The 144,179-nt window shown below is 38.9% G+C and overlaps 3 protein-coding genes and 5 pseudogenes across 3 annotated transcripts; 4 read left to right on the top strand and 4 right to left on the bottom strand.

The window, feature by feature from the left end:
• Nucleotides 1-5: 5 nt before the first annotated feature.
• On the top strand, nucleotides 6-734 carry LOC148293871 (egg cell-secreted protein 1.3 pseudogene; annotated as a pseudogene).
• A 28,946-nt stretch (nucleotides 735-29,680) lies between these two features.
• Nucleotides 29,681-30,984, top strand: LOC148293870 (uncharacterized; annotated as a pseudogene).
• Nucleotides 30,985-36,249: 5,265 nt separating this feature from the next.
• On the top strand, nucleotides 36,250-100,930 carry LOC110770119 (long chain acyl-CoA synthetase 9, chloroplastic-like; annotated as a pseudogene).
• A 622-nt stretch (nucleotides 100,931-101,552) lies between these two features.
• Nucleotides 101,553-102,368, bottom strand: LOC110768557 (uncharacterized). Its single transcript, XM_021972326.2, has one exon. It carries the CDS (start codon nucleotides 102,366-102,368, stop codon nucleotides 101,553-101,555), a length of 816 nt encoding a protein of 271 aa, XP_021828018.2.
• Nucleotides 102,369-108,514: 6,146 nt separating this feature from the next.
• LOC148293869 (uncharacterized) lies at nucleotides 108,515-109,114 on the bottom strand. Its single transcript, XM_088254858.1, has one exon. The coding sequence runs from the start codon at nucleotides 109,112-109,114 to the stop codon at nucleotides 108,515-108,517; it is 600 nt and encodes a 199-aa protein (XP_088110984.1).
• A 4,624-nt stretch (nucleotides 109,115-113,738) lies between these two features.
• On the top strand, nucleotides 113,739-114,621 carry LOC148293868 (DNA repair protein XRCC3 homolog pseudogene; annotated as a pseudogene).
• A 12,179-nt stretch (nucleotides 114,622-126,800) lies between these two features.
• On the bottom strand, nucleotides 126,801-133,131 carry LOC110768556 (uncharacterized; annotated as a pseudogene).
• A 2,699-nt stretch (nucleotides 133,132-135,830) lies between these two features.
• LOC110768555 (uncharacterized) lies at nucleotides 135,831-137,360 on the bottom strand. The gene has a single exon (XM_021972324.1). It carries the CDS (start codon nucleotides 137,358-137,360, stop codon nucleotides 135,831-135,833), a length of 1,530 nt encoding a protein of 509 aa, XP_021828016.1.
• Between the last annotated feature and the right edge of the window lie 6,819 nt (nucleotides 137,361-144,179).

The following is a 144,179-nucleotide window of genomic DNA, read 5'->3' as shown; positions in this document are numbered from 1 at the left end:
TCAAAATGGCAGCTTCCAACCTCTTCCTTCTCGCTCTTCTAGCTTTGTGGACCATGCCACTATTCATATCCACCACCACTGCTCGCTCTTTGAACTATAATCCAATTGGATTGAACCCGAACCTCGAAGCCAGGTTGAATTTGGATGAAGAATTTTCCAAACTGCTGGGACTCTTTGTTTCAGCTCCACGCTTGTTCTGGTGAGGTTGTCATGTTTTTTCTGAATGGTGAGACTTACTTAGGGCATGGCTGTTGCGAAGCCATTCGAACCATTGAGCATCAGTGTTGGCCTGCCTTGCTTGGCACTCTAGGATTTACAACTGAGGAGACTGATGTACTCAAAGGTTATTGAGATGAAGCCGATCATATTCAATCCCCTCCGGTGAGACCACCATCACCACCCGCTGCTGATAAACCTATTAATTAACAAAACAGTTCATCAGTTGGAGAAGTTGGTTCCTCGAGAATTTGCTTTTTGTATTTGTTTCAGGGTAAGATTCATGTATGCATGTCTTGCTATTTTAATTAATAATAAAAAGTAAGGTTTTGCTTGGTCTTGCTATATTCAATTCTAGCCTCTATAATTCGAGAATGAGTGCGATGTATGTCTTCATCACTTATAATTTGTGATGCTGTTGGTGTTAGAAAAACGACACATGCAATGTGAATGTAGTTCTGAAAAGGATAGATGGAAGCCATAACAATACAATCAAGAACACCATTCATAAAATTTAAAATAAAAATAAAAATGAAATCTGTGATACATTTGCGTATTAAGGGATGCAATGGATGCAATGGATGCCTAAAGTCTTAGTCTAAAATATTTGCTTGCAAAGGACGAGACCCTTAATTAAGCAAAGCCTCTGACTCTGTCATCTGCACAAATGGCTTTACAACTTTTAAATTTTTTCTAATTACATTTTTCGTTTCTTTTCTCATTGTAAACAAAAGTTTTTATTTATTTCTCTCTTTATTGATGAGTTCTAAACGGATCATAAGTAAACATTGTAGAGAAAGGGAAAATCCTTGATGCCTTAACCAAAGTTTCAGTGATATTAGGGAAGAGAAAAATTCTAAGCGTAAGTCACTATACTTGGGGAGGTGCCAAAGGCTTCAACAATTGCCACATCTTAATACAAACATAGACGATTGCACTTCCTTAAAAATGTTACCACTGTTAGCTGATGTTACTATTGACACGTGTCCTTGCTGAGGTGGCAAGTTTGTTAGCTCTTCACGTGCTTGTTAGTGTGATTAGTTAGTCTGTTAAGCAGGTTAGCTTAGTAAAGAAGTCATCATTACACAGCTATATAAGCTTGGGACTGGTTCATTTCATTATGATGTAACAGATACTATTTCTGAGAATATACAGAGCTTTACCTTTCTCTCTTTTATCACTTCTTCTTCTCCATAGTTATCATGGTATCAGAGCTACGGCTCTTGATCTCCAGCTTCCGCTCCGCTTGAAAAGCTTGAATCTGTACCTTTCATGGTGATTTTCATGGAAATTTCTTTCGTGCTTGATGGCTATACTTTGCACAATCTTGCGATTCTGGATGCGACTCTCCGATTGTGTTTGAGCTTCTTCCTCTTTCAATAAATTCAGTTCTGGTATGAATTCTAAACTTGTTCTCTGCATCAACATTGAATTTAGGTCAAATGATTCGGTGAATTGAGGCATAAAGCCCCTATTACGGCACGAAGCCTATATTGAAGCACGAAGCTGTTTAATTTCTGATATTTTCATTTTTCTGAGGCACAACGCCATTGTTGAAGCACGAAGCTTTTATTGAGACACAAAGTCCATTTCTGAGGCACGAAGCCCCTGTTTTCTTGAAGCACATAGGTTTTCTTGCTTATTTTTCATCTCTTCAGTTGATTGCCAATCATGACTTTTACGATGCCTAAAATCGAAGGTTTATTAGGAGTCTTAACTATTAAGCTGTCAGAAGATAACTTTGTCAAGTGGCAGTATCAGTTGCAATCAGTGCTCCAAGGATATGATTTGTATGGACATTTTGATGGAACTACTGTGTGTCCATCAAAATTTATAATTTCTGAGTCAGAGGGAGTCACAACAGAAATTACTGAAGGTTATAAGTCTTGGATTCAAGCTGATAAGGCACTTTTAAGTCTTCTTATTGCCACATTATCCGATGATGCTATGGAATATGTCATAGGTTGTAAAACGGCAAGAGATGCTTGGCTGAATTTAATTGACCGATATGCCTCAGTTTCTAGAGCAAGAGTTAATCAACTCAAGACTGAGTTGCATACTCTACATAAGGGCAGTGATTCTATTGAAAAATTCTTGCTTAAGTTGAAACACATTAGGGATCAATTGTCTGCAGCAGGAGTTCACTTAACTGATGATGACATTATCATTGCTGCACTTAATGGTTTACCACCTGAATTCGACATGATTAAAACGGTGTTAGTGGCAAGAGAAACACCAATCAATCTCAAGGAATTCAGAGCTCATCTTTTGTCTGCAGAACGTAATATTGAAGCTAGAATGGTAGCAATGTCTCACTCTATGCAGGGTATGATGGGTGTAACCTCATTTGAATTGGGGTCTTCATCTACTGCTAATAATGTGCATATGTCTTCTGCCAATTCATCTGGCAATTCATCTGCTACAGTGGGAACCATAACTGGTCATTCTCCACCAAGTACTTCACCAACTATGGGGTTTAATGCCAGGTTTCATTCTCAATATGTGCCTCATTCTCAACCAACACAGCACTATTCTCAAGCAAGTCAACTTCCTAATTCACACTCCAATAATAGAGGTCGAGGCTTTCAAAGAAATAATAGTGGTGGCCGTTTAAACTCCCAACCAAGGTCTTTTGTTCCCAAGTTTTCTTCTGGTCCAAAAACACAGGCAATTCCTGAATGTCAGATCTGTAATAAGAGAGGTCACACAGCTACAAATTGCTTTTATCGAATCCCTGACAATTCTGCTCATCCTCCTGTTGTGGAATGTCAAATCTGTGGGAAACGTGGACATATTGCTTTAAATTGCTATCACAGAGCGAATTTTGCTTATCAGGGAGCCACTCCACCTTCTTCTATACAAGCTATGACAGCACACATGCCTTCTGTGTATACTCCTGATGATTTGTGGATAGCAGATAGTGGAGCTTCACATCATATGACTCCACATGTCTCCAATCTGATGACTGCTACTCCATACTCTTCTGAGAATAAAGTGACTGTAGGAAGTGGAGAAGGTTTGGTTATTTCGAACATTGGTACTTCTAAGTTGACAGATCTCCCTGGTTCTTTACATTTAAATACTGTGTTCCATGTTCCTCATCTTGCTGCCAATCTCTTATCTGTTTACCAGTTATGTAGAGACAATCACTGCAGGGTTATCTTTGATGAACACTACATCTATGTGCAGGACAAGCAAACCAATCAGATTTTGTACCAAGGGCAGAGTAAACAAGGCCTCTATCCCATTCCTCAATTTGAGAACAATGCCTCTTCTACTTCCAAAATTCAATCTAATAAATCTGCAATAGCTTCTCAGCCTTCCCCAAAGGCTTTTCTAGGACAACAAGTAAAGTCAAAGCTATGGCATCTTCGATTGGGACATGTCTCCAATGAAGTGCTGCATCATATGCTTAAGACCTCTCAGATCACTTGTCATGCAGATACTAGTTCTGAAGTTTGTGTTGCTTGTATTCAAGGCAAAATGCATAGATTACCATTTTCTCATTCCCAATCCACAACTGTAGTACCTTTTCATAAGCTTCACAGTGATGTTTGGGGACCTTCAGCTTGTATAGCAGTAGGAGGTTTTCGATATTATCTTACCATCATTGATGACTGTACAAGATACATGTGGATTTTCCCACTTATTAATAAATCTGATGTTTTGCCAACATTCATCAAGTTTCATGCCTATGTAGTTAATCAATATCAAGCTCATATCAAGATTTTTCAATCAGATGGAGGGGGTGAGTATACTAGTAAAGCTTTTCAGGAGTTCTTATCATCTAAAGGTATCAGTCATCACCTATCTTGTCCTTACACTCCTCAGCAAAATGGAGTTGCTGAGAGAAAGAATAGACATGTGATAGAGACAGCTCTTACTCTCCTACAGACAGCTGAATTGCCTACTAATCTCTGGTATTATGCAGCAGCTCATGCAGTTTTCCTCATCAATAGAATGCCTTGCAAAGGCTTGAACATGACTTCTCCATATTATAAGTTCTTTGGTCATCATCCAGTTTTAAGTGCCATGAAGGTGTTTGGTTCAGCTGTATATCCTTTGCTCAAACAGTATAATGCTCATAAATTGGAATCTCGATCATCCCAGTGTGTTTTTCTAGGATATTCATTGAGTCATAAAGGAGTTTATTGCTATAATATGCTCAATCAGAAACTTCACATTTCTAGACATGTGATTCATGATGAGAGTCTCTTTCCCTTTAAGTTGTTAAAGTCGCCTACAATTTCTACTCCAGTTGCTTCATCTAATGCAAGGCCAGTCAATATCTCAGTTACTTTGCCTCATACATCTTCCCAACAATCTACCTCTTCTGCTCAGTCTTCTATGGAAACTCATTTAGATCTTCCAATGTCCGATAATACTGAGTCCTTGGAGTTCTCATCGGGTTCTGTTTTACCTGTTACTTCACCCAATCAGTTGGAGGTAGTGTTACCTATTTCACCTGACTCAACTATTCATGAGTCATCAGATGCCTATGCAATGCCTTATTCTACTAACTGTCATCCCATGCAAACAAGACTCAAGTCTGGAGTTGTTCAGAAAAGACAATTTCCAGAATTCTCATGCTTTGCAACTATGCTTACTTCTGTCATAGAACCTGAGGCTCCAACTTATTTTAAGGCAACAGCAGCTCAACCAGAATGGCAACAGGCTATGGCAGAGGAAATTCAAGCTCTCCAATTGCAAGGTACATGGAATCTTGTTCCTCCTCCTCATGACAAGAATATTGTAGGATGTAGGTGGATATATAAAATAAAAAGAAATTCAGATGGAACAATTTCACGATACAAAGCTAGGCTGGTAGCTCAAGGATTCAGTCAAGAGCATGGTTTGGATTATGATGAAACCTTTAGTCCTGTAGTGAGACACACCACAGTCAGATTAGTACTCAGTTTAGCTGCTATGTTTAAATGGGATTTACGTCAATTAGATGTAAAAAATGCTTTCCTTCATGGGGAATTACAAGAAGAGGTTTATATGCGGCAACCTCAAGGTTTTATTGACTCTACATGTCCTAATTATGTGTGCAAATTACAGAAATCCCTATATGGTTTAAAACAGGCTCCGCGTGCATGGAATGCCAAGTTTACAGGTTATTTGCCTTCTTTGGGGTTTCAATCTTCTCACTCAGATCCTAGTCTGTTTGTCAGACAGAATTCTACCTCTGTGGTTATCCTATTATTGTATGTTGATGATATCATCATCACTGGATCAGATACACAAGTGGTACAATCTGTTATTGATTCTTTGGGAGAGGTATTTGATATGAAAGACATAGGTCGTCTTACCTATTTTCTGGGATTGGAGGTTCATTATCAGGACAATGGTGATATCTTTGTCAATCAAGCTAAGTATGCTCGAGATTTGTTTAAGAAAGCAGGCATGGACACTTGTAAATCATGTTTGACTCCAATTAAACCTCATCAGTATATGTTGAAAGATGAAGGTACTCTTCTTTCTGATCCAACATTGTATCGAAGTCTTGTTGGAGCATTACAATATTTGACCTTTACACGACCAGATATTGCCTTTGCAGTAAATACAGTATGTCAGTTCATGAATGCTCCCACTGATACACATTTTGCTTTAGTAAAACGTATCTTGCGATATCTGCAAGGTACTCTTCAATATGGGATCACATTCTCTCCGGGCTCTATGCTTTTATCTGGCTATTGTGACTCTGATTGGGCAGGTGATCCTAACACCAGACGTTCTACCACAGGTTATGTTGTATTTTTTGGTGATAATCCAATTTCATGGTCATCCAAGAAGCAAGCTGCAGTTTCTCGTAGTTCCACTGAAGCTGAATACCGTGCTCTAGCCAATTGTGCAGCAGACATTGCTTGGATTAGACAGATAATGTGTGATTTGCATATGACACTGCCAGAGGCACCTATTATTCATAGTGATAATATGTCTGCATTGGCTCTTAGTGTCAATCCAGTTTTTCACTCTCGTATTAAACACTTGGACATCGATTATCATTTTGTTAGAGAACGAGTTCAATGTCGAGATCTGGTTGTGCAATATATTCCCACAGATGGTCAGGTTGCAGATATTCTTACCAAGGGCCTTCATAGTCCAGTGTTCATTCGACATCGTTCCAATCTCAGGCTAGGTCTGTACCCAGCTGAGATTGAGGGGGAATGTTAGCTGATGTTACTATTGACACGTGTCCTTGCTGAGGTGGCAAGTTTGTTAGCTCTTCACGTGCTTATTAGTGTGATTAGTTAGTCTGTTAAGCAGGTTAGCTTAGTAAAGAAGTCATCATTACACAGCTATATAAGCTCGGGACTGGTTCATTTCATTATGATGTAACAGATACTATTTCTGAGAATATACAGAGCTTTACCTTTCTCTCTTTTATCACTTCTTCTTCTCCATAGTTATCAACCACATCTTACATCAAATATATATTGCAGAGACGAAGAAGCAATACATAATTGTATATTTAATTCTGCCAGTTATGGTACAGATAATCCCTAGGCCTCTTTGCCATTTCCAAATTGTAAGGAAAATTCCTGGGTGGTTCAGTAATCAAAGTGTGGAAGATTCCCTAATTGTGGAGCTACCTCCGGAATGGATGGGAATTGCTTTATGTGCTGTGTTTGAAGATCAGGCAGATGAGACTTGGCCTTGGGCAAATATGTTTTAAAATAGGCCATGTTGTTTATCACCTTTGGGTATGTTATGTTCATCGTACCTATTGGGAGTGGATGAAGGAATGCAGTCAGTTGAAGATTTTATCACCTTTGTGGAGGAGTTCTCTCACGCATGAATTATTGCTCGAGTAAATAGAAGTGGGTTTCGTTTGGTGCACAAGCAAGATATGGAACAACTCAACCAAATCATGATGAACCAATCATTATCAAGAGCCCTACTACTTGTCTTTCTTCTGCAATACCTATGCTCTTTCTGAAGAGGCATACCAAGAAGAATTAAATGATGATGATAATGATGTTGTTGACGAAGCTCGGCCCAGAAAAAGAAAAAAGATCGATGTGATTGGGACTGACACTGACCTATGATTCCTCACTTTCAAAGCAAGAGGCGTCACAGACGCTGCATTTCAATGTGAGTTGCTGCTTTTGCTGATTCTACTTTTCATTCTTTTGGATTTGACGTACTATTGTTTGTTCCACTGCTTGTGCTTCATTCTTTTGGCCTTATGCTGCTCTAAGTTTTGTTTTTCACCTATTGCTCCTTCATTTGGTTCTCCCACTGTTTTTTCATTTGGCTGTATTCCTTGTTTTTTTTCATTCTTTTGGTCTTATGTTACCACATCTTACAGCAGGGGGTGCATAGGACTTTTTATTTGGAGGGTAACCACTTTGATTTGCTACTTAGGCTTTGCCCCCTCTTATTTTTTGCTATTGTTGAAAAGTTTAATAAAAACTATTATTCTTAAAAGAGGAGCTAAATTTTTGCTACCTTCGTTAAAAGCTCCCACTACTACAAAAAGTGAAAAAGACGACCAGAAAAAGATGACGGCAGAACATAAAACCGTCCTTGTTTTTAAAAAGACGACGGTAACAAAAAAACCGTCGTGGATAAGTGCCTTAAACAACTAAAAAATGGAGGTACTGTTGAATATTTTTTTAAAACGACGCACACAAATAAAAAAGCGTCGTCTTTTTAAAAAGGTTTTCTTCAGAGTTAAAATCTGACCAAAAAACAACGACAGCAGGTATGAATCCACCGACGTAGAAAATAAAGACGACAGTTCACCAAAATACCTGCCGTGTTAACTCCTAACTAAACACGACCAACTGTTCTTTGTCCGTGTCGTATAATGTAATGGAATCCACGTCGGTATACTACGACGGTGCCTTTCTCTGTAAACCGCCGTCTTAATTTTTATTTCTTTTTAAGATTTAATTATTTTTTAATTTTGGTAGCCTACGAAAATTAAAATGAGATCCCAAGAGGTATGATATCTTACCATTGAGATCTTTGGATCATGATCATAATCGAACTACCACTGAACTGAACTGACCATATTTTAAATACACAAAATCCAAAAAGAAACCAGAACTGAACTGACCACTGCAAACTTTGAGAAAGACAATGTTTTGAAAGTTAATGATGTGTGCGTTTTGGTGTCTTTGAGATACACCAAAACGCATACATCATTAACATCCAAATTATTATCTTTGAGATGTGAGAGAGAGTGATGATGTATGTATGTATGTGAGAGAGGAAGACGAGCCTCCAGAGAGATCAGAAGAACTTGGAACCCTAAATGAAAACTGAAACTGAAAGAAAGAGTCAAATTTATACAATAAATCTTTAAAACTCACAGCGGTCCTTATACACATACCGCTGTCTAATTGTAAAAAACCACGTCGGTTATTCTGTAATGGAATCCACGTCGTATAATTTTATGGAATCCACGTCGTATAATGTAATGGAATCCACGTCGGTATATTACAAAAAAACGACATGTTAAACAATATACCATGACGCGAGAGATTAATTTATCAACTTATTATTTTGGAGTGTACTACAACGGTACCTATAACACTACTGTCGTATTTATTTACCACGTCCTAAGTTCAAATTACCGTCGTATTTTTTCTATTTATACGTCTGCCTTCTCTGTAAACCGCCATCTTATTTTTATTGCTTTTTAAAATTAATTAATTTTTCTTTTATTTTGGTAATAACTTTCTTAACACAAAACAAAATTTAATTCTCAATCCTCAATAACATTTTCGTCTTAAAAGGCATTTCGTGTTAAATATTGATCAATATTTACACACTATATGTACACAAATTAGGCAAATACATCGTGGTTTCTTTTCTGCCTTCACCCTCAGTTTGTTCAACTGTTTCTTCCTCTCATATGCAAGCTGGGCCCTCTCCTTCCTCTTGTTCTCAAGCTCTTGCACAGCCACAGATCAATATTTAATAGGAGCAATATTTAAAAGGCAAATAATTTCAGATAATCAGATAATTTCCAAAAACAATAATTCCAGTTCACGAAAACTAATAATTTCAGAAAATCAAAATCAACAAAGTGTGAAAAGCTCACTTCAGAGCATCAGGAATGACCATCCTCTTTATCTTATCATAATGAGCATCAGGAACACCCTCGTATGCCTTCAAACGGGCAAGTGCGGCTGCAAACCCATGCTTGGTCTTGTGAGTGAAATAAAGCAGAAAATGCAACTAAAAACATTTGCTTTCAGAAAGACAATTTTTTAGAATTTGATGAGACAGAGCCAAGAGCAAGAAGAAGTTGGAACCCTAATTGAAAACTGAGAGTTAAAAAATGCGTGAAAAAATCTTATTTAAACAAATTATCGTAAATATTCACGTCGGTTCTGTTATACATAGCGATGTCATATTTAAATAATCAACGTCGGTTTAGATAAACAAGCGCTGTCATAACCACATCGGAATTCCAAAAGTCATTTGGCATGTATTAAAAAGAGAACGATGCCGTTTTCAGAACCCCAAAGTAACCACATCGGTTTATTAAAATTAATAGTCGTTGAATTTCGAAGTACAATGTCAGTTTAGATAAACAAGCGCCATCATAACCACATCGGAATTCCAAAAGTCATTCGGCAGTTGTGATAACCACGTCAGTTCTGAATTATTTACCGTCGTTATAACTAAATAATACGGCGGTTTTTAATAAAAACGTCGTTGTATTGAACTTGGGAAAATATATAAACTTTTCGTCACTTGACCTAATGTTCTACGGTTTTCTCTCACCGATAAAATATCGCAGTTTCCCTCTCATTTCCCAAAAGTAGCAACATCGTTTGAATCTCATCATCGTCATCGTCTTCATCTTCGTCTCCAAATCACCATTTCCTACGTCAGAAGGTAACTTTCTTTGCACGCCAAAGGTTTTTTCTCACTCTCTTCCCTTTTTTTACATTTCATTTGAAAGCCGTCGTTGTTTGGAAACAAGATTCTGTCAAATTGAGGAAATCTTTCACTAGTTTTGATTAAATTCATAAGTCCATACTCTCATGACGCCAAAAGACGACAGTTCTATCTTGTTTGCGACGATAGAATGGACACACCACGACGGTCGTTAAATTCGACCGAATGCAAACTGCACGACGGTGGTTAACAACCGTCATGGTGTGACAATTAATACGTCGGAAACAAGATTAAACTGTCGTATGGTGGGAGAAGAACAGTAGTTTTGTGTTTGAAGTTGTAAATTTTAAACCACGTCGGTTCTTAGGATGAGTAACCGACGTGGTGTATACACATTTACGTCATGAACGATATAAAACCGTCGTCTTATTTCCATACATGGTCTGAGAGACTGTTTAATAGGATGTCGCTGTTTTAGTGTTACCGTCGTGGTGTTGTATGTACGACGACGTTGTTGTTTTACAACCGTCGTCCTAATGAGATATCACGGCTGTATTTTTAGGACGTTGTTTCTTTATTATTACGTCGTTTCTTTTTAATAACCGACGTTGTTTTCCTTGCAGATTAATTAAAAATGGTTTCGAAATCTCAAAACAAGGAAGCTCAAGCGTCATAGGCCAAATCTGTTTCAAAGGCTCAACCAATTGAAGCCAAATCAGTTTCAAAGGCTCAAGTGGAAGAAGAAAAATCAATTCAAAGCAAACCCTCGAAGAGGATGAGATTTTCCTCAACCTCCGAGAAAGACTCGAGCATAGCCACATTTTTTGAGGAGCCAAAATCCGGCCAAGGTATCAGGACAATGAGCCGTGTTGTGAAGAGGAAAATTCAGAAGATTAAGCCTGTGGTTGAGTTCAATAAAAGGGGCAGACCACATGGCAAGGCTGCTATTGAGATGCAGTCTTATATTGGTGTTTTGGCACGCACCAGAGTCCCTCTTGTGGACAAGAAATGGACTCAATTGCCCAAGGACGTGAAGGAGCAGATTTGGGAAGTTGTTCAAATGGCCTATGTTATTGGGGATGGGTGCAAGAACATGGTCTTGTTGTCTGCCACCAAAAAATGGAAGGATTTCTAGTATAACGTAACTAGGCAGTATATCCTTCCATTCGCACATGACAAGGAGAAGTTAAAAGAACCCCCTGAGCTTTATAAGTTCATATAGAAATCGCAATGGGATGCCTTTGTAGCTTTAAGGCTTATCCCGAGATTTTGAGGCTGTGCATTCTGAGCAGAAACAGAGGAGGGAGAAATTGGAGTACAACCATAGGTTGTCTAGAAAAGGGTATGTTGGTTTGGAGGACCAATTGGTAGAAACCATGCCCGATGAAGAAATCAATCGAGCTCTTCTATGGAAGAAGGCAAGAGAAGATAAAACAGGAAACATCCCTGATCCAAAGGTTGCAGAGAAGGCAAAAATAATCGTAAGTCTCACTAACTCTGTTCTAAATTTGAAAAACAGAGTGTTTTATTTTGGTATAGACATCGCACGTTTAAATAATCAACGTTATAAAATCAACACCACGACGGGTTTTATTTACCGCCGTTTAAAAATGAATAGGACGTCGGTTTTTGAATAAAGTAGACGTCTAGATAGAATTAATACGACAGCTTAAATTCCTCTATGAACTGCATTTTTGTTTTAAGTTTACTCACGCACACACTCTCCCTCTCTCTGTCTATTTCACTAAAATTTGTGGTGCACAATTTCTGGAAAAGAATGCATATTTCAATCGAGTTTTTTCAATTCTTCATTAAAATTTACGACGGTTTTATCTCATCTAGACGTTAGATTGTTTATACAACGACGGTAATTTTGTGCAGCCGTATGAAATTAAGTCCTACGTCTGTTTGTTCAATAGTCCGTCGTCTTACTTTAAATACTACGACGGTCTTTGATTTATGTTTTAATCTGTTTTATTTTGAATATACGACGTGGTTTTATCTCCCGACGTTGTAAATTATAAACAACGACGGTATTTAAATACCGACATGTTAAATTAATACTACGTCAATAATTGAAGAAAACCGTCGTTGTTTATAATTTACAACGTTGGTTTATTAACTGTTTTACACCCTGCTCAGTTTCTAACAATCTCTCTTTCTCTCTTTTAGGATGATTTGCAAAAGCAAGTCTCCGAAGGCACTCTGACTGTCTCTGGGACCAATGATGTCTTGACTCTTGCTTTGGGAACCCCCGAGCATGGTGGGAGAGTCAGAGGAGTTGGTGCTGGCGTTTCCCCAACTCAGTTCTTCAATTTGCCGAAACAGCAAAGAGTGAAATTTGGTGACAAATTGAAGGAAAGTGTGAGGGAGGTAGTCAGAGAAGAGACCTTGAGGATTGAGGCGAAGTCAAGGGAAACTATAATGGAAGCAGTCAGAGCAGAGAGGGAGGCTATGTTGGCATATTTCCGTCAACTAGTTCCTAATTTTGATCCCAGCCTGATGCTCAAAACCCCAATTTCTCCAATTAATCCAATTACTTTACCCCCTCAAGATCAAAGCCCAAAAAATTCAATGTCTGATAAGGCAAGCTGCTCTGGGGCCACTGGTATCAGACCCCTAGCTTTGGGATTAGAAGATCCAAAGCCTGAGCTGATACTGCTGGAAAACAGCAAGAGGACACGGTAAAATCTCTGCTATTTTCTAGTTCTGCCTTTTAAATTTTAAATAGACGTCGCTCTTTTTAATATCCGACGTTAACATTTAAAACAACGACGGTATATATTTACCGACGTTGGAAAACAATAATACGTCTGTTTCTTCCAAGACGCGTCGCGTTGAGTTAAATACCACGATGCTTTTACTTGTTTTGCAAATTATTGGACATTAAAAATAACGACTGTGTTTTTTGCCGTCGTCTATTTCATGATAGCATTAACTGCATTTTAATTAGACGACCTTTCTATAGTATAGCAACGTTATAAATTTCACACAATGACGGTTATGTATTTATCGACGTCTATAACCTTTCCTCCATCAGTATTTATTAGAAACCGTCGTTTATATTATATACCACGTCTGTTTTTTGGGTTTAGTTAGAGTCGTTTATTTTAGTTCACACACAATCTAACTTATATTTCTTTATTTATTTCTTGTAACAGGATCTCTCAAAGCTAGACATGCCACCTCCTCTGTTAGCCTTATGCCAACATGTCCAGACCAAGTTGTTGCCTACTAACGAGGCTCTGACAGTTCACATGCCCAAGGAAGTGTTTGGCTTTGAGCATGATACCTTCCTCTTACCTGATGATATTTTGCAGTTTGGTTCCATGGTTGAGATTGGAACCACAGTGATATCAGTATACATGAGGTAATTCTAGAAATCCCATTTTGTTTTATATTTCCCTTTCTTTTAAATTAAAATCTCATTTAATTGACTTTCTTATATTTAGGTACCTATTGGACTATATAAAAATGACAAATATGGTAAACCTTGTTGGCTTCGTGGACCCTGGGCTAGTCAGCTCTCAATTTGGATCTCTATCAGACAGAACAAAAAACCTGTCAAACCGCTTGAAAACAGCAGATGGGAATCAATTTTTCTTGGTCCCTTATAATCCAGGGTTAGTATTTAAAGTATTTTCCTAAGCTTGTAATATTTTTCTTTGTAGTACTATTTAATCCATATGGATCATTATGTGTAGGGGTCATTGGGTGATGGTAATTGTGAGACCAGCAACGGAGACTGCCTATTACATGAATTCACTACCAAAATGCTTAGTTGACGACGACATGAAAAGTATAGTGAATACGTAAGTTGATTTCTTCTGATCTAAGATTTTTTTTCCTTTAAAGTATTTGAATATACGACGGTTTTTAATAATACCGACGTTATAATGACAATATAACGATGGTACGTTATTACCGACATGTTAAATAATTTATTACATCAGTATTGTCTTAAAAACGTCGTGTTAATTTAACTACCACGTCGTTTGGGTTTTATTTAAGAACGTTTTAATTTTTTTTGTTCAATTTTTTGTTATATGACGTTTTCCTCTTACCGACGTTATAATGTTACACAACGACGGTAATTTTTTACCGCCGTTTGAAACAAAATATCACGTCATTTTTTTTTAAAACTCCGTCGTTTTGACTGATTTACCATGACGGTTACTATTTGTGTTTAAATTTTTTGTTTTGTCATTAACACCCTTTGTTAACTGATTTACAGGTCAATTAAAATTTTTAACATTCATATAAACAAAAATTCACGTAAACAGCAGGCCATTTGGAAAAATCTACATGGCACTCCTGAATAACCAACAAGTGTAGAGTGTGGCTATTACGTGATGTGATTCATGAGAGATATAATTCATGATCTAAACCTAAATTTCGAGAAGAAGGTAAAACGCAAAATTTTAGATATACTTTCTTTATTGTACTACGTCAAATTTTTGTTTAAAACCGTCGTTTGTATCTTTATAACACGTCGGTTTTTTGGTTTATATTGCAGTTTGAAAAGAAAAAAGATAAAGTTCAGTATAAACAAGAGGATATTGACGAAGTTAGGCATGAATGGGCAGAATTCGTGAACAACTTATTACCGAAGGATAATTGATGTACATAAATATTTATGAACAATATTTAGGTTTATTTTAGTTTATTTAAAATGTACATAAATATTTTTGTTGTAATCAACCGAACAACCATAAAAAAAAATTAATGTTTTTTTTAAAACTTGTTTAATTCCCAAAAACCGACGTATGATTCTAATTTACACATCTCATATGTGTACACAATGGTCGTTTTGCTATAACTGGAAATATAACATCGACGGCAATTCTTAAAAACGACATGTAATAGTCATAAACACGACGGTTTATAATTAATTCATCTTGTACAGATGAATTTTGTATTGTGGTAATACAATAATCCACGTCGGTTATCCAAAAAAAGACGTCGTTTTCTATTTGTTTTGACGTCTAAAAATTATATGACGTCAGTTAGTGATGTTTAACGTCGTTGTAAAAGGATACAACGTCGGCTAGGTCATTTTTCATTTAATTTTTAATGACTTTTATATTTTATTTAATTCCATATTAAATTCAAAACTAAATCCAAAAATTAAACTGAAAACTACCAAGCACTCATTGAAATATTGTCTCTATCCTAAAGCTTTTAAAAATATAATTTTAGAAATATTTTTTTATTGTATTTAATTACTAATATTAATAATATATTCAAAACAAAATTCGAAAAATATACCGACAAATTCTATGCACTCATTGAGACAATATCTTGCCCGTTAAGGCCTGAAAAATGTAATTTTAGTTTTCAAAGTTCAAATCATAACAAAATTCAAACAAATTTAGAGACAAAGCACGGTACTCCTTATACTTTACATAACATAACCCTAAAGTTTATGTGATCCATTGGTGCCCATAAATTCAAAATTATGAAATCCATATTTTAGCCTACTATTGTAGAAGGCATTGTTGTAAGGAGTCCATAGCAATTTTCGGTTCATTTTTCTCATACTTGTGTATTTTTTTAAAATTATTGTAAAATTTAGGGTTTAGGGTTTAGGGTTTATTGAAACGAAGCTGGTTTTCTCCCGCTGTTTTTGGTCAACTACATAAACCAAGACTAATTGAATTCGGTCTATGACGTCGGTTATTAAATAGCGACGTACGTTATGTTTACAACATCGGTCTTGTGTAGAAACCACCGTCGTAAGTAAGAATTTGACGTCCATATAAGTATTGACCGTCGTCGTTGAAAAACGCGGTACTTTAAAATTTTTGACCGCGACCTAAAATTTTCAGAATATCCCTTTTACCCTAAAATAGTTCATTCTCACTCTTCAACATAAATTTGTCTTAAAGTTTTCGCTCTCTCTCAAGCAGTTGTTATATTCTCTCAACTCTCTCTCAATCTCCATGTAAGTACAACCTGGTCCCTTTAACCCTAATCTCTTCTTAAATCCATAAATGTTTTCGTTGATAGCTATGGGTTCTTAATTGGTAGCTTTTGTTATATTCTCTCAGCTCTCTCTCAAAGCATTGGGTATATTCTCCCATCATCTGCCTCAAGCAGTTGTGATATTCTCTCAGCTCTCTCTCAATATCCATGTAAGTGCAACCCTAGTCCCTTTAACCCTAATCTCTTCTTAAATCCATAAATGTTTTCGTTGGTAGCTATGGGTTCTTAATTGGTAGCTATATTAGGGTTCTTTTATGTTTGGCTTTTTATCACAAAACGTTCCTCACGTTTGCGAAACTATCAGATTGCATCCTTAAAGTTTTTTTTATCACTCATGGTCCCTAACGTTAATATAGGTGTTCTTAAATAGTCCCTCTGTTAAAAAAACTATTAAATCCAAGGATATAATCGTAAAATCAATTCAAAATATTATAAAAAATATATATATAAATTTCTTTTCTATTTTCTTTCCTTCTCTCTTCTCTCTCTCTCTCTCTCTCTCTCTCTCTCTCTCTCTCTCTCTCTCTCTCTCTCTTTTCTTCCTTCTTCCTCTCCCCGAGTTCAGAACTGCAGCGGCGAAGAAGAGGATTAGGAGGGAGATCAAGCTTCTTTCTTGGGGTTGGGTTGGGATATTGGTGGGGATTGGGACGGGGATCGCCTTTTCAATGTTCTCCTGGGCTTGGGACTGGAATTGGGAGATTTGAAGCTGCTGCTGTTGTCAAGGCAGAGCATGGACAAGTGTTTGCCAACCACCGCTTCGTATTCGTATTCGTATTCTTCTTCTTCTTCTTCTGGTTGTGGGTTCTTAATGTTCTGGTCACTGCATTCAGCCATTAATTCTTCTTGAACAAATTCTTATCTCTGAAATTAATTGATTCTTCTTCTTCTTCTGGTAGGGAGGGAGAGATTCTTGAGATTCTTGAATATTTTATTTTAATAATTGGATGCAGAGTTGCGAATGAAATGCCCCCTCTCTCTTATATAAATACAGCAATATATATATATATATATATATATATATATATATATATATATTTAACGGCCTGCGAGAGTCTTTTCAACTTTCAACTTTGATAGTTGATGAAAGAAAGAGGAGAGAGAAGACTAAACTCGGGGAGAGGAAAAAAGAAGAAAAAAAGAAAGAGAGAGAAGAGAGAAGGAAAGGAAATAGAAAAGAAAGAGGGGAGAGAGAAATTTATATATATTTTTTTATAATTTTGAATTGATTTTACAATTATATCCTTGGATTTAACAGTTTTTTTGACAGAGTGACTATTTAAAAGCACCTATATTAACGTTAGGGACCATGAGTGATACAAAAAAACTTTAAGGATGCAATCTGATAGTTTCGCAAACGTGAGGGACGTTTTGTGATAAAAAGCCTTTATGTTTTGGTGTTTGCATTCTTGTAATAATTACTCTCTGTTTGGGTTCTTTTATGTTTGTTTGGCCATGGATTCTTGGAAAAGGAGGGGATGGGAGATTTAAGCTGTTTTTTTTTTTTATAACTATGACGACGGTTGACGGATCAAACCGTCGTCCAAATGTTTATTATACGTCGGTTGTTCATTTACTCCCGTCGTGTGCGTTTTAAACCGCAACTGGTAGCCTAAAGACGACTGTTTGTCCATTAAACATCGTCTTTAGGCTACCAGAACCCCGTACAAATTTTTGGGTTTGGGTATCTTAATGACGACGGTGACTATAGATGCCGTCGTTTGAATTTATATTAAACGACGATTATTTTGTTCAAACCGTCGTCTTGTTCATGTTTTATATTTTATTTTCAATTTGTTCTCTGCTATTTGAATGAGGTAGTGTTTCATTGATGGTCTTTCCACTTTAATATATATATATATATATATGATTTTATAGAGTGTGAGATGGATAAGTCATGGATGCATGCTGATAGAAGATCGAAGGCATATGAGTTAGGGGTGGAAGGATTTTTGAATTTTGCGTCAGAAAATCTTGGAAATACAACTGAGATTCATTGTCCATGTGTTAAATGTGGGAATATTCGATTATTTGGGGTTGGAATTATAAGGGAATTTACAAGAAAATAGGCCTTAGTTGACACTTCATAGTTGACGTTTATTGAAAAACCATCATGTATTCTACTAAACGTTGACACTTTTTAAAAAATGTCAACTAAAGCCCTTCATACATGACGCTTATTAAAAACCATCAAGGAAAAACCCTTTATAGCTAACACTTCTTAAAACCCGTCAAGGAAAAATCCTTTATACTTGACACTTATTAAAAACCATCAAGGAAAGGCCCACTATACTTGACACTGTGGGCTGCGCAGATCTCATGGCCTGGTGCTCCGGGCCGAGGGGATGTGCGTTAACACGTGGCTTCCTACTTTTGGGTGCTGTGCGGTTTGTGCGCGGGCGTGCCAGCACGGTCTACCGTGCGTCGAGGTGTTGGTGTGGATAGAGTAGTGAAATGGTTAAGTGGTGCACCTGTTTGGACTCAACTTCTAATCCAACGATTGTAGCCGAGAGAGGAACGGTTCTCGGCTGTTAGGTTCACGGCCTGAGCTACAAGGCCGTTTAAAGGTGGTGTTGATGGTGGGTTTTGGGCGGTGCTCCGGCGCGCTGCTCAGGGAGCGACAGTCGTATGATATATGGGGTGCATGAAATGGTAACAAAGATGGTGCTCCGGCACCTCGAAAATCAAGGGTCGTATGATATATTGATGAATGGATTTTCCTTACAATCTAACGCTACTCCTAGGAAAGCAAGTACAGATATTGAAAGTGCAGTACAGGAAAATATAATTTGCTCCATGGGAGGCTTTTGTTTGGTGTTTGAACCCTTTGAATGTAGCTTGAGCCATGTATTTATAGGAAGAGTTCTTGGAGGAGTAATCGATGCTAAAAATCTGCATGGTGGAGCCTGATCAGAGCAAGTGGGTAGTCCAATCGACATTTGGGATCGTGAAGTATGGTGGTGTGACCCCATAAATCCCGGTGAATCTCGGCCGCCGCCCTGATCGTGGGTTCTGCACTTCTATCTGTGGAGACGCATTTATGGTTCTGATAGCTGGTGACCTAATATCTCAAGCTGCCAGAATTCTTGTGAGAATGTTCACGTCTAATCACTCTGATTCCTATCACCAAATCCTGACTCCAATCACTTCCCACCTTTCCTCGTGCATTAATTGCTTATTCGTGGCCAATGGGTTTGCTGCAATAAACAGAGGCATTACTTCATTAAATGAAGCATGGGACCCTGCTGTCACGTGATGATTTGACTTTAATACCTTTGGCCGTGATTTTTTTGGGCCTCGGCCTCGGCCTATAAACGAGGCCGAGATGATCATGCCTTCGTAACTTTTTCCTTTGTTTTTGGGAAGACCAAACATTTCTGGCAAAACGCCGCGTTTCAGCTTTACGAGCAAGCGCTAGGGCCGAGACGAAGGGTAGCGCCAATCGGCCTCGGCCGTGTTGACTTCGTTAGTGATCTCGGCTGACGACACTTGTGTTGCCATTCCCCTTTCGGCCAAAGCCGGCAAGGTGCGCCTCTCGATTCTTATCACACGATCGTGATCATTGTCTGGGATATTCACACCTGACGCCACCTGGGCCATCTCATTGGCCTCATGGTTTTCGGTGCGTGGTACGTGGACAAAGGAAATCTTGGAGAAATCATCGGCCATATTGAGGGCCGTTACGTAATACATAGTCAAATTCTTGCTCGTGCACTGGTATTCCCTGGTCAGTTGGTTAATTACCAGCTGAGAATCGCCGTAGACCAAGACACGGGTCGCTTTCATTTCTTTCAGAATTTCTAGGCCGATGATGAATGCTTCGTATTCGGCCTGATTATTGGTGCATTTAAAATCAAGCTGGAACGAAAATTGCCACCTTTGCCCTTGAGGGGACTCGATCACGACTCTGGCCCCAGACCTAACCTCGGTACTGGAGCCGTCGAAGTACATGGTCCAGTAATTCTTTTCCATGCGAGCCATGCCGATCTCGACCTCCAACTCTTCCTCTTGCCCTTGGGCCGGGTGATGAGCCAGGAAATTGGCCAATGCCTGACCTTTGACCGACTTCTGAGCCACATATTGGAAGGTGAATTCAGACAATGCCATGTAATGGAGATGATTTGATGAGATCGGTCTTGGAGATGATTTGAACGACCGAAGGAAGCATGTAATGGCGCAACTTAGTAGCCGCGAAATAAAGTGCCAAACATAATTTTTCAATCGATGAATAGTTTAGCTCGGCCATGTTAAGGGTGCGGCTCAGATAGTGCACTGCTTGCTCTTGCTCAGACTCGTTGTTCTGAGCCAGCAGACAACCGATAGAGCCCTCTGAAGCCGAAATGTAAAGTCTTAAAGGTTTCCCTCTTTTTGGCGGCATAAGGACCGGTGGCTGAGATAAATATTTCTTGATGTCGTCGAGGGCCAGTTGATGTTCTGCTCCCCATACGAACCGCTCTGTGTCTTTTAGTTTGAGCAGAGGAGTCAACGGCCGGATTTTCCCTGCCAAATTGGATATGAACCGTCTTAAAAAGTTGACCTTACCGAGGAAGGACTGGAGTTCCTTCTTGGTCCTCGGTGGAGGGGCCGCCATAATGGCCGTAGCTTTATTTTTATCTACCTCGATTCCTCATTGGTGAACCAAGAAACCGAGGAAGTTCCCGGCGGTGACGCCGAAAGCACATTTATTCGGGTTCATTTTCAGGCCGTGGGCTCTCATTCGGTTAAAAGCCTGTCGGAGATGTCCTACGTGGTCAGCTCTGGATGGGGATTTGACAACCACGTCGTCGATATAGACTTCAACGGTCCGGCCTATAAGGTCATGGAAAATAAGATTCATAGCTCGCTGGTATGTTGCGCCGGCGTTTTTCAGGCCGAATGGCATGACCACCCATTCATAGGTTTCGATTGCGCCTGGACATCTGAACACCGTCTTGTGGACATCTTATTCGGCTATGAAAATTTGGTTATAACCAGCATGGCCGTCCATAAAAGACAAGAGCTCGTGCTTCGTGGCTCCGTCTACCAGGAGGTCTGACATAGGCATGGGGTACTCGTCCTTGGGGGTTGCGAGATTCAGATTTCTGTAATCGGTGCAAACCCTCAAAGCCCTAGTCTTTTTCAAAACTGGTACGATGTTAGCCAACCACTCAATGTACCGGGCGGTTCGGATGAAGCCGGCTTTAAGGAGCCATTCAATCTCCTCCTTGACTTTAAGTTGCACTTCAGTTGAGAACCGCCTCGGCGACTGTTGGAAAGGCCTAAACCCCTCCTTGATTCTTAATTCGTGCTCAACCAAACTTCTTGGCAATCTAGGCATCTCATGATAATCCCAAGCAAAGCAATCCTTATATTCATGGAGCAGGCCGATAATCTCGGCCGCTAACTCAGGGTTCAAAAGTTGGCTTACAAAGAGAGGCCGTGGTTCGGCCTCTGACCCTACATTTATCTCTAATAAAGGGTCCTGGACTTCAGGATAGTCATCCTCCATCTCGGCGGGCGCCGTCTCTAGGTCGTCAAAGGTTAATACGTCCGCATCGTTTGATTCGTGGAGGAATTCGATGAGGTTGATTGGTGAGTTCGGGCGCAAGGCCCAATGTTCCAGTAGCCTTTCCAGTAGGTTCGTCACGGCCGCTGCTCCTTCTTCTTTAGTGGCCTTGTCTGTCATCTAAAGGCTGGTGAGGTCGATCAATACTTCGCACGCCGAATCCTGTCGGACATTCTCGGCGCCTAACTCCAGTACTTTCTGGGCCATCGTTCTGGTTGGCCGGCCGCTTGCATCGTGGCCGGTGAGTACAACCCATCCAACGTCGTCGTCGTAAATCCGAGCTTGCACAGCGTTGGCCTCAAAAGGTTTTTCGTCGGCCGGGTGTATAGACACCTTCTGGCCGTCCCAAAAGAATAACAGTTGAAAGAGGGAAGACGGTATGCACCCAGACTGGTGAATCCAATCACGGCCGAGCAATATATTGTAATCCACACTGGATTCGACCACGTAGAAGGCCGCGACTCTTGTCTGGTCGACCACGGTAATTTTCAGTGGCAACACACCGATGGTTTTAGACTTATCGCCAACGAAGCTGCTTATGACCACGTCGCTGGGAATGAGGTCCTCCTTCGACTTGTCCAACTTCCTCATCAGGGAATAGGGAAGGATGTTGACCGTCGCCCCGCAATCAACGAAAACCTTGGACACGGGCACACCCTCTATATGAGCCGAGATGTATAACGGCTTGAGGTGTCGGTATTTGTTCGGCTCGTTTCTAGGTATTACCTCGTTAAAAGCTACGGCCAACAATTCCTCTTCTGTCTTTGGCCTCCGATCAAGCTGCTCCTCGGCCATGTCATCATCCAGGCCGTTGGTCTGCCCTCCTGGGGCTGAAAACTCAGATGGCAGCACTAAGACCATATTCATGTCGACCTCCTTCGGCTCTTGCGGCTCTCCTCTGCCAACTTCCTCTTCGGTCTCGCAGCCGTCTTTGGTGAAGCCCCTTTCTTCGACCATCCCGAGGATCCCCTCGTATTCTTCATCGGAGATTCCTAAAATGGGGTCGTCTTCGGCCTCATGCCCAAAGAAAGGATCACCGAGGCCCTCAATTATAGGCCCTACGGTCCCCGTGATATATCCTGTGGACGCTTTGATCTCAGGAGGTCCGAGGCCTCGACTTCTTCCTCGAGGGCCCGTCTAGCTTTAGCCAATGTGTCCCTGGCCGTCAAGTAGTCGTCTAAACGGCTTACCCGGGCTCTTTCCTCTGTCGTCAGACCAAAGATAGTGTCCGCCGGAGTCACGGTAAAATATTGGCGGAGATATTCTAAATCGCCCTTGCTGAAGGGGACTTTAGCCTCCGATCCTCCAAGGTCGGGGTGATAACCTGGCATCGCTCTCGCTCTGGCTTCCCTGTTTGCCTTGTATACGGCCTTAATGGCCGAATCGGATCCGCTGGTAATGAGGAGCCCCTCCGCTTTCGTGTTTTTGAGGGCCAACTCCACAATTTCCCGGTTCTCAGGGGTCATGCCGTATAGGTCCGTGGCCGAATGGTCTTTATGGAATTCCCTGAGAAAGGACAAACTGTTGGCCGAAAAAGGGGGGTCCCTTCCGCGGTAGATGTCGATGATACCCTCGTCTGTTTTTTTCAGGGCCGTGGCCTTTGGCTGGACCGAAGTAGCCGTCTTTCCACGGGGACTCTCATCCTGCATAGGGCGCCACGCCCTCGGAGGCTTGGTGCTGGCCTTTTTTTCCATCGATGGGACAATTGGTGCGGACGGTGGCCCGTCTGCAGTCGCCATTTTCTTTTGGCGCTTGGAACCTTCGGCCTTGGTTGTCTGTATTCTGGCCTGCTGAACCTGTCTCTGCATTCTCCTCAGTTGGGTTTTTGTCAGTGGTTCGGCCCTGCCCCCAGGTCGCACATGGTACCAACGGTCATCACGTATGACCGGTGGTTTGAAAGTTTTAACCGGCCTAGGGGCGGCCTCATCTTTGTGGCCTGTCGAGGTACTAGGGGTTTGTGCCCCCAGTCGGTCGAAAATAGCTTTGCTGGTCGGCTAACGGTCATACTGACCGCTGGATTTCTTTGTGGTCGTTTGAGATGGCTCGGTGGCCTTTCTCTTGCTTTCCTGTAGGCTGGGTTGGCCGATCTCGTACTTGCATCGCTCGCAAAGCACCAGCTCTGATTCGGCCAATGGCTCCTTTCCTTTCGCCGGCTGACGAATTTCCCTATACTCGGCCTGGAGTTGAGCGTCGATCATGTTGACGACAGGTGGAAGGAATGGCTTGGTATCAACCTGCATGGCCGGCTTCTTCAGAAACTGGAGCTTCTTCTCGTCTATCAATTTCTGGATGACGTCTCGCAGGACAACGCAGTTGTTGGTGTTGTGAGACCAAGAACTGTGGTATTTGCAAAACGTATTTCCTTTGAGCTCGTCGGGTTTCGGAATTTTATGGCCGAAGGACAATTTGACCTTTTTCTCGGCCAGTAGTAGGTCGAAGATAGCCTCGGCCCTCATCAAGTTGAAAGTATAGGCCTTTGTTTCCCGCGTTGCAAACTTGGCGTCGGGAATTTTTGTGCGGCTATTGTCGGCCTTAACAAGTCCTTTGCAGACGAATGGTTTGTCTATACTGACTTCGGCCGAACTCATCTCTACTTCGTCGCTCTCGGCCTCGGAGGGGCCGTCTGCTTCGGCATAACTGACTACGGGATTTCGATAGTAAGTCCCTTTTGAAGCCATTTTTTTTTGCATCTCTTCCTTCAACAAGGACGCGTATCGGTCCACCTTGTTGATCAGGTCATGCATGTCCCGGAATTCAATTCCCTGGAATTTCTTTCGGTATTCAAAGTCCAACCCTTCTTCGGCCATCTTGAAAAATTCCCTCTCTGGTAGGTCCGTGCGGTACCAGTTCCTGCATGTTTTGAACCGTTGCAGGTAGTCGCGAGGTGATTCGTCCGACGCCTGGCTCATTCTTGCCAGCTCGGCGACCGTTATTTCTCGGTTGGTCTGATAGAAATGTTCGTGGAAAGAATGGGTATACGAAGGGGTTTATGGATGAAAAAGAGCAATAATAAAGCTAGAAGGGATCTTGCATTTTTTTTCCATGAAACCGAATGATAAAAAAGAGTTTCTACAGTTTGTATCGTCTGTAAAGTTTCCTGATGGGTATGCTTCTAATATTGCACTTTGCGTGAATGTTGACGGGGGTAAATTTACTGGAATAAAGAGCCATGACTGCCATGTGTTTATGCAACGCCTACTTCTTGTGGGGATTCGACACCTATTGCCGGAAGATGTAGTCAAGCCAATCATATTGTTGTCCAAATTTTTTTCCCAACTGACGGCGATAACGTTGCGAAAGACAAACATTGATCAGTTGCGCCATGACATTGTCCAAGTCCTATGCAAGTTTGAGATGATATTCCCTCCAGCTTTCTTCACTAGTATGATTCACGTGATGGTTCACTTGCCAGAAGAGGCATTGCTTGCTGGTCCAGTCAACTATCGCTGGATGTATCCAATAGAAAGGTATATAATCCTCATCATTTCTGTATGCATCATTATCCCATGCTTGCTACTTGCTAATTTGCATCTTTTCGTTTTATTTTGGCAAGCTTCTCGGAGAGTTGAAAAAAAGCGTACGCAACAGAGCAAAGCCCGAAGGATCAATTATAGAGGCTTGGGTTCAATATGAGGTGCTTACTTTCTGTGGAATGTATTTAAAAGATGTGGACACAGCTTTCAATCGACCTCAGCGCAATAATGACGGAGGTGTGAGAAATGAGCAACTTTCTGTTTTTGCCCAAAGCGCACGACCCTTTGGAGCCTAATTCGCGCTGAATTGTTCTTGGGTTGCCATGTTAACGGCGACAAGTTTTTGGGGACTGCAAGAGATGACAAGTTGTGTACGCAAAATAGCGGTGTCCATGTTCCAGGTGGAGGCGAAAGTACAGACATTGATTTCTATGGCAAACTCACAACTGTCGTGCAATTGCTTTATAAAGACCTATACCAAGTGATCATGTTTAAGTGTCGATGGTTTGATACGAACCCAAATAGGCAGGGAAGTGTTAAAATCGATCATCGCTTACTATCTGTGAACATTAACAGAACTTGGTATGATGATGACCCTTACATTTTGGCAAACATGGCAAAACAGATTGTCTATCTAGATGACCCTAAAGCCGGGAGCGGTTGGAAAGTTGTTCAACAGATGGATTAGAGGAACGTGTATGCTATACCAGAACTAGACCCATCTGACATCGACGTCGACGTCGCTGACCAACGTTTTGAATCTTGCATGGAAAATGATGCAGAAACGCTTCGAGATAAAAATGTGTTTCAGGAACCGTTTCAGCTTGAAGGAGTGTCTTCAAGAGAAATACCGATTCAGTCAATTACAATTGATCTTGGTGATCTTCCTAGATATGATGTTGCAGTGGGCCCGAACAACGACGATGATGTAGTTATGGAGGAGGAGGATTGGGAGACCGAAAGTGATGATAGCGACGATAACGAAGTTTATTATAGTTGAGATGATGAATAATGCAATTTTTTTGTAATTTAATAATGTTAGTGTAAAGAAATGAAATGTACTTGTTATATCCAAACATTATATATGTGGAGAAATGAAACATTGTTAAATAAATTGAGTTATATTTGTATTTACTAATTCCAGAATCATGCACTTTCTGTTGGGATGGGAAGTGAGAGTAACCCTTACGATATTTCATCACAACAAATCTTAGAAAAAGAAAAAAGAACATGAGAAGTGAAAATCTAAGTGGAAATAATTCGAATGGGAGGTTTCGGAAAGAATTTAATATCAATATGAAAGTGACCCTTAAATTATTTTTTAAATTTTTTTAATTTCTTTGTAATAGAAGATGAAAGCCCAATAATCGGCCCAATGAAAACCCAAAATTAATAAATTTAAACCTACTTAATAAATATATATACCGTTTCATTTATGAAGTGTTGTGCATACTAAAATAAAAATATATATAACAAACATCTTTAAAAACAGTTTGAAAAAATAGAAACAAACATTGCGCGATGAACAGAGTTTGGGCATTGCTCAAGGACGGTTTGCGCGACAACAAAATTCGTCTCGCAAGGATAGTTTTCCCAAAAAATTTGTAACTATCCTGAAATAATAGAATCTGCAACTAATCTGCAAAAAATTTACAAAAATCTGCGAAAAATATTCTGAAATAATAGAGATACTTCCTCATATATAGTTTGCGCGACGAAGAGAGACTTGTTCGTCGCAATTAGATCTTATGCGCGACGACTGTGGACATGTTTGTCGTGCAAGGTTGTTTACAAAAATCTACGAAAAATATTCTGAAATAATAGGGATACTTCCTCATATATAGTTTGCGCGATGATGACAAATTTCTTCTTCGCAATTCGATTTTCTGCTCGATGACTACCGAGGTCTTCGTCGCGCAAGGTTGTTTACAAAAATCTGCGAAAAATATTCTGAAATAGTAGAGATAATTCCTCATATATAGTTTGCGCAACGATGATAGACTTGTTCGTCACAATTCGATTTTCTGCGCGACGACCATGGAAACATTCGTCGCGCAACGTTGTTTACAAAAATCTGTGAAAATATTCTGAAATAATAGAGATACTTAGTCATATATAGTTTGCGCGATGACGACATATGTGTTCGTCGCAATTCGATTTTCAGCGCGACGACTATGGGCGTTTTTGTCGCGCAAGGTTGTTTACAAAAATCTACAAAAAATATTCTGAAATAATAGGGATACTTCCTCATATATAGTTTGTGTGACGACGATAGACCTTTTCGTCAAAATTCGATAGTCAGCGCAACGAATATGGACTTGTTCGTCGCTTATAGAATGTTTGCGCGACGAATAGTTTTGTCACGCAAGATTTTTCGCCCAAAAAATCTGCAAGTATTGTGAAACAATAGAAAAAATTGTAACCAAGTGCATTTGCAGGTCAAATAATTACACTTTAAATCTTAGTAAATTGGTCACCACCAAATGACATAGAACCTGAACAGAAACGCCTGTTCATCTAGCTGGGAGAGAACTGAGAAGACAAATGCGCGAAATATATTTTGAAACTAAAAATTGTTCATTCAACTTTACGAAACTAGTGTCAATGATCCAACCGTCAAATGTGTTTGTATATACTGCGAGATCGTATACCCCAAAAATCGCAAAAAACAAATATTCAGAGATATAGTAACGGGACAAAATTTTCAACGATTAGAAATGAAAACTCTTGCGAGATGAATCTTTTCGTTGCACAACACGACTTTGCGCAACGCCAAATTCTGGTACGTCACACAAAATATTTACAAACGCACACTTTCATCGCGCAATGTTATAATTTTCAGCGTTTAGGGCTTAGGGTTTAGGGTTTAGGGTTCATGGTTCATGGTTCATGGTTTTGGGTTTGCACGACGCCTGTACCTCTTACGTCACGCAAGTTTGCGAAATTTTGGTGGTTCACTTCCCGCTTATTAAAAAGACTTTGCGCGACGTCTTGTTTTCTTTACGTCGCGCAACGTGAAAATATCGAACCTGCGCTACGCCATTTTTACTCGTCGCGCAAGGTCCCGAATATTTTTTCTGAATAACCCGTCTCTCTGTCTCACTCTGCCTTCCCCCGTGAAAAACCCCAGGTCTTCCTCTAGCTGTGCCCTCCTAAACCTCCATACCACCATCGCTGGCAACGACCAGCCCCAAGACCACCGGACCCAGCCGTGCCTTCGCCACCACAATCGACGCCCCCTAACCAAACCACAAACCCTCTCTCCCTTTCCCCCTCTCTGACCCCAAATTCTCTCCCTCTCTCTCCAACCCGAACCCTCCATCGTTGAAATCCAACGGTCTCCTCCCTCTGCGTGTCTCTCTCACCATCTCCATCTTCCTCTCACGCTAGCAGTCACCATCATCGCCTCTCGCATCCGCTGTCTGTGGGATGGTATAATTTATGTTTCCTTTTTGTTTCAATTTTGTTAATGCTTTTGTGATTTTGTTTTGCTGTTTCAATTTCTGTATTTATTTTGTAAGTGTTGAAATTGCTTAGTCTGATGGTTGGTTATGATTTTATGTTTCAATTTCCTTTTTGTATTGGCTTTTGATTTCAGATTTGATTGGAGGTGTTGAAATTGTATTATTTGATAGCAAAACAGCGATTGTATATGTCAAAATCTCGTAGGTTTCTAATTCTGTAAATCTAAAATTTTTTGGAATTGTGGTTCTTGGGTTTGTTTTATTGTTCAGATTGCATTCATCCATTTAATTCTGTAAATCTGAATTTTTTTGGAATTGAGGTTCTTGGGTTTGCTTCACAGAATTGAATGATGCAAAACACCTGTTTTTCTTTTTTATTTAGGTAGAAATTATTCTAGTATATTTTGCAATTAAGTTTTCTTGATTGATTTTTTTATTTATTGCTACTTGATACTGGAGCATTTGGGGACTCCATGAGTTTCTGCATTTGAGTTGTTGGTATTTTGGTGAATGAATATGTTTAATATTGAATTTGTCCTTGATTAGTTGTTGAGGTTTTTTTTTTTTTTTATAATTATAAATTTTTGGCCAAGGAGGTTGAACTTTGAATGCTTGTTCAGTCGTGCAGATGTCAGACCTTATCAAAAGTCGTAAGGCAGTGACAACTGCACAGCATTTGCCTCCCCCGGCTATGACGTCAGCTGCCACTGCTCCAGCACAGGTGGATGTTATGCCGGTTGTTCCGAGGTCTCCCATGTGCTGGCGTCATTTGAGTCATCAGTGGCGCAACCTGTTAGCGCCAGGCGGCGTAATCGCCCCCCCAGCACGACCAACACTACTTCGCCCTTCGCTACTTGTGCATCGGAGTCACAACCAAGTAAAGATTTCCTTCAACTCCAGCTGTTTCGGACCAAGATTTTAGAAGGAATATATATTTAACGTTAATTTTATATTTCTTTGCAGCCAAGAAGAACACCCGGGGACCTTGTCGCCAATTGAAGACGGCGAAGGTCACCCAGGTGACCAACAGTCGTATCAACATCGGATACGACGAGCCGCATCGGGTTGCACCAACGGTGGACTAGCATAGCTCATTGGCCCACCATATTGGTCACGTCGTTCGAACTTATTGCCCGATGAAATGGAAGTCTTGGAAGGTCATGCCTGACGAGGTGCGGAAGGAGGTGCGCGGACACCTGTCGGTATGTATTCTAACTTTTAATTGTTTTCCCTTCAAATTTTATATATTTCTAATACTTAATGTATGTAAAGAATTTATTGCAGACAACACTACAATTTAGAGAACCTCGAGGACGAGTTGTTGGTGTTCGTCAATAGACTCTTTGCTGAGAGGTACAAGCAGTGGAAGAGTGACCTGCACCACCATTTTCAAGCATATGATGATCCGCAGGTCGCTCTTCAGGAGGGTTGCCCGAATTAGCCTGAGGGGCGGGAGGATAGTTGGGAGTGGCTCTGCGGTCATTTTCAGGAGGCCGCTTATGTGGTATTTTTTAATATTAAGTTTAAAATTATTACACATTTCTTTCTAATATTTATTTAATTTTTTATATTTCATTTGAATTTCAACTAATACGTTTTATTTTTTGTATAACAGAAGAAGGCCAAAGCAAATAAGGGCAATAGGGAGAAGAAGACTCTTCTCCACCATTCAGGTTCCAGGCCCTTCTCCTATAGGATGGAGGCGCGGCGGCGGGTAATAATAAAGTCTTTTTAATTTAATTTTTAATATGTCATTAATATTAATTTGTATTTTTCATACTAACATTTTTCTTCTCTTTTTCAATTCAGGGGGGGAGGGTCCAAATTCCCTGAGATTGACGTCTTTAGCGACGTTTATGTTCGACCTGGGAATGAGTTGGCCGACTCCCTTCATGTAAGTAGTTAATTTAAATTATTATCTTACGCATTCAAGTTTTATGGTTATTATATGAATGTTTTAATTAATATTTTATGTTATGTTAAACAAACGATGATGATGGAGAAGAGCCAGTTGGTTCTTCAGGAGTCCGCCTCCCAGCTTCCTCCCGATAAGCCGCTCGAGTCCGTCGCTCCTCCACAGGATGCGGGGTTTCAGATCTTGACGGAAACCTTGAATCAGAGTCTCGAGAGGCGGCCAGTGACATACTGTCGCGGGATGGGGAATGCCCGGTGGCGGGAACCTAGATGCTGTTCTTCGTCGCAGTCAAACAGTGCTTTGACAGCAAAGGTGGCCCAGCTTGAAACCCAGATGTCCCAGATGTCACAGTTTCTACAGTCCCTCGCCCGGTCCGGCGTTCCCATACCGCCTTTTCCCTCGTCGACCTCTGATCCCATCCAACCCTGGCATGGCCACCACACCTCTGCCCCTGTCGACAATGTCCAGACCTCCGAGCCGCATTTGCCAGACGACCAAGTAGATTTTCAAACATTGTTTGATTAGTTTTTTACTTTTTTAATTACATTTTAAATATTTCTCTTGTACTATACATTTATATTATGTTATAAAAAAAATTTCCTCTTCATTACATTTTTTTTATTGTAATTTCATTTTATTACCCAAAAAAAAAATTATTTATTTTTTTAACAAAAAAAATAAAATTTATTTATTTTTGCGTGACGAAACATTTGTCATCGCGCAAAATCACTTTTTTACAAAATACAAAACCGTAAAAATAAATTTTAAAACAATAAATTTTAAGTTTGTGCGACGAAAGTTTTCGTCTCTCTGAAAACAATGCGACGAATAAATTTTCGTCGCTACATATTTGCACGACGAACACGAATCGTTGCTCTGTGTTCTTGCAACGACTGTTATTTCGTTGCGCAAATATTTGGGACACGAAACTTTCTCTCGTCTCGATTTGTTAGCGCGACGAAGATGTCGTCGCTTTGTGTTCTTGCAACGACTGTGTCTTCGTCGCGCAAATATTTGTGCGACGAATAATATGTCGTCCATGAAATTTTGGTGCAATGAAGAATTTTGCGAGACCACAATACAACTGTTGGTCGCTCAAAGTCTTTCTTCACAATCATTGCGCACCGGATATTGCGCGACGAAGGTTTTGTCGCGCTGATATTTGTGCGACTTTATTTTACGTTGCGCGACAAACTGTTCTTCGTCGCGCAAACTATAAAATGTACTAGTGGGAGGAGAAAAACTTCAATGTCACAGGAACGCCACTGTCAGTAAACCACGTACGTATTGATAAGTACATAATTATTACGTTATTTACCCATTAAAATTTGTTTGCTAATAATTAATTTGGCTAAGTTGGTGTGTTATATGTTTTATTTATTTTATTCCAATTTGAGCAGTTTATTCATTTAGTAGTATTTGCAGATACTCAAACACTTTGAATTAAATATAGAGTAATTGTTGCAAACGCTACATATGAAATTCCTTGTCTTAATATCTTTCCCACTAGCTAACATCAAACAACAAGATATAATTTGATCTCCTTTCGTCATAATGGTCGACCCACCCTTTACCATTAAAAATGGATTATTCTTGTGGTAGCGGGAAATGCAAAGAGAGAGGTGGCTGGCCACCAAAGGAAAGATAGCTCCAGCAAGATAAAGGAAAAGCAAGAAAGATTTATCAAATGCAAAAGTGGTAATGCATTGATATAAATAAAACAAAAGGCGTCCTTAAGGAAAGATAGCTCCAGCAAGATAAAGGAAAAGCAAGAAAGATTTATCAAATGCAAAAGTGGTAATGCATTGATATAAATAAAACAAAAGGCATGAAGGACGCTGCCAGGACTAGATAAACAATGAAAGTGGAGCATCAATTGAAGAATTAAAGATGAGGAAGGCTACGGCAGTGGCATGATGGGATAATAGTTTAATCAGGCATGTTGCAATCGGATTACAATAAGAGCAGCTCCCATTCCGATAAATAGATCATTGATGCAGCTTCAACACAGACCGAGAATATCACTTCTTGAGTTTCCTCTCCTTCCTAGTTTTAATTTCTGTTTTAGTTTTTATGGGGAACTAACTCCCTAGCTAAGGCTAGGGAGAGGCTTTCAACATAAATGTGTAATTTATTTAGTTTGATCCGAATTTAAGTTTAACGTAAGTGATTTTTATTATGGTTGTTCAAATAAAATTGGTAGTTTTTCTGTTTATTTAATTGATGAGTGTTTTCAATCTACTCATAGGTTCAGTCAAGCTTTTCCTATAGTTTGGTAAAAACATTCATGCTTTTGAGTGAGGAGCGAACTATTAGAATAAGTAAAGATTATTTTTTTGATAGTTTGTCGCCAAATGGTACATGTTATGCTTAAAATATTTCTCAAGGAAGATTAAAAGGAGTTTTAAATATTTGAACAATTACTTTTAGGAATCATCCTTTATGGATCAAATTAATATGAATTGCATGTTTATGCTGAAAGTGGAACCCAATGCCTTAGTGTTTTAATCAATTAAATTTTCTTTAAATCAAATCTTGCTTAAATCTACTTCTCAATCACAATTGTTCTTTTTTAGCTCTGTTATTTTCTTTACACCGCTCTCTGTGGATACGACGCTCGGACTTCCGAGCTACACTGCTATACGACACCTCCCCTTGGGTTTTGCAAAGTGGTATTACATTTTATTGGCTTGGGATACTTACATGGTTTGTTGACAGTGGCATCCCTGTGACAGGGAAGTTTTTCTCAAAAGAGAGAGAAGAGAAAATGGGTGCATAACATTTTTTTATTGTTTAAAATTGGAAGTAAAATTAGTTGCTAGCTGTCGACATTTTATTGGGGGAAATTTGCATAAATACCACCTGAACTTTTGGGCATGTGCGTTAATACCACCTGAACTTTGAATTTTTATTTTTAACCACCTGAACTTTATAAAGTGTTGCAATCCACCACCTATATCTAACTCTGTTAAAATTTCCGTTAAGTTTAATGGCATTTCCGTCAACTTACTATAACTAAAAATAATTAAAAAAACAGAATTTGGAAGTATAAAAAAATTAACCTAATTGCACCACACCTTCCCTAACCCTACCCTTTTCCAACGCCAATTCTCCCCCTCACCCTCATGGGGAATTAAAGATTCAAAACTCATTTTTATCTTTTCATACAAAACTTTAGGAAAAAAAAAAAAAATCAGAAACTCATCCATCAATTGGACCACCTGTGATATATACCATTTATATTAGATTTAATTTTAAGTTTTAATTTTAATTTAGGTGCATAGGCATAGCCATAGAATGGTCATTCATGGCTGGGTCGATGAGTGTAATTAGATTAACTTTTTTTTTTGGAAGCTGCTGTGTAATCGGGTTAACTTTTTTATTTTTTAAATTCTTTTTTATTTTTATAATTATTTTTAGTTACAATGAATTGACAAAAATAACCACAAGATGTGGCGTGGTGGTTGCTTACCTCGTCCCTTAACCATGTGGTCAGGGGTTCGATCCCTGCCTATGGGAATGGAGCACATTTCGTGGCCAGCCGTTTACCTCTTCGGAGAGCACTTGCGGCGAGGGGAATAGTCACTACTACCGGCGGTGGATACCTCGGGATTTATCCAAAAAAAAATGACAAAAATGCCTTTAAATTTAACGGAAGCTTTAATAGAGTTAGACATAGGTGGTGGATTACAACACTCTACAAAGTTCATATAGTTAAAAATTAAAATTAAAAGTTCAGGTGGTCTTAGCGCACAAACCCAAAAGTACATTTATGCAAATTTCCCTTTTATTGGCTTGGGACATTTACGTGGTTTGCTGACCGTGGCATCCCTGTGACAAGGAAGTTTTTCTCAGGAGAAGGGGCTCGTGTCCCTTGTGGTCCTTACGTGATCGTGACCCTCGTGGTCCCTACGTGATCGTGACCCCCGTGGTCCCTACGTGCCTGTGAACTACGTGGTGCCAGCCAACAAGTCAAGCACACCATTAATTGCTTTCACACCTCCAGCTAGCACACCATTAATTGCTTTCAAACCAACAGCTAGCACCAAAACGATCGGTCGCCTCCCTTTGTCTCAGGAATTTGAGATGAAGGATTTAGGTGCTCTGAAATACTTCCTCGAAATTGAAGCAGCAAGGTAAAAACCTGGTATATTTCTTTCTCAAAGAAAGTATGCGATGGATCTACTCACTGAAACAAGAATGCTTGGATGTAAGCGTGCTGACACACCCATTTAGATGAATCACAAGTTGGGTGAAGACATATACCGGTTGCCAACCAATAAGGAACAATACCAGCGCCTTGTTGGAAGGTCCATATATTTGGCACACACAAGACCATATATTGCATATGCTGTGAGTGTGGTTAGTCAGTTTATGCATTCACCCAATGTTTCACATAGGAATGCAGTTGATTGGATCTTAAGATACTTAAAGTCAGCGCCTGCAAATGAATTAATGTTATCAAAGAATGGAAATCTTGAAGTTGTTGGATATGTTGGAAAATTGGCTCGCATAATGGATACAAGCAAAGGGGAAAGCAACCGATCGCTGGGCACTGGCGACCGGTCGTTTTGAAGCAGATTGGAGGTCTGGAGCGAAAACAGCGAGCGACCGATCGCCAGCTTCACGCGACCGGTCGCTGAAGAAAAATGCGACTTTGCCTAAAAGCGACCGGTCGCCCAGTCCTGGCGACCGGTCGCTCTGGTCGTGATGTTTCGATTCTCTAGGCAATTTCAACTCCTCTGTCAGTGTGCTATCGCTTTCTACCTATTTGCAAGGTCATTTTAGGTCACTCTAGACTTAAATGAAATGGGGCAAGCTACTAGAAAGCTAAGAGAGCATTTAAGGAAAGTTGTCGACTTGTTTCAAAGAGTACCTACTCTATGGTTCTATATAGGGTGCTTGAACATGTAGCTATTAATGTCTAGCCTTTGGTCTGCCCAACCTGTGGTCCATGTCAGGTAATTAAGGGCAAAACATGGGAGGAAAGAAGGAGTCTTTTCTCAAGTCCAAAGACTTGTCTATTAAAGGGAAGAGGAAGCAAGACAGCAAAAGTGAGAGGAAAAGTAGCTGGAAACTAGTGAGTCCAGGAAATACCAAGGGAAAGAGAGAGTTCTCAAGTGTATCAAGGTGTTTGAGCAAGGGTGTGAGAGAAACAGATTGTGGGCGTAGTGTTCTAAGGGGGTTTCTTTTGTAAACCAAAGTTGTAACATATCTTCATTAGTGAAATTTCTCAAGGGGATCACTAAAGAGGATGTAGGCAAATTGTTGAACCTCTATAAACACTTGTGTCATTTGTGCTTGGTTAATTTTCTCTGTGTGTGTGTGTAAGACTCATCCATCATTGAGTTTGTCTAAAGTCCATCAACAACAAGGTCTAAAGGGGAGTGAGTTAGTTCCTAATTCACAACAGGATATACAGATGTTGATTGGGCTGGTTCCATTACAGATAGACGCTCTACATCGGGTTACTTTACATTCGTTGGAGGTAACCTAGTCACTTGGTGGAGTAAAAAACAAAAATGTGGTTGCTTGGTCTAGTGCAGAAGCAGAGTATCGAGGTATGGCTCAAGAAGTTTGTGAATTATTGTAGATCTGGCATACCTTACCCTCGCTCATATACTTGAATTAGCAGCGGAGGTATGGAGAATATGTAAGCTGGCTACATTGCACGGCTGCAGTAATTCAATGAGCATTTTTTTATATTTATGATTCTTATCTTGTTATGTTCTAATATCTCTGTGGTACTTGATTTAACAAGTTTTTTTTTAATCTGTATTGAAGAATGTCATGGTTGCCTTGGAAAGTGCCACAGGGTATGTGGATCTCCATTGACTCTTATTGATACTTCAAGTAAAATAAAGAAGGGAACAAAAGGTGATGCAACTGTGCTTGCGCCAACTCTATTGACAGCAGTCCCTGCAAATCGTGTTCGAGACGGAGTGCTGAATAATGTTTTTGAATCTCGGCAGGCTCATGATTTTTACATATTTAAATACCTATGCCTGTCCACATATAGATCATTTGTGCGTGTGTGTGTAAAACCTGGTTTCAAAATTACGCCAGTTTTGTCAACGTTGTATCTTCATAATGGTTCAGGTAAATGCAAAGGGTGGTCTATCCAAGAGATTTTTTCACTTGGCATATGCTCGTAGGTTGTCTGCTGTGAATGGTAGTTGGTTTGGGGCCTGGGGCCTGGAAAAGTTTCTGTGGAACTTTCTTGTGTTTAGAAAGGTCCGTGCAGTTCTAGGAGGTAGCATCCGTTTTATCCTTTCTGGTGGTGCTCCTCTTTCGGGTGATACTCCAGGATTCATCAACATTTGCATTGGGTTAGTACTTTTAGCTCCCTTCTGTGTCCGGTTAATTGATTGGCCCGAAGGAGGATATGTTAAAACTGATTCCCCAACGCCTCGGGGAGAGATAGTCATCGGTGGTCCAAATGTTACACTTGGTTATTTCAAAAAAGAAGAAAAAACAAGAGAGTCATACAAGGTAGACATTCAAATATTTCATACCGGTATTCTTTTGGTTGCAACTACCCACCAAAGATAAATGTTCAATAGATCCTAACTTTGGGGGTTTTGTTTTTGGTTTTATTGTGAAAAGGTTGATGAGAAAGGAATGAGGTGGTTCTATACAGGTGACATAGGGCAATTTCACGCTGATGGTCGTCTTGAGATACAATCTTGGCCTTCCTGCCTTATAGTTTCTCCAGGCAGATTGATTACCATGATGTTTATTTATCTTATACATTATGCATCTAATGGATCTAATGTCTGTTATCCTTGATGGCCAGCCTATGTCAGTTATTGTCCTATCAAAAATATTCTTTCTTTTGTTTAAAAACAAACAATCATCCAGTCATTCACCAAGCTTCCTTCTCGACTATCGAATGAACTTGCTACTTATTCATTCGAAGTGGGTAAATCCCGTCAAGGTGCCGGTGTTGTCCGTCAGATCCACCCCTTTAAATTTAATATCATTGTTTCCAGCTGGCTTGTTTTGATCTTGACCCATTGTCTCACTGATTGATTTTTAGTTGGGATTTGTGTGTTTGCTTTGATGATGAACTCATTGCCTCATGGTCTCCTTTTATAGTTGTTGGCATGCACATATATGCAGAGGATATCCACTTGAGTGCAACATCTATTTAAACAACTTTCTTATTGCCTTAGAATCGATTCCTTATGTGCACAGTTTGGAAAGCTCACTTGATAAAGATATCTATATCAAACTCTGTGTCAAATGTCATCAACGCATAGGACTGCATAGACATGGTATCCAAATGATAAAGTCAATTAAATGCAGGACTTCGTAAGCCAGAAGAATAAGTAGAGACCAAGACCATGTGTTGGTGGAGAATGGAAAGAGAGTACCTGTTCAAGCAATAGGCTCAGTTAGGCTTCAATTAGTTTCAGGCTTTACACTACTACATTTTAGTCCTTGCGCGACGACGGGAAATTCGTCGCACAAAAGATTCTTGTGCGACGGGTAACACAAAGTGTAGTGCAAACATGTGCGACAAAATATTTCGTAGCGCAAAAGACCTTTTGCGCGACAAAAATCGAAATCGTTGCATAAAGCCGTTGGGAAAACGCGGGGAAAAATTTATTTGGCGGTGAACTTTGCGAGATAGTATATATCGTCGCGCAAAGATATTTTGTGCGACAATTGGAAGTATTCGTCGCTTAAAAAAAAGGCGCGGAAAACGAACCATTGTTGGCAGTATTTGGCGCCAAAAAATTGCGTGGCGGCAAATTGCGCAACAGAACTTCCGTCGTGCATAGTTTGAGCAACGAATGTTGGCGTCGCGCAAAAAATAGATGTCGACAGAACCTTGCGCGACCGGGAAATAACTTTTGCGCGACAGACTATGTACGACGGAACAAATTTGATTCGTCGCGCAAACGTAGTAATCTTGCGCGACGAAATAATATATTCGTCGCGCAAAATCGTCGTCCTATACAAAGATCAGAACGACCATGACAGAGGCAAACTGCAAAAAAAATTGCAGTTTGCCTCTGCCTGTTTCTGCGTTTGTCTCGAGCGGTATCAGCCCACAAAACTAGTCATTTTCATTTCGTTTATGAGTTGAGCTACTTCTGCCTCTGATACGGTCATTGGGTATGCATTATTTGTCATTAGTGTAAAAATTTTACTGTAAATTCATACTAACACCATTAATTTCTTTGTATATAGGAATATTATATGTGATTAGTGATTAGTGGAGAACGATTTAGAAGGTATTTTCGTTGTTTTATAATATAAAATTTATTACATTATGTTTATATTGATTTATGAAATTCTGTTTATAATATGTTGTTAAATTATGCAGGTACGTTAATATACGAAGTTAATTGAAATTAACTTCGTACATTTTTTGTGTGTGTAAAGTTTAGTTCCCGTTCGAGGTTAGTTGGACCGCGCATGGGTGGGTAAACCATGACTATGGTCCAATTAATTCTTGAATTGTCCCATATTTTGGACATTTTGGAAATGCATAGTCATGTCACGTAGTTTACAGCTACAGGATTAGGTTTCGATTGTGGAGATTTCGGTGTCATCTCGGTACGTTCTTCGGGTGGTACGTAGGTATTTTATATCTACGGTACACCTCAAGAACTATACCGAGACGCTGCCGAAATTCATTCACGTCAAAAACTAATCTCATGTAGCTGTAAATTACGTGACATGGCTATGCATTTCCGAATGGGATAGGGCCCTTACCGGAGGCATAAGGAAAGATTTTGTACGAATACAGCATGATTGTTGTATTGTGATTGTGGTTCCAGGAATGATGAGCAGGAGGTGGATACAGAACCCGAATAGGTGCGCAGACGAATACTTGGATGGAATCGAGGATTTTATTGACTTTGCACGGACACACAACCCGGGTGCAATTAGAATCCGGTGTCCTTGTAGGAGGTGTAACAACATGTTTTGGGAGACAATTGAACATGTTCGATTTCATTTAGTAAGGAATGGAATGATTGAGACATACAGCACTTGGAACCATCACGGGGAACAATTAGACATCGCTTCGTCTTCAAGGGCCACAAGAGTGGACAATGTTGAACCCATTGTGGATCCTAATGAACAAGTCAGGAATATTATAAATGATGCTTTTCCATTTGCATCAACCAGCAGCACTCAGGAAGGAGAAGATGACGTGCCTACACCAATGGACAGTGCAGAGTTCGAACAGTATGAAAACCTGTTAAGAAATGCCAACCAAGAGTTATACCCGGGGTGCGAGAGCTTTTCCGTTCTGACGGCGATTGTGGAGCTAATGCACGGGAAAATAAAGTATCGTATGTCGAACCTGTGTTTCGATTACTTTTTGGGGGTTTTCAAGAAAATGCTTCCAACGGACAATTGTTTGCCGAAAGATCACAGACAGGCGCAGAAGATGTTGAGTGGTCTTGGATTGGGTTATGAAAAGATCCACGCTTGCAAAAATAATTGCATGTTATTCTACAAAGAGTATGAAACGTTGCATACATGCCCTATATGCAATGAGTCGAGGTTCAAACATACCTCTCAGAATAGAATGAGTAAGATTCCACAAAAAGTCATGCGTTATCTGCCCCTGAAACCAAGGTTGCAGCGATTGTATATGTCGACGCATACTGCCACAGACATGAGATGGCATAAGGAAAAACGGGTAGACGACGATGTGATGCGGCATCCTGCAGATAGGGAGGCATGGAAAGCGTTCGATCGAACGTTCCCCGAGTTTGCTGCTGATCCCCGAAATGTGAGGTTGGGACTTGCCACTGACGGATTCAATCCGTACGGGGTTCTAAACCAACACCGCAGCACTTGGCCGATCTTCGTATTCCCATATAATTTGCCGCCTTGAAAATGCATGAGAAAAGAGTACATGATGATGACTGTTTTGATAACTGAGGATCCTGGCATGTCAATCGATGTGTACTTAAGGCCGTTGGTTGATGAGCTCAAAGATTTATGGACAAACGGGGTGCGCACGTACAATAAATCCACTGGGAAGATGTTCACTTTGCGAGCGGCAGTTATGTGGACTGTGAATGATTTTCCCGCATATGCAATGGTTTCGGGGTGGAGCACAATGGGTTATATGGCATGCCCTGTATGCAAGGAAGATGTAACTTCTGGTTGGCACGCTGGAAAAGTGTATTACCTTGGGCATCGAAGATGGTTGCCATGGGACCACGAGTGGCGGGAGAAGGATATAGAGTTCAACGGGAAAAAAGAGCGTCGCGCAAAACCTAGAGAATGGTCCGATGATCAGATCTTGGAACAGCTTAACCGTTTGGATTTTGCTCCATTCGGGAAAACAGTTAGTCGGACCAAACCTGCTACACATATGAACTGGACGCACAAGTCTATGTTTTTTGAGCTCTCATATTGGTCGAAACTAAAATTGAGGCACAATCTCGACGTTATGCATGTTGAGAAAAATGTGTTTGACACATTGATGGGAACGATTCTAGATATCAAGGGAAAGACAAAGGACACGATAAAAGCTCTTCTTGATTTGGAAAGAATGGGCATACGAAAGAGTTTATGGCTGAAAAGGGGCAATGATAAAGCTATACGGGATCTTGTATTTTTTTCCATAAAACCGAATGACAACAAAGAGTTTCTACAGTTCGTATAGTCTGTAAAATTTCCTGACGGGTATGCTTCTAATATCGCACGTTGCGTGAGGGTTGACGGGGGTAAATTTACAGGACTAAAGAATCATGACAGCCATGTGTTTATGCAACGCCTACTTCTTGTGGGGATTCGACACCTATTGCCGGAAGATGTAGTCAAGCCAATCATATTGTTGTCCAGATTTTTTTCCCAACTGACGACAAAAACGTTGCGAAAGACAGACATTGATCAGTTGCGCCATGACATTGTCCAAGTCTTATGCAAGTTTGAGATGATATTCCCTCCGGCTTTCTTCACGAGTATGATTCACGTGATGGTTCACTTGCCAAAAGAGGCATTGCTTGCTGGTCCAGTCAACTATCGCTGGATGTATCCAATAGAAAGGTATATAATCATCATCTTTTGTGTATGCATCATTATCTCACGCTTCCTACTTTCTAATTTGCATCTTTTCGTTTTTTTTTGGCAAGCTACTCGGAGAGCTGAAAAAAAGCGTACGGAATAGAGCGAAGCCCGAAGGATCAATTGTAGAGGCTTGGGTTCAATATGAGGCGCTTACTTTCTGTGGAATGTATTTAAAGGATGTGGACACGGCTTTCAATCGACCTCAGCGCAATAATGACGGAGGTCTGAGAAATGAGCAACTTTTTGTTTTTGCCCAAAGCGCACGACCCTTTGGAGATCCTGTACGAGGAGAATCGTTTTCCAGAAATGACATGGAGGTAGCTCATTGGTTCGTATTGAACAATTGTGATGAGATATTGGCATACTTAGATGAGCATGAAGAGATGATGAAGCGAGAACATCCATCACATTTGTATTCCAAGAAACACCGTGAATTGTTTCCACAATGGTTTTTGGAATATGTAAGTTATAAGTGTTTTGTAATTGATATATATATTGTGCTATTACATTTTTCCAAACTAACATATGAATGTTTTTTTTTTATAATATTAGGTGAATAAGTTGAAATAAGAGAATTCCCCCACTTACAGTGAAGAGTTATATAACTTGGCATTCGGCCTACTCCGAGCAGAATTGTTCTCAGGTTGCCATGTTAACGGCGTCAAGTTTTTAGGGACTGCACGAGATGACAAGTTGTGTATGCAAAACAGCGGTGTCCATGTTCCATGTGGAGGCGAAAGTACGGACATTGATTTCTATGGCAAACTCACAACTATCATGCAATTACTTTACAAAGACCGATACCAAGTCATCATGTTTAAGTGTCGATGGTTTGATACGAACCCAAATAGGCAGGGAAGTATTAAAATCGATCATGGGTTACTATCTGTGAACATGAGCAGAACTTGGTATGATGACGACCCTTACATTTTGGCAAACATGGCAAAACAAGTTGTGTATCTAAATGACCCTAAAGCGGGGAACGATTGGAAAGTTGTTCAGCATATGGATTAGAGGAACGTGTATGCTATACCAGAACTAGACCCATCTGACAACGACGTTGACGTCGTTGGCCAACGTTTAGACTCTTCCATGGAAAATGATGCATATACACTTCTAGATACAAATGTTGTTCAACCGTTTCAGCTTGACGGAGTGTCTTCAAGAGAAATACCGATTCAGTCAATTACAATTGATCTCGGTGATCTTCCGCGATATGATGTACTTATGGAGGAGGATGAGGAAGAGGAGGAGGAAGAGGATGAGGATTGGGAGACGGATAGTGATGATAATGATGAGAACGACGGTTATTATAGTTCATCTGATGAATAATGTAATTTATTTGTAATTTAATAGGGTTAGTGTAAAGAAATGAAATGTACTTGTATATCCAAACCTTATATATGTGGAGAAATGAAATATACATGTTTCTCTTTGTGTGAGTGACTTCCCCTAATTAACGTCACATATACATGTAGTTTACTATAAAAAGACGAATGAATAAAGGTATGAAAAAATAAAAATATAGTATGAAAAAATACAAATATATGCTTTATAAATATAGTATGAAATGTACACTAAATACAAGTATAGTATGAAAAAATATTTACAATAAATATAAATATAGCTTGAAAAAATATAAACAACGCCTTGCGCGACGAATAATAATTTTGGCGTCGCCAAAGGACAGTTTGCGCGATGATTTACTTCGTCTCGCAAGGTTAATTTTCCCAAAAATATACAAGTGTCCGGAAATAGTTTAGAATTGCCCCTTGCGCGACGAAACAATGCAGTCACCGTCAAATTAACCTTTGCGCAACGATACAATTTGTCTCTCAAGGTTAAATTTTCCACAAAAATATACAAGTGTCCGGAAATAGTTTAGAACTGCCCCTTGCGCGACGGAACAAAGAGACGTCGTCAAACGAACATTTGCGCGACGACATATTTCGTCTCGCAAGGTTAGATTTTCCAAAAAAATATACAAGTGTTGGAAAAAATGGCTCACATTAAGTATGCAAGTGAAGGAGGAAGCGACCGGTCGCTGGGTATTTGCAACCGGTCGTTTTGAAGTAGATTAGAAGTCTGGAGGTGAAGCTGGAAGTCGCGAAAAGCGACCGGTCGCAAGGTGCAAGCGACCGGTCGCCTGCAGTCAGAGTGTAAATCGACCGGTCGCCAGTAACGGGCGACCGGTCGCCAGGCTGCTGTGCTGTTTTCTTCCACGCGTTTTTCAAGAGGCCTTCACATGTATTGGTTCCCTACCTAATCCCTCGGGCCTCTAAGGTGTGTTATGGGTTCTAGGAGGTCTAGCAAGGTGCTGGAAAAGCTGGAGCACCATTGAATGAGGATTGTTGACTTGTTTCAAAGAGTACCTACCTTATAGCTCTAGATAGGGTGGCTGAAGTTGCAGCTATCAATGCCTAGCCTTTGGTCTGCCTAAGTTGTGGTCCATGTTAGGTAACCAAGGGCAGAACGTGGGAGGAAAGAAGGAGTCTCTTATGAAGTCCAAAGGCTTGTGTATTAAAGGGAAGAGGAAGCAAGACAGCAAGTGTGGTTAATCTCAAAGTTTTCAAGTAGCTGGGAGCTATTGTGTTCAAAGGGAGGTTATCCCACCAAGGGAGGAAGAGAGAGAAGGCAATCAGTTCAAGAGAGAGCTGAGTTGAGTCTTGAGTAGTCTAGACACCAAAGGGGGGGAAACACCAAGAGTTGTGAGAGTGTTCACAAGTGTATCAAGTGTTGAGCAAGGGGTGATAGAGAAGAGAGAGCTTGGGAGAGAATAGAGTTCTAAGGGGGTTTCTTTGTAAACCAAAGTTGTAACTTATTCTTTCATTAGTGAATTTCTCAAGGGGATCACCAAGAGGATGTAGGCAATTGCTGAACCTCTAAAATACTTGTGTCACTTTGTGCTTGGTTGGTTTCTCAAGTGTGTGTGTGTGATTCATCCATCCTTGTGTGTGTCACAAAGTCCATCAACAACAAGATCATTAGGGGAGTGAGTGAAAGTGTTTGTCCATTTTCACAACAACAAGTGTCCGGAAATAGTTTAGAGCTGCCCCTTGCGCCACGAAACAGTGAAGACTTCGACACATAAACCTTTGCGAGACGAATATTATTTGTCGTGCAACATATATATAGACGAAAAAATTTCCCTTTGTCGCTTAAACCAATTTAATTGTGTTTTAAATATTTCTATACATAACACTTAAGAATTTCAACGGAGTATTCACTAGTATAAATAGTTTGAAATGAAGATCAAATTCTTTCATTGGATTCATATAGGGTGAAGGAGTGTATCCATAAAAAATCATCGAAATCGGAGTAAAATTGACCGTTAAATCGTGATTTTACCTTTATAACCGTTGAAAACTTTTATCCCGTTACCTGATCTATATAGTTTTTTTTTTCGATTTTCGGCGTATACGATCTCTAAGTAGAAACAAATAAGTTTGACGGTTGGATCGATGAAAAAAGTTTTGTATAATGCGTATGTCATCCACACAATATAGTCACTAAATATTAAGAGTTTATATATAATTTTGTTAAGTATAACATAAGATTTTGTGATATCCACTAGTGTAAATAGTTTGAAATGAAGATCAAATACTGTCATTGGATTCATATCCATGGAGTGTATCAGTTAAAAATCATCGAAATCGGAGCAAAATTGACCGTTAAATCGTGATTTTTCCTTTATAACCGTCGAAAACTTTGGTCTCGTTACTTGATCTCTATACGTTTTTTTTTCCCATTTTTGGTGTATACGATCTCTAAGTATAAACAAATAAGTTTGACGGTTGGATCGTTGAAACTAGAAACTAGTTTCATAGAATGTGTATGCCATCAAAATAAGTTATTCAATATTTTATACAACCAATTGCGCGACGAGTAAATAACTTTATGCGTCGCGCAAAAACACTTTATGCGACGAAGAAGTCGTTATTTCGTCGCGCAATGTGATGATGGGGTTCAGGGTTTTCGTGCTTAGGGTTTAGGGTTTACGCGACGCAATAGGATTCTAGCGTCGCGCAAGGTCATGAAATTTTGGCGGTTCAATTGCCGCTAGTGAAACGTCTTTGCGCGACGGTTCTATATTTATTTCGTAGCGCAAAGTTTATATTTTCAGATTGCGCGACATTTATTGTGTTCCGTCGCTCAAGTTCACGAAATTTTACGCTAAAACGTGGCGTTTTTTCTGTTTACTACTTTGCGCGATGAAACAGTTTTATTCGTTGCTCAAAGGTCCAATAATAACTGTTGCGTAGATACAGCTGCACCAAAATGGGTTCAACTACATCCTCAACTTGTGATACTCGCAAGTGCACGAGCCGTTTGGTAGTATAGCATATGTAAGTGCGAGGTCGATCCCACGAGGATTGGTGATTGAATGATTCAATTCATTTTCCCTACACAAAACAGAAATGAAAAAGAAGGGAAATAAATAAAACAAGGAAGAAAGAAAATAACTAACTCAAGCAGATAAGTTCCCAAGTTCAATTAGATTAACGGATTGATTCTAGCTAATGTATGATTAAGCCATGGTGTGTGGTCATAACCTTGTGTTCCTAATTCCCTAATTTGATCATTTGTTGTCTAACCTAAAATTAAGCATTAGGAACCCATTAAGCATAGAAGAACAATTTAAACAACCAAGTATGTATCTAATCCCTGTTGTCGAATGTCCATACATACTCTTCCTATTCATAGTTCAATTCGAATTAAAGCATGGTGTATACTCTTAATTCAAACCAAGATAGCTAACATGCAAGCCTAAATGGTGATCAATCATTCAAACTAGCATATTAACTTATAAGCATAATGAATAAGAACATGAACCATAATTGAAACTTGGAAACTAATCAAACTTGAAACTAAAGAAAAGAATTTACATAATGAAAAGTAAAGTGGAACTAAGAAAAACTTAAGGAAAATTTCAGCACAAAAGATTTCATTACAACAATTGAAAACTAGAAAGAGAAACTAAGAGAATTTGAGGGAGAGAAGGGAAGGAAGCTCTAGAGAAGTGTTTGAGAGCTCCCCCCTTGGGGTGTGTTTACAAGCTTGGGAAACCTCACTATATATAGGCCTAAGGAAGCTGAAAATCTGAATTAAGTATGGCTAATGCATACAACACTTGTTTTATAAAATCTGAAATGGTTGATGCACTTCACTAATGCATACAACACTTCCATTATAAAATCTGAAATGGTTGATGCACTTCACTAATAAATCCCACCAGCAGCCCTAGCTCATCTTCATGTCACCATGACCAAGCTTCCAACCAGAAATAATAGCTCATCCTGAGGTCAGCATGACCAGCAACTTCAAGGGCTTACGAATTGGGCTTCCCTTAAGCAAATTAAGACTTTAAGCACTCAAACTTGAAGTTCAGAATGTCTTCTTTCCAGCCATATATCATTTGGGCCAATCCAAGGTCGGAGGAGGAAGTTAAGGCCAAAACAAATTGCTAACTCATTTTGCGCGCTGATAAAATCCATCCTGAGCATGGCTCTGTGTTTGCTAGGTAACAGACTCCATATTTATCCAATGGGGCTGAATTTTGGATATGTTATATTACACACCCATTGGAACAACTTTCATGAAGAATGTGGCCTCATCCGAGCTATGTAGGTTGCTGAAACAAAGCTTGAAATATGACCTACGAAACTGGGCTGGCAGGGGACTGTAGCCAAAATTGAGTTTGTCTTTAAGCTCTTCATCCATTCATCCAAATTAGGCCCTAACATGCATGGATTGCATCATTTACTATCCAAAGCCCTCATTATTACCTAAAGCTCAATGAACTGAAAGATAAACACAAAAAGGATTAAAATCACAAGTTTAACTCAAAAACATAACCAAATCATAAGCTAGAAGGGTACAAAATGATATGTAAATATGCACCGATCAAATACCCCCAAACCTAGATTTTGCTAGTCCTCGAGCAAAACAAAAGGAAAACAAAGATAAAAACAAACAAGAAGTTAATTAAACCACTTTCATAGGTAACTCGATTGCATTTAGCGTATGCAACAAGCCTTTAAACCTCTAGGCATCCCTAGTAGGAGGAGTTGTGTCTCCTGAGGGTTTAACAGATACGATACCCACAAACGTTTTTTCTAACTCTACAAAACAAAATGGTTAGAAAACTTATTAGATTTGTTAGTCCTTAAGCAAAATAAAAATAAAAATAATTATACAAACAAAAATAAAACCAAAAACCAAAAAATAAATAAATAAAATAAATAAATAAAAACAAAACAAAAGTAAGACTCAAAACAATCTTCCCGAACATTTTCTGAAGAGAAATGACTCATGCACATGACTCAAAAGTTTTTAACAATAAAAACTCAATTTTAGACATTATTCACAAAGCGGCAAAGTTCAAAACATAATATGCTCAAAGTGTAGTAGTGTGATAGCCAAATGCAACAAATTCCTCAATCTTAGTTTTCACACAATTTCAAAAATCATACAAAGCACAAGTTCAACTTCAAATCTCACCAAAGTTGTCCTCTCACAAATGAATCACTCAGAAGAGGGCTATAATGCAACACTCAGTTATAAACATGAGATTAGAGTTAAACCATAAAGACTTAACTCAAAATAGAAAGATGAAGAACTTGCATTAATATGATCTCAAGAAGGATGCCAAATACTTAAAAGCAGAAAATGAATGCAATTCAACCACATGACATTTAAGATCAATTTAGGTCTTTAGTAAAGGTTGTAATTGGGCCAAGGGAGTAAGGTGAGTAAGAAATGAAAGGTATGGATAAAACAAAGTCCAAGGAACTCAAAATATAAGAGCATAAAACAATTGTTTACAAGACTTCGAATCATCACAATGAGAATTTATTTTTCTTTTACATGATCAAAACTCCTTATACCTTCATTTACATTGATTCACTCCTTTCCTGAACAACCACCAATTTATTTTGAAGGCCCAAAAATGAAACCCAAAAATGAAATTTCATTCAACCACCACTTAATCACAACGTTTCTCTTTTCTTTCACCAATTGTGTGATATATATATATATATATTTTTTTTCTTTCGAAATGTAACACCCATTCCCTATGAGTTCCTTAGAAAGGTAAATATTTGTTTTTCGGGCTAAGGCGAGGAAATATAATTGGTAAATGAAAGAAAAGGTTTACATGTAGGCTCAATATGGTTAACAATGGAAAATCATGCTTAAGCATGCATAAGGTTAGCTTGAAAGGCACAAACGATCCAAAGAGGGCCTTAATATCACTTCTTAAATGTCGTGAAGTCAAATTGCATAAGAATGAATGACTTTTAAGTGTTCAACCAAATCAATGAATAATGAGATCAAACAACAACTTTGATGACAAGAAAATAAGAGTATGTATATAACACTCATGAATTGAAGTACAAGGCTCAAAAGCTCACTTTATATGGTTGGTTATATAAGTCTAATTTATGCTTCATACAATTCTTTAGATCATGCAAATCCTTTAATTGGAAAATTATGAAACAAATGGCAAGTGTAAAGAAGGTTTCAAGCATATCATGCTAGAACAATGCCAAATTTTTATTTTTTTATTTTTTATTTATTTATATGAAATCCAATTTTCATTTAAGTCATGCAAACATTTATCACAATCTCATCATATGTATTCGGAAAGTGACTAAAAAAAATCAAAATAAAATAAAAATAAAAATAAAAGCAAGACTTAATAAAATAAAATAAAATAAAATAAATTTAATTAAGGAAAAACCAAATTTACATGCTAAACTCCAATACCCCCAAACCTAGAAATGAACATTGTCCTCAATGTTTAAAAATTAGCCACAAACAATGTCATAACAAGAAATGAAAGGTACTAAAGTAAATATAAATCACAAAACACACTTGAATTAAAATACACAAATAAAATAAAATAAAATAAATAAAAATAAAAATTACAAAACAAACAAACAAACAAATAAATAAATAACGAAACAGTAAAACACTCAAAACAGTAAGCCCTAAACAGACAGTCTTACGCAAACTAAAACCCAAACGTTTGAAAGCCCAACCCCAAAGAAAGTTAACTCACTTTGAAACCAAAACAATGGTGAAAACCCGACCCACAATGAAATCCAAAGCCCACACGTTTTAATTTTAATTTTTTCTTAAAAAGATAAAACGTGAATTATGAGCGCAAAGCGGGATTTCTAAAAAGAGGGAATGTGGTCCCTGATGTCGTCTCATGGATAGTCATGGGCAGACTGAGCGAGACACGTGTTGACAGATAGAAGCGCCGCAGATTTCACAAGCAGAAATTACGGGCTCATGGAAAGGCGCGAAGGCTTTACTGAACGCGTCCGTTCAGAAAAGACATGTCGTGATAAATGAGTTGGGTATGGTTGGAAAGCGAGAAGGTTGTGGGACTCGAGGAATGCTGGAGATTCAGAAATGCTTAGACGCTGCAATGGCTAGGGTTTGTCAAAGACTATGTATATAAGAAGGAAAAAGATGGGGATAAAAACAAAACCACAAACTCAGAAACACAAAAGAGAAAAGAAGAAAAAAAAAAAAAAAAATCAGAAATCAAATGGCCTCATCCTACCCATTTTCGTTGGATCTCAACCTAGCTCCACCGACTCAGACATTGGGCCAAGCAGCGGCACCAGTATGGATGCCCTACTTTGGCTCCTCCCGGGGGCCTGTGACAGTAACTGACTCAATACTCCTGGACAACGATGTTGCCATTGGAGTGGGCATAAATCTGGTGACTCCTAAAGATATACGTGTTCTGGGGACAAGGGATGACAACCGGGTCGTGAGCGATGCCCTGGCACTGAGCGTGCAGAGTACGGCAACAGTCGCAAGTTTGGGTCATCGCCTACTTGCGAAGTCCCATGAGGTAGAGGTGCTGAAAGGTCAGTTGGCGGCGGAGCGAAGTATGGTTGAGGAGTGTCAGACTGCTATAAAAAGCTTGAAAAGGGAGAGGTCAAGGATAGTGGAGGTGAATCGACACCAGCTAGAAGTATTGCGGGACGAGAATAGAAACCTATCAAAGATGGTAGAGTTGTACTCTCGCGACATGCGAAAATAGCTGGAAGACCTAGACCGACCGGGTAAACGCAAGCAAGCAGATCGTGAGAGTAGTTACGCTCAAGCTAAGATTGCGATCTTTGGGAGCTCAAGTGGTGAGCCCCAAGAGGCTGTGCATGAAGCCTAGGAAGAGGACAGCCAGAGGGCCAAACTCAAAGCTCCAATGGTCGAGACACCGAGCACTGTGAAGAAATGACTTCTACTGCATTATTGATGTTTTTATTTTAATTTATTTTATTTTTTTGGTTGTTTTTGTCTTTATTTTGTTTTGGAAATAAAAGAGTAAATTTGCAGAAGGAAAAAGAAAACGGAAAAGAAAGCACACTTTCCAAACTTAAATCAAACGAAGACGACAAACGGAAATGGAAGCACAGTTCCCTAACTAAAATAAAATAAAGATGGCAGCCGAAAGGAAAAAGCAAAAACACAAAGCTCTAGAAAATGAAAGTAACGGGCAAAAACATAAAACACCAGAAAACACGGAAAAAAGAAAAGTAAAGTGAAAGTAAAGGTGCTCCCCCTTGAAGCGATTAGGTCGAGCATGCCCGGGAAATCCGAAATGGTGTTGGCTCTCTCTCTCATCAGCGTATGTCTATTTAAACCACACCTCTGCAAGCGGATGATACCCAGCATTTCTTCCTGCAAACTCAAGGAAAAACATCAAAAAATTCAGAAGCAAAACAAATGGCATCCTCATGCACTCACCTTGATGATCTCAACCTTGAGCTCTCACTTGCACCACCGAATGCCCAGACAAGGGCTCCTCCAACTCCTGTCTTCCCAAACTCCACATATCATCACGGCACGGCCTCAAACTTTGCTGAGATAATACCAAACTTTTCTGAGGCAATGCCGAACAGAGCAGCGCTGCTGGGAGGCATGATTGGCAGCAAGCTCACACCGACAGATCATCTGCATGTGGCACAGAGGTCTGACAAGGCAGCGGTGGAGGAGTCCCACAATTTAACTGTGCTCCACGCGGTCTCCGCTACCAATTTGGGCATGCGCCTACTAGCGAGGACAAGGGAGTGTGCCGCGATGAGCGAGGAAATAGCTTCCTTGAAGGCTATGGTGGCGGACTTGCAGAAGCGGCTCTACTGTGCCAATCAGCACGTGGAAGCACTGCAGAGGAAAAATGAGGACCATGTCGAGCTGCTGCAGATTCTGCAAGTAAGAGAAAATAGAGGCAAGCCATGATGATGATGAAGATGAAGAAGAAGAAGAAGAAGAAGAAGAAGTTTTTTTTTTTGTTTTTTTGTTTTTTTTTGTTTTTTTTTTTGTTTTTGTTTTTGTTTTTGTTTTTAATGCAGCGTTTGAAATAAAAATGTGTTTTAACACTCAGAAATAAACTAACTAACCATACCACGTAAATAAATAAATAAACTAACTTAACAAAACAAAAACAAAGACTATACAGAAAAGAAAACAAAGAAAATAAATAAATAAATAAAACTTAATTTAAAAACACACGAATATACAAGCAACTCACGGATGACCAGTTAAGGGCCTCAGAAAACACAGCCAGGGGATCCGGGAAGGTTAGAGGGGTCACAATGGTCCCGCTTAAAACCCAAACTTCTTAGACACCGAAGGTGTCGCCTAAAGAACTCCTACACACTGTATTAACGGAAGTGCTCACTGGGGTTACCATAAGTCGGCTCATATGAAAAATATTTATTTTTTTTTTAAATTTTTTTAAAAATATATTCTCGTAAGAAAAAGAAACAAAAACAAATTAAGATAACATGAAACAACAAACCATAAACGAAAATGAACTAAGTACTCTAAACAAACTCAAACAAACGATATAAATTATTGTACTAAAAGAAACAAACCAAGAAACCAAAGAAAAAAAAAACAAACATCACTTTCTATCACCTATTTATCACCATTTGGACAGATTCGTTTCTATGTTTTTCAGCTTCGACCTATGTTCAGTTTTTAGGCTATAACTTTCCAACCGTAAGTCCAAATTTTACGTTCTTTATATGGTTGGATTCAACATAGAAAAACAAAGAACTCAACGCGGACCAAAAGGCAAAAACAACTACGAAAATAAACAGAATTCAAAGAAGAGAAAGGATTGAAATGCTCCCCCTTGAAGCGATTAGGTCGAGCGTGATGCATTTGGAGGTCGCGACTTCTCCCACTACTCCACACTTCCTATCTTTGAAGTTGCCATCTCTCTCCATTTTTATTGAGCTATTTACATTGCTAAAACAAACACATACAAAAACTTGAAACGGAATTAAAGGATTACGAAAAATTAAAAAAAAACTAAAAATGAAAGGGAAAAATCAACACAAGTCCAATTCCATGCTTCAAAGCAACAAGCACCAATGGGTTGTGTAAGCTGGGACTTAAACCCAGTTCTCTTGCTTGTTGGGCAATTGTCCTTTTCTGTTGGACTACAAACACAACTTGTCCATTAACGTCATTAACTTTAAAACAAGAAATTGTCTAGTTAAGAAAAAAAAATAAAGTAGGAAAGTCAAATAGAATCAAACAATGTTACCGATCCCCGGCAACGGCGCCAAAAACTTGTTGCGTAGATACAGCTGCACCAAAATGGGTTCAACTGCATCCTCAACTTGTGATACTCGCAAGTGCACGAGCCGTTTGGTAGTATAGCATATGTAAGTGCGAGGTCGATCCCACGAGGATTGGTGATTGAATGATTCAATTCATTTTCCCTACACAAAACAGAAATGAAAAAGAAGGGAAATAAATAAAACAAGGAAGAAAGAAAATAACTAACTCAAGCAGATAAGTTCCCAAGTTCAATTAGATTAACGGATTGATTCTAGCTAATGTATGATTAAGCCATGGTGTGTGGTCATAACCTTGTGTTCCTAATTCCCTAATTTGATCATTTGTTGTCTAACCTAAAATTAAGCATTAGGAACCCATTAAGCATAGAAGAACAATTTAAACAACCAAGTATGTATCTAATCCCTGTTGTCGAATGTCCATACATACTCTTCCTATTCATAGTTCAATTCGAATTAAAGCATGGTGTATACTCTTAATTCAAACCAAGATAGCTAACATGCAAGCCTAAATGGTGATCAATCATTCAAACTAGCATATTAACTTATAAGCATAATGAATAAGAACATGAACCATAATTGAAACTTGGAAACTAATCAAACTTGAAACTAAAGAAAAGAATTTACATAATGAAAAGTAAAGTGGAACTAAGAAAAACTTAAGGAAAATTTCAGCACAAAAGATTTCATTACAACAATTGAAAACTAGAAAGAGAAACTAAGAGAATTTGAGGGAGAGAAGGGAAGGAAGCTCTAGAGAAGTGTTTGAGAGCTCCCCCCCTTGGGGTGTGTTTACAAGCTTGGGAAACCTCACTATATATAGGCCTAAGGAAGCTGAAAATCTGAATTAAGTATGGCTAATGCATACAACACTTGTTTTATAAAATCTGAAATGGTTGATGCACTTCACTAATGCATACAACACTTCCATTATAAAATCTGAAATGGTTGATGCACTTCACTAATAAATCCCACCAGCAGCCCTAGCTCATCTTCATGTCACCATGACCAAGCTTCCAACCAGAAATAATAGCTCATCCTGAGGTCAGCATGACCAGCAACTTCAAGGGCTTACGAATTGGGCTTCCCTTAAGCAAATTAAGACTTTAAGCACTCAAAATTGAAGTTCAGAATGTCTTCTTTCCAGCCATATATCATTTGGGCCAATCCAAGGTCGGAGGAGGAAGTTAAGGCCAAAACAAATTGCTAACTCATTTTGCGCGCTGATAAAATCCATCCTGAGCATGGCTCTGTGTTTGCTAGGTAACAGACTCCATATTTATCCAATGGGGCTGCATTTTGGATATGTTATATTACACACCCATTGGAACAACTTTCATGAAGAATGTGGCCTCATCCGAGCTATGTAGGTTGCTGAAACAAAGCTTGCAATATGACCTACGAAACTGGGCTGGCAGGGGACTGTAGCCAAAATTGAGTTTGTCTTTAAGCTCTTCATCCATTCATCCAAATTAGGCCCTAACATGCATGGATTGCATCATTTACTATCCAAAGCCCTCATTATTACCTAAAGCTCAATGAACTGAAAGATAAACACAAAAAGGATTAAAAGCACAAGTTTAACTCAAAAACATAACCAAATCATAAGCTAGAAGGGTACAAAATGATATGTAAATATGCACCGATCAATAACTCGACAGTTTCAGTCTCTTCTGGTTCATTCTCGCCGCCGCTCTCTCTTCTCTCTCTCTTTCTCTCTCTCTCTCCTCCGGCCACCACCTCAAATCTCCACGTTAAAGAACGACCGGCCGGCCGCCGCCAACGAACCCAGCCCTTTCCGAGCAGGCGTCGTGACGTTTGGCTTCGAAAAATCGGCCGGAATTTATCCGGTTTTCAGCGAATTTCGCCGGCTTCGTTTTCCCTCCTCCGGCCTCCAAATTTGATGAGTCAGGTATGCTTTTCCCCCTATTTTTCAATCTCTAGCTGATGGTTGGGTAGGATTTGTTAAATTTGTAGCGTACGTTGTCTAATTTTCTAACTCAGATTTTGGCCGGATTTCGTGATGAAATTCCGGCCATTTTTTGGCCTATGTCCGAGAACAAAAGTGCCTCTATTCGATGTCCTGAACCTAGGGTAGGAAGGTTGGCCCTTCATTTTGAGATTTTTCCGGCGATCGTTATCGCTTTTACACATCCATGTGCTGCTGCCGCATGTGGCGGCGCGTGGGAACTGTAGCAATACCACATTGTGTCCCAATGTGATCCCCTAGTTGTCATGAGCGCGTAGGTATGTTCAGATTCCAATTTGGATACCGTTTCAGCCTCGAATGGATTTCGCCTATTGTGCGATTTAACAGTTTGATATGTTCGGACCATTGGATCAAACTCAAACTCACGTATGATGTACCTTGTATGTCTAGGATCGTATAGGATTCAACGGATTGTGGATCGGAGTCCCGGATACTCCGAAATCGAAAACCGTACGCCAACATTTATGCTTTAATTAATTTTTTAATATTGTTAAAATATGCTTAGTTTATATGTTGGTAAATTTGATTTATTTTTATGTTTGTTAGCTTAGTTTATATAATGACCCTAAATTGTATTAATTTTTATGTTTTATAATTAATGAAGAATGTTTTATATTTTTGTTATATTTTATTTGTTTTATTTGTTTTATTTGTTATTAGACGTTGCCCCTATTTTAAATGAAATGAAATAAATGTTAGACAATTAGCAAGATTGTTGTATTACAGTAACTATTTTTTTAAAACTTTGGTGCTTGTTTTTATTGCAAGATGTCAAACCTAATCAGCAGAAGTCATAAGACAGTGATGCCTTCACGAAGTTTGCCTCCCCCAATTATGACGTCACCTCCCTCTGCCCCACCACAGTTGCCAGACATGCTAGTGGGTCCCAGCGTCCCCCATGCACCAGCGTCATCAGAGTCATCAGTGGCGCAACCTATTAGCGCCAGGCGGCGTCATCGCCCTTCCAGCACCACCGACACCACTTCGAGCGGACCAGGTAAAGATTTCCTTCAACTACAGATGTTTCGTACCAATATTTTAGTCAAATTTGTTATTTAACATTAATTTCATATTTCTTTGCAACCAAGAAGAACACCCGGGGACCGTGTCGCCAGTTGAACACGTCGAAGGTCACTCGGGTGACCAACTCTCGTATCAGCATCAGATACGACGATCGTCATCGGGCTGCCCCAACGGCGGACCAACATAGCTCATTGGCGCACGATATTGGTTCAGTCGTTCGGACCCAATGTCCGATGAAATGGAAGTCCTGGAAGGCCATGCCTGATGAGGTGCAGATGGAGGTGCGCGAACACCTATCGGTATGTATCCTACATTTTAATTGTTTTCCCTTCAAATTTTATATATTTCTAATACTTAATGTATGTAATTACTTTATTGTAGATGAACTACAATTTAGAGAACGTCGGTGATGAGTTGTTGATGTACATCAACAGACTCTTCGCTGACAGGTACAAGCAGTGGAAGAGCGACCTGCACCACCATTTTCAGGCATGGGATGATCCACAGGTCGCTCTTCAGGAGGGTTGCCCAAAGGAGCTTGAGGGGCGGGAGGATAGTTGGGAGTGGCTCTGCGGTCATTTTCCGGAGGCCGATTATGTGGTATTTTTTTTATACTAAGTTTAAAATTATTACACATTTCTTACTAATATTTATTTAATTTTTTTGTATTTCATTTGAATTTCAAATAATATGTTTTAATTTTTGTATAACAAAAGATGGCCAAAGCAAATAAGGGCAATAGGGAGAAGAAGACTCTTCTCCACCATTCAGGTTCCAGGCCCTTCTCCTATAGGATGGAGGCGCGGCGGCGGGTAATAATAAAGTCGTTTTTATTTAATTTTTAATATGTCATTAATATTAATTTGTTTTTTTTCGTACTAACATTTTTCTTCTCTTGTTCAATTTAGTAGGGGTCCAAATTCCCTGAGATTGACGTCTTCGGCGACGTTTATGTTCGACCTGGGAATGAGTTGGCGGAGTCCCTTCATGTAAGTAGTCTTTAATTTTAATTATTATCTTACGCATTCAAGTTTCATGGTTATTATATGAATTTTAATTAATATTTTATGTTATGTTAAACAGACGATCATGACGGAGAAGAGCCAATTGGTTCTTCAGGAGTCCGCCTCCCAGATTCCTCCACATGATGCGGGGCTCCTCCACATGATGCGGGGTTTCAGATCTTGACGGAAACCTTGGATCAGACACTCGGGAGGCGGCCAGGGACATACTGTCGAGGGATGGGGAATGCCCGGCGGCGGGAACCTAGACCCCGTTCATCATCGCAGTCAAACAGTGTTTTGAAAGCAAAGGTGGCCCAGCTTGAAACCCAGATGGCCCAGATGGCTCAGATTATACAGTCCACGGCCCAGTCCGGCGTTCCCGTACCGTCTCATGTTCCCCCGTTCACCTCTGCGCATGGCTACCAAACCTCTGCCCCTGTCCACAATGTCCAGACCTCCGAGCCGCATTTGCCAGACGAGGAAGTAGATTTAGCTATATTGTTTAATTAGTTTTTTACTTTCTTAATTACATTTTAAATATTTCTCTTGTATTATTCATTTATATTATGTTTTAAAAAACAATTTCTCTTCATTACATTTTTTTTAATTGTAATTTGATTTAATTATTATAAAAATAAAATAAACCAAAATTATTATTTTCAAATATATAAAATAAAAAAAATTTAATTACTAATTTTGCGCGACGACATTAATACTCGTCGCGCATAATCACGTTTAACAAAAATAAAAAACCATAAAATTAAATTTTAAAACAATATATTTTAGGCTTGCGCGACGGAATATTTGTCCCCTAAAGATATTGCGACAAATAGTTTGTCGTCGCGCAAGGTTTTGAGACACGAAGATAAATCGTCGCACAAAGTTGTTGCAACCACGTAATTTTCGTCGCGCAAACATTTGTGCAACGTCTTCTTATGTGTCGTGCAAACAGTTTGTGCGACGCATAATTGTCGTTGCGCTAAGTTGTTGCAACGCCTGTATTTTCGTCGCGCCTTTGAGCGACGGAAGTTATGTCGTCCCTGAACTGGTTGGGCAACGAAGGGTTTTGCTCGACGATATATTATTAAATCTGTCGGGCAAAGCCATTCTTGACGATTATTGCGCGACTGATTTTGCGGGACGATATTTCTGTCGCGCTGTTATTTGTGTGACCCCTTTGTGCTTTGCGCGACCATTTTGAGTTCGTCGCTCAAACTGTAAAATGTAGTAGTGTTACTTAATTTTGAAAGATGTCGCTTGTGTACCTTCTACGAGAAGGAGTTTGATTTTAGTTTCTAGATGAACTAGGGAACTTTCCAAATTTGTTTTCTCTAAAATAAGATTTGATTTGATTTGATATTCAGTAAAAGTTTCAGTGGACAATGGCTCTTTGCTTGATGGTATGTTTTGCTTATAAACCTTGCAAGTGTTGAAGAATATAAGTCACACATTGGAAACTTGACTAAATAAAATATAATAAATAATGAATGGTTCCACTACTAATATCACTGAGGCCTTTAATGATAAAATCCCACACCTACTGGGCTTTGTAAGTGGTTAAGTTGGGGACAATATCGGTATTGTTAATAGTGGGCCAATGACCTGTCTCTCTGAATCTTAACATGGTATCAGAGTGGGTTGATTGACTGGGCCTGAATTGGGCCTACTCTGACCCAATATATGGTGTTCACATGTTGGGCTTGAATGTTTACCCTTACTCAATACATGGTGCTCACGTGTTGGGCTTGAATGTTTAACTCCGATCCGATGTGGACTTGGCTCCACGTGTGGCCCACTATGTGGTGATCCCACGTGAGGGGGGTGTTGAAGAATATAAGTCCCACATTAGAAATTTGACTAAATAAAATATAATATATAATAAATGGTTCCACTACTAATATCACTAAGGCCTTTTGTGATAACATCACACTCCTACTGGGCTTTGTAAGTGGTTAAGCTGGGGACAATATCGGTATTGTTAATAGTGGGCCAATGACATGTCTCTCTGAATCTTAATAACAAGTAACAATGTCGCTTTTACCATTGAATTCATAGGCCAAAAACGATCACTAGATAATGAGAAGTCTGCAAAAATATGGCACAAACGATTAGATGTGTCTAAGATGCAAAGACTGATCCAAGAAGAAATTCTTCATTCCTTGGATTTTTTCAGATTTCACTAAGTGTGTTGAGTAGGTGCATTAAGGTAAAAATGACTAACTCAAGAAAATTAGGATCCTCAAGCAGTCAACAACTACCTAGAGATAATAAGATACAAAACCAAAAGTATTAGGGTTTTTTTTATGTAAGCTCATTAAGTATTTTTTCCACGACAGCAAATTTACTACATTGAGACGAATCAACCAAGACTTATGGCTCCCGTTTTTTAAACTTTTAATGCCTTTTTCACCGTCAATAACTTTATATTGTCAATTCCTTAATTATTGAATATTTATTTTAGGTCAACAAATATTAGATTTCACCTTTTTAATTTTCACAATTTCTAAGAAAACCCCACTATCTTCCCAAACTACCCTTAAATACACCCCAAATTGAAAAAATAAGAAATAAAAGAGATTTTCTATTTAAACCCCACAATTTTCTTTGTTCCTAGCAAAATAAAAAAACACAAACAAATAGAACCCTAAACCCGAAATTTAATACTTTCTAGAGAAAGAGAACAACTTTACCTCTCTCCAAGAACTGTAACTGGAATTCCAACACTTGGGTATTGTTGAGTTGATAATCAACAAGCCTTTCCATCAACTCCCACGCATATTTAAAGAGGTAAGCTCGTCAATTTTCTATGTCTTTAAAAGAGAAGAGTAATCTGACAATAGGATGTAGAGTAGTTTGTATTTTTCTGAAACTTGATATGAAGAGTGGTGGGTTGTGTGTATAGATGTACTAGGGTTAATTATTAAGTTAGATGACCTTTTTTACACAATAATAAAACTTACAGCTTAATGATTTAAGTATTGGGGTGAACAAAGAGAAGTGCGGGGTTTAAATAGAAAATCTCTATAATTATCACTTTGGTAACTTTTCATTTTGTGTATTCGGGCTCTTTTTTTTCTTTTGTCTTCTTCTTCGTCTTTTCTTTTCCACTTTGGTAAGTACACGAGTGTTCTCATGGGGGGTTTTGATACCTATTGTGAAGGTGATGAAATATACACGAGTGTTCCAACGGTATAAGTATGTTGTTCATGTAAGTTTTTAATCCTATGTTGTAGGCAGTGGCGGATCCACAGAGGCGCAAGGAGGTGCAAGTGCACCTTTTCTGGCCGGAAAATGCTTTGGAGATGCAGGAATTTGCCCATTTGCTTGTGCCCACCAAGTGTTCGATTAAAAGCCTCAAAGAGGCTGTTTTGTTGCTGCTTTGTGAGACCCTGAATATTTACCTTAGATTGTTGAGCTCGATCTCACAATCACGTAGGAGAAAACGGTTCGTCAATTGGACATCCACAACCAAAGTTATAGATTTTAGAAGATTTTGAAAAAATTCCACTTGAGTTGCAGACACAACCAGTCGAAGAAGACGATGACTCGTGTTTGTAGTTAGAATCCTGTGCTTCTCAACTTGCATTCCTTTTTAATGTGGTCCACTATCAGGGCGCTATGTGTCAAATTTTAATTAGACCAAATTTAGAAATTCATTAAAAATTCATATGTGCTCCAAAAAATTCACCGAAAAATACCCCAAACTCATAATCACATCTACTTTTATCTTGTGACCTCCAAATCACATGTACTTTGGGTTAGATTAATTGGTATTGATTTTGGTTAGATTAATGGATGATTTCATATGAATTTTGATAGACTAATTGTGTAATTGACATGCATTTTGTTCATATTTGATATTAATTTTGTTAATATAGAAAATAGACTATAGTCGATTAGGCTTAGGCGTAAAACTCTTTGTTCATTAGGCTTAGGCTTAGGCTTAGGCGTAAACAATACTGATATTTATAATTGTTTATTAGGCTTAGGCTTAGGCTTAGGCGTAAATTAATCTATTTTCTCTATTTTCTATATATTTGTTAAATAATTTTGTTAAATAATTGTTTAATTTATATAGAAAATAGACTATAGTCAATTAGGCTTAGGCGTAAAACTCTTATTTATTTTAATTATGAATAATATTAGTATTGTTTAAATTGTAAGGCTATTTGGTTATTATTATTATTTTTTGGCTTTTTATCACAAATGGTCCTTCACATTTACGAAATTATCACGAATGGTCCTTGAGGTTTTTTTGTGACACTAATAGTCCTTAACATTTGGGCTTTTTATCACAAATGGTCCCTGCCGTTATAAATTCTGTTAAGTGTGACGTGAAAAATAAGTGAAGCCCACCTGTCCAATTACATTGTGACATGTGGATAAAAAATAATTTTTTAATTTTTTAATGAAAATTCCATATTTATTTTTTTTTTCTGCGGGAGAGAGAGACGGAGTAAGAAAGCGGGATGAAAAATTGCAGAAAAATAAAAGGAATTTTCATTAAAAATTTATTTAATTATTTTTTTATCCATATGTCACAATGTAATTGGACAGGTGGGCTCCACTTATCATCCACGTCACACTTAACAGAATGTTTTAACGGCAGGGACCATTTGTGATAAAAAACCTAAACGTTAGGGACTATTAGTGTCACAAAAAAACCTTAAGGACCATTCGTGATAATTTCATAAACGTGAAGGACCATTTGTGATAAAAAGCCTTATTTTTTTTTTGATGTTTTAGCCTTTTAACATTGCCCCTTCCCTGAAAAATTCCTAAATCCGCCACTGGTTGTAGGTAGATCAGATGTACGAGATTTCTCACCCTATAATATTATGTGGTGCATTATATTCACCAAGCTTCCTTCTCGACAATCGAATGAACTTGCTACTTATTCAACTTCCTCTCCCTATGAAAAGCTTTCATTCCTTTATAAACTTGCTTGGTTCAATTTACTTTGTTTTGTTCTGTTTCGAATATTTACGTTTCACCTATTATTATAGGAAGCAAAGAAGGCACGTTTGGAGAAGTTTGAGATCCCTGCCAAAATCAAATTGCTTTCTGAACCATGGACTCCAGAATCTGGCCTGGTCACCGCAGCTCTCAAGCTCAAGAGAGATGTGATTAAGAAGGCTTTCTCTGAAGACCTCTCCAAGTTATATGCTTCATGATTCTTCAGAAAACCTGGGCTTGTTATTTTCTGTGCAAAATCTTGATAAGTTGAGGGGCCCTGCTGGATTTCCATTTCGTCCCTTAATTTGTGGCCTTGCTAGAGATGATGCAAACCAAGGGTTAGTGTTAGGAAAATGTCGGATATAGAGAAATTAAGCACGTCGGAAGTTTACTTATATTAGCTACTCCAAGCAATAAGAAGATGATGATAATAGTTGTTGAATTTTATTAGCTAATCGAGGCAAATAGTTAGCTTTTTGTATTGGTTTTTTGAGTTATTTATTGCTTTATAGCATTGTACCAATTTTTGAGAAAGTTGCCATATTTTCTGTATGTTTCTGATTTTTTTTTTTTTTTTTTCCAATGTATGTTTCTGATTTAAGTTGCCATATTATTGGTCACTCGAACCACAATCACCACCCAATCGAACCCAATTGAACCACCACCGACCGCTCAAACCCTAATTGAACCACCACCGTTCAAACCAAATCACTCAGTGGAACCATATAGAGATATGCGACTTCGAAGGCTGGAAATATGCGTACATCCTCTAATTTAGTACCCTTCTTCTCAAATGCATCGTTTGAGAGCCTTGGTCACACTGGCCCAAGCATTGCTTCATATTTGGTTCAGTTTTATACTCGTGTGCAACTATAGTTGTGAAATTTGAAGTATCATTTTCTAACTTCACGAATTGGAGAAAGGATTAGAGATATTGAGTCATATACCCATTCTTAGCACTAATAATATAGATAAATCCTACACCATTTAATTTCTATAAACAAACAAAAAAAAAACTCAAAAAATGACAGCTGGCCCTATTAAATTTAATTTTGATTATTAAATTAGTTTGATACCCTATTGAGTGTTTTGGGCTTTGTGATTGAGTTTATTTTAAGAAATCAATGGCAGTTTTGTAATTTAAAAGAAGTTAAAAGCCTTTTTATTATGTTGTAAATGTGCTTTGGGTGTATTTCTAAAGTCCATTTCATATAGGGTTTTTTAATAATTTGGGCTCCTATATTGGGTATAATAGTGAATCTCCCAAAGGATTTTGATATACTTAATCAATTTCTCTTGTTGGTATATCAGTATAAATAATCTAAAAGTTATACATAAAGAATTTTGATATTTAATAATAGGCTTCTTATCACAAATGGTCTATGAGGCTTTGGGTGTGTTTCTAAAGTCCATTTCATATAGGGTTTTTGAATAATTTGGGCTCCTATATTGGGTATAATAGTGAATCTCCCAAAGGATTTTGATATACTTAATCATTTTCTCTTGTTGGTATATCAGTATAAATAATCTAAAAGTTATACATAAAGAATTTTGATATTTAATAATAGGCTTTTTATCATAAATGGTCCCTAAGGTTTGCGAAATTATCACTTTTCATCCTTAACGTTGTTTTGTGACACTAATGGTCCTTAAGGTTAGCCTCCACACATCAAAATGATCCATGCCGTGAGCTTCCATCAAATTTTCTGTTAAATTCATGAAGTGGCACATGTGGAAGGTTATTTAAACATTTATGAGTTATTATGTAATCAGTTTTAATTTTTGAGTATTTTATATTATGTTTAGTTGTGAGGAGTTGAGAATGGTTTGTTCATCGGATTTTGACGTGAATAATAAATTAATTAAATATCTAAGTATATATATGTTTAATATATATACTCAGCGGTTTGAAAATGATGAAATTATGGACACTAGTTCTCAATAGTATGTGGTGCAAAATTAAATATAGTTGAGAACTGATTTTTGGAAAGTTGAGAAAAGATTTGAAAAATGGATTTGTGGAATACAGGAAATTTCATGTGGTTTTCAAATCCACCACAGGAGTACCCCCCCCCCCCCCCCCCCCAAAAGTTGCCTTTGGAACAGTTTAGTCATTTATGATAATGCCCCACGAGTATCGGGGACACCTGAATCGTGTGGTGCGAGGATATGCGTTCTCAGGCTGATTACGTGTCCCTCGAGTTTTGCGAGGATATGCAATCTCGGGCTGATTACATGTCCCCCGAGTTCTGCAAGGATATGCAATCTTGGGCTGACTACGTGTCCCACAATTTGTTTTTCACACTAAGTTTGGGAAGGGGAGTTACATTTCAAAAAAATAATAAAAAATAAAAAATCACACAATTGGTGAAAGAAAAGAGAAAAGTTGTGATTATGTGGTGGTTGAATGAAATTTCGTTTTTGGGTTTCCTTATTGGCCTCAAAATAAATTGGTGTTTGTTCAATTAAAGGAAAGTAGTATGAATCAATGTAAATGAAGGTATAAGGAGTTTTGATCATGTAAAAGAAAAAAAAAATCTAATCTTGATGATTCGAAGTCTTGTAAACAATTATTTTATGCTCTTACATTGCGAGTTCCTTGGACTTTGTATTATCCATACCTTTCATTTCTTATTCACCTTATACCCTTGGCCCCATTACAACCTATATTAAAGACCTAAATTGATCTTAAATGTCATGTGGTTGAATTGCATTCATTTTCTTACTTTTAAGTGTTTGACATCCTTCTTGAGATCATATTAATGCAAGTTCGTCATCTTCCTATTTTGAGTTAAGTCCTTTATGGTTTAACTCTAATCTCATGTTTATAACTGAGTGATGCATTGTAGCCCTGTTCTGAGTGATTCATTTGTGAGAGGACAACTTTGGTGAGATTTGAAGTTGAACTTGTGCTTTGTATGATTTTTGAAATTGTGTGAAAACTAAGATTGGGGAATTTGTTGCATTTGGCTATCTCTTCAGAAAATGTTCGGGAAGATTGTTTTGAGTTTTTTTTTGTTTTGTTTTTATTTCTATTTTTGTTTTTGTTTTTGTTTTTCTTGTTTTGCTTAAAGAACTAACACATTTTTTTTTTAAAGTTTTCTAATTACTTCGTTTTACAGAGTCAGTAAACGTTTGTGGGTATCGTATCTGTTAAACCCTCAGGAGACACAACTCCTCTTACTAGGGATGCCTAGAGGTTTAAAGGCTTGTTGCATACGCTCAATGCAATCGAGTTACCTACGAAAGTGGTGTAATTAACTTCTTGTTTTATTTTTATCTTTGTTTTCCATTGTTTTGCTCGAGGACTAGCAAAATCTAGGTTTGGGGGTATTTGATCGGTGCATATTTATATATCATTTTGTACACTTCTAACTTATGATTTGATTATGTTTTTTAGTTAAACTTGTGCTTTTAATAAATTTTGTGTTTGTTTCAGTATAATAAGCTTGAGACTCATTAAATGCATTTTGGAGACAAGTTAGCTCAAAACGGTGTCTGCAGATCAGTTAACTTCACGAATTGGAATGTACTTTCTCAGGATGAACCAGATGCTGAGCCCTATATCATTGGAAAGATGCAGAAGTCTAGTTTCTGGAGCATTTTACGGTTCATGATTCCAAGTCTCCTAGAGGAAGTTATGCAAGTTTTGGCAGCTTAAGGTCAAATTCGGCAGCATCTGCGTTACTGGGCCAAAAATGACATTTGAAGGTCTTTCCGATTTTTTCTTGAGTTGGGCTGCATATTCTTGGAAAGATAATTCAAAGGGTTTGAAGATTCATATTTTTTCGGATTTTTTAGGAGGGAAGATCAAGCCCAAAACAAGCCCACAAGCTGACTGCAATGAAGTCAATTCCAGTCTATTTTTGGCAGTCAACTTGCAGGTCCCAAAACGTACACTTGTACTGCTCAGATGGGAATACATTCTTCATAAAAGGTGTTCCAATGGGTGTCTATTATGACATATCCAAATGTGAGACCCATTGGATACATATTGAAATCTCAGGCCTTCTTACACCAAGCCTGGTGCAGAAGAATCGTTTTTTCCAGCAAAGGTGTAGAAAACCCACATGGGTTGGCAGCCAAAGGCAGCCACAATTGAACACCTTTGAAATCTCATGTGAAGAAAGCTTGAGGTGCAAAAGAAGTATGGGATGGAATTGATTCCAACCACACTAACATAGACAAGATGAAGTGAGAGTTATGGATTGTATTAAAAGAGGAATGGTGGTGTTGAATTTCATCATGATGTTCCTCCCTCTTAGCCCTATAAATAGAGAAGTCTTCAATCTTCATAAAACACCCCCAAAGGGGGGAGCTCTCAAACACTTCTCTAGAGCTCCCCTCCCTTCTCTCCCTCAAATGCTCTTAGTTTCTCTTTCTAGTTTTCAATTGTTGTAATGAAATCTTTGTGCTGAAATTCTCCTTAAGTTTTTCTTAGTTCCACTTTACTTTTCATTGTTATGTAAATTCTTTTCTTTAGTTTCAAGTTTGATTAGTTTCCAAGTTTCAATTATGGTTTTTGTTCTTATTCATTATGCTTATAAGTTAATATGCTAGTTTGAATGATTGATCACCATTTAGGCTTGCATGTTAGCTATCTTGGTTTGAATTAAGAGTAGACACCATGCTTTAATTCGAATTGAACTATGAATAGGAGGAGTATGTATGAACATTCGACAACAGGGATTAGATACATACTTGGTTGTTTAAAATGTTCTTCTATGCTTAATGGATTCCTAATGCTTAGTTTAGGTTAGACAACAGATTATCAAATTAGGGAATTAGGAATACAAGGTTAGGACCAAACACCATGGCTTAATCATACTTTAGCTAGAATCAATCCGTTAATCTAATTGAACTTGGGAACTTATCTGCTTGAGTTATTTTCTTTTCTTTCTTTATTGTTTTATTTATTTTCTTTCTTGTTTTTCTGTTTTGTGTAGGAAAACTAAATTGGATTATTCAATCACCAATCCCTGTGGAATCGACCTCGCACTTATATATGTTATACTACCGAACGGCTCGTGCACTTGCGAATATCACAAGTTGAGGATGCAGCTGAATCCATTTTGGTGCAGCTGAATCGACGCAACACTTGATTAGGCCTTGTTATCATGTGTAATTAATATTATTATTCTAATAAAATAATGGGAGCTTGTTATTATAGTGAGTTATGTGAAATCGAAATCTTTAGTGTGTGATTTCATCACTATTTTGAATTAGCAAATTAAGGATTTCGAGCTGCTAAATGATCTCGGATGTCCGAAAAAGTCAATACATCACTGTAAGCGATGGGTTTTACTCGTGACGCTGTTCTCTTCGAATCGATGGGCCATGGGCCCGAATTTGACCTCGAAGCCCAAATATGCAGTTTGCTCAATTTACCTTTGCGCGTGCGTCTTTTCAGCTCCTCTTCGATTGCTTCCGCCATATGTTCTACGTCACTACTTTGAATTAGCAAATTAAGGATTTGAGTTTCAGCTTTAGTGTTTGATTTTCACTGTAGTAAGTTTTGTGAAATCGAAATGTTTGGTGTGTGATTTCATCACTACTTTGAATTAGCAAATTAGGGAATTGAGGGTTACAAACTATTATGCATATAATTTTTGGGAATTGAGGAGGCAGTACAATGTTTGTATCTATATATATAAAACAAAAGGTAGAGAATGATGAAACATTCAAAATACCAGAAAATGCCCTTGGTTAATGCAAATATTAAGAATTAAAATTATTAACTAAATGAGGATAATATGGTAAATTCATGCTTTTTCATATTAAAAAAATTTAAAAATAAAAACAAAATCGGATAATGGGGTCCTATTTTTGTGGAACACAACTACCCATTATCTTTTTTAATTCTAAAAGAAAAAAAAAAAAAAACCAATGTGTTGAATTAAGTCTCGAGATACTATAGACCTTTTTACCATGCTCAATTTCTGTATATAAATTTTTTTAAATCATTATTTTGTTTTATTTAGAGTTAAATACTTTTTTAGTCAATAAGTTTTACACGAAAATTCAATTTGGTCACTAAGAAAAAAATTTAGCCAAAATGATCATTGTGTTTTCCAAAGTTTACAATTTATAGACATTTTGTTATCGTTCGTTAAGTGTAGTTTTTCTTTATATTTTTTTAAGAAGCAGCTCGAGTCTTATCTAATGGTCGTAGTTTCTTCGAGGTGTAATGATGACACGTGCTAATGTGCTAGCTGTAGCTTCTGCTGTCATGACCATTGTTCCTGGCATTGGAAGCAAGGATGATTATCTGGTATACCTTACCCTCTCTCATATCCTTGAATTAGCAGCGGAGGTATGGAGAACATGTAAGCTGGCTATATTGCACGGCTGCAATAATTCAATGAGCATTTTGTTTTTTATATTTATGATTCTTATCTTGTTATGTTCTTATATATATGTGGTACTTGATTTAACAACACTACTACATTTTACTATTTGCGCGATGAAGAAAATTTGGTCTGGCAAAGTACATTTGAGTCGCACAAACCTCAGCGCGACAGAAACTTCTTCACGAGGAATTCGTCGCTCAAAGATCGTGAAGAAAGACTTTGCGTGACAAAATTTTTTAATTGGTTGCGAAAACTAGGGCGACGGTTAACTTTCGTCGCACAAAAGTTCGTCTCTCAAAACTTTGCGCGACGACAGTATATTCGTGGCATAGAAATGAAGGGACAAGAGTACTCTTCGTCTCGCAAACCAGCAATGTACCAATGATACTATTGCAAACATTCTTCTCAATGTGCATAACATCTAGGACATGCCTCACAGGAAGGTATTTCCAATACTCGAGATCGAAGAATTATGATTTCTTCTTCCAAAAAACTTTGTCACTATCATTCTCAACAACACTTCCCCCATTTTTCGAGCACCATATGTAATTAATATCTTCAACTATATGCAGCACTTCTTCTGTGGTTAATGGCTAGGGAGGCGTGCCATATTCAGGTTTCCCATTAAAAGCTGCATGCTGCCTCCGATATGGATGATTGATTGGTAACCATTTTCTATGCCCAATGTAACAAATTTTGTGGCCATTTTTCAACCTATGACTAGGTGTATCGGACAAGCTTTATATCCTTTAACGACACAACCAGATAAGTTCCCATAGGCAGAAAAATCATTAATTGTCCACAGTAATACACCTCTGAGTGTAAAGTATTCTCCTATGTGTTCATCATACACTCCTCTAATATCATCCCACAGAGATTTTAAATCATCAATCAAAGGCTCTAAGTAGACGTATATATCATTTCCAGGCTGTTTAGGACCGGAAATCAATAAGGTCAACATCATGAACTTCTGTTTCATGCATAGCCTTGGTGGAAGATTATATGTAACTAAGATAACTGGCCAACAACTGTATCTTCTACTTAAAGAACTATGGGGATTGAATCCATCAAATGAGAGAGCCAATCTCAAGTTTCTCGGCTCTTTACCAAACTCGAGCCATATATCATCAACAAGTTTCCAAGACGGGGAATCCGCTGGATGAGACATATGACCGTCAACTGATTTTCTAGCAGCATGCCAAGTCAAACTCTTAGTTGTATTATGTGATTGAAACATCCTTTTAAACGTTGGAATTTGGACATGCGTAGATTTTCTCATAACTCATCCCTAAAGCAAACAAAGTCTTTTTTGCCTCATACATAAAGGAATGTAGTATATTTCCTTAGGGAAGCAAATCTCCTTGAAGTATCAATAATTTTGTAAAACAAACATCACTCATCCCATGTTTTGCTTTCAAATTATATAACTTCACCAAAGCGGACAACTTCGTGTGCTTACTGCAACCAGGGTACAAGGGTTGATCTCCATCCACAATCACATTGGCAAACTCATAAGGATCAGATCCAATATCGCCTAAATCATTATCATCCATCCCTAATTCTTTAGAAACAAAACTGAACTTACTTTGCTCATCTTCTTCCACATTTCTACTAGCATTAGTAGTCCATTCCCAAGGTTCTCCGTGCCATGTCCAAATCTTATAGCTTTGGTGAATTCCATTAAAGTATAAGTGGCCCCTTATAATTCCAACCCCAAACAATCGAATATTCCCATATTTAACACATGGACAACAAATATGAGTTGTATTTAAAATATTTTCTACAGCAAAATTCAAAAATCCTTCCACCCCTAACTCATATGCCTTCAATCTTCTATCCGCATGCATTCATGACTTATCCATCTCACACACTATAAAATCATATATATAATAAAGTGAAAAGACCAGCAATGAAACACTACAATATTCACATAGCAGAGAATAAATTGGAAATAAATAATAAAACAAGAATCAAACGACGGTTTTTACAAAATAATCGTCGTGTAATAGAAATTCAGATGACGACATCTCTAGTTACCATCATCTTTAAGGTACCCAAACCTAGAAATTTGTATTGCTTTTTGAAGAACAATGTTGTGGTTCTGGTAGCCTAAGACGACGGTTAATGGAGAAATATTCGTCTTAGCGTCAGCTTTAAGCTACCCAAACCCAGAAATTTGTATTGCTTTTTGAAGAACAACATTCTGGGTTCTGGTAGCCTAAAGACGAAGGTTAATGGAGAAACAATCGTCTTTAGGTTACCAAATGCAAACTAAAATTCAGACGATGGGAGTAAATGAACAACCAACGTATAATAAACATTTAGACGACGATTTGATCCATCAACCGTCGTCGTGGTTTAAAAAAAATCGCAATCTAAATCTCCCATCCCCATTCCTTTTCCAAGAACCCATGGCCAAAAAAACATAAAGAACCCATATAAAGAGAGTATTATAACAAGAATGCAAACACCAAAACATAAAAGAACCCATAGCTCCCAAAACATATATTAAGAAACCAAAACCAACGAAAACATTTATGGATTTAAGAAGCCGTGCAATATCATTAAATAAAGAGATTAGGGTTTGTACTTACATGGATATTGAGAGAGAGCTGAGAGAATATAACAAATGCTTGAGAGAGAGCTCAGAGAATATACCCAATGCTTTGAGAGAGAGCGAAAACTTTAAGACAAATTTATGTTGAAGAGAGAGAACAAAATATTTTAGGGTTAAAGGGAAATTCTGAAAATTTTAGATCCCGGTCAAAAATTTCAAAGGATCTCGTTTTTCAAAGATGACGGTAAACACATCACTATCGACGTTTAATGTTCACTTACGATGACGGTTGAAGGAAACAGCCAACGTTGTACAGTGCAACTACGTCAACAAATAAAGGAATTGTCGTAGTAAATTATTTTTACGTCGCCCCTTAACAAACCGACGTCTTAAATATTAAATAATTAGATAGGTTTAGGTTTCCTGGGATTCAAACGCGCGTAATTGACCAAAAACGCGAGAGAAAACCGGCGTCGTTTCAATAAACCCTAAACCCTAAACCCTAAATCCTAAATTTTACAATAATTATAAAAAATTACACAAGTGTGAGAAAAATGAACCGAAAATTGCTACGGACTCCTTACAACAATGCCTTCTATATTAGTAGGCTAAAATCTAAATTTCATAATTTTGAATTTATGGCCACCAATGGATCACATAAACCTTAGGGTTATGTTATGAAAAGTATAAGGACTATTGTGCTTTGTCCCTAAATTTTTTTGACTTTTGTTATCACTTGTAATTTTGAAAACTAAAATTACATTTTTCAGCCCTTTAGGGGCAAGATATTATCTCAATGAGTGCATAGAATTTGTCGGTTTATTTTTTGGATTTTTTTTAAATATATTATGAATATTAGTAATTAAATACAATAAAAAATATTTTTAAAATTACATTTTTTAAAGCTTTAGGGGAGAGACAATCTTTCAATGAGTGCATGGTAGTTATCAGTTTATTTTTTGGAATTAGTTTTGAATTTATTATGAATATTAGGAATTGAATAAAATATAAAATAGAAAATTTGGCATAAGTCCAATTAGGAGGAGAGATTTTGGGTGCAATCCACACAAAAATTGTTGTTGATCCAAGTCCTTTGACTTTTGCCCCACATAAGATTACATGCCTTTTTCAAGTCCTTTGACTTTTGCCCCACATAAATTATGAATTCGTAAAACTGGTAAGTTTTTGATTTGTAGGATATTAATTATCATATTTGATTTGAATTTAATTGCAAATCTAATTATTGAATTATGAAATTTTCCTGAGGTATGCCGACATCAAAATTTGTAATAAGAGTTCATAAAAACTTCATACCTTAACAATAGGTAAGGTACCTATGCATACACCTCGTATGCAGTATGCAGGTAATTAAACCCATAAATTATCTCTGGTCAAGGTAATTAAATCTATAAATTACCTATAGTCTAGGTAGTTATACCCTCTAGCCCAGGTAATTGAACTCATATAATTTCTTGGTATGGATCTTTAAACTCAACTGAAATAAAAGTCCATACAAAATTTCTTTGGAAAAAAAAATATTACTATTACATGGAAGACAGGTACGTATGTATATAAATATGAAGCTTCATAAAAAACTTCTTAAGAAAACTCAAGAAAAAAACACTTACCTGTAAGGTAGGAACATATATATACAAGGAAAACACATTATATATATAAGGAAATGCATACACATATATATAAGGAAACACTGAATTTTAGGAAAGTGTTTTCATATAATTCCATTTATGATAGTGGCATATCCTTTAAATTTTTAAAAAATTATGGACATACTAATTGCTTAATTGGTGAGACTGGACTGCAATTGAAAAGAGAGAGCATATGGACTACATCCATTAAATCTCGATGAAAATGGACCTATATCTAAGAAGCCCAATATAAAATTCATATTAAAATGAAGTGTCAACTGTACATAACCGACGTTGCATCCATTTACAACGTCGTTAAATAACACATAACGTCGTCCTAGATCATATTAGACGTTGAAAAGAAAACACCGACGTGGTTCTTAAGTTACCACGTCAGCTTGTTATAAATAACCGACGTGGGTTATATTTACAACGTCCTTTCTAAAGTCATTGCCACCATGGTTTATTTATACAACGTCAAATTTTGTAATCTAACCGTCGTCGTTTGTCTTTAAGACGTCGAAATGTTTGTACAAGTGGACATAGTATATCGGTACAAAATTTTTCCGTACAAGATGAAGGTACATGTAGACTTTAGTTTTATATATAAACCGTCGTGTTTCTTCCTTTTACATGGCGTTTTTAAGAATTGCTGTCGATGTTTTATTTCCTGCTATAAAAAGACGGTGATTTTTTATACATATGAGACGTGTAAATGAGAATGAGATGTCGGTTTTTGGGAATTAAATATAGTTTTTATGATTTACTGTCGTTTTAATTCATTTTAAGACATAAATATCCTAAACAAAAAAAATTTCAAAATTTTTTATTTTTTTTATTTTTATGATTGTTCAATTGATTACAAAAATTTATGTATATTGTTAATAAATTAAAATAAACCTAAACATTGTTAAAATAAAATACAGCACTTATCATTCTATAATTGCTGTTAACGAATTCTGCCCATTCCAAATTGACTTCGTCAATATGTTCTTGTCAAACTGCAAAATATCATTCTATAAACTGGTTCTTTTTTCTTGTCAAACTGCAAAATAAACGAAAAAACCGACGTGTTATAAAGAAAAAAACAACGGTTTTAAAAGAAAAAGTCGTGGTAGTAAAATAAAGAAATTATATCTTAAAATTTGCCTTTTACCTTCTGTAGACAAACGCGAATCTCACGGCCTGGTGCTCCGGGCCGAGGGGATCTGCGTCAACACGGGTCGTCCTTCTTTGGTATGGTGTGGTTGTACGCGGGCGTGCTAGCACGGTTTGCCATGCGTTTGAGGATGAGTTGATTGGATGAATAGAGGAGTAGTGCGCCTGTTTGAGTTTGACTTCTAATCAGAGCGATTGTGGCCGAGAGAGGAACTGATCTCGACCATTAGGTTCACGACCTGAGCTACAAGCCCGTTAATGGTGATGTTGATGGTGGTTTTTAGGTGGTGCTCCGGCGCGTTGCCGGATGGCAACGGTCATATGATATATGGGATGAACGAAAGAGTAACAAAGATGGTGCTCCGGCATCTTGAAAATCAAGGGTCGTATGATATATTGATGAATGGATATTCCTACAAACTGTCGCTACTCCTAAGAAAGCAAGTAAAAGTATTGAAAATGCATTACAAGAAGATAAATGACAGGAAAATATAATCTGCTCTGTGGGAGGGTTGTGTTTGGTGTTGAACCCTTCAAATGTAGTTGGAGCCTGGTATTTATAGGGAAGGTCCTGAGAAGACAATGAGGCTGAAAATCTGCATGGTGATGTTGATCAGAGCTAGTGGGTAGTCAAATTGACATTTGGGAATGTGAAGCATGGTGGTGTGATCCCCATAAACCCCGGCCGCCTCCCTGATGGTGGGCTCTGCGTCTCGGGCCTTGGAGGAGCATTTAATGCCCTGGTCTGAGGGTTGGTGACTTAATCTTACAAGTCGTGAGATTTTCGCACCTAATCCCTGATTTTACTCGCCATACCCTGACTTCAATCACGTCCCTTCTTTCTTGGCTCATTAATTGCTCCTTCGTGGGTCATGGGCTTTCTGTTGTGATCAGAGGCGTTACTTCATTAAATGAGACGTGGGACCTTGACGCCATGTGGCGACGCCGCTTAACTTTTCCTATCTTGGCCGTGTATTTGAGGAGTTTGTCCTCGGCTAGTATTATCGAGGCCGTGATGACTTTGCCTTATAAGCTCACCTCTGTTTTTAACAAAAGGAAGCAAACAATGACTTGTAACATTCGGCTGCGGGTAGGCGCTAGGGCTGAGAGGAAGTTCTTTCAGTCAGCTTCCTCGGCCGAGATTTATTAGGCACAAACACCTTCTTCTCAAATGCTAGGCCTGGATCATGAATTATATCTCTCATGAAACTCATCATGTAATACCCACACTCTATATTTGTTGGTTGTTGAGGAGTGCCATGTAGAGTTTTCCATATGGGTGCTTTACGTGATGAATGTTTGCTTACATGAGAGTTATACACTTTGATTGAACTGTTTCAAGAAAACAAAAAGTGTTAATGACAAAACGAAAAATCTAAATAAAAAATATTAACTGTTGTGGTAAATCAGTGAAGACATCAGAGTTTTAAAAAAAAGTGACGTAGTATTTTATTTCAAATGGTGGTAGGAAACTACCATTGTTATGTAACATTCTAATGTCGGTAACGAAGAAAAACATCGTATACCCAAAAGTTGTTTGTAAATGAAAGTTGAATAGAAAAAATTAAAACGTCCTTAAATGAAAAACCCAAACGACGTGGTATTTCAATTAAGACGACGATTTAAAGAAAATACTGATGTAGTAAATTCTTTCAAACGTCAGTAATAAATTACCGTCGTTGTATTTTCATTATAACCAGGGACGGACCTAAGATTTTAAAATGGGGTGGGCTAGATTTACCTTATTGAACTGTTAGATTTTAGGTTTATGAAATTGATCATATATATATATATATAATGTAAGAACATATCATTTTTATTTTATTTGTTTAAAAGACCTATTTTGCACCAACAATGCCAACTAAGGTCTACCATGATGAACAAAAATGAATTCAAAGAAAAGAAAATTCAAAAATGAAAATTTATCATCACAAAGATAGAGTCAGATAGACACACGACAACTAAAGGTAACACTACAATTATCCGATTAGTTCAAATTAATATTTCTGCTGTAAATGGGATTAACATTAACACTAACTATAAGAAATAAATAAAAAAAACTCACCTGGGCTATAGCCCAGGTTGTACAAGTCATAGGACCTTCCCTAATTATAACGTCAGTATTAGAAAAAACCGTAGTTGGAATAAATCAACTTACGTATTCACTATATTTCTCATGTCCTAGTCAACAGAGCGGTTTGGCAATGAATCCATGTAATAGGCAGTCTCCTTAGCTGGTTTCACAATTACCAACAGCCAATGACCCCTACACATAATGATCCATACAAGTTAAATTGTACAAAGAAAAATATTACAAGGAAAATAGGTTAAATAGTTAAGGGGACTAACCCTGGATCATAAGGCACCAAGAAAAATTGATCCCCATCTGTGTTTTTCAGGCGGTCTGACAGATATTTTGTTCAGTAAGACAAAGTACCAGATTGAGAGCTGACTTGTCCAGGGTTGACGAGGCCAACAAGGTTTACCATATTTGCCATTTTGTAAATAGTCAAATAGGTACCTAAATATATGAAATTCAATTAAATGAGATTTTAATTTAAAAGAAAAGGAAATGTAAAAAAGAAAAAGAAAAAGAAAAAGGGATTTCTAGAATTACCTCATGTATACTGCAATCACTGTGGCTCCAATCTCAACCATGGAAGCAAACTGTAAAATATCTTCACACAAGAGGAAGGTATCATGCTCAGTGCCAAACACTTCCTCTGGAATGTGAACTCTCACGGTCTCGTTAGCAGGCTTCAACTTGGTCTGGAAAAATTGGCATAGGGCTAACAGAGGAGGTGGCATGTCTAGCTTTGAGAGATCCTGTTACAAGAAATAAATAAAGAAATATAAGTTAGTTTGTATATCAAGTAAAATAAATGACTCTAACTAAACCAACCAAACTGACGTGGTATATAATATAAATGACGGTTTCTAGAACATACTGATGGAGTAAAGGTTATAGACGACGGTAAAGACATAACCGTCATTGTGTAAATGTTCTAACGTCGCTACACAATAGAAAGGTCGTCTAATTAAAATGCAGTGAAGGTTTTAATGAAATAGACGACAGTTTATAAAAGAATGAGACGACGGAAAAAAAACCATAGTTATTTTCAAGGCATAAATAAAATGCAAAACAAGTAAAAGCGTCGTGGTATTTCACTCACAATGACGGTTCTTGGAAGAAATAGACGTATTATGGTTTTCAGACGTCTGTTAAGTTATACCGTTGTTGTTTTGCAATTGTAACGTCGGATATTTAAAAGAGCGATGTCTATTTAAAATTTAAAAAGCAGAAAAAAGAAAGTATATAAGAGATTTTACCGTTTCATCTTGCTGTTTTTCGGCAGTATCAGCATCAAGCTTTTGATTTTTTTCCTCCAAAACTAGGGGTCTCACATTAGTGGCTCCCGAGCAGTAAAGGAATTGGGATAATCGGTGTTTTGAGCATTTTGGGATCAAAATTGGGAATTAGTTGACGGAATTGTGCCAACATAATTTCCCTCTTTGCTCTGACTGCCTCCAAAACAGTTTCCTTTGCCCTAGCCTCAATCCTCAATGTCTCTGCTTTGACTACCTCCATAACACTTTCCTTCAATTTGTCAACAAATTTTACTCTCTGTTGTCTCGGCAAATTGAAGAATTGAGTTGGGGAAACCCCAGCTCCAACACCTCTGACTCTCCCACCATGCTCAGAGGTTCCCAAAGCCAAGGTTAAAATATCGTTGCTCCCAGAGATAGTCAGAGTGCCCTCGGAGACTTGTTTTTTTAAATCATCCAAAAAGAGAGAGAGAGAATGTTAATGACTGAACAGACTGTAACACAGATAAAATAAACAACTAAATAAAATTATTAACCGACGTGGTAAATCAGTGAAGACGACGGGTCATTTAAAAACCTGACGTCATATTGCTTTTTAAACGGTGGTAAATAAAAACCATCATGGTGTTACATTTCTAACGACGGTTACTAAAACGAACGACGTCTAAATGAAAAATAAAACCTCTGTTTTACAAATTTAGAACAGAGTCAGTGAGACTTACGATTAATTTTGCCTTCTCTGCAACCTTTGGATCAGGGATGTTTCCCTTTTTATCTTCTTTTGCCTTCTTCCATAGCAGAGATCAATCGATTTCTTCACCGGGCATGATTTCTTCCAATTGGTCCTCCAAACCAACATACCCTTTTCTAGACAACCTATGGTTGTGCTCGCATTTTTCCATTCTCTGTGACTGCTCAAAATGCATAGCCTCAAAATCTGGGGATAACCTTGAAGCTACAAAGGCATCCCATTGGGATTTATCTATGAAGATATAAATATGATGGGGTTCTTTTAATTTCTCCTTCTCATTTGTGAATGGAAGGATAAACTGCCTAGTTAAGGTAGACTTGAAATCCTTCCATTTTTTGGCGGCAGACGACAACACCATCTTCTTGCACCCTTCCCCAACAACATAAGCCATTTGAACATCTTCCAAAATCTGCTCCTTCATGTCATTGGGTAATTGAGTCCATTTCTTGTCCACAAGAGGGACTCTGGTGCGTTCCAAAACACCAATGTAACTTTGCATCTCAATAGCAGCCTTGCCATATGGTCTGCCACTTTTATTGTACTCAACCACAGGCTTAATATTCTGGATTTTCCTCTTCACAACACGGCTCATTGTGTTGATACCATGAGTCGATTTTGTCTTCTCATCAAATGTCGCAGAGCTTGGGTCTTTCTCGGAGGTTGAAGTAAATCTCAATTTCTTTGTGGGATTGCTTTGAACAGATTTGGCTTCACTCATTTGTCCTTTGAAACTGCAAGGTCCTTGCTTTAACCTTTTGATACTTGAGCCTCCTTACTTTGAGATTTTGAAACCATTTTTGGAGAGAGATAAAAACTGCAAGCAAAACAACAGCGGTTAAGTCAAAACAATGACGTAATATCAGAGTTCAGATGCTGGAAAAAAAACAACACCGTCGTGAAAATCTATAGAAAGGTTGATGTGCAAATACGTCGTGGTAAGCGAATTAAAACGACGCAAATAAGATAAAAATGTTGTCTTATTATGAGTTGATAAATAAAAAAAGCACAGATTTCTCTCTCCCACGTTCGTTTCAAAATAAGACGATGGTTTTATCTTAATAACATCGTATTTATTCTCCCACCACGTCGGTTATTAAGTACAGCCGTGCTATTAAAATAGCACGAATTTAATTACCTTCGTGGTGTGTGAATAAAAACGTCAAATACAAGACAAAACCATCGTCCTCACACTACCTGAGAGTGAGGGACTAGTGATTTTGTTTCAAACCAGTGAAAGATTTCGTCCTTTTCAAATACCTGAGTCGTTCTTTAAAAAAGAAAAAGAGAGTGAGAAAATACCTTCGGCTTGCAAAGAAAGTTTTCTTCGGAAGTAAACTTTGGAGTTTTGAAGACAAAGACAAGGAAGATAAAGAGAATCAAACACGCAGCGTTTGGGAAATGAGAGGGAAATTGAGAGGAAACTGAAAATTTTTATCGGTTAGAAATAACATAAAAGTTTAGGTCAGGTGAGGAAAAAGTTTTTATATTGTCCCAATGCTCAACACAACGACGGTTCTGACATAAATCGCTGTAGTATGTACTTACCACGATGTGAGCACATAGTAGAAACTGACGTGGTTAGTAATAATGCCACTTGACTTTTGGTATTCCGAGAACGATGAGGTTCTCTGGGCAATACACGTCAAAAGTTTACTTTTGAAGAAGTGATATTATAAGTTACCACATCGTCATTTTTTGCATAACCGACGTTGTTTGTTTTAAAGTTGATGATTTTAGTTTAAGAAAACAACGTGGTTATTTATATTTATACGACCCCAATTTATTACGGATCGACGTGGATTATTTTAGTTAGACGTCGCTGAGTGTAATAGAACCGACTTGGATATTGAAGATTATTTGTATAAATATGGTTTTTTCACGTGTTCTTTCACTTTCAGTTTTCAATTAGGGTTCCAACTTCTTCTTGCCCTTGGCTCTGTCTCACCTCTTTGGAGGCAATACTTTGGATGTTGATGTGTGTGCGCGTTTGTGTATCTGAAAGACACAAATACGCAAACATCATCAACTTCTGAAAAATTGTCTTTCTGAAAGCAAATGTTTTGGATGTTGATGTGTGTGTGGCTGTTGTCGTCAAATTTTCGGGATTTTGATGTGTATGTGCCTTTGTGTATCTCAAAGACACAAAGACACATACATCGTCAAGTTCTAAAAAATTTTCTCTCTCACATTGGTGATTCGAGTAAGATGAGGATCAGAATTCCCAATGGTAAGATTTCATTCTAATTTTCCTGTTAAGACGGTTTTCTATATAAACTGTCGTGGTTTTTACAATTCTTGTCATTCTGTTGATCTACCGTCGTAGGTTACAAAAAACCCAGAAATAAATTTGAAAAAGCAATAAAAATTAAGACGTCGGTTTACAAATAAGGTCACACGTATAAAGTAAATAAATACGGCGGTATTTTTAAGTTCACGACATGGTAAAGTAAAATTATACGTCGTTAATTGAAAAACCGACGTGGTTAGTGAAACTTACTCGGATAGTAGAGTAATAGATACCGTCGTAGTACACTGAATAAAATGTCGATAAATTTATCTTTATCGTCGTGGTACATTGACTTAATACGGTGAAGTTTTATAATATACTGACATGGATTCCTTTCACTCATGTTATCATGTGTAATTAATATTATTATTCTAATAAAATAATGGGAGCTTGTTATTAGAGTGAGTTATGTGAAATCGAAATGTTTAGTTTGTGATTTCATCACTATTTTGAATCAGCAAATTAAGGATTTCGGGTTGCTAAATGATCTCGGATGTCCGAAAAAGCCAATATATCATTGTAAGCGATGAGTTTTACTCGTGATGCTGTTCTCTTCGAATCGACAGGCCATGGGCCCGAATCTGAGCTCGGCGCCCAAATCTGCAGTTTGCTTGATTTACCCTTGCACTCCCGTCTTTCCAGCTCCTCTTCGATTGCTTCCGCCATATGTTCTACCTTACTACTTTGAATTGGCAAATTAAGGATTTGAGTTTCAGTTTTAGTGTTTGATTTTCATTGTAGTAAGTTTTGTGAAATCGAAATGTTTGGTGTGTGATTTCATCACTATTTTGAATTAGCAAATTAGGGATTTGAGGGTTACAAACTATTATGCAGATAATTTTTGGGAATTTAAGAGGCAGTACAGTGTTTGTATATATATATATATATATAAAGGAAAAGGTGGAGAATGATGAAACATTAAAAATACCAGAAAATACCCGTGGTTAATGCAAATATGAAGATTGAAATTATTAATTAAATGAGGATAATATGGTAAATTCATACTTTTTCATATTGTTTGTGCCTAAAAATCTTGGCTTGTAAGGCCGACCGAAGGAACAACCTCTCGGCCAAGGCGCCTGCCCAAAAGTTGGTCGTTCGCTATTCCTCGTCAGGGAGATATATGAAGGTGAAATCATCACGGCCACGGTGAGCTTTGAATGAAGAAAATAGTAACCCCTTAAATACACGGCCAAAGTGGAAAAGTCAAGAGGCTTTGCCACGTGTCATTAAGGTCCCACGCTTCATTTAAAGAGGTAATGCTCCTAACTGCAATAGAGAACCCACGATCCGCGCAAAAGAAGAATTTACATTTAATGCATAAGGGAAGAAGGGAAGTGATTGGAGTAAGTGTATGGTGAGTAAAATATGGATGATTAGGTGCGAAATCTTATGTCTTGTAAGACTAAGTCATCAACCATCAGACCAGAACATTAAATGCTCCTCCAAGGCCCAAGACGCAGAACCGACGACCACGTCATGTAGATATTAGCCTCACTTTCCTCCCAAAGCCACTTCTATAAATACCAGGCTCCAACTACATTCAAGGGGGTTCAAGACCAAACACAAGCCTCCGACGGAGCCAATTATATTTTCCTGTCATTTATCTTCCTGTAATGCGCTTTCAATACCTTTACTTGCTTTCCTAGGAGTAGTGGCAGATTGTAGGAAAATCTGTTCACCAATATATTATACGACCCTTGGTTTTTTAAGGCACTGGAGCACCATCCTTGTTACTTTTCCGTTCATCCCACATATCACACGACCATTGCAATCCAGCAACGCGTCGGAGCATCACCTAAAAATCCACCATTAACACAATCGTTAACGGCCTTGTAGCTTAGGGCGTGAACCTGACGGCCGAGATCAGTTCCTCTCTCGGTTACAATTGCTCTGATTAGAAGACAAACTCAAACAGGCGCGCAACTCATCCATCCATCCATTCACATCATCCTCAAATGCACGGTAGATCGTGCTGGCACGCCCGCGCACAACCACACCGCAACAAAGAAGGACGACCCGTGTTGACGCGGATCCCCTTGGCCCGGAGCATCAGGCCGTGAGATTTGTGACTCGAACATCTTTGGCACGCCCGATGGGATACTATTGTCAAAACTTTATGGTGGAAACTAGGTCATATGCAAAGCTCAAGAACAAGAGAATCGAAATGACTTCCGAGACTCTCCTGAGTTAACTTCGCCAATAATGGCCACCGAGACCGAGCAAACGGTGAACACTTGGGCCAGCGTCCTAATGACGACGGCCTGTGTAGCCGAATCCATACAAGGGCGATCCCAGATGGAAGATCTAATGGCTAGGCATGCCTACAGGATAGAAACGTCCTTTATGGCCGCGATGGATAAAATTTCGTCAGATTTGTGAGCGTTCTTTCAAGATAGAATGCCGATTACCTCACCTTCGACGCCCCCAGAGCCGTACAAAGAGGGCAATACCCCGAGAGGATTGAGCCCTATGGGGAAGGCAGCAGCCTCGGTGCTGCTAGCTACACATTGACGTCAAGCTATGGTTAGCATTCTCAGCCGCCAATGAACAGTTGGGGGCAGTCCCAGCAAACATGGGCAAATCTCGGCCCGACAAATTTGGCAGAGGCGCTGCCGGAGACACCTAGGTATACCAAGCCTTACCCACCAGAGATTGATCGTACTCCCCTTCCCCGGAACTATCGACTGCCGGAATTCATGCTATTTTCCGGAGATGGGCACACCTCCTCTATCGAACACATAGGTCGTTTCACAGAATCTCGGACGACCAGAATCTCCGATTGTTTGTCACTCCCTGACCGGTGCGGCGTTCTCTTGGTTTATAAACCTTTTATCGAATTCGGTAAGGGACTGGTCTGACATGGAGAGGATATTCCATGAACACTTCTACCAGACCAATCGAGAGATAACTGTCGCCGAGCTAGCAAGGATGAGCCATGCATCAGGCGAGATGCCTCGCGATTACCTGCAGTGATTTAAGATATGTAGGAATTGGTGCCGAACCTATCAGAGAGGGAGTTCGTTAAAATGGCTGAAGAAGGGTTGGAATTTGAATACCGGAAGAAGTTCTAGGGGATCGAATTCCGGGACATGCATGACCTGACCAACAAAGTGGACAGATGCGCCTCCCTGTTGAAAGAAGAAATGCAGAAGAAAACGGTCACAAAACGGACATATTACAAGAATCCCATCGTCGGTTATGCCGAGGCGGACAGTCCCACCAAGATCGAGAACGCTGAAGTTGAGGTTAGGTCGGCCGAAGTCAACATCGACAATCCTTTTGTCTGCAAAGAACTTGTTAAGGCCGACAACAACCGGACAAAGATTCCCGACGCCAAGTTTGCGGCCTGAGAAACGAAGGGCTACACCTTTGATCTATTATTAGCTGAGAAGAAGGTCAAATTGTCTTTCGATGATAAGATTCCAAAAGCCAAGGAGCTCAAAGGGAAGACTTTTTGCAAATACCACAACTCTTGGTCTCACAGCACCAACAACTGTATCGTCCTACGGGATGTTATTCAGAAGTTGATAGACGAGAAAAAGCTCTAGTTCTCGGAGAACAAGGCCATGAAGGTTGACACCGAACCGTTCCCTCCACCCATCATCAACATGGTCAACGCCCAGTTTTGGGCCGAATATAGGGAAGTTCAGCGGCTTAGTGAGGCTGCGGTAAGAGGATTGGCATCAACGCCGAAGCCGGCAAGAGGAAAGGGACTGTTGCCCAAACCAGAATTGGTGATCTGCGACCGATGCAAGGGAAAGGCCATCAACGCCAAGGCCACATGAGAATAAGAGAAAGGCCGTCGAGCACTCTCGACCGACTGTGAATAAATTTGCCGACCAGTACGGTCACCGTCCGGTTAGCAGGGCCGTTTTTGATCAGTTAGGGGCATGGACTCCTAGTGTCTTGTCCAGGCGAGAGGAGAATGTAGAGGCAAGCTCAGCAGGCCAGGGTGTAGTCGGCCCAGGTTGAAGGCTCTAAGCTCCAGAAGAAAATGACGGCTGCAGACGTGCGGCCATCTGTTTCAGCCAACACCTCCACGACCGAAGAGCTTGGCACTAAGGGCCCAAGGGTGTGGCGTCCTCAGCAAGATGGAGACTCCCGTGAAGCAACGACCGCTTCCGAAGAGCCGAAGGCTGTGACCCCAGAAAGGTCTGACAAGGGTATCATCGACGTTTACCGCGGAAGGGATCCCCCATTTTCGACCAACGGTCTATCCTTCCTCCTGGAGTTCCACAAAGACTACTATGCTACTGACCTATACGGCATGGTGCTTGAGAACCAGGAAATCATAGAGCTGGCCCTTAAGAACGCCAAGGCAGAAGGGCTCCTCATTACCAAGGTCTCCGACCGAATGAGAGTGCACGGCTTGAAGATGAACCCTAAGAAGTGTGCTTTCAGTGTCACGGCAGGGAAATTCCACGGTTTCTTGGCCCATCAACAAGGAATCGAGATAGATAAGAATAAAGCCAAGGCCATCATGGCAGCGCCTCCACCAAGAACTAAGAAGGAGCTCCAGTCCTTCCTCGGCAAAGTCAACTTTTTGAGGTGTTTCATATCCAACTTGGCGGGTAAAATCCAGCCATTAACTCCCCTGCTCAAATTAAAAGACGTGTACCAGTTTGTTTGGGGGGCCGAGCACCAGACGGCCTTCGACGAAGTCAAAAGATACTTGTCCTAACTGCCAGTCCTTATGCCACCAAGGAGAGGAAAACCCCTAAGGCTCTACATTTCGGCCTCTGAGGGCTCTATCGGTTGTCTACTTGTGTAAAACAACAAGTTCGAATGCGAGCAAGCCGTGCACTATCTTAGCTGCACCCTTAACGCGGTCGAGCTCAACTATTCACTTGTCGAAAAGTTGTGCCTAGCGCTCTATTTCGCGGCTACCAAATTGCGTCATTACATGCTTCCTTCGGTTGTTCAGATCATCTCTAAGACTGATCTCATCAAATACATGCTCACTAGGCTGATCATCCACGGCCGAATTGGAAAATGGACGATGGCATTGTCAGAGTTCACTTTCCAATATGTGGCTCAAAAGTCGATCAAGGGTCAGGCTCTGGCCGATTTTTTGGCTCATCACCTGACTCAAGGAGGGGAGGAGGAGATCGAAGTTGAGATTGGCATGGCCCACATGGAAAAGAACTACTAGACCATGTACTTCGACGGCTCAAGCACCGAGACTATATCTGGAGCCAAAGTAGTGGTTGAGTCCCCTCAGGGGCAAAGGTGGCAGTTTGCTTTCCAGCTTGATTTCAAATGCACCAATAATCAGGCCGAGTATGAGGCACTCGTCATCAGTCTCGAAATATTGAAAGAAATGAAGACTGCTCAGGTTTTAGTCTACAGCGATTCTCAATTAGTGATCAACTAGTTGACTGGGGAATATCAATGCACGAGCAAGAATTTAACTATGTATTACGTAACGGCCCTCAACGTGGCCGACGAGTTTTCTAGAATTTCCTTTGTCCATGTGCCCCGTGCCGAGAACTATGAGGTCAATGAGATGGCCCAGGTAGCGTCAGGTGTGAGCATTCTTGATGGCGACCGCAATCGCGTGATAAAAATTGAGAAGCGCACCTTGCCTGCTTTGGTCGAACGGGGCATGCCGGCGCGAGTGTCTTTGACCGAAATCACCAACGAAGTTGAAACGACCGAAGCAGACTGGCGATACCCTATAGTCAGGTATCTGCGCGACCCTTCCGACAACCATGAAAAGACTACGCGCTTTCGGGCTCGATGGTGTCTAATTTACCAAAATGAACTATACCGGAAGGGATCCAACAGCCTATTACTCCTATGTCCTAGTGCCAAGGACACTCAAGTAATCATGGCCGAATCTCATGAAGGGATTTGCGGCGCTCATCAGTCCGGCTTCAAGATCAGGTGGTTGGTTCGAAGGCACGGTTACTATTGGCTGACCATTTTGAAGGATTGCATAGAGTATGCAAGAGGGTGCGTTAAGTGTCAAATCTACGGCCCCATACAAAGGGTACCGGCCGAAGCCCTTCACCCGATTACCAAACCATGGCCGTTTAGAGGATGGGCCGTGGATAGCATTGGCAAAATCTACCCAGCTGCATCCAACCAGCATGCATGGATTCTGGTGAGACCGACTATTTCACCAAGTGGGTTGAGGCGAAATCCTATCGGTCAATCTCTAGTGCACAGGTGGTTAAATTCTTTGATAGCCGCATTGTCCACAGGTTCGGTATTCCTGAGACTATCACAGCTGATAACGGCCCGGTAACTCAGGAATATATTGAGAGGATGGGGATCAAATTGATTCATTCGACACCTTATTACCCCCAGTCCAATGGTCAGGCCGAGGCAAGCAATAAGGTGATCAAGGGCATCCTTGAAAAGATGATTAAGGAAAAACCTAAATCGCGGCGAAGGCTTATAACAAAAGGGTTAAGCAAAGGACTTTTGCCGAAGGAGACTTTGTGTGGCGTGTTATGCTTCCTACTGGAACTAAGGATCCACGGTTCGGCAAGTATTCACCGAATTGGGAGGGACCGTTTATCATTACTCGAATTCTTGGCCGGGGAGCGTTTCAGCTAGAGGATAGTGACGGAGAGCGACATAGCTTACCGATTAACGACCAATATTTAAAAAAGTACGTCCCATCGTTATGGGAGACGACCAAGATTGATGTGTAGAGATTACAGTAGATGAACGGATTGGATGGCAGTTTTGTTAGGACAGATGAAGAAAGAGAAAAGCAAAGATATGTGCTTCATTTAATTTAGAAAGGGTTTTTCTTTACAAAGAACGGCTATTTGGGGCCGATTGAAAAATATGAAATGCTACATATAGAAAGTCTATGTACAAGCACCTAGATCCCCTCACTAAACATCCCCCAGATCAAGCAAGTGATCTTTCTCCAGGCAATGTATCCATTGTCCATGTCTGCCAGCCACCTCGCCCTGATCAGTTTTCTCTCGGCCATCGCTTTTTTCTTCTCGGCTGCTAGAGGATGAGTTCGTGACGGGCTTGGAGCTCGGCAATCTGGGCCTCAACCTGTGCAAGCTCCTCATTTTCCCTTTGGACGATGAGTTCATTTTCCTTCAGTAGAGCCATGGCAGGTTGGTGTTTGTGCCTAATAAATCACGGCCATGGACTGACCGAAGGGGCCCTTCGTCTCGGCCCTAGCGCTTGCTCGTAAAGCTGAAACGCGGCGTTTTGCCAGAAATGTTTGGTCTTCCTAAAAACAAAGGAAAAAGTTACGAAGGCATGATCATCTCGGCCTCGTTTATAGGCCGAGGCCGAGGCCGAACAAAATCACGGCCAAAGGTATTAAAATCAAATCATCATGTGATAGCAGGGTCCCATGCTTCATTTAATGAAGTAATGCCTCTGTTTATTGCAGCAAACCCACTGGCCACGAATAAGCAATTAATGCACGAGGAAAGGTGGGAAGTGATTGGAGTCAGGATTTGGTGATAGGAATCAGAGTGATTAGACGTGAACATTCTCACAAGAATTCTGGCAGCTTGAGATATTAGGTCACTAGCTATCAGAACCATAAATGCGTCTCCACGGCCAGAAGTGCAGAACCCACGATCAGGGCGGCGACCGAGATTCACCAGGATTTATGGGGTCAAACCACCATACTTCACGATCCCAAATGTCGATTGGACTACCCACTTGCTCTGATCAGGCTCCACCATGCAGATTTTTAGCATCGATTACTCCTCCAAGAACTCTTCCTATAAATACAAGGCTCAAGCTAAATTCAAAGGGTTCAAACACCAAACAAAAGCCTCCCACGAAGCAAATTGTATTTTCCTATACTGCACTTTCAATAGTAGCGTTAGATTGTAAGGAAAATCCATTCATCAATATATCATACGACCCTTGATTTTCGAGGCGCCGGAGCACCATCTCTGTTACCATTTCATGCACCCCATATATCATACGACCGTCGCTCCCTGAGCAGCGCGCCGAAGCACCGCCCAAAACCCACCATCAACACCACCTTTAAACGGCCTTGTAGCTCAGGCCGTGAACCTCACAGCCGAGAACCGTTCCTCTCTCGGCTACAATCGTTGGATTAGAAGTTGAGTCCAAACAGGCGCACCACTTAACCATTTCACTACTCTATCCACACCAACACCTCGACACACGGTAGACCGTGCTGGCACGCCCGCGCACAAACCGCACCGCACCCAAAAGCAGGAAGCCACGTGTTAACGCACATCCCCTCGGCCCGGAGCACCAGGCCGTGAGATCTGCGCAGCCCACAGTTGGGTATGTTGCTTAATCTCCGCCAGTTCTTGGTTGAGTGAGCACCCTTCGCCATCCTCATCCCGGCTTCGGCATACTGATTGATCATCTCCTAACCCTCGGCCAGGCGAACTTGCAGCTCGTCCAATTGGGCCGAATCCAGTAGACAAGAGCCATGGCCATATCTAGACAAGACCTGAACTCCCTAAAAGTTTCGTCGTTGCCCATATGGTTGACTCCCACGAACAGAAATTCTCGAAGCTCCTCAATGGTAGCCTTGGCTGCCTCTTTCCTCGTGAAGGCTGGCGTACAGCTCGGCAAGGTCGTCGGAAGAAGCGAGCTCCTGAGAAAGTGAAATAGTTAAGTATAAAGCGGCCAAGTAAGTAAAAAAGTAAGAACCACCCAAAGAACACTCACTTCTGCAGCAGGTGGCACAGTGGAGGCCTCAACGACCACGAGCTCGATCACGATCGTCGACTCTTGAGTAAGGGGAATTTGTGGCATGGGCACGTCGATCGAAGCGACCGGTGGTAGGCTCGGAGTAATGATAGCTGTGGACGAAGGCAAGGGTGATTTGTGGGGCTGAGGGCAATGTTCGTTAGTTCAAAAGATAGAGAAAAATCTAAAAGGAGACTAACTTGTTATAACATGAACAAACACTTACCGAGCGGATCAGGATGCCACTAGGGAGACGGAGGACAACCGGGAGTCAAGGTAGGCACGGTCGTCGCGACCGGTGGAGACCCCACCGAAGCAACATATATTAAATCCGCAGTTGTTGCCTCAGCGCCTAGCGCCTCGTCCTAAGAACAAGACCAAATTGTCAGAATATTTTGAAGGCCATATATTCACTTACTATCGTAAGGGAAGGCTCCTCCTCGCCTTCGCCTTCGCCTTCCGAGAGGACGAGGAAGAGCCTTTTCCTCGGCGGCTCTGGTACCTCCTCCTCGGCTGCGACGTCTTCAACCTGCATGTCTTTGCCTACTTCAGCTTCGGTCTCCGCTACCTCCGCGTCATGAGCAGCCTCGGTATCTGTGACCTCCCTACTCCTCTTGCGACTTTGAGCTATAAAACAAACAGACGGTCAGGCATGAGCAGAAGCATTGAAAAAAGCACAAGAGGCCAGGTATGTATCGTCAGCATCGCTCGGCCGGACCGACGGGGGGATGGTACGGTCCTAAGTGCCAAGGTCCTTAGCATTGTCACCATGGCCGCTGCCCTGGGGGTTGGGGTGGGAGTTGATGCCAAGGTTGACATCTTTGGCTTGGTCACGGTCTGGGTGCTTGGCCGAGCTACTGGCGCACGGCGTGAATCGACCACTGATCGGTTCATAATTGTATATCATTTTGTACCCTTCTAGCTTATGATTTGGTTATGTTTTTGAGTTAAACTTGTGCTTTTAATCCTTTTTGTGTTTATCTTTCAGTTCATTGAGCTTTAGGTAATAATGATGGCTTTAGAGAGCATAATTCATGCAATTCAAGCATGTTAAGGCCTAATTTGGATGAATGGATGAAGAGCTTAAAGACAAACTCATTTTGGCTACAGCCCCCTGCCAGTCCAGTTCCGTAGGTCATATTGCAAGCTTTGTTTCAACAACCTACATAGCTCGAATGAGGCCACATTCTTCATGAAAGTTGTTCCAATTGGTGTGTACTATAACATATCCAAAATTCAGCCCTATTGGATAAATCTGGAGTCCGTTACCTAGCAAACACAGAACCATGCTCAGGATGGATCTTATCAGCGCGGAAAATGAGTTAGCAATTTGTTTTGGCCTTAACTTCCTCCTCCGACCTTGGATTGGCCCAAATAACATATGGCTGGAAAGAAGACATTCTGAACTTCAATTTCGAGTGCTTAAAGTCCTAATTTGATTAAGAGAAGCCCAAGTTGTAAGCCCTTGAAGTTGCTGGTCATGCTGACCTCAGCATGTGCTGGTTGGATGCTTGGTCATGGTGAGCTAGGTATGAGCTATCATTTCTGGTTGGAAGCTTGGTCATGGTGACATGAAGATGAGCTAGGGCTGCTGGTGGGATCTATTGGTGAAGTGCATCAACCAATTCAAGATTTTCTAATACAAGTGCATCACCCAATTTAGATTTTCTAATACAAGTGCATCAACCATTTCAGATTTTATAAAACAAGTGTTGTATGCATTAGCCATATTGAATTCGGATTTTCACTTCCCCTAGGCCTATAAATAGGGAAGTTCTCTAAGCTTGTAAACACACCCCAAGGGGGGGAGCTCTCAAACACTTCTCTAGAGCTCCCTTCCCTTCTCTCCCTCAAATTCTCTTAGTTTCTCTTTCTAGTTTTCAATTGTTATAATGAGATCTTTGTGCTGAAATTCTCCTTAAGTTTTTCCAAGTTCTACTTAATTTTCATTGTTATGTAAATTCTTTTCTTTAGTTTCAAGTTTGATTAGTTTCCAAGTTTCAATTATGGTTTTTGTTCTTATTCATTATGCTTATAAGTTAATATGCTAGTTTGAATGATTGATCACCATTTAGGCTTGCATGTTAGCTATCTTGGTTTGAATTAAGAGTAGACACCATGCTTTAATTCGAATTGAACTATGAATAGGAAGAGTATGTATGGACATTCGACAACAGGGATTAGATACATACTTGGTTGTTTAAAATGTTCTTCTATGCTTAATGGGTTCCTAATGCTTAATTTTAGGTTAGACAACAAATGATCAAATTAGGGAATTAGGAACACAAGGTTATGACCACACACCATGGCTTAATCATACTTTAGCTAGAATCAATCCATTAATCTAATTGAACTTGGGAACTTATCTGCTTGAGTTAGTTATTTCTTTCTTCCTTGTTTTATTTATTTCCTTTCTTTTTCATTTCTGTTTTGTGTAGGAAAAATGAATTGGATCATTCAATCACCAATCCTCGTGGGATCGACCTCGCACTTACATATGCTATACTAACAAACGGCTCGTGCACTTGCGAGTATCACAAGTTGAGGATGCAACTGAATGCATTTTGGTGCAGCTGTATCTACGCAACAAGTTTTTGGCGCCGTTGCCGGGGATCGGTAACATTGTTTGATTCTATTTGGCTTTCCTACTTTATTTTTTTTTCTTAACTAGACAATTTCAAGTTTTAAAGTTAATGACGTTAATGGACATGTTGTGTTTGTAGTCCAACAGAAAAGGACAATTGCCCAACAAGCAAGAGAACTGGGTTTAAGTCCCAGCTTACACAACCCATTGGTGCTTGTTGCTTTGAAGCATGGAATTGGACTTGTGTTGATTTTTCCTTTTCATTTTTAGTTTTTTTTTTTAATATTTTGTAATCCTTTAATTCCGTTTCAAGTTTTTGTGTGTGTTTGTTTTAGCAATGTAAATAGCTCAATAAAAATGGAGAGAGATGGCAACTTCAAAGATAGGAAGTGTGGAGTAGTGGGAGAAGTCGCGACCTCCAAATGCATCACGCTCGACCTAATTGCTTCAAGGGGGAGCATTTCAATCCTTTCTCTTTATTTGTTATTATTTTAAATTTCTATTTCTTTTTAAAAAAAAAAATTTTAAAAAATTTAAAATTTAAAAATTTAAAAAGATTTTTCATATAAGCTGACTTATGGTAACTCCAGTGAGCACTTCCGTCAATACAGTGTCTAGGAGTTCTTTAGGCGACACCTTCGGTGTCTAAGAAGTTTGGGTTTTAAGCGGGACCATTGTGACCCCTCCAACCTTCCCGGATCCCCTGGCTGTGTTTTCTGAGGCCCTTAACTGGTCATCCGTGAGTTGCTTATATATTCTTTTTTTTTTTCTTTCTAAACCTTCTTCTTAACTTTTCCCCTTATCATTTACATGTTCTCAATCATCTTTACTTTGCTTTAACATTGAGGACAATGCTTCATTTAAGTTTGGGGGTGCTGGAAAGTTTTTTAGTTTGTGTGTTTGTGTTTGAAAACGTAGGCTTCTTCATTGCTACAAATTTTTTTCTGCTACTGTTTTGAAAGTTTGGTCCGCGATGTGTTCTTCATTTTTTCATGCTGAATCCATCGACATAAAGAACGTTAAATTTGACCAAGTGGTTTGAAAGTTACATGTCAAAACAGATTATATGTTGAAATTGAGCAAAACAGCAATTTGAAACCTCACGTTTTTCTTTTCTGTTTCTTTTCTTTGAGTCATTTTCAGTTTTCCTTCCCACACCAATGATAAATCATGAGTCTAACTTCTAATATGGCTCTTAGGAATTTGATAAGCATTGTGTTAGGTCTGAATCTTATTCTTTTGCTAGCTAAGTCTCACATAATTATGCTTGAGCTTTCTATGCACTTTAGCCATGATTATACAACTCTTGCATGTCTTACCCAATTGTATGCATTTTTGCTTGTGTGATTCACTGGAATGTTAAGTTATAACTAAGATATGATTTAGGCCATCTTTGTTAAGCCTATTTCTTTTTCCTCCATCAACCCATACAATACATATTCCATTGTAAACCCTTTTGTGCCCAAACACTTAGCCATTTCTTTCTATCACCTTATCATCCATTAAACATCCTACCATCTAGGGGACATGTAGAGTATGATTGTATTTCAGATTGTAATGTATTCAAGGCAATAAATGAGCTATTAAAAAAAAAATTCAAAGAAAAAGAGAAAAGAAGTGTGGCCAATGTAGTCACGACCCTAGGGTGATATAAGGAGAAATCAAGGTGATCTAGGGTAAAGAGCCGCAAAATTGGGCCAAATATTATACAAAGTATGTAAATGTCAAAATCAAATTGTGAAGTGATTCAATTGCAAAATCTGGTGTTGTGAGCTTTTCAATTTATGTGCCTTACATTTCAAATGTCCATGATCTTGTTTATATGACATGCTCTACTTTGTTCCTTAGACTTTGTGCTTCATTATCCATTACTTTTCTAACCATTACATTACATCCATGAGTAAAGTCCTATTGATTTTGGTTTAGCTTGGCAAACTTGTGTTCATTCTTGCAGGAATTCATATTGTTGTTTGAGAAGCATGAGTTGTATCTTCATGGCTACTTCACACACACACCTTGAGCATGATTTTTGTGAGATTGTGGTAGCACTTGAATAATGTTTAGAACTTCCTTAGTGCTTGTTTTGTTCCTTGTTGAGCCATGTCTATGAAGTTTAACATTTTTGTCCGGTTGGAAGGTTAACGTTTTTGTTTTTTTTTGTTTTTTTTTTGTTTTTCTTAAGAACTAACAAATCTTTTAAGTTTTCTAATTACTTTGTTTTACAGAGTCAGTAAAACGTTTGTGGGTATCATATCTGTTAAACCCTCAGGAGACACAACTCCTCCTACTAGGGATGCCTAGAGGTTTAAAGGCTTGTTGCATACGCTCAATGCAATCGAGTTACCTACGAAAGTGGTCTAGTTAACTTCTTATTTTGTTTTATTTTTCTTCGTTTTCCTTTTGTTTTGCTTGAGGACTAGCAAAATCTAGGTTTGGGGGTATTTGATCGGTTCATAATTGTATATCATTTTGTACCCTTCTAGCTTATGATTTGGTTATGTTTTTGAGTTAAACTTGTGCTTTTAATCCTTTTTGTGTTTATCTTTCAGTTCATTGAGCTTTAGGTAATAATGATGGCTTTAGAGAGCATAATTCATGCAATTCAAGCATGTTAAGGCCTAATTTGGATGAATGGATGAAGAGCTTAAAGACAAACTCATTTTGGCTACAGCCCCCTGCCAGTCCAGTTCCGTAGGTCATATTGCAAGCTTTGTTTCAACAACCTACATAGCTCGAATGAGGCCACATTCTTCATGAAAGTTGTTCCAATTGGTGTGTACTATAACATATCCAAAATTCAGCCCTATTGGATAAATCTGGAGTCCGTTACCTAGCAAACACAGAACCATGCTCAGGATGGATCTTATCAGCGCGGAAAATGAGTTAGCAATTTGTTTTGGCCTTAACTTCCTCCTCCGACCTTGGATTGGCCCAAATAACATATGGCTGGAAAGAAGACATTCTGAACTTCAATTTCGAGTGCTTAAAGTCCTAATTTGATTAAGAGAAGCCCAAGTTGTAAGCCCTTGAAGTTGCTGGTCATGCTGACCTCAGCATGTGCTGGTTGGATGCTTGGTCATGGTGAGCTAGGTATGAGCTATCATTTCTGGTTGGAAGCTTGGTCATGGTGACATGAAGATGAGCTAGGGCTGCTGGTGGGATCTATTGGTGAAGTGCATCAACCAATTCAAGATTTTCTAATACAAGTGCATCACCCAATTTAGATTTTCTAATACAAGTGCATCAACCATTTCAGATTTTATAAAACAAGTGTTGTATGCATTAGCCATATTGAATTCGGATTTTCACTTCCCCTAGGCCTATAAATAGGGAAGTTCTCTAAGCTTGTAAACACACCCCAAGGGGGGGAGCTCTCAAACACTTCTCTAGAGCTCCCTTCCCTTCTCTCCCTCAAATTCTCTTAGTTTCTCTTTCTAGTTTTCAATTGTTATAATGAGATCTTTGTGCTGAAATTCTCCTTAAGTTTTTCCAAGTTCTACTTAATTTTCATTGTTATGTAAATTCTTTTCTTTAGTTTCAAGTTTGATTAGTTTCCAAGTTTCAATTATGGTTTTTGTTCTTATTCATTATGCTTATAAGTTAATATGCTAGTTTGAATGATTGATCACCATTTAGGCTTGCATGTTAGCTATCTTGGTTTGAATTAAGAGTAGACACCATGCTTTAATTCGAATTGAACTATGAATAGGAAGAGTATGTATGGACATTCGACAACAGGGATTAGATACATACTTGGTTGTTTAAAATGTTCTTCTATGCTTAATGGGTTCCTAATGCTTAATTTTAGGTTAGACAACAAATGATCAAATTAGGGAATTAGGAACACAAGGTTATGACCACACACCATGGCTTAATCATACTTTAGCTAGAATCAATCCATTAATCTAATTGAACTTGGGAACTTATCTGCTTGAGTTAGTTATTTCTTTCTTCCTTGTTTTATTTATTTCCTTTCTTTTTCATTTCTGTTTTGTGTAGGAAAAATGAATTGGATCATTCAATCACCAATCCTCGTGGGATCGACCTCGCACTTACATATGCTATACTAACAAACGGCTCGTGCACTTGCGAGTATCACAAGTTGAGGATGCAACTGAATCCATTTTGGTGCAGCTGTATCTACGCAACAACCACCGGCCTGAGGACCGCAGCCACGGCCGGTGCCTTCTTTCCCTTGTTGGTTTTAAGGGGGAGGGGGTCCCAATCTGCATTTATCAAGGCCCCCCTCACGGCCTCCTCAACTGGCCGAATAAACCTGGCCGAGATGAAATCCTCGTACCAAGCCCTTCCATCCTCGTCCACCGCATTAAGACGTCTCCACGGTGTGAGAGTGAGGAACGTCATCCCTTTTTGGCTCTGAAAAGTAATCCCCGCCACGCCATGATTTTGACTAACGTTGGCCCTCCAGGACGAAAGCCGGTTGATTGACATCGGGGGGAAGGGAACGGTCTAGAGAAGATCGAACTGCCTCGTCACATGGTACGACAGATAAACTTCGGCCCCAGCCTTAGAGAGACCACAGTGAAGGTCACGCGCGACCAAGAAGGAGCCCCAGATTTCCTTCAAATAGTTCTCTGTTTCGCCATCAGGGATTATGGAGAGGTCTTGTGCTAGGAACAGAGGGAACGGCCGAGTAAGGCACACGCAAAATTGCAACCCAGTCCTCTCGGCCAAGTTGTAGAAAAACTTGAAGTAGAAGGCCGTTGTGTTATGTTTTCTGGAGGACCGAGCGAACGTATTGGCCAGCGGCTCCGTATCAACGATCGTTGTGTTCCCCTTCAGCTCCGGGAACTAGGCCCGGAGCCAAAATTGAAAGGCCTAGAGCAGACCGCCGTGCTTCGGCTTCATCCTGTTGGTTACGACGTCATGAAGCGTCCGATAGATATGGCCGAGATGGAATGGGCCAAGCGCTAATCTTCCACCTTATTCACCTGCGTACAGAACACGAACTTGCATAGCCAGTATAGCAAGAACTCGGCATGTTCAACTTCGCCGAGGGGGGCGATGGAGTCATCTTCGGCACTATCTTCCACGCCGAAATTGTTGTAAAAGTTGGAGTAGTTGAGCATGTTCTTTGCCTTGCCCCCAGCGAGTTTGGCTATCGTGGGCCAGGCGGCCTTGAAATTCCCCTCGGCCTCAGGAGCGATCAGTGTGGCGTTCACCCCCACGCCGATGGGAGAAAGACCAAACAGAGCGGCCATGTCAAGAAGGGTCGACGTCATCATGTCGAACCGAAGATTCCTCGTGTTTGTGGCCGAAGACCAGAAACTCAAGGCCGCGGCCAGAGCGACCGATCCATGACGATTGCCCGATTGAACAACTTTATCAAGTGGTAGATTCCTTGATCTTTCCACTATTGGGCGAAGAAGTGTTCCATCCTCGGCAGCCAGTTCTCCCAGTCTGGGGTTGAGGTTGGCCATTGTGGTTGCGGTCGAGTGGCATTCCAATCTTGGTAATCTTCCTTTTCAAAAGCCAAGAGATCAACCAAATTGACTCTAAGGTGAACTGCCAGCCTCTCTGGCATGCCACCCTCCAGAAGAGGGCCGAGGAGGCAAGACTCGGTGGCGACACCGTCCTCGAACCAAGGAACGATAATGTTGGGCTGGACCAAACCCTGGACTTCTCGGTAGATGTCCTCAAATTCAGTATGGAAGGTCTAGGACCGAGCTTCAACAGACGAAGAGGTGTTGGGAGCCATTAGAACCGATCGAAGTTGGGTGTTTGAAGGAAAAGTTTGAGGAAGAACGATGAACACGAAGAACACCGAGGAACTGGAAACCCAGAAATCGGCTAAAAACTCGTGATTTTCTTGGGAAAAAGTAAAGGAAACAAACGAAATTGTTGAGCGAAAAGAGGGAAGTGCTGGGATTCGAGTTCAAGGAATTTGGAAATTTGAGAGAGAATTTTGGGTCTGAGAGTTTTGAAAGCGTGAGAAGGAACGAAGAAGGCTGGATTTTTATATTGGCGCTCGAATTCGAAACGAACGGACGTAGCTTTCTCGAACAACGTAACTGCCTGACAGAGTACTCAAGCACGCGATGACATGTCAAAGCCCTAGGGAGGCATTGTGTCCCGATATGATCCCCTCGTTGTCACGATTTCAACTTGGATATCGTTGACTATTGAACGGATTTTGCCTATTGTGCATTATCCAGGTTTGATATGTTCGAACCGTTGGATCGTTTCCAATTTGATATATATTGATCTAGGCACTCCTAGGATCCTATAGGATTTTGTGAATCATGAATCGGAGCCCCGGATTTTCCGATTCAATAACTTAAAGTTTGTATTTTACGATAACCGTCCGACCGTCCGATCGTGCGATCGTGAGCGATCCGACTTTCTGATTTGGACCAAACTTGCAGGACGTGTTTCCTAAACCTCGTGGAACCCATAGGAACTTTCGGATCATAAAACGGAGGTCGTGAGCCCTGCAAACCTGGTTGACCAAACTTGGGCAGTTTGACTCTCGGTTGACCGTGAGTCTTCCGAGGTAGTTTCACCCTTCGAAAAGTATTAGTATAACCTTATAAACGAGTCTTAATTGTTATTTGAGTTTTGTTGACTATGTCGGGTTTTTGAGATGGTTTTATAATATCGTATGAATTCTTAGTTTATTAGTATTTAAGTGGATGTTTGTCTTTAAGAGTGTTTAGTTCTTTTAATATGGAATTTATGTGAAAACAAGTGTTGATTTCTATTTAAATTTTTTTAGGATCTTTATGAAATTTATGCTCATGTGAATGATCGTTGGTTTAAAATAGCATTATTCTCATTGATTAAATTACCATGCAATCTATTATGGATTTATATGATCATGGAATGAATATATATATATATAATTAGATCGCTAAATTGTGAGTGGACTTTGTTTTTAAATGTGCATTATTTTCAGTAATTAAACATATATGCATGAAATATGATTTTCGAATAAAGTTTGGGAAATTCAAGTATATTTATATTAGTATTATTTAATTGTGATTGTTGTTTATCTCGAGATTGAAAGCTTGATTTTGCTTTGTCAAATGGGTTTATGTGATATGTCAAATTATTTGAGATGAGGTTTAGGATGAATTATGGTTTATTGGGTTTAAGTAAATAATGTGGATTATGTTGGAAATTATATAATTACACTATGTTAAGTACCATCCCTCAGTTACTGGATTTCCCACACGTGGCATTGGAAATTTCCGGCGTGTGGGGAAAGTATGTGATTATCGGGTCTCACACGTGGCGTTGGAATATTCCGGCATGTGAGACACTGTGATTTATTACGGATTATCACATGTGGCGTTGGAGAATTCTGGCGTGTGATAAAGTTGTCTACGCGCGTAGGATTTATTGTTATGGTACCCACACGTGGCGTTGGAACTTCCGACGTGTGGGCATATATGATTTTGTTGTTAGTATCACACATGGCGTTGGATCTTCCGGCGTATGATAAAGTAGTCCGCATGCGTAGTACATGGTTTGGTTGGGCCACACGTGGCATTGGATATTCCGGCGTATGGGCTCATTGAAATACTAGTTACTTTGCCACACATGGCGTTGGATTATCCGGCGTGTGATAGAGGATCCATATACTTGGGTTACTGATACTTTACTACACGTGGCGTGTAGTAAAGTAACAGGGAGAGGAAAGAGGGGACTATTATACAATGTCGGGGATAGTTTAATGTTTAAAAAGAATTATGATGTGTATGACGTAATTTAAAGTAAAGGGAAAGGGATAATTCTAGAATCTATTTATTTGTATTGCTGAAACTGATGATATGTCATTTGAACCAGGATTTTCATATTTAGAACTACGTGTGGCTTGTTCCCTCAATAAAGGTACGTAGGTAGCCTGGGGTCCCGCCCAGGTGTAGTCTCACTTATTTTGGTTTTTGGTTGAGTTTCGTGCCGACCTTGTTGGTGGTTTTAAAACTCGATTGAAACCAAGACTTGATTGAACAAATATTCTTTTTCCCGTTGGATTAAGTGAGTGTTGTTAAAGTGTGGTTGTGGCCAAGATAGGTTTGAAACCCTTTTTGGATTGTTGTACGATTTGGGGCCGAGTGCTTAAACTACTTGTGATTGGGTTGGGTTGTTAAACATCGCATGATGGAAATTTGGAAGTTATTTTATGTTAATTATGGTGGGCATGCATAATTTAATTCGAGTTCATTATCTGCTTTGTTAAATCTCATTATTTGACTTAAGAGTTTCGCTGGTGGTTTTGTTTTTGAATTATTGAAGGCCAGAGGCCTAGTTTGTAAATTGCTTGAAGGTTAATTTGTGCATATTGCTAGTTGTGGATATTAATTGTGTTTTTAACAGGTTGAAAATTTTGGGAAAGTCCAGTTTAAAGGGGAGACTCTGCCGAAATTTCAGCAGAAAATCTCATGTCCCTTTTCCTTATTTTGAAAAAGAGGCGTTAGTATTAGTAAGTGGGCCCGGATCGGGGTGATGTCGGAAATTCCACAGGATTCATCCCGGGTTCCGAGGAAATTCGGGGTGGGTCTTGTCATTATAGACATTTTGTTATCTTTCATTAAGTGCAGTTTTTGAATCTTGGCAGGCTCATGATTTTTACATATTTAGATACCTATGCCTGTCCACATATAGATCATTTGTGCGCGGGTGTGTAAAACCTGGCTTCGAAATTACGCCAGTTTTGTCAATGTTGTATCTTCATAATGGTTCAGGTAAATGCAAAGGGTGGTCTATCCAAGAGATTGTTTCACTTGGCATATGCTCGTAGGTTGTCTGCTGTGAATGGTAGTTGGTTTGGGGCCTGGGGCCTAGAAAAGTTTATGTGGAACTTGTTGACGTGAGTCTCCAATTAATCAAGGAGATTTATTTCCTTGACTAATTAAGGGATTTACTTTCCTATTCTATATAGTTGACAAATCATTGTATAATTAGGAGATACTATCCTAATTTATTACTGTATCTAGGAGGTAGCATCCGTTTTATCCATTCTGGTGGTGCTCCTCTTTCGGGTGATACTCAAAGATTCATCAACATTTGCATTGGGTTAGTACTTTTAGCTCCTACAACATAACAAATTGTGAACCATGACTTTGTCCTGCCTACAATTTTTAATGCTTTTTTCTTTGCTAAATTCTCAACATACCACATTCGTGCTATTGACAGTGCTCCAATTGGTCAAGGTTATGGTCTAACTGAAACTTGCGCTGGCGGGACATTCTCAGAGTTTGATGATACATCTGTTGCTAGTGTTGGAGTTCCCCTTCCATGGTCATTTATAAAGGTAAGAGATGACAGTGGATATTTTAGTTACATGTGTATAACTGATAATTTTCTTAAAGTAATTCTTCCTTTAAAAGAAAGAAGGAAGAAAGAAAGTTTTGAAATCCTAATCATGACTAGCAATTTCTTGGAGGTGTTCATTTATCCATTTCTGTGTTGATTATCTGTTTCAAATTCATATCCTTTAAGGAAAATATCTTAAGAAGAGTTCTGTACGCTGTTTCCAAGGCATGAAGGTGGTATTGACTTTCTAACCTTCTGTGTCCAGTTAATTGATTGGCCTGAAGGAGGATATGTAAAAACTGATTCCCCAATGCCTCGTGGAGAGATAGTCATCGGTGGTCCAAATGTTACACTTGGTTATTTCAAAAATGAAGAAAAAACAAGAGAGTCATACAAGGTAGACATTCAAATATTTCATACCGGTATTCTTTTGGTTGCAACTACCCACCAAAGATAAATGTTCAATAGATCCTAACTTCGGGGGTTTTGTTTTTGGTTTTATTGTGAGAAGGTTGATGAGAAAGGAATGAGGTGGTTCTATTCAGGTGACATATGGGCAATTTCACGCTGATGTGCACAGTTTCTTATTGCCTTAGAATCGATTCGTTATGTGCATAGTTTGGAAAGCTCACTTAATAAAGATATCTGTTTGTGCAAATAATCTCGCGGGAGAATATTCGCTTCTAGATCCTTCAACCTTCGATCTTCCTTATTTCTCCTTCTCGATTCCTGTAAAAAAGGATCGTCTTCCATGACTGGGTAGCTGGCGACAACTTGGGAGACGAAAGTCGCTTGCTTGATCTTTCTCTTCTGCTCCCTGGTGGTCAACCCGGACTCTTGGAGTCGGTTAGAATCATGTTGATCCGTATGACTTTTTTCGTTGAGGCTCATTGGCAGCTGCATCACAATCCTTGATTTGCTGGATAGACCCCATTGCAATGAATTTCGTGCAATGGCCATCTCTGACCAGCTCTTCGAGGTGCCTTTTCCACGCCAAACAGACGTTTGTGTAATGACCGTGCCCTTCATGGAATGCGCAATATCTACTGGTATCTTTCTTGGCTGGGTTTCCCTTCAAAGGTGATGGTTTCTTCAACCAAGGCATGTCCCTTACTTGGGCTAGGATCTGGTGAATCGGGATAGTGAACCTGGTGTAGCTCTCAGTTGCTGGAGTACCTCCTTCAGGCTGTGATCTGCGCTTGCCTTCACCCTTGTTGTTGCCGTTCCTTTGGCTTGCCTGCTCAGCCGGTTGATCGACTTGCTTGGCAGCCTTCTTTGCGGCAATTCGGTCGTTGTCCCAAAGTGCGTAGCGCTCTGCTGTTGCGAAAACTTCTACCAGTGTTTGGCAGGGAGAGATGGTCAGCTCACCATACAGCTCACACTCAGTTGGCAAGCCCCTCTTTAAGGCAGAGGACACAACTTGGTCATCAAATCCTATGATTTTTGCCCTCTCTGCCTTGAACCTCTTGATGTAGTCTCGGAGGGATTCATTGGGCTTCTTGCGCAGGTTGAACAGGTGGTCAGGGTTCTTCTTTATCGTCCGGTAAGAAGTGTACTCTTTGGTGAAGACATGGGCAAGCTCCTTGAAGTTGCTGATCGACCTTGATGGCAAGGTGTGGAACCAATCCTGAGCTGTTCCTAGCAAAGTCATTGCAAACACTTTGCACATTAACGCGTCTTCAGTCTTGTGGAGGATCATAATGCTCTTGAAGTGCTTCAGATGACTTTCAGGATCAGAATCCCCTCTGAAGCATGTGAAAGAGGGAGTTGAGAATCGTGCTCGGCAGCGGTGCTATGAAGGTAGCCAGCCCACCTTGATGGGAGGTTCCACCATGCTCGGCAGCGGTGCTATGAAGGTAGCCAGATCCGGCCACGGGGCCTTGAGATGGTACGACGACGGCTAGTGCGGTGGTCCAGCTGGCGGTCCGGCAGGTGGCGCGGTGGTTTGTTGCGGGTTCATGGCGGCTAAAGGTGCTGGTGCCACCATGTCGATCGCGGGATCATGGGAGGAGTAGCTTTGGGCCGTCACGGATTGAGCCATCGCGGAGGTCTTGCTCCTCGTGCGCTTGCTTCCAACCATGGTTGTTTGGAAGGCTTCAGTGGATTGGAAAATAGGAGGAACGGATTCCTTGAGCACGCGTTGAGTATAACTCGTGCTCTCAATGAAAGCACCAAATGTTTGTGCAAATAATCTCGCGGGAGAATATTCGCTTCTAGATCCTTCAACCTTCGATCTTCCTTATTTCTCCTTCTCGATTCCTGTAAAAAAGATTGGAGTAAATAGACCACACTCGGGGGGTGTTGGCCAAAGGCCCTCCGATGCCTAAGTTAGTTCGAGTGTTTGTAGGAAAACAATAGCTAAGCAAAGGGTACGGAGTTTGTATGTATGGTGTGAACCGGGCGGCCGGAGCCGTGTGGAGAAAATATGGAGAATGGAGAGTGGAGAGGGAGACAGAAGAGAGCTTCGGGTATTTTCTCGGGTATCAGGAGTAGGTTTAGATGTACCTTGAATGATGACTGAAGTCATCTATTTATAGGAGCCTCGGGGCTAGGGTTTCGTAGCCTCGGGGCTAGGGTTTCGTAGAGATCGAGTCGGGCTTGATAATATCTGAATTATCTCGTTAATTATAAGATAATATCCTATAATTAGGATATTATCCCTTTGATAAGATAATACCCGAATTATTGATATTATCTCATTAATTATAAGATAATATCCCAATTAATGATATTATCCTTGTTAATTATGAGATAATACCATATAATTAAGATATTATCCAGATTAATTAATTATCCCAAAAAATGGTTTAATTAATTAATTTAAGGGATAATCTTCTTTTCCACATGGCGTGCTCTGACTGGAGACGAAAATATTTGCTCCCACAATATCTATATCAAACTCTGTGTCAAATGTCATCAACGCATAGGGCTGCACATACATTGCTTTAATGTTACCATGGATGTTACGTTTGTGGAGAACGAGATGTTTTTTCTGTCATATGTGTCAAATTATGTCCTTCAAGGGGAGAATATAGTAAAAGAAGCACATAATTGGTTTGAGATAGAAATACGGGGGAAAGAAGCACAATATAGTGCGCTGGAACCCGAGCTGAGCCAAGCAGTTGCTGGAAGCAGGCTGCCGATCAGTCCAGCCAAGCCAAACAGCCGAGCTAAATTAGACATCAGCGATTCTAAATTGGATAGCAGCGATCCCCTCTCTCGGACATACTTGCTTATGCTCCACTGAACATTCCTGGGGTAAGTCCTTCAGATCCCAATGCTTCTCAAAATATTGTTGAAATTGTGAAAAAATTACCTGCACGAGCAAACAGGGGAATACCACCAGATAGATTCTCACCAGAAGGCAAGGTGAAATATGCCATTGCTGATTATGTCTCTACACACAGATTGTCTCCTCAAGCCAAAGTATTTGTCGGTCAGATGGAAGGAATTAAGTATTTTTATATAAACATGCATGCAGTGGCAGTCATAGGGGTCAAACGACCCCTTAACAATCATGGAAATAGGCTTGTTGGTCTTAGTTTGCTGGAGGTGTGACCCTTGAACTTCCCACCATCTGTTTGATGAAAAGCCTGAGGAGGAGGAGGAGGAGAGCTTGCGGGGAAGAAGAAGAGAAGCTGCTTATGTTATTTTTTTAATCATTTGACAAAACGGCGTTGTTTTTCTAAGGCGCTTCCAACTTTTTTTGCAAAACACGTCGTTTTGTAAAGGCAAGTTGCTCTTAAAGAAACAGAAACAAGTTACAAGTTGCTCATTTTTCACAAAAGAGCAGCAGCTTTTTACCCAACTCCCCCCAAAATCCTCAATTCCCAAATTATTTACCATTCTAGTTGGCCAAATGCGCTGAACTTGGGCTTCCAGAGTTTATGACAAATTTAAAAAGATGGCAAATTGAAATCATTCAATTATATTTGTCTAATAAATAATAAAATTTGGAAGAGAAAAAATAGATAGGAAAATTAACTCTCTTAATTTTTTTTTTGGAACATTTACACTATGACCCCTTGGGTTACGGATCTTGGATCCGCCACTGCATGCATGTCACATTTCTTTATATAGATGATGAGAAGGAATCTTTTGAAGCTGCTTGCCTTCAGAACAACCTCAAATTATGGCGAAGCAATTAAGTTTTTTCTCATCTAAGGACTGAAAATGACAGTCTATACGAGAGAATAATATTTGTTTGTCGTCGGCATGCGCCAATGCAGAAAATAATATAGTCTACACTTGTCTTCTTGGAATAATATACTACATCAATGGCGTAGCCAGGAATTGTTGTCACAGAGGGCCTCTTGTAAGAGGTTTTTTTTTTTTTTTTTTTTTTCTAGTGAAAGTAATGAGACCATATTTTCCACAAATGTGATATCATCAATTTATTCAAAGTTCCTTTTAGACTTTCAGCAATTTATTATTGAAATTAAAAATCTCAACAATCAACACATAAAACTAAAACGATAACAATAAAGCAACTATTGATAAAATCAATAAGGAGGAGGAAATGAAACGCAGCATACCAAAAGAAAATTTGAGATGAAAGAAATACAGAAGAAAACGTGGAACAGAAGCAGCAAAACGAAGGAACAAAAAGGAATAAAGAAGAAAAATGCAAATGATGTGGGAATAAAAAAGAAGAAAAACTATAACAAAGAAGGAAAAAAATAAAGGGAAATAGCTCAAAATGCCACCAATTTTATAAATTTTTTTGAAAATACCACCCCTCCCTTAAAATTTTGAAACTACCACCTATAAATACATATTTATTGTTGACTGATTGCACCCATATCACTTCTTCAGAAATTGTGTTTTCTCTCAACTCTCTTGGCTCTGTCTCTCTCTGTCGCTCAGCTCTCTCTCTGTCGTCTAACTCTCTCTGTCTCTGATGCAGTTCATCCAAGCTTAACTCCACGGTTCACAGCCACAAGGTACTGTTCATCGTCCTTTTCTTAGAAATTTTGGGTTTTTGTGAATTTGGTTTAGGGTGTATGGATTTATATGAAATTGGTTTAGGGGTTTCTTTGAAATTGGTTTATGGTTTTAGGGTTTAGGGGTTGCTCTGAAATTGGTTTAGGGTTTATGGGTTTCTATGAAATTGCTCTGAAATTGTCACAAGGCATTACTAATTGAAAATATAAATAGTTATCGTAAGGTGATGCACTTGGAAACTACATCAAAGGAGGGAGTATGTGCAAGTAAATTCTGTCCAATTGGCTTACACTAGCTTTCTTACTGAAACTCATTGAGTGAGTGTGTGAATTATGAAGAACCTATTATAATTACTTTGATTCTTCACTGGTTCATACTTTTCTTTTTCTCTTTAATATGTTGGAGTAGAAGGATTTAAAATTCGGATATTTCAGTTCAAACCCCTCAGTTTAACCATATAATTGAATCTAAACCCTCCTTTCAAAACATAAAACAAGAAAACTTGAATGGATTATAAGTTATGTTCTTGAAGCATGTAATTCATAGCTAACAAGTCAAGAAGCTAATTGTAACCAAGATAAGACGTTATGCAGTAGTGCTTGGAAGTGTGAGTGTGAATAAGAACAAGGACAAGAACAAGTATATAAAGAGAATGATACATGAAAAATAATAAAAAGATAGATTAGTCATACTACTCTATCAATGATATATAAAGCAATAATATATATACGCTCTTCTATCTAGATATTAAGTAGGAATCTTACAAAGTGAAGTATTGGTTTGATATGTTAAAAGCATAAAACTAAAACAACAAAAAGTGCTGAACTAGAAATTAAGTTTGAGAGCGAGAGAGAGAGAGAGAGAGAGAGAGAGAGAGAGAGAGCGCCATACCATGGCCGGAAGGGATAGCGTATCTCAAACTTTTTCTTTTCTTGAGAGAAAGTAAATATTGATAAGTGGCTTTATGTCCAATACCCATTTTATATCCCCTGAGCTATTGGCTCAATTTTTATCAAGAAAGTTACCTTCAGATTGACTAATGAGTAAGAGTATCCACTCTGTCTTCTCAACATCAGGAAGAGATTTCAGTAGAGAGAATTCTTTTGGGTTACCACTCAATATTATGCGTACAGCCTTAAAAACTTGCAATCTACTGAGGTTAAATATCTTTGAAATCACTCCAAGGACCTCCTCTCCTTTGAGTTGTAGTTTCATTTGCATCTCATGTTGTTATTGGAATTTGGAACCTCATAATGTTTAGAAAGAGGTAAGATATACTTTACCCCCATGAACAAATGTGGAAAATCACTTAACACGCTTCCACCACAATATTAGAAAAATAAGTTCCTCGTTTGTTCAGAATTTTTCATTAATAGCTATTCTGTCAGTATATTTACCATTCGTACAATTTTAGGGCCAAGTTTGTATGAGCAAATGACTAATTTGAAATATGTAATTGATCATTTTGCCCTCTGACTCAATCTTTGAAACATTGGTGTGGTGATTAATAGATGCGCAGATGTGCGATGCGCAGATGTGCAATGCGCAGTGTGCATGTACAAATAAATGTACAGATTCGTTTGTTTACTTTAGAAATCATGGTAATTTAACAGTTTTATCACAGAAGAATGAAGGTTTGGAATGCATAGAAGCCTGCAATATACACTAAGTATAGAGATGGTTACCAAATATCATGTTGAGCACTGTGACCCGTGCAAAGTTAAACTGCATAAATTAGTTTAGTAGTTGTTCTTTATCTTTTGAAGATTCATTAGTTGTTCCAAAAATTAGTTTTCCCTATTAGATCACATAATGTTTGAACTAATGGCCATGAACTCAATCCTGCCTTTGCTTGCTTGGAGAAGGTATGCTGCTCACTTTTTTTTGTCAAAAGGTTTAATGGAAAGCTATCTATCTATTCCAAATTAAATTCATGTGTTCTTTGTTTTCCTTACAGGAAAATGGAGGTCAAACAATGGACATATGTCAAAAATGAAAAACAGAGGAAGTGCATAATTCGTTTTTCCTAAAACGCAATAAACTGGTGATACGTTAGTGATACAGTGGCGATACAGAAGCGATAAAAGGGTACTAGAAATTGCTATTTCTGTTTATTTTGGGCTTCTTCTTTTGTTTCTTTTCATTTACTTAGCTTTAATAATTGGATGATTACGAGATGAATTTGTGTCAATTATTAATACAACAATTACATATATGAAGATTAAGACGAACAACATATCGTACCACCAAACATAATCAAACCACCAAATGTAATCATCCTTTTCTTCAACCCATCACAAAGCATTTGCTTATTTATTCATACCTTCCTTTCTTTGTAAATTATTTTTTAGTTGTTATTATTTTTTAAAATAATTTCTTACAATGTCTTACGATGCAATTATGATGCACCTGACTGTCTGTTTTTGAAAGGCACGTTGTTTCTTTCTCGTCCTCGTCTTCTTTTAGAATGAAGTAGGGCCTAAACCGTAAACCCATTGATGAGCCGTATTCAATATACATGCAATATAATAGCAATATTAGGCCAATATACATTCACTGCAGAGGCAATATTAGGGCAATATAACCGCAATACGACAGCAATAGTATCACAATATACATGCAATAGGGTGGCAATATGCATACAATATCTATACAATACAAAGGAAATATTAGTACAATACACATGCAATAGGATAGCAATATTAAGTCAATTTAGATACAATACACACATCCATTACAGACTACAATTTAGACATGCAAAATAAATCCCCACCGAACCCTAACAATACTATCCCAGGAAAGGAAAAGGAAGGCAACACTTTGACATCGCATCACTCAGCACCGCATGAACCGAACCACCACTCACCCTTACTAGAGGTCCATTAAAAGATCCATGTCTTTGGCCTTCCTCCTCGCTGCATGCACGAGGCTATGATGAGCCATTCCCTCTCCACCCATATTCAGCACCTCCCTGACACCAACTACATCAATTTCACTCCAATTGTAGTCTGGTGAGATGATCGAAGCATAATCTCGGAACATTTCGAAGCCGTTGTTGAAACATTCAACCATGTCATGGTTATATTCTTCAGATTTTGAGAATTTTTCGACAGCATATTTCTTTGTCTCTTCCAATTTTAACTTGAGGGCCTCTAACTCTTTGCTCCGACTTATTTCTTTTAGAGTTTGCTTAACTTCGCCTGCATAAGCTTTGTTCAACTTGTTTGACAAGTTTCCCATAACTTGCCCATGAATATCACATTTCGTCTCCCACCAATCTGTTGCCTTTGACAAATATTGGAGATCCTGCTTGACGGCACAGATTTTGTCAAGCGGATCATTGCTCTCAGCCTCACTTCCAGATGAAGTGGGATCGTGATTGGGAGTCACAGGTGGAGATGGGAACGGCACATGCCACGGCAGGTCTCTCGAGTAACAGACATGGTCGTTTGGAGGGTGTACGTCCAACATCTTTAAGTATCGCTGGGGACAAGTCACAGCTGCAGTTTGCAATAAAACAAATAAACGTACATTCAGTCTCCAGTTTGACGTTATGAAAACTTGTAAACAACAATAACAGCAACAATAATTACCGTTCCCGTTAAGAAGGTGCCTATGCTGCAGAAATGGTAGGAAGCTTCAGTTATATGTAGGAACTGTTGGTTTTAAAAAAAATTTAAGAAGTTCATTTGAATATTAAACATACAATTAATCAAATTAATCGCAGCGGAAGAATATGGTGGTTGTTTAAATTCAAAACAAAACTTCTTCCAAGTATTTTAAGCCATGAATATTGATATGATTTCATAAATGAAAAAATCAAGAGAAAGGATAAGATCTAATTACGCTTGAAGCAATTGTATGAACCAATTTGTGTTTGGTCTTCTCTTCATGATTTCGTCTTTGATCTTTGATCTTTGCTCCTTGATCTTTCTCCTCCATGTGAGCCACAAAAGTATATGGCCTCCAAGTCTCCACACCAATGGAACCTTGAGATGAGAAGAAGTATCTTGAGAATACTTGGATGCTAGTGCAAGATTCTCAAGATTGGTTTCAATCTAAACCACTTTGAAAGATGAAAGAGTTTCACTTTTGAAAACTCTCTTTTATCTCTCTTTGATCTCCCAAACCTATTTGGTTGATATTGGATTGTGTTTGTGTGTGAATGAGCTTATGGAAACAATTCCCATACACATTCACTTAAGCATTTTCGGCCAAACCTCATTGGGCTTCCAAACTTGGGCCTTATGACACTTAAACCATAATATTTAGGTGTCTTAAGCCCTTGGGCTTAATGCCCAACCATTTGGGCTTTCCGTTAACTATTACCGAGGCCCAAATACGTTTTTACACGTAGTAAATCATCCACATCAAATCAATCAAATTGATTTCCTCATTCTCATTTGTATTACTCAAAGTTAACCATTTAAGGTGTGCGATCCATTAGGTTCTAATTAGCAAGGCAGTGGGAAAATATTAGAACTCTTTCTAACCAACTGGATTTAAAACCCCTTTTTAATTCTTCCTTTATTTGAATCGATCACAATCAATCCTAGGACTTCCACAAGGCAAGAGTGACATCTAGCAATATATCAAGGCTATCCAAGCTAACCAGAATAGATGAAGAACCTATTCAGTTGGAATTGCAATGCAATACGGTCCTTCTCTTATACAATGTTTCAAATCATATTATTAGGGTATGGATTGTTTATGTCAAACCCCTAATATGATTTATAACCTCATGTGATTCAAAAGAACATGATTAAGAACAACTTTCTAAATCAAGCTCAAAATACTTTGGCCAAAGATTTACTGAATCACATCTTGAAACATTCTCCTTCTTTATCGAAAGTAGAGATTCCTTATTGTACATTCACATGCCCCTATGATGAATTAAGAGATCCCAACAACACTTAAGACAAATCTTTTACGGCTTGACTTTAAGAGCTATCAAAGATCAATAATGCATCACAGGACAACCATGATGCCTCAGGTCTAAGGACTAATTTGCATTATTGCAACTATGAGTTCTCATTTGACATGTAGATAAATACTCCATATGAGAACTACGGTTGATCGCGTTCAGTGTACTCATTCACTAATGAGCACCCACATACTTGTATTAGTGTCAACTACACAAATGGTTTGAGACTAACCATCCTCCCAATTGAGCATACATAATATGTGCTAATCTTGACGGTTTATCAATGCCCATTTGATAACCTATGATTAGGAACATTTTGGGATGCTACAGTTAGAGATTAAAGGTCTCCCGAATCTAATCTTCTTTAGATTACTTTATTTCTTATTTAGCATACCCTGGACATTTGTTTCTTTACATGATGTAAAAGATAACAAATAAGTTTGCCCTTTATATATCATATATGAAATGTATTCTAAGGAGATTACATCAAATGTATTGGCTCTTAGGGCACATTTCTAACAGGAACTTGTCTGAAGTATATTGGGTATTTAGTTGGTGAGTTAAATTGATTGGCTTGCAAACTACACCTTTTACTACTTGGCTGTCATTTACAGCAGTAGAGCATTACAATAACAGGAATAAAAGTGCCTTACAAACAACAAAAACCAAACCTTAATGAGAAAAAGGAAATTGTGGATTTCATGCCAAAAAAGGACTATGTAACTAACCACTAGTAGGAAGCTTCAGTTATATGTAGGAACTTGTCTGAAGTATATTAGCATTTAGTTGGTGCATTAAATTGATGGGATTGCAAACGACACCATTTACAACTTGGCTGTCATTTACAGCAGTAGAGCATTACAATAACAGCAATAAAAGTGCCTTACAAACGAAACAAAACCAAACCTTAATGAGAAAATGGAAATTGTGGATTTCAGGCCAAAAAAGGACTAAGTAACTAACCAATTATATATATAGAGGAATATATGAAACTTTGGGGAAATACGAAAATTCCCACGTACAAATTGGAACATAGAAAAAGTAAATTAGGCAAATATGAAATAGGCCAATTCGAAAATTGGAAAAAAAGAAACTTGGAAAATAGGAAAATTGGAAAATTGGAAAATTGGAAATAAGGAAACTTGGAAAATAGAAAAATTGGAAAATTGGAAATAGGACAAAAGGAAACTTGGAAAATAGGAAAATAGGAAATAGGAAAAAAGGAAACTTGGAAAATTAGAAAATTGGAAAATTGGAAAAATGGAAATAGGAAAAAAGGAAAAGTGGAAAATTGAAAATAGGAAAACAGGAAACTTGGAAAATAGGAAAATTGGAAATCGGGAAAAACGAAACTTGGAAAATTGGAAAATTGGAAAAAGGAAAAAACGAAACTTGGAACATAGGAAAATTGGAAAATTGGAAAAAGGAAACAACAAAACTTGAAAATAGGAAAATTGGAAATAGGAAAAAAGGAAACTTGAAAAATAGGAAAATTGGAAAAAGGAAAAAAAGGAAACTTGGAAAATATGAAAATTGGAAATAGGAAAAAAGGAAACTTGCAAAATAGGAAAATAGGAACATTGGAAAATGGAAAATAGGAAACTTGTAAAATTGGCAAATTGGATAATTGGATAATAGGAAAAATGGAACATTGGAAATGAATTGAAATTGCGGAAATGGGAAATAAGAAAATTACCATATTGGAAAATTTGTATTAGTTGGTGAATTAAGCAAATTAGGCAAATTATTTCAATTACATAATGGGAAATTTACCAAATTCGGAAAATCCAAAATAGAAATATATTAAAAACAGGCATACAGCCAACTGAGCAATAACTCCCGCCAATCCCTCATCCCGCCAATTACTCCCCCCAATCCCTCCCGCCAATTACTCCCCCCAATCCCTCCCGCCAATTACTATCTGATTTACTCCATATCATTAATGGCTGCCTATATTAATCAACCCAGCTGTATGAAGGGATTTGGAAAAAAAAAAAAAAAAAAACTGCCTGAAGGGAAAACTTGCATGACATTAACTCCTTGCAGCCATTACCTTCCCCACTGATTTCACTCACATCGCATTTAGTCCCACTTTTCTCCAATTAAGTCATACACCAGCCTACAATAAATATCCAAAACTATGGACCATAACCTCACACCAAACCCAACGCTTTCAATTACTAAAGGAAGGGAGACTGAAACAGAAGCCAAGTCACCCAATTCACTCACTGCAGACTTGGTCCATGGCATGCAGCATTGTCGAGGCAATACCATGTTTTGGAAAAATCTCCATGCAGACATAGTTTCAAAAATTGTGGAGGGCCAAGCTAGGTGGGAAGTCATAAGAAAGCGCACATTTTGCTCTCGTTATCATGCCCGCATGCATCTCCTCCATATAAAGGGTATGAAAGCCAAAATTGAAATTGCCCCTGCCACTGCAATTATGGTATTCAAGGAATCTGATGAAATGGCCCAATTGAAGCAACAAGTGGAAACCAGATTCGAACTATTTCGTAAGTTTACAAAAATAGTGGATCCAAAAGGAAACTGGGACAACATCACTGTGGGCGGGTCATGAATTTCATGGGTCGCGGTCGCCGCAATTGAAGAGTATGCAACTTCGAATGTGGCAACAGCAGGAAATTTGTGACACTTTAATATGACTTTGGACTGGCTGTAAAATGTAGTGGAAACAACGTGTAAAATGGAATCATGTTTAGGTGGCCTCTTTTTGTATTATGTAACTATGGGGTGGCCTTTGGTTGTATTATGTAAGTTTCAAAATTAGATTTTATGGAATTATGATGCCTCTTTTTGTATTTTTTGCGTATACAGTTTATCCGTATCCAGTTCAGTGGCGATATAGAGGCAATAACTCCACAATTAGCATGTGTTTAATGGCAATATGATGTCAATAAGAGTACAATAGAGTTGCAATACGATCCTATTGCAGTAGGTACTGCATCAGCATGGTTTTTAAAATATATTAGACGAAAAAATTACAAAAAAGTAAACCAAAATTAAATTAAAAATTGGGAAAGGGATGAAGTATACATCCCTTAAAAGACAGATGGCCTACATTACACACCTTCAATATGGACTCTATATATACAAATCATGCCTTGCATCACCATCACATCCCCCCCCCCCCCCCCCTTAAATTACAGAAACATGACACCACAAAACCTCATGCTCCTTCCTCTTTCAACCCCTAAATTATCCATCGGATGCCCAACACTAGATGGCTGCTTAAGCGGTGGGATACCCTGCAACTCCATAACAGAATTGGTAGGGGAGAGAGGTTCCGGAAAGACGCAACTTTGTCTCCAACTTACGGTTAGAGCTCAGCTCCCACCCTCACATGGCGGACTAGGGGGCTCCTCCCTCTGCATATTCACAGAATTCAGCTTCTCATTTCGTCGATTGCAACAACTAGGCAACCTTTATCATGCATCATACCCCAACTTAATAGGGATGGAGCCATTGTAAGACATATATGTTCATGGCATTCATGATGCTCAACAACTCATCCATGTCCTTCGAGACATACAAGCATTTATTACCATTGATCACACCCGGTTACCTGTGAAACTCATTGTCATTGATTCCATTGCTACATTGTTTAGATCACAGTATCAGACAACATCGGCAGATTTGAAAGGGCGGTCTGAAATGTTCTTCAAGATATCTGGGACATTGAAGGCTTTTAGCAAATAAGTTTGGGTTGTCGGTGGTTGTCACTAACCAAGTGATGGATTTTATTGGGCCACATGATGGAGTGAATGGGGTGAGGTTGGGAAACTTGGAGTGCCTGCACACATCAGGCACACAGGTGAGTCCAGCTTTGGGACTGGCTTGGGCACATTGCATAAATTCAAGGGTGCTCTTGGCAAGACATCATCAATCTATTGGGGTTAACAGTCGTAATGCTCCTTCACCAACTATATCTAGTCAAACACATAGGACATTTGATATTGTATTTGCCCCCCATTTGCCCCATGCATCGGCTGAATTTGTAATAAAAAAAGAAGGTGTAGTAGGAGTATCACGATAACTGTGTAATAATGGAATTCTAAGAACTTTAATGTTTTGGATCCATTTGGAGTTACATTCCAGGCCCTTTAATTTCGTACTCACAGTTTACATTGCAATAGCAATACCAGTACAATAAATGTACAATATGTAAAACCAGGCCCTAAGCTCTAAAAGCCTACAGAGGGGGGGTGAAGTAGGTGAGAAGAAAAAGACTACCCTTTTTAAAATTTTAAGTACTTTAAAAGCACACAAGCACAAACACAAACAATTTCGTGGTTAATAAATTAAAACTAGTAACAGCGGAATGTAAATAACACACGATAATTGTTGACCCAGAAAACCCAATAGGGTGAAAAACTGGGGGCACCAAGCCAGGAGAGATCCAATCTGCTCAATTAAGAAATACAAGAAAAACGAAAGAAGACTTAGCTCATCTATCAGGCAGCTGCAATCCAATCTCTCAGCAAGCACCTTTTCTTTATCTCTTAGCAGCAGATTCTCTCAAGAGCACCAAGCTCAAGTTGCATGTAGTTTGATGTATGAAGTGAGTTATGGTTTCACAGATTCATCTATCTCAATCACAAATGAAACCTAAGTGTTGTGATGATTAAACTAGAAGTAATGAACTTGAAGCAAATAGTTTAAATCAAAATAACAACAATGAAACAAAACAAATGTTCAACCGAAATCTTGTAAATGTTTACTTGGAGAAAGCTATATGTATACAATCAATCGTATACTCACAAGTAACATATACTAGCTGAAACATTAATGGAAAAATTAAAGCAATGAAAACAACCAGCCATTAAAGAGTGAAAATCATCTTGGGGAAGCCCGTCTTATTTTTATAGCTTTTTAATATTAATTAATTTTTCTTTTATTTTGGTAATATCTTTCTTAACACAAAACAAAATTTAATTCTCAATCCTCAACAACATTTTCATCTTAAAAGGCAAATCTCTTCAATATTTACACAATATATGTACACAAATTAGGCAAATACATCGTGGTTTCTTTTCTACCTAAACCCTCAGCTTGTTCAACTGTTTCTTCCTCTCATATGCAAGCTGGGCCCTCTCCTTCCTCTTGTTCTCAAGCTCCTGCACAGCCACAGATCAATATCTAATAATTTCATAAAATCAAAATCAACAAAGTGTGAAAAGCTCACTTTAGAGCATCAAGAATGACCATCCTCTTTATCTTATCATAAGGAGCATCAGGAACACCCTCGTATGCCTTCAAACGGGCAAGTGCGGCTGCAAACCCATGCTTGGTCTTGTGAGGAATCATTCTGCAAACTCATGCTGGGTCTTGTGAGGAATCATTCTGCAAACCCATTTGCTTTCAGAAAGACAATTTTTTAGAATTTGATGAGACAGAGCAAAGGGCAAGAAGAAGTTGGAACCCTAATTGAAAACTGCGAGTTAAAAAATGTGTGAAAAAATCATATTTAAACAAATTATCGTAAATATCCACGTCGGTTCTAATATACATAGCGACGTCATATTTGAATAATCAACGTCAGTTTAGATAAACAAGCGCCGTCATAACTACATCGGAAATCCAAAAGTCATTTGGCGCGTATTAAAAAGAGAACGACATCGTTTTCAGAAACCCAAAGTAACCACGTCGGTTTATTAAAATACATAGTCGTTGAATTTCGAAGTATAACGTCAATTTAGATAAACAAGCGCCGTCATAACTACATCGGAAATCCAAAAGTCATTTGGCGCGTACTAAAAAGAGAACAACGTCGTTTTCAAAACCCCAAAGTAACCACGTCGGTTTATTAAAATATATAGTCGTTGAATTTCTAAGTACAATGTCAGTTTAGATAAACAAGCGCCATCATAACCACATCGGAATTCCAAAAGTCGTTCGGCAGTTGTGATAACCACGTCAGTTCTGAATTATTTACCGTCGTTATAACTAAATAATACGGCGGTTTTGTAATAAAAACGTCATTGTATTGAACTTTGGGAAAATATATAAACTTTTCGTCACCGATAAAATATTGCAGTTTCCCTCTCATTTCCCAAAAGCAGCATCATCGTCTGAATCTTTGTCTTCGTCTCCAAATCACCATCTTCATCTTCGTCTTCGTCGGAAGGAAACTTTCTTTGCACGCCAAAGGTTTTTTCTCACTCTCTTCCCTTTTTTTACATTTCATTTGAAAGCCGTCGTTGTCTAGAAACAAGATTCTGTCAAATTGAGGAAATCTTTCACTGGTTTTGATTAAATTCAGAAGTCCATACTCTCACGACGCCAAAAGACGACAGTTCTATCTTGTTTTCGACGATAGAATGGACACACCACGACGGTCGTCTTGTGGGAGAAGAACAGTCGTTTTGTGTTTGATGTTGTAAATTTTAAACCACGTCGGTTCTTAGGATGAGTTACCGACGTAGTGTATACACATTTACGTCATGAAAGATATAAAACCGTCGTCTTATTTCCATATATGGTCTGAGAGACTGTTTAATAGGACGTCGCTGTTTTAGTATTAACGTCGTGGTGTTATATTTACGACGACGGTGTTGTTTTATACCCATCGTCCTAATGCGATATCACGGCTATATTTTAGGACGTTGTTTCTTTATTATTACGTCGTTTCTTATTAATAACCGACGTTGTTTTCCTTGCAGATTAATTAAAAATGGTTTCGAAATCTCAAAACAAGGAAGCTCAAGCTTCAGAGGCCAACTCTGTTTCAAAGGCACAAGGGGATGTAGCCAAATCAGTTTCAAAGGCTCAATTGGAAGAAGAAAAATCAATTCAAAGCAAACCCTCGAAGAGGATGAGATTTTCCTCCACTTCCGAGAAAGACTCGAGCACAGCCACATTTGTTGAGGAGCCTTACATTGGTGTTTTGGCACGCACCAGAGTCCCTCTTGTGGACAAGAAATGGACTCAATTGCCCAAGGACGTGAAGGAGCAGATTTGGGAAGCTGTTCAAATGTCCTATGTTATTGCGGATAGGTACAAGAACATGGTCTTGTCGTCTGCCGCCAAAAAATGGAAGGATTTCAAGTATAACGTAACTAGGCAGTATATCCTTCCATTCGCACATGACAAGGAGAAGTTAAAAGAAACCCCTGCGCTTTATAAGTTCATAGAGAAATCGCAATGGGATGCCTTCGTAGCTTCAAGGTTAACCCCAGATTTTGAGGCTAAGCATACTGAGCAGAAACAGAGGAGGGAGAAATTGGAGTACAACCGTAGGTTGTCTAGAAAAGGGTATGTTGGTTTGGAGGACCATTTGATTGAAACCATGCCCAATATTGAAGAAATCGATCGAGCTGTTCTATGGAAGAAGGCAAGAGAAGATAAAACAGGAAACATCCCTGATCCAAAGGTTGCAGAGAAGGCAAAAATAATCGTAAGTCTCACTAACTCTGTTATAAATTTGAAAAACAGAGTGTTTTATTTTGGTATAGGCGTCGTACGTTTAAATAAGCGACATTATAAAATAAACACCACGACGGGTTCAATTTACCGCCGTTTAAAAATGAATAGGATGTCAGTTTTTAAATACAGACGTGTTAAATTAATACTACGTCAGTAATTTAAGAAAACCGTCGTTGTTTATAATTTACAACGTCAATTTATTTATCTGTTTTACACCCTGCTCAGTTTTCTAACAATCTCTCTTTCTCTCTTTTAGGACGATTTGCAAAAGCAAGTCTCCGAACGCACTCTGACTATCTCCGGGACCAATGATGTGTTGACTCTTGCTTTGGGAACCCCCGAGCATGGTGGGAGAGTCAGAGGAGTTGGTACTGGCGTTTCCCCAACTCAGTTCTTCAATTTGCCGAAACAGCAGAGAGTGAAATTGGGTGACAAATTGAAGGAAAGTGTGAGGGAGGCAGTCAGAGAAGAGACCTTGAGGATTGAGGCGAAGTCAAGGGAAACTATAATGGAAGCAGTAAGAGCAGAGAGGGAGGCTATGTTAGCATATTTCCGTCAACTAGTTCCTAATTTTGATCCCAGCCAGATGCTCAAAACCCCAATTTCTCCAATTCCTCCAATTACTCTACCCCCTTAAGATCAAAGCCCAAAAAATCCAATGTCTGATAAGGCAAGCTGCTCTGGGGCCACTGGTATCAGACCCCTAGCTTTGGAATTAGAAGATCCAAAGCCTGAAGCTGATACTGCTGGAAAACAGGAAGAGGACACGGTAAAATCTCTGCTATTTTCTATTTCTGCCTTTTAAATTTTAAACAGACGTCATGTTTAGTTAAAATTTAAAATAACGAAGGTATATATTTACCCACGTTAGAAAACAATAATACGTCAGTTTCTTCCAAGAAGCGTCGTGTTTAGTTAAATACCACGACGCTTTTACTTGTTTTGCAAATTATTGGACATTAAAAATAACGACTGTGATTTTTGCCATCGTCTAATCCTTTATAAACCGTCGTCTATTTCATGATTTCATTAACTGCATTTTAATTAGACGACCTTTCTATAGTATAGCAACGTTATAAATTCCACACAACGACGGTTATGTATTTACCGACGTGTATAACCTTTCCTCCGTCAGTATTTACTAGAAACCGTCATTTATATTATATACCACGTCTGTTTTTTGGGTTTAGTTAGAGTCGTTTATTTTAGTTCACACACTAACTTATATTTCTTTATTTATTTCTTGTAACAGGATCTCTCAAAGCTAGACATGCCACCTCCTCTGTTAGCCTTATGCCAACATGTCCAGACCAAGTTGTTGCCTACTAAGGAGGCTGTGATAGTTCACATGCCCAAGGAAGTGTTTGGCTTTGAGCATCATACCTTCCTCTTACCTGAAGATATTTTGCAGTTTGGTTCCATGGTTGAGATTGGAACCACAGTGATATCAATATACATGAGGTAATTCTAGAAATCCCATTTTGTTTTACATTTCCCTTTCTTTTAAATTAAAATCTCATTTAATTGACTTTCATATATTTAGGTTCCTATTTGACTATTTAAAAATGGCAAATATGGTAAACCTTGTTGGCCTCGTGGACCCTGGGCTAGTGAGCTCTGAATCTGGATCAATATCAGACCGAATAAAAAAAACTGTCAAACCGCCTGAAAATAGCAGATGAGAATCAATTTTTCTTGGTCCCTTATAATCCAGGGTTAGTACCATTTAAAGTATTTTCCTAAGCTTGTAATATTTTTCTTTGTAGTAGTATTTAACCTATATGAATTATTATGTGCAGGGGTCATTGGGTGATGGTAATTGTGAGATCAGCAACGGAGACTGCCTATTACATGAATTCACTGCCAAAACGCATGGTTGACGACGACATGAAAAATATAGTGAATATGTAAGTTGATTTCTTCTGATCTAAGATTTTTTTTCCTTTAAAGTATTTAAATATACGACGGTTTTTAATAATACCGACGTTATAATGAACATATAACGACGGTAAGTTATTACTGACGTGTTAAATAATTTATTACGCCATTATTTTCTTAAAAATGTCGTGTTAATTTAACTACCACGTCGTTTGGGTTTTATTTAAGAACGTTTTAATTTTTATGTTCAATTTTTTGTTATACGACGTTTTACTCTTACCGACGTTATAATGTTACACAACGACGGTAATTTGTTACCGCCGTTTGAAACAAAATATCACGTCTTTTTTTTTTTTCAAATCTGTCGTTTTGACTGATTTACCACGACGGTTACTATTTGTATTTAAATTTTTTGTTTTGTCATTAATACCCTTTGTTTTCTTGTAACGGGTCAATTAAAATGTTTAACATTCATATAAACAAAAATTCACGTAAATAGCAGGCCATTTGGAAAAATCTACACAGCACTCCTGAACAACCAACAAGTGTAGAGTGTGGCTATTACGTGATGCGATTCATGAGAGATATAATTCATGATCCAGACCTAAATTTCGAGAAGAAGGTAAAACGCAAAATTTTAGATATACTTTCTCTATTTTACTACGTCAGATTTTTGTTTAAAACCGTCGTTTGTATCTTTATAACACGTCCGTTTTTTGGTTTATTTTGCAGTTCGAAAAGATAAAAGATAAAGTTCAGCATAAACAAGAGGATATTGACGAAGTTAGGCATGAGTGGGCAGAATTCGTGAACAACTTATTACCGAAGGATAATTGATGTACATAAATATTTATGAACAATGTTTAGGTTTATTTTAGTTTATTTAAAATGTACATAAATATTTTTGTTGTAATCAAGCGAACAACTATAAAAAAAAAAATTTTTTTTTTTAAAAACTTGTTTAGTTCCCAAAAACCGACGTCTGATTCTAATTTACACGTCTCATATGTGTACACAATGGTCGGCAATTCTTAAAAACGACATGTAATAGTAATAAACACGACGGTTTATAATTAATTCATCTCTCTATAGGTGAATTTTGTACGGATATACTACGTCGGTTAGTATAACCATATCGACGTCTTAATAATATACAAAGGCGGTTATTATTAAACATTTGACGTTGTATAGATAAACAACGTTAGCGATATAACATAAAATGACGTGGTAATACAATAATCCACGTCAGTTATCTAAAAAGACATCGTTTTCTATTCGTTTCGACGTCTAAAAAATAAATGAAGTCATTTTGTGAGGCTTAACGTCGTTGTAAAAGGATACAACGTCGGCTATGTCATTTTTCTTTTAATTTTTAATGACTTTTATATTTTATTTAATTCCATATTAAATTCAAAACTAAATCCAAAAATTAAACTGAAAACTACCAAGCACTCATTGAAATATTGTCTCTATCCTAAAGCTTTAAAAATATAATTTTAGAAATATTTTTTTATTGTATTTAATTACTAATATTAATAATATATTCAAAACAAAATCCGAAAAAATATACTGACAAATTCTATGCACTGATTGAGACAATATCTTGCCCGTTAAGGCCTGAAAAATGTAATTTTAGTTTTCAAAGTTCAAATGATAACAAAATTCAAACAAATTTAGAGACAAAGCACGGTACTCCTTATACTTTACATAACATAACCCTAAAGTTTATGTGATCCATTGGTGCCCATAAATTCAAAATTATGAAATCCATATTTTAGCCTACTATTGTAGAAGGCATTGTTGTAAGGAGTCAATAGCAATTTTCAGTTCATTTTTCTCATATTTGTGTATTTTTTAAAAATTATTGTAAAATTTAGGGTTTAGGGTTTAGGGTTTAGGGATGTTTGAAACGACGCCGGTTTTCTCCCGCTGTTTTGGTCAACTACATAAACCAAGACTAATTGAATTCGGTCTATGAAGTCGGTTATAAAATAGCGACGTGCGTTATGTTTACAACGTCGGTTCTGTGTAGAATCCGCCGTCGTAAGTAGTAATTAGACGTCCATATAAGTATTGACCTTCGTCGTTTAAAAACGCGGTACTTTAAAATTTTTGACCGCGACCTAAAATTTTCAGAATTTCCCTTTAACCCTCAAGTAGTTCATTCTCTCTCTTCAACATAAATTTGTTGGAAAGTTTTCGCTCTCTCTCAAGCAGTTGTCATATTCTCTCAGCTCTCTCTCAATATCCACGTAAGTACAACTCTAGTTTTAACCCTAATTCTCTCAGCTCTCTCTCAAGTTTTTGTTATATTCTCTTAGCTCTCTCTCAAAGCATTAGGTACGTTGATTCTCCAAGCTCTCTCTCAAGCAGTTGTTATATTCTCGCAGCTCTCTCTCAATATCCATGTAAGTACAACCATAGTCCCTTTAACCCTAATCTCTTCTTCTTAAATCCATAAATGTTTTTGTTGGTAGCTATGGGTTCTTAATTGGTAGCTATATTAGGGTTCTTTTATGTTTTGGTGTTTGCATTCTTGTAATAATTACTCTATGTTTGGATTCTTTTATGTTTGTTTGGCCATGGGTTCTTGGAAAAAGAATGGGGATGGGAGACTTAAGCTGTTTTTTTTTAACTACGACGACGATTGACGGATCAAACCGTCGTCCAAATGTTTACTATACGTCGGTTGTTCATTTACTCATGTCGTCTGAGTTTTAAGCCGCAATTGTAGCCTAAAGACGAATGTTTCTCCATTAAACGTCGTCTTTAGGCTACCAGAACCTCGTACAAATTTCTGGGTTTGGGTATCTTAATGACGACGTTGACTATAGATGCCGTCGTCTGAATTTATATTAAACGACGATTATTTTGTTCAAACCATCGTCTTGTCCATGTTTTATATTTAATTTTCATTTTGTTCTCTACTGTTTGAATGAGGTAGTGTTTCATTGCTGGTCTTTCCACTTTAATATATATATATATATATATATATATATATATATATATATATATTTATATGAATTTTATAGAGTGTGAGGTGGATAAGTCATGGATGCATGCGGATAGAAGATCGAAGGGATATGAGTTAGGGGTGGAAGGATTTTTGAATTTTGCGTCAGAAAATCTTGGAAATACAACTGAGATTCGTTGTCCATGTGTTAAATGTGGGAATATTCGATTGTTTGGGGTTGGAATTATAAGGGAACACTTATACTTTAATGGAATTGACCAAAGCTATAAGATTTGGACATGGCACAAAGCTATAAGGGAACACTTATACTTTATGGAAACTTATCTGGTTGTGTCGTTAAAGGATATAAAGCTTGTCCAATATGCGGCGATGATACACCTAGTCACAGGTTGAAAAATGGCCACAAAATTTGTTACATTGGGCATAGAAAGTGGTTACCAATCAATCATCCATATAGGAGGCAACGTGCAGCTTTTAATGGGAAACCTGAATATGGCATGCCTCCCGAGCCATTAACCGGAGAAGAAGTGCTGCATATGGTTGAAGATATTAATTACATATGGGGCTCGAAAAATGGGGGAAGTGTTGGTGAGAATGATGGTGACAGAGTTTGTTGGAAGAAGAAATCAAAATTCTTTGATCTCGAGTATTGGAAATACCTCCCTGTGAGGCATGCCCTAGATGTTATGCACATTGAGAAGAATGTTTGCGATAGTATCATTGGTACATTGCTAGAGATCCCTGGAAAATATAAAGATGGGATTGCTGCTCGGTTAGACTTATTGAACATGGGGGTAAAAATTGATTTGCAACCCGAGTATGGAGAAAAACGTACTCACTTGCCTCCAGGGCCTTGGAATTTGTCAAGAGCAGAGAAGAGAGCGGTTTGCAATTCTTTTTATGGTATGAAGGTTCCTGAAGGTTATTCTTCAAATATAAAAAATCTTGTATCTTTAAAAGATTCAAGACTTCTTGGCCTTAAATCTCATGATTGTCATACCTTGATGCAACAATTGCTCCCTGTGGCAATTCGTTCTGTTTTGGAGAAGCCTGCAAGGTATGTAATAACTCGATTGTGCTTCTTCTTCAATGCTATATGTGCAGAGACGGTAGATGTTTCCAAGCTAGATAAGTTGGAAGAAAATGTAGTAGTTACTTTGTGTTTGCTTGAGAAGTACTTTCCCCCTTCATTCTTTGATATCATGGTTCATCTAGTAGTACATCTTGTCAGACAAGTTCGTCTATGTGGGCCAGTATATTTTAGATGGATGTATCCGTTTGAAAGATATATGAAAGTGCTAAAGGGGTATGTTCAGAATCGTACTCGTCCCGAAGGTTGCATTGCTGAGCGGTATATAGCTGAAGAAGCTGTAGAGTTTTCTACCAAGCATTTATCTGATGTTAGTACAATTGGAGTGCCTTCAAGCCAGAATATGGGAGTTTCAAAGCCATTATCAGGTTGCACAGTGAGCTTAGTTGATATGGACTTGTTGAATCAGGCACATCTATATGTCTTGGAGAATACGGAGGAAGTCCTACCTTATATCGAGTACGTATGAGTTTAATTTTTCATGTGTAGCAATTTTAAATATTATTACTCCTTATGTTTATCTTATATACAAGGGATCGTAATGCGTGATTTTTTCGTGTCAATTGTAGGGAACATATGATCCACATTAAGACCACTTATCCAAAATTTAGAAAGAGAACAAAGTGGCTACAAGATAAGCACAATAGCACTTTCATTCAATGGCTACGCTTTAAGGTATATATGTTATTGAATGACATATTGAACTTATTTTAATTTTCTTTCTTTCTATATATATGTTACATTGAATTAAGATACATATTTAATTTGCAGGTTCAAAGTGAATTTAATGGGGAATACAATAATGGCGTATCAGAAAATTTGAGGTGGTCAGCAGCTGGTCCAAGCATGGCAGTGCCATCATATAGGAGCTATCTTATTAATGGTGTCAAATTTAACACCAAGGCACAAGATGATGTGCGAACTGTCCAAAATAGTGGAGTTTATTTACTTGCACATACTATGCAAGTTGCTAGTGCCAAGGATAAAAACCCTATTGTCTCCAATATGGGTTTTTATGGGGTTATTCAAGAAATTTGGGATTTTGACTACCAAAAATTTAGAATCCCAGTCTTGAGGTGTGATTGGATAGATAACACTTCGGGCCTTGTAGTCGACGAACTTGGATTTACCCTTGTAGATCTGAGTAAAATTGGACACAGGAATGACCAATTTGTTATGGCTTCTCAAGTCAAACAAGTATTTTATGTTGACGACCCAATGCATCGTGGTTGGTCGGTAGTGTTATCAATGCCTAATACAGAATATAATGATGTTATTGGTGATGATGTGCTAGGTGATATTAGAATTGAGTGTGAGCCATTTATTAGAGGGATACCAAATGTTGACACATTTGATGACCTAGTGGGTGAGTTTGGGAGTGAGAATATTAGACATGGGTGTGAAGATATATGGATTGATTGATTGTTGTAATATATGACATTAGTTATGCAGTTAATTGTATGACATTAATTCATAGCTCTATATATCATTTTAATTCCGATCACATTTTCATTCTGTAGGCTTTGGGCACGACAAATCAAAAATTAAAAATAATGGGTTAAAGCTGAAAATACGACGGTCAAGTTACAAAAATCGCAAAAGGAGACGTCTACAAAACAACCAACATCGAGTTTTCACAACCGACGTGGAATGACAACGCAAAAATGAAATAAAAACCGCCATTTGTAAAAGAAAACACGTCAGTTAATTAAAATTAATTTCAAAACGTTTAATAAATATTTAAAACAACGACGGTAAATAAAATAATCAACGACGAACAATAATGTATAACACGATGGCAGAGCTCAAACCGACGAATTTACGGATATAATCAATTGATGATTAACGTCGTGAAAACATTGTTGCACGTCAGTTATAATTAAACAATTGACGTCTCGGAGAATACACACGTCAAAAAAGGTTATAAAAGAGACTTAACAAAGACTAGCCACGTCATGGAATAAATAAATAACCGACGTAGTAAGGATATAACAACGTCGAATAATTGAGTTCTTGGGACATAGTAAAGTATAACCACGACCTTTATTTTACAATAACCGACGTCAAATCCATAACTCAAGGCGTTTCGTTACTTATTAACGACGGTTAGGCTAAAAGCAATGACGTCTCAGATATTACACACGTCTAAGTGGCTCACAAAAGAGACTTTTAAAATGCCAACCACGTCAAAGTCTACAATCACCGACGTTGTAAAATACTAACAACGTCCTAAAATGTGACTCCTAAGCCATTGTAAATGGATTAAACATGACAGGTATTTTAATTAACCGACATGTAATATTATATCCACGTCGTTTTTTTCTGTGTTCAAGCTGTCAAAATAATTTTCAACGTCTGTTGTGACCTAAAGGGTCGTGGTTATTTTTTTTTTACGTCAGTCCAAGTAAATATATGCCATGTTAAATATTTAAAACGTCACTGTTTTTGACAAAAGTGACGTCTAATTTACCATGTTATATGTTTTAGACATTAGTTTTTTTATTTAGTGAACGTAGTATTTATTAACCACGACGGTTTCTACGTTTTACACGTCGGTTGTGTTTTAATTAGAGACGTTGATAAAAATATTTACGTCGAATTTGTAGTTGTTTTTGACATTTAACATTATTTAAACGTCTGTGTTTTACTAAAACCGTCGTCTAAGATAGTCGAAAGTTGTCTTTTTATGCTTTATGTATGAAATAGACATCGGTTTTAGTTTTTTTTTTATGACGTGTAATATATTAACCACGTCGGTTATTTGCCGTCGTTATTTCATGTGTTAAAAGACGGCGGTCGATTTCACGTTGGTTGTAAAACATGATACACGACGGTGGATTCCCGTCGTCTATTTCGTTTTTTGTAGTAGTGTCAAGCGATGTCCATTCACTTTAAATATGTTTCCCGTCTTGTCATTTTGAATCTCAACTGCACCATGAGGGAAAACATTAGTAACAACAAAAGGACCGTACCATCTAGAGCGTAACTTACCTGGGAATAGCCGGAGACGTGAATTGAAGAGCAAGACTTTCTGCCCTATTTCAAAGGTCTTCCTTTGAATGGCTTTGTCATGAAATGCCTTAGTCCTTTCCTTATAAATCCGTGCACTCTCATAGGCATCATTCCTCATCTCATCCAATTCATTCAATTGGAGTCGCCTTGCATCTCCAGCCTCTTTCATATAGAAATTGAATTTTTTGATTGCCCAAAATGCTCTATGTTCAAGTTCAACCGGAAGGTGACATGCTTTACCATAAACCAAACGAAAAGGAGACATACCAATGGGGGTTTTGTAGGCTGTCCTATATGCCCATAATGCATCATTAAGTCTCAAACTCCAATCCTTCCTTATAGGGCTCACGGTTTTCTCCAAGATTTGCTTGATTTCTCGATTACTAATCTCCACTTGTCCACTTGTTTGGGGATGATAAGGTGTTGAGACCCTATGTGTAATTCCATACCGCTTTAAAAGTGCCTCAAATGACCTATTACAAAAGTGACTGCCTCCATCGCTGATAATGGCTCTTGGTGTTCCAAACCTAGAAAAGATGTTGTCCTTCACAAAGCTCAAAACAACTTTTGAATCATTAGTCCGAGTAGGAATTGCTTCCACCCATTTAGAGACATAGTCAACAGCAAGGAGAATGTAAATAAAGCCATAAGAGGAAGGGAATGGCCCCATAAAATCAATGCCCTACACATCAAAAATTTCAACAATAAGGATAGGCGTTAAAGGCATTTGATACCTAGAGCTAATGTTACCAGTTCTTTGACATCTATCACATGTGGAACAATAAGTATATGCATCTTTGAACAAGCTAGGCCAATAAAAACCACATTGCAATACTTTAAGGGCTGTTTTCTTAGTACCAAAATGTCCACCACATGCAGATTAATGACAAAAGGTAAGTATAGAATTAAATTCAAATTCGGACACGCACCTTCTAACAATCTGATCTGGACAATATTTCCATAAGTATGGATAATCCCAAACATAATACTTACTTGTTTTCACAAGCTTATCCTTTTGAGCTCGAGTGAGATCCTCCAGAATCAGTTTTGAAGCTTTGTAATTGATAATGTCAGCGTACCAAGAGTCCTTGGCTTCGAGGGTGAAGAGTTGCTCATCGGGGAAACTTTCACGTAGAGGAAGTATGTCCTCTTCTTCATTGGATCCGTGCACCAGCCTACTCAAATGGTCAGCCACCACGTTTTCACTCCCTTTCTTGTCTCTAATCACCAAATCGAATTCTTGAAGCAAGAGAGTCCACCTAATCAGTCGCGGCTTGGCTTCCTTCTTATGGAGGAGGTACCTAAGTGTTGCATGATCAAAGAATACAATTACTTTAGTGCCAATAAGATATAATCTAAATTTCTCTAAAGCAAAAATAACAGCAAGCAACTCCTTTTCCGTAGTTGAATAATTCAATTGAGCATCATTCAAAGTCCGGGAGGCATAATAGATGGCATGTGGTACATTGTGCAATCTTTGTCCAAGCACGGCCCCCACATCATAATCCGAGGCGTCACACATCAACTCAAAGGGAAAATTCCAATCTGGAGGCTGCATGATAGGGGCAGATATCAAAAGCTCCTTAAGCTTGTTAAATGCAGCCAAGCACTCTTCATTAAACTCGAATTCCACATCTTTTCCAAGCAACCGACATAGGGGCCTTGATATCATTGAAAAGTCCTTGATGAAACGCCTATAGAACCCTGCATGTCCTAGTAATGACCTAATCTCCTTCACGGTTTTGGGGGGCTGCAAGCTTCTCACAATGTCAATTTTTGCCTTGTCCACTTCAATTCCCCTACAAGAGATAATGTGACCTAATACAATACCCTGTTGTTGTTGAGCCTATTCCTAACAACTAAAATGAGTTATTAAAAATAGCAACTTCAATTCTCGCAAGTGCACGAACCACTTATAGTATAGCCTATGTAAATACGAGGTCGATCCCACGGAGAATGGTAACTTGGTTGCAAGTTAAACTACTTAGAATGATGGAAAAACAGAAAACAAAGAAACTAACAAACTAACAAATGGTAAGGTCTAGGACAGAACCCTAGCACCACACACGCACTCGAAATGGGGGGTTTTGTTGAAATGGAAACAAGAGAATGAAATGGAGTTGCTAGAAAGTAAACAATGGCAGCAATGAACAAGTTGTGAAACAATGATTGAAAGGTGTTAGAGCCTTGGAATCCACCACTAGTTTTCCTATCCAAGTTATGAATGCATAGAAATTGACTCAAGCTTCATTAACAATAGATTATCGCATACAAGCCTATGGTATCTAGGTGCAAGATGCATGATTCTCCTAAGGCATGTAATTGTGCATGGTATCTACACAACACGTGATCTCTAATATGCAACCTAAGCATGGTATCTACTTAGAATAAAGCATACAAGAGTCATTAAGTTCCCTGAGAATATGATAATCACACAAGTCCTAGAACATGGTATCTGTCCTAGTCAACCTATGGTTATTAACCCCTTGAATGATTCTTAGGCCATTCATGTGTTGCTTGTGAAAGGAGAGTAGAATTGGTGAATCTAAACCCCTTCCCAACCTGTGCTAGATGCATAAAATCCTAGTTAGCTACTCCAAGAAAACATACATCAAGCACATAATAAACTGGAGATTAACAACTTGGCAATGAAAGCAAGGAAATCAATTAACTATGAAACCATTCATAACATTGAATATTCATGACTAGGGCTTCATCCTAAGCCCTAACAAAATGGATTAGTTAAACATAATTATGAATACAAAAAATAAGAAATACATAGATAGAATAAAGAGAAGAGAAGAACTAGCTGGTGGCAACAAGGTAGTTTCCAGGACAGCTCCCAGCTCTTCCTCCTTTGCTACTAGCTCTCTTCTCTCTTTGTGGTGAATCTCAGGATATGATTGATGTTGTCTGAATTGGAAGAGAGGGATTGTGATATTTATATGGAGAAGGAAAGGGGAATTCTGAATTGAATATGACTAATGCATACAACACTTGTATTTAGAAAATCAGAATTGGTTGTTGCACCAATAAATCCCACCAGCAGCCATAGGTCATCTTCATGTCAGCATGATGTGTATTTTCATGAGCTCACGAATTGGGCTTGGCTGAATAAAAAGATGACTTTAAGATGTCCATTTTGAAGTTCAGAATGTGTCTGATCCAACCACACAAGAATTGGCCCAATCCAAGCTCAGATGAAGAAGATAAGTCTGAAATGAACTTCTAACTCAGTCTCCAGTTTTTGCACGTTTTGCACCATTTTGCTTCAAAAGTGATCTCTTGCTGCCTTAACCTACAGAACACACAAACATAGATAAGTGTCTCAAAATAAAGAGAAACTAAACAAAATTACTAAGTAATGAAGGCATGCAAATGTGTGAAATTATGAACTTATCAGCTGTACCATGAAGTGGCACTTCTCCCAGTTGAGCACTAAATTGCATTCCTGACACCTTTTTAACACTAAAGAGAGGTTGTGAAGACAAATATCAAATGAATCACCAAAAACAGAAAAATCATCCATAAATACCTCGATTATCTCCTCCACCATATCAGAAAAAATTGACATCATGCAACGTTGAAATGTGGCAGGTGCGTTACATAAACCAAAAGGCATACGCCTATAAGCAAATGTACCAAATGGACAGGTGAAGGTGGTCTTTTCTTGATCTTCCGGAGCAATGGCAATTTGATTGTATCCAGAGTATCCATCCAAGAAGCAATAATGATTATGACTTGCAAGACGCTCAAGCATTTGATCAATAAATGGTAATGGAAAGTGATCCTTACGTGTCGTGGTATTAAGCTTTCTATAATCTATGCATACTCTCCAACCCGTTTGAATTCTTTGAGGCACCAACTCATTGTCTTCATTCTTCACAACAGTAATTCCGGATTTCTTGGGAACAACTTGGACGGGACTCACCCACTTGCTATCCGAAATGGGGTATATAATTGCCACGTCCAAAAGCTTCAAAACTTCCTGCTTAACAACTTCTTTCATCACCGGATTCAGCCTCCTTTGGGCTTCCCTTGTAGATTTAGATTCTCCTTCCAAAAGAATCCTATGCATGCACTTTGTAGGGCTTATTCCTTTGATGTCTGCAATGGTCCAACCTAGGGCTGTCTTGTGCTCCCTTAGAACTCGAATTAGTTTGTCTTCTTCGGATGCACTCAAATTAGAAGCAATGATCACAGGTAGCGTCTTTTCGTCACCTAAATATGCATATTTCAAGTTCTCCGGAAGTGGTTTTAGCTCAACTTGTGGTGCCTTCACAATAGAGGGAACAAGCTTATGATAACGGAAGAGGCTCAAAAATAGAGTTAGACTTACCTCTTTGGGGAGGCAAGGCCTCAAGCATATTCACGGCTTCAAGTACAGCTGTGTTCCCCTCTTTGTTCACAGTTTTGGGGCTTTGGATGAGTGCCCTCTCCAATGGCGTCTCTCCTTGTGATGCATTAAACGTTTCTTGTACCATCTGCTCAAGTACATCTATGGAAAAACAAGCATGATCATCATTGGGATATTTTAAAGCATCAAATACCTTAAACTCTACGGTTTCCTCATCGAATGCCATTGTGAGAGTGCCTTCATACACATCGATTTTTGTCCTTGCTGTTCTCATGAATGGACGTCCTAGAATCAATGGAAGGTCTTTTCCAGGAATAGGAACTTCCTCCATCTCGAGCACTAGAAAGTCGGCTGGAAAAATTAGCTCATTCACCTTGACCAAAACATCTTCCAACACCCCCTTAGGATACTTGATTGATCGATCAGCCAATTGTATGCTCACGGAAGTCTTCTTAAGCTCACCTAAATTTAAAGATTCAAAAATAGAAAAAGGCATCAAATTAATTGAAGCACCTGAGTCTAATAAAGCATGTTCAAACCTTTGATTTCCAATGAGACAAGGTATAGTAAAACTCCCTGGATCCTTTAGTTTAGGAGGCAATTTACGCAATAGCACGGCTGAAACTTCTTCACTTAAGGCCACGGTTTCATGCTCCTTGAACTTCCTTTTATTTGTACAAAGATCATTGAGGAATTTTGCATAGCTTGGAATTTGTTGGATCGCATCGAGCAAGGGAATGTTCACTTGCACTTTTCGGAAAGTCTCTAGGATATCCTTTGAAACTTGCTCCTTCTTTGAATTCAAAAACCTATGAGGAAAAGGAACCTTTGAAGTAATTGAATGATTCACAAGAGAACTTACCTTAGAGTTGTCACGTGGAACCGTAAGCTTGGGAGAGGGGGCAGCCACTGTTTTGGTTGAATTTCTCTCCTCATTGTCATCATTTTCCACCTTTTTTCCACTTCGAAGAGTAATTGCCTTTGCGGTTTCATGGCCTCCATTAGGATTTGGAATTACTTGGCTTGGAAACTTTCCTGGCTCTCTTTGACTCAAGGAGGCTGCAATTTGTCCAACTTGGTTTTCAAGGCTCTTGATTGCTGTAGACATTTGTGTATGTGTTCGCCTTGTTTCCTGCATAAAACCTTGAGTGCTTAATGCCAAAGAATTAATTAACTCTTCTAAAGACTTACCTTGCCTAGGAGGTGGTGGTGGTGCATTTTGCTGAGGAACAAACTGATTTTGTTGAACCGGGGTTGTTTGCACGTTTTGGTTGTTCTTCCATCCAAAGTTAGGGTGTTGCCGCCATCCCGGATTATAGGTGTTAGAAAATGTATTGTTTCTTGGCTTTTGTTGCTGCATGTAGTGTGCTTGAGCCATCTCTTCTCCATCACCATACAAACTTGGACAAGACTCTGTAGGATGTCCGGGATTAGCACACACAGCACGCACTTGTGCTTGAGGGATTAACTGCTTAACAAGGTTAGTCAAATTAGCTATTTGAGGACCAATATCACTAGCACTTACCTCATAAACACCTGCTTTCTTTGGGGGAGCTCTCCGATAATTAAATTGTTGAGAGTTTGCTGCAATGTTCTCGAACATCTCCTTAGCTTCAATAGCACTCTTGTTCATCAAGCCTCCTCCACTAGTAGCATCAACCATCATCCTCTCCGAATCGAGTAATCCCTCATAAAAGTATTGCATAAGTAGCCAATCTTCAATTTGGTGATGAGGGCATGAAGCTAGGAGTCTCTGAAACCGATCCCAATACTCATGAAATGATTCTCCATCTAGTTGCTGCACTCCCATGATCTCCTTCCTAATATGGTTTGTCTTTTGAGCTGGAAAAGAACTTTGCAAGGAACTTGGAAGCCAATGTTGTCCATGTAGTGATAGATGCACTAGGTAAAGAATAGAGCCACTCCTTGGCTTGTTCCTTGAGTGAGAATGGAAACAAACGCAATCTGATTGCCTCATCACTAATCCCTCCATTGTGCATAGTCGCACACACGGCAAAGAAATCCTTGATATGTATGTGAGGATCATCCCCAGGCTTGCCATAGAATTGCGGCAAAAGGTGAATGGTGCCACTCTTGATCTCAAAGGTGGTTGTAGTGGCTGGATACGCAATGCACGACGGCTGGTCCAATGCTTTAGGAACCGTGAAATCCTTCAAAGGTCGGGTGAGGTTGTTGAGTGCCAACTTGTCTCCCATGTTGATTGGAAGTGTAGCTTGCGTATTTGTATCTCGACGGAGATAACGAAGTGTGTTCTCTAGTTCAGGGTCGTATGGTATAAGCTTGTAACCTTGTGAACGACGACCAAGCATATACCTGAAATTGAAAACAAAACTTAATTAGATAAACAATCCCCGGCAACGGCGCCAAAAACTTGTTGGTAATTTTTAACAACAATATTAAAACCTTGCAAGTGCACAAATCAAATGATAGTATAGTAAGCAAGCAAGGGTCATTCCCACAGAGATTGTAATCTAAAGAGATGTTTATCAATGTCACACGAAGAAGAATAGGACACAATTAAACACGAATACAAGATAACGATTGAAATCACAAGGACTTCCACACACACGCCAACACCAAGGGGGTTTTGATTTGATTTTGTAAATAAAAGAAAACAAAACAGAATTTAAATTAGAGTTTAAGAGAAATTAGTTTAAAATCAATCAAGAACAATAGCTAGGACTCGCTATCCACCTCCAAACAATCAATCAATCCATAAACAATAGATAATCAATTTCTAGCAAGCATATGATGACGACACTCACAACAAGATCATGGCATTTGACTCGAGTTGTATGATTCTCTCTTAAGTGTATGTAAAGTGTATGGCATTTACATCAATACGTGTATTCTTAATTGAAATTCAGTATGGCATTTACTCAAATTAACAATCAAGAATCCATTAAGATCAAAGAGAATATGAGTGTCACGAAAACCATAAAACATGGCATTTGTTATTAGGAATTCAAGAATCGATTTCTCATAACTAGTTCTTAACCCAATTATTCGTTGCAAACAAGAACACATTCAATATGGCAATTGACCTATGTTCTACAACAATTTGATTCCGATACATGCTTCAAAGTTAGCTACTCAAAGAAACAAAATATCAGAATTCACATAACAAAGAGAAACCGAAATCATCACGCTTGTAGAAATTGAAAAATCCATTCAAACTTGTTTATAGAATTGAAATCATGTTTAGGGCTTCAAGATTAAGCCCTAACTAACAAGAAATTAGTTACTCATGTTCTTGGATGAACTCAAAAATAAATACATAAGAACTGAAAATTAAAAGAAGGAAGGAAAAGAAAGAACTCGCTGGCAGCTTTCTCTTCTTGCGCGGTTGATCTCCTTAGGACGTGAATGCTTTGTATGGGGCCTTGGCTGGCCTTTTATATGACTTACATCAAAGTCATAAACCCTAAAATTGACTGAAAAGTCGTCCAAGAAGTCCTGGTAAACAAGGAATCCAAATAGGAAAGTAAAGATCACAATTCCTAACTCCACAGGGAAATACAGCTCAGCCCAATTGTCACACGATTTGGGGATCTTCGGCCTTCTAGAAAAATCAGTAAAAATATATTTTAGAAAGATAAATGTCTTATCTTTCCAACCATATATAGCACCTAACTTGGAAAATTCGGGAAGGCTTCCGTTTCTTCATATTCACGTAACATGTACAAAACTGTCCTGTCTGCACGTGGGCTAACTTTACTTGTAATACTGTACCAATTGGCTTGGTAGAAAATTCTAGAAAAATCACAGATTGAACTTCAAGGTGTTAGCTTTCATCTCCAATTGGCCTTGAACTAAAATTCCTCCGAAAAGTTGATTTTCCCTTAAAAACCTTCTAAGAGCGCAGAAACTCTGAAAATCAGAAAAGTGAAGTAATAAGCCCTTTTTAAATCTAATTCTTCTACAAAACCTAAGTAAAAAGAGTACATAAATGAGTATATTTATGGACTTATCAATTCTAACCTAGAATCTAATTAATATTACAAGGGTTTTGTTGGTTTAAGAGAAGAGCCAAAATACAATAAAGGTTCAAATAAAAATCTTACACAATATAATGACAATCTGAAGGCAATAAAATTACAATATGATAGCGATACTGTCACAATAAATAGGGAACACAGCATGCTGTATAGCAATGCAACCCAAATTTTGCAAATTTAACACAATTCACATTCAACAAACACGAAACCCACCACAAATAAAATTAAAGTTCACATCACCTAATAAAGCAACATAAATCATATTGTCTAAGATACATTGCGCAATGGAATATTGTTTTTACAGGTGATTTTATTGTGGCCTATGGAACCGCACCTTGAGCATTTTCTTGTAATGGTGCCCTCTCCTTGCAAGGGAATTCTTAGCTTTTTCCGTCTGCCTAGCATGACCTTTGCCATGGGAGGCAACACAACTCGACTTCGAACATGTTCAGGAATAACCCACATTGCGTGAGGCTGTACTGGGTAGATGCTATCCGAATAAGTATCCAACTAGGTATTCTGAGTATAATACCGAGAAGCCTTCGAGTATACATTTAGTTTCAAGAAGCGGCAAACTGTTGTTCGTCAAATCCACGAGGCCGTCCATATCACCATCCAAAACATTAAACTGTACGTTATTTAGTTTAACAACATTCATCCTTGCAGCATCCTCCAACCTATTCCTCAACTTCTTCTCGCCAAAATTGGGGCACAATGTTGTTGTGCAATTCATAGCCAACTCACGACGTTCGGTGAACCATTTCACAAGGAGATTAATAATTTCCCCTATCAAAGGAACCGCTGGCAACATCCTTGCAAACCTAAGGACTGAGTTTACTGACTCCGCAATATTTGTTGTCATTACATTGTAGCGCTGACCATCCATATGAGCTCTAGACCACTTATGTAACCCTGCCTGTTCAAGATATTGAGCAACATATTCCTTTCTCTTGATCTTCCGAAAATGACAATCAAACTCAGCAATCGAATAAGATTTCGCAGCCTGCTCAAAGTGCATAAGTATTTGATCATGCTTTTTCAACTTGCAAGTGCGTTTCATGTTCCCCTTCATATGATAAAAGCATATGCCATGTTGCGCTGTTGGAAAAACTTTGTTCCACACATTCTCTATGCTAACATTGAGATCAGAAATGATAACAAGATTGGGACACTCACCAATGGCTTCATGAAGTTTAGTGAAAAACCAATGCCATGATGCATCCGTCTCCAAATCCTCGATCCCAAAAGCAAGAGGATATATATTTCGATTGCCATCAAATGCATTTGCTACAAACATAACACCCTTGTACTTGGATTTTAAATGAGTGGCATCCACGGCTATCACTGGGCGCATGGAAGAACAAAACCCTCTAATACATGTGCCAACTGCCATAAATAAATACACAAAGTGATTGTTCTCATCAGTTTGGATGTGTGTCTTTGTGTTGGGATTCATACGCTCCAATTCATAGCAATAGGCTGGAAGGATATAATAAGCCTCCTCGGCTGATCCTCTAATGGACAATAGAGCTAACTCCCTTGCTTTCCAAGCTTTCAAATAATGGATGGTGAAACCAAAGTTGTGTTTCACATCTCTCATTATGTCACTTGATGTGTATATTGTCCGAGAATCCTTCAACTTCCTTTTAAATGAAGTGGCTACAAGCGCTGCGGTTGCTTGACGATGGTCGTCATGTACGAACCTCAAATCACATTCATGGACAGATGTACACCTCACAATCATGAAGTTGTATTCTCCAATTCTCGATGCTCGGACCCGCCATGGGCATGGACGTTGACAAAAAACCACAAGCAACCTCTTAGTGCAAGAGAATTGCACCTTAAATTCAAAGTGGCCTCTCAATGCCGTCAACTGTAACTCGGTCAACAGTGCTCCCTTACTAGAGAAAATTTTCCCAGCTGTAATTTTCGGATTCCAATCACTTCGGGAATACCCTGTGTCCAAATATGCTTCTCCATCATTTACACCGGCCACATTGTACCGGTTCTGTTCACCCATTTGACCCAAATAATGTTCACGAGTGGGTTTAGATTCTCCTCCTAAATGCAATATTGGCAATTGGGCAGATGTGTTCAAGGGGCCCAAAATAGGAGGGGCAGAGTACACTGACACTTCATTTCTTTAAGTACCATTATCACCACCATGCATCTCCTCCACCTCGCTAAAATCAATCATGTCCATAAAATCTGTCCCAACATCACCTCCCACATTAGCGACATTTGTATTATTGTTGGCTGTGCAAATCTCACGCCCTGGTGCTCCCGGCCGAGGGGATGTGCATTAACACGTGGCTTCCTTCTTTTGGATGCGGTGCGGTTTGTGCGCGGGCGTGCCAGCACGGTCTACCGTGCGTCGAGATGTGTGATTTAGATAAAATGATTAAGTGGTGCGCCTGTTCGAGTTCGACTCCTAATCAAACGATTGTGGCCGAAAGAGGAACTGATCTCGGCCGTCAGGTTCACGGCCTGAGCTACAAGGCCGTTTAATGGTGGTGTTGATGGTGGGTTTTGGGTGGTACTCCGGCGTGTTGCTCAGGGAGCGATGGTCATATGATATATGGGGTGAATGAGAGAGTAACAGAGATGGTGCTCCGACGCCTTGAAAATCAAGGGTCGTATGATATATTGATGAATGGATTTTCCTTACAATCTAACACTACTCCTAGGAAAGCAAGTAAAGGTATTGAAAGTGCATTACAGGAAAATATAATTTGCTCCGTTGGAGGCTTTTGGTTTGGTGTTTGAACCCTTTGAATGTAGCTTGAGCTTGGTATTTATAGGAAGAGCTCTGGAGGAGTAATTGAGGCTGAAAATGTGCATGGTGGAGCCTGATCAGAGCAAGTGGGTAGTCCAATCGACATTTGGGATCGTGAAGCATGGTGGTGTGACCCCATAAATCCTGGTAAATCTCGGCCGCCGCCCTGATCGTGGGTTTTGCGCTTCTGGCCGTGGAGACGCATTTATTGCTCTGATAGCTGGTGACCTAATCTCTCAAGCTGTAAGAATTCTTGTGAGAATGTTTGCGTCTAATCACTCTGATTCCCATCACCAAACCCTGACTTCAGTCACTTCCCATCTTCCCTCGTGCATTAAATGCTTTTTCTTGTCCAATGGGTTTGCTGCAATAAACAGAGGCATTACTTCATTAAATGAAGCGTGGGACCCTGCTGCCACGTGGCAATTTGACTCTAATTCCTTTGGCCGTGTCTCCTTCGTCTTTCGATCTCAAATATTACATTGTTCACAAATACACAAAGACTAAGGACCAATCACACTCAGTGGCTGACCTACAGAGGAGCGAGGAGGTGCTGCTGTACCTCCCCTCGCCAAAAAAAGCTCTGGAGCCGCCGGAAGTTGCCCCTTTGGTCTGTCTTGAAGTTGCCCACCAAGTGTTTGATTAAATGACTGATCAACCTGTTCTTTTCTGTTCTTTGCTGCGCTGCTGTGCGCAGCGCGCATCTGTTTTATTTTTTTTTCAAAATCTTGGGCAAAACGTGGTCGTTTTGGGCTAGGGAAAAAAAAAAAGATGAAGAAGAAGAACAAGGGCTGTGGTTTTCTATGTAACTGTGGGTGGGCATGTTTTCCCTGTGGCCCACTGGGCCTGTGTAGTTCATCAACGTGGTCAACTCCATGTCACTCTGCCACCATATGCCATCGGCAGTCCCCACAAACCACAATTCATTAATTTGTTCCCTCTCTCTATCCATCTATATTTGTTAATAACTTGAAATTTAAAATTTCAATTGGCTCCCATATAAATTAACCGAGAGATGTTTGGAGTGGTGAAGTGCATCCATATGAACTCAAGAAGATTATGTAGAATTTGGACCCCATGGAGAATTGACATGGGAAATTGAATATTAATTTTTCCAGTACATATATCATTGAATATTAATTTTGAATGAAGAAGAATATTCATTGTGAGTCATTACGAAGGAAAATCTTCTTTAGCTTTATTTGAGTGAACTATACTTTTTAATACGTGACTATATACACTGGCCAAAACATTGCACCTCCTCTAAAAAATTCCTGGGTCCGCCAGTGTGTGTAGTTCGTCAACCTGGTCAACTCCATGTCACTCTGCCATCGGCAGTCCCTACAAACCACAATTCATTAATTTGTTCCCTCTCTCTATCCATCTATATTTGTTAATAGCTTGAAATTTAAAATTTCAATTGCCTCCCATATGAATTAACCGAGAGATGTTTGGAGTGGTGGAGTGCATCCATATGAACTCAAGAAGATTATGTAGAATTTGGACCCCATGGAGAATTGACATGGGAAATTGAATATTAATTTTTCCAGTACATATATAATTGAATATTAATTTTGAATGAAGAAGAATATTCATTATGAGTCATGACGAAGGAAAATCTTGTTTAGCTTTATTTGAGTGAACTATACTTTTTAATACGTGACTATATATACTGGCCAAAACATTGCACCTCCTCTAAAAAATTCCTGGGTCCGCCAGTGATCACACTCAATAAAAAAATAAGGGACCAATCATAGGTGTAGGAAGGTCCGCCAGTGACTTCAGAAGGAGAAAAACTTCCATGTCACACTGTCAGTAAACCACGTACATATCCCAAGCCAAAAAAATGTTCCAATTTCTTTAATATTTAAAATTGGAAGTAAACCAAGTTGCCAACTGTCAACATTTTATTGGCTTGGGATACTTACGTGGTTTATTGACAGTGGCATCCCTGTGACAAGGAAGTTTTTCTCAAAAGAGAGAGAAGAGAAAATGGGTGCATAACATTTTTTTTAATGTTTTAAATTGGAAGTAAAATTAGTTGCTAGCTATCGACATTTTATTGGCTTGGGACATTTACGTGGTTTGCTGACAGTGGCATCCCTGTGATAGGGAAGTTTTTCTCAGGAGAAGGGGCTCGTGACCCCCGTGGTCCTTACGTGATAGTGACCCCCGTGGTCCTTACGTGATCGTGACCCCCGTGGTGCTTACATGATCGTGACCTTCGTGGTCCTTACGTGATCGTGACCCCCGTGGTACCTACGTGCCCGTGAACCTCGTGGTGCCAGCCAACAAGTTAAGCATCCCAGTAATTGCGTTCACATAAAACTAAAACGATAACAATAAAGCAACTATTGATAAAATCAATAAGGAGGAGGAAAGGAAACGCAGCATACCAAAGGGAATTTAAGATGAAAGAAATATAGAAGAAAACGTGGAACAGAAGCAGCAAAACGGAGGATCAAAAAGGAATAAAGAAGAAAAATGCACATGCTGTAGGAATAAAAAAGAAGAAAAAAATAAAATATAAAGATTAATGGACCATTCTCAAATATTATAATCATTAACTAAGAGTTAGTTTAATTACAAATTAGTCAAACAATCTTTGGGGACAACGACCTTGCATGAGCATTTATACTACAATTACCTTGTATTCTTGCAAGTATTTTCAGTGATTTTAACCCTCTTTGTGCAAGTACTAAAAATCCTATCAGTCCCTACGTGATCGAGACCCCCTTGGTCCCTATGTGATCGTGACCCCCATGGTCCCTACGTGATCGTGACCCCCGTGGTCCCTACGTGATCGTGACCCTGTGGTCCTTACGTGATCGTGACCCCTGTGGTCCCTACGTGCCCGTGAACCTCGTGGTGCCAGCCAACAAGTCAAGCATCCCAGTAATTGCTTTCACATAAAACTAAAACGATAACAATAAAGCAACTATTGATAAAATCAATAAGGAGGAGGAATTGAAACGCAGCATACCAAAAGAAAATTTGAGATGAAAGAAATACAGAAGAAAACGTGGAACAGAAGCAGCAAAACAAAGGAACAAAAAGGAATAAAGAAGAAAAATGCACATGATGTGGGAATAAAAAAGAAGAAAAACTGTAACAAAGAAGGAAAAAAATAAGTTAAAGATTCAAGTTGGTTGGAGATGTTCAATTAAGCATATTTTTAGGGAGCAGAATGTGACTGCTGATGTCTTGGCTTCTAAGAGTTCTGAGTTTGGCCCTGGGGTGCAGTCTTTTACTGAGGTGCCAGCTTTTCTTGTGAATTGTTTGGCTGCGGATGCTATTGGAGTGTCCAGGTCCCGTGTTGTTTGTGCTTAATTAGTATGTTGGTTCTGGGCTCTTAGACCCTCTTGTTACCAAAGAAATATATATATAAAGATTGATGGACCAATCTCAAATATTACATTGTTCACAAATACACAAAGACTAAGGACCAATCACACTCAATAAAAAAATAAGGGACCAATCACAGGTGTAGGAAGGATAGCTTTCAGACTTCAGGAGGAGAAAAACTTCCATGTCATACTGTCAGGAAACGCAGCATACCAAAGGGAATTTAAGATGAAAGAAATATAGAAGAAAACGTGGAACAGAAGCAGCAAAACGGAGGAACAAAAAGGAATAAAGAAGAAAAATGCACATGCTGTAGGAATAAAAAAGAAGAAAAATGGACCATTCTCAAATATTATAGTTCACAAATACACAAAGAAGGACTAAGGACCAATCACACTCAACAAAAGAATAAGGGAGCAATCACAAGTGTAGGAAGGATAGCTTTCAGACTGGAGGGGAGGGGTGCCAGCCAACAAGTCAAGCGTACCAGTAATTGCTTTCACACCTCCAGCTAGCTTTCACACCTACAGTCAGCACACTATTAATTGTTTTGAGACCTACAGTTTTAACACCAACTGTCATAAAATATCTACCTCTGCATGCATGCCAACAACTATAAAAGGAGACCATGAGGCAATGAGTTGATCATCAAAGCAAACACAGATCCCATCTAAAAATCAATCAGAGAGACAATGGCTGGAATCAATGAATTTAAAGTGAAAGGGGTGGATGCGAGCAACAACGAGGGCAACCTGGATGCAGTAACCCACTCCTTCAACACAGGTGACGGGTGCGACATGGGCAACAAAAAAGTTGAGATTGAGGATATTAAGGCGCAGGGGAACAAGGGCAACGCGAAAGTAGTTACCGACTTCGGCAACCAGGGTAAAGTGCCCCAGTCAGGCCGCCAAGAACTAGTCAAACCTCAGAAATGAAATTGAAGAAGGCCATACCATAATAATTTGTATGCTTGGTAGATATATATGTACTAAAATATCTACACTAAATAAGAGCTGATGAAGTATCTGAGGCTCCTTCCTTGGTTAGGCCTTGTTATCATGTGTAATTAATATCGTTATTCTAATAAAATAATGGGAGCTTGTTATTATAGTGAGTTATGTGAAATCGAAATGTTTAGTGTGTGATTTCATCGCTATTTTGAATTAGCAAATTAAGGATTTTGGGCTGCTTAATGATCTCGCATGTCCGAAAAAGCCACACTACTACAAAAAGGGCAAAAGACGACCAGTAAACAACGACGGTAGATCAAAAAACCGTCGTTGTTTTTTAAAAGACGACGGTAATAGAAACCCGTCGTAGAAACATACTTTAAACACCTAAAAAACGGCACACGTATAGATATTTTGAAACCACGACGCACCAAATTAAAAAAGCGTCGTCTTATTACAAAGGTATTTTCAGAGTTAAAATCTGAACCTAAAAACAACGACTGCATCTATGAAATCACCGCCGTAGAAAGTAAAGACGACGATATAAAAATAAGACGCCGTGTTAATTAATTAATAAACACGACCCAATTTTCTTAGTCAGCGACGCATAAATTCAAAGGAATCTACAACGGTTAATTACAAAAAAAATCACCGATTTAAATTAAGTTACCACGACTGTAAATAGAAATTTATCGACTTTTTAATTATAATATACTACGACGGTATCCATAACTCTACTGTCGCATAATTGTACTAACCACGACGGTTTGTTAAATTAATGATGTACAAATTTTATGCCATTATTTGTCTATCATTACCAGAATGAACTCTGTTCCTCATCATAATCGAACCAGAATGAACAAAGGCAATGTTTTAGAAGTGGATGATGTGCCAATTACTCTCACAAGGAGTTTGAGGGCAAGAAGCTTGTCTCAGCCGCCAAGGAAGGTCTCAAGCTTGATGAGAGTGAAGACGAGGCAAAGAAGAAGGAAGAGTTGAAGGAGAAGTTTGAGGGACTCTGCAAGGTTGTGAAGGATGTTTTGGGTGACAGAGTGGAGAAGGTTGTGGTGTCTGACCGTCTGACCGTGCTGGACTGCCAACATGGAAAGAATCATGAAGGCTCAGGCCTTGAGGGATAATAGAGCGGCTGGGTACATGTAGAGCAAGAAGACCATGGAGCCATCATGGAGGAGCTGAGAAAGAGGGCTGATGCAGACCTTGTTCTCCTTCTGTGCAGAAAGACAATTTTTTAGATGATGTGTGCGTGTTTGTGTCTTTCAGATACACAAACGTGCAAACACATCAACATCCAAACTGAAAAATGAAAGCGAGATGAGACAGAGAGGTGATGTGCCTCCAAAGAATTGAGAAAAAGTTGAAACCCTAATTGAAAAATGAAGAAGACAGAAAGACAGAAAACCCATTATTTATAAACAAATCTTATATACCACGTCGGTTTTTTAAATTATCGACATTTATATATAACATACACGTCATTTAAATTTAAAATAAGGTCGTATAAATTATTTAACAAGGACGCTATATAAAAACGACGTTGTAATTTTTTGGAAAATTAATTTATTGTGTAATTAAAAAACTTACACGTCGGTATGAGTAATTAAAACGACGTGGTATTAATTTTTCACGTCGTTATTATTGAATATAAGGTCGTTGGGTAAATTGGAAAATGACGATTCATCTTTTTTGAAGAAACATGCGTCGTGTAATTCGATTTAAAAACGTCGTTTCATTAAAACATACCGTCGTT

This window comes from Prunus avium, chromosome 6 (genome assembly GCF_965620075.1).
Source record: "Prunus avium chromosome 6, drPruAviu1.hap1.1, whole genome shotgun sequence".
NCBI classification, from domain to species: domain Eukaryota; kingdom Viridiplantae; phylum Streptophyta; class Magnoliopsida; order Rosales; family Rosaceae; genus Prunus; species Prunus avium.
The sequence above is the reverse complement of the archived record's forward strand: the minus strand, read 5'-3'. Positions and strand labels throughout refer to the sequence as shown.

Coding starts and splice junctions, on each gene's coding strand:
- LOC110768555 (XM_021972324.1), bottom strand. CDS start 137,360: ATGGGTGAACAGAACCGGTACAATGTGGCCGGTGTAAATGATGGAGAA.
- LOC148293869 (XM_088254858.1), bottom strand. CDS start 109,114: ATGTTGGACGTACACCCTCCAAACGACCATGTCTGTTACTCGAGAGAC.
- LOC110768557 (XM_021972326.2), bottom strand. CDS start 102,368: ATGTGCAAAGTGTTTGCAATGACTTTGCTAGGAACAGCTCAGGATTGG.